Here is a 110,562-nt window from a genome sequence, read left to right on the forward strand (position 1 = left end):
AAAAAAAAAAAAAGGAAAAAAAAAAAAAAAAAAAAAAAAAAGAAAGGGGGAGGAAAAAGAAGCTTACATAACCGTTATGATTTCACCAAAGCCCAGAACGATGCCGTGCATCTGCGCGATGAAGATGCTGGCAACGGCGACGAACAGCGCCGTCCCGTCCATGTTAATGTTGCAGCCGATCGGCAGGACAAATCTGGTGACTCTAGGGTCGACCCGGAGCTTGTCCGTCATCAGGCGAAAGGTGACCGGAAGTGCGGCAGCCCTGTACAAAACTGCGTTAGAAGAGATCGGGCAGGAGCAGAGATCGATTGATAAAGAAAGATCAGATTGCTGCGTAGCCGCATGTCCCATGGAGGAAGAAGGGGGTCATTCTGGCGTAGTATAGTCGTGTTTCGTATAAATTCTAAACGGAATTTCCTCGATATCGTATCGCATCCGAGGACGGACAAACGCAATGAGATGGATGAAGCGTGAATTGAAGAAAGCGAATAAGGAGATGCTCGATGAAGAGACACGCGCTAAGGTCGATTGATAGAGCGTTCGGTGGTACAAGTGGCATGGACCGGGAATGGTTTTCTCGAGATACTAGTAACCAGAATGACCGCTGGACGAACTGAAAATTCAACCAGGGTTAATGTCGACCGCCGATAGGGGCCAGTTGGGTGATTCCAGCCGGTCGCGTAACAAGGCCCGGCTTGCAACTCCTGTAACAGACAATCGCATGTACCTTCATGTTGCGGCCATCGATTACTTACCAAGGCCACCCTCGGTCTCTCAACCACCTGCAAAAGGCCGCGTGCAGCGCGTGTTCTAATACATCATCATGATATTCATACAGTCTCTGTTCAGATACACTAAGAGCTGTTTCTCTCAGTCACATAGCTGTATACGTTCTCTTCTGGAAAAAGTTAATCCACATAGAAAACAAGTTGAATTAGACAATAGCCGTTGCAGGGCAGTTTTACGATCTTGATGCGCCGCGCTGATGGGACGGAAAAGGTTTCGGCGCGCCGTTAGACACGATCGAGTGCACGAATGCTTTTCTGTCCCCACGATGCATCGAAAGGAACGAACGGGAGATGATGAACGTGCGAACGCGGGACGTCGAGGACGAAGGGGAAGTTGAAGGGAAATGCGGTTTGACCGGGGGTTTGATCAGAGTTGATGGTGACGAATGGATGAATGGACAAACTGAAAAAATGATCGTTGCTTCGCGTGATCCGCGGTAATGAACAGTCAAAGAAATATAGAGAATGATCGTAGTTCGGGTGTTCTGGCCAGTGATGGACGGCGCCGGCAAACCTGGAATAGCGGGCTCGACACGAGCAACCAATATTTTTTTCAGCTTTCCTCTTGTACTTTGGAGAATACTTAAATAAATAGCGTAAGTGGCACGAAGCCTGTTTTGGCGGTTTCGTCTTCTTCTATCCTTCCGCTAACACGGGTGACAGAAGATTCGGATAATGGAAGCCCCTTGAGCCTTCCACGCCAAGAATCAGTCCAGGTGACACGGAGTCAGCTGATTTCCGGCTAAATACACACGGACGTAACAAGAACAATTTCCGTGCACTTGTACAATTTTTCCACGCGTTTTTTTGCCTCTCGTTCGTTAGTTCGGCAGTTTGGCTGTTGCCTCGTCGTCATAATCAGCGTCATCGAAATTTCGGTACGTGCGTTCGGTAGATTGCGTTACAATTAAATTGAATGAAGATCGTACGTTCAAACGCGTACGTTAAAACTCTGACCGAAAGTTCGTCGATCGTACACTACCAACCGGGAGTATCCGCATCCTAAGTGCCACCCAGAACTGCATACCTCTCTCCCTTTCTTTCTCTCTCTCTCTCTCTTTCTCTCTTTCTTATTGATCACGACGAGTTTCCCCGCGTACAGCGCGGAAACATTATAGAAACATAAATGGTCCAAAGAGGAGTTTCGAAATGAATTTTGACGGAAGCTAGGACTCGACAGCGTTCGACAACGTGTTCGGCGTGGTAACGTTGTGAAACACTGCCCGGAAAGGATCAATCTGGAATGGGTGGCGCGGGACTAAGGCCTCGCAATGCCTCCTCTCGGCTGGCTGAAACATATTGTCTCTATCAATCGATTCAATTCTATTGCGTCGACCTGTTATTCGAGTCTTGATCGCCTTGCTGTTTCTTCGAACGTTCGACGAACGTGAATCGCGGCACGATGTATAATAAAAATAAAAGACACGGCGTGTCCGGGTGGCAAGGGTGACCCGGTGGTGAATCGCGATCAACCGAGTAGAAATAGTCAAATAATTAAGTGACGATGACGACCGAGGCCATGTGAGGTAGGCGATATGGGTACTCTGAAGGTCGGGCTGAGTTCGAAGATCGACGACTCACGTTGATGCCATGGCGAAGGCGGTGAGAGTACCCTGGGCGAGGCCGGCGTAGAATTTAAAAGGGTTCTTTCTCACGAAGGCCAAATAGATCAGCTGCATGATCACCAACTGATAGAAAAACACACCGATCACGATCGTGACGATGAACCAGGCGAGCTGCGACATCACCAATGCCAGGTCCGCGACACCGAGTATTTTCCCGGCGATTACGGAGGTGATGCCCACCGGTGTCATCCTACGAGCAAACGATTTTCACGTTTAATTAAGATCGTTGTTTCATACGTAGATACACTTGTACGATACAGCGTGTGTATAATGTAATTTAACCTGTTTCTAACGTCAACGCTAAAACTGGCATTAAAACTATCGACGAATAATATGAGTGAAAGAAATTGAACTGCAACGACTTGGAAGAGAGTTTATAACACAAGAAAGAACCAAAGTTTCAATTTGTAAAATCTATCAAAAATCATTTGAATTTGATTACTGCGAGGAATTAACAATCGATCGCCTCGACACGGACGGAAATAATTTTATAGAAATATAAAAATTATTATTCTCGAAATCTGGATTCGTTATATATACGTGACGTTTTAATACTTGAACACGAGTCTTTGTACGTACCACATTACAGTTGACACCATTCGCATAATAACCTCGAACACAGCCTTGAAGAAGTCGATCACAATTTGGCCTTTCTCGCCGAGAGTACCCAAGAATGTGCCGAACACTAGGCAGAAGAATACTATGCCCAACGTGTTCGTGCCGCTTCTGTATTGCGTTACTCTCATCAGTTCTTCGTCGCCCAGAACATCCGAAGATATGGAATCGGTCAGATTTTGAAGAGGCGGCGTCTTTGGAACGTATACGGTGTGAACCTGTCCAAGAAGTTTTCGTGTCAATGACATAATACACGTGTAGGTCCGGTTATGCAAGGATGTTACATAACTGGTAGTATGTTTGAGATAATTACAGAAAAGAGAGAACAAAAATTGTTTTATTCGAGGCTTCATTATACAGGATGAGTCTCGTTACGTCACGAGTTGAAATAACTCGTAAATTATTATTCGCTGTACGAAAATATATTTCAAAGAAAGTATGATAAAAACAGGTGGTTTTTCAGTGAATAATTATATACAGTGTGCACTTGCTTTGTTCTTTTATCGAGATTTAAAAAGAACTTTTCTCGCTTTATTCAAATCCAAAAAGAAAATATTAGATATTTCGTTGGTGTCGTGATACTTCTATTTTACCCACAAAAATTTCTAGCGATGCATTTTTGCTCATACTTTATCAAAAAGAATTTCTAGTGCAACAATCTTTTATATTAATGCTCGATTGTGATCGATAGTGTTATATAAATTATTATATTCATAATAATGGAAAAAATAATTAATACTGTAAAAGTAAAACTTTCCTTTTGCAAATTAATCTTTAGATAGAAATGAAAAATTTGCGAATTTTTCGCTTGGTGAAACTAGAAAGAAATATCAGTTGTGGTTCGTATAAAAATGCGCAATAATTTCTATTCGTGTTTGAACTGAAGGTTACTAAAGGGACAAAGTGAAAAAACTGAAGATAAGAAAGCAAAATGATTACAGTTAAAAAATTACAGTTTAAAAACTTTTGTTCGAAACATGGCAAAGAAAATAATTTACGAGCTATTTCAAGTTGTCATGTTACGAGACATAGCCTGGTATACTTGAATTTTAGATAGGACAAGAGCGAATAATCGACAGACATTATTCTACCAGCGAGAAAGAGTTAAAAGCGTAGGATAACGTTTGTTTCCGAGAAAGTTAAAAATAAAGATATATCAACATGCACGTGTATAAAGCTAATTCTGAACAGAGTACGTTCAATAAGTATTATTTTATAACCAACTACGAAGGATGACGCATGTTCGTAGGGAAAATTTTCCTCTATATTGTGCTCATCGAACTATAATCACGGCGAACATGTTCCAAGTGTCTCTTCTTGGGATCTTAAACGAAGAAACTCTATTTTCAGCCACAGAATAATAACTTTCTGTTTGACTAATCGCTCTTGTCCATTCTGAAATTAACCAAATCCCAATATAAGTGATATCATTTTTCGCAAGCTCGATTTTCTCAAAGACGGCGTCTAAAATGGAAGAAAAGGGAATCCTCTGGCCGGAAACGTATCACCAGTTACATGACATCCTGTGCATCGATGGCTAAAATGCGTACCTGCTGGAACGATGCTTGAAAAATATTATCCGGAAACATATTCCTGTAACACGCGAGAATACTCGAGTCAGATGCGGCGTATATTTTATAAGTGGTTAATCGATATCGCCGTTTATCGACGGTGTAATTTCATTAGCCGATAACGCTCCAACCGGACTTTTTTAGCGCGTGCAAATAAAGCGCCGGCGATCGATATTTTTATTTTCGTCACGGATATCATTCGGGAAAAGGAAAAAGTTCGCCGATCGTGAACACTGCACGACCTTAATTCCCGGTGGAACGCTCGTCGTGTCGTTCCGATAATTTATCACGGCTTGTGTGAATAGACGAAAAACGGAGAAACTAATTTTACGTGGCAGACTGACGTGCCGATTATCAATAAATCGTGGGTGATCCGGTGCCGGGAGCGATGGAAACTATCTTCGTTATACACGTACAGATAAGACGGACAAGTAATGGAATCGATGAGGATAATCCGATAGCACGCAAGGCTGCGATGAAAGTTGGCGCGGCGCCCCTGTCATCGAAAAATAGAGTGGAACGAGTCAAGCGTTGCTCCAACGACGAGGTAAAGGACTCTACTGTTTATCCGTAGGAAAAATCCCGAGGCGCTGTTGGCGTGGCGTCAACGCAGAAGTACAAAAATAACGTGCATGATCGATATCTAAACGGCGAACAGCGATTTCACAAACGAAGAGTGCAAGGGAACACCGCCTACCTTCCCAAATCGAGAAGGCTGTCCAAGATGTTAACAGCTCGCCCGCTGTGCGAGGTCGGGATCGATTTTCTAATTCCAGGATTACCCGGATGAATGAGTAGAACCAGGACAACACCAAGGACAGCGTTCAACAACGACGATAGTATAAAGTACACCAACGTTCGGACGGCGATCATTCCGTTCATTCTTGCGTTCAAGCTTGCCGAGCCTGAAAGTTATAAAACGAGATTCATCGATCAGCATCGCTGCCCCGATAATTATTTTCTCATATACGTTTTATTAGCTTCTTGCCTCGTATAAACGCATCGTGTTACACGCAGTTACCTGATATGAGGCTGGCAATCACCAGCGGTAAGATCATTAACTTTAACAACCTCATGAAGAGCTCTCCAGGATAACTGATTAACATAACTGCGTCATCGCCCAGGCCCAAGGGTCGTAAACCGAACCCTGAAAAAGAGAAGAAAATAATGAGATTATCGCTATGATAGCTGCTTCTAGAACGCTCAAGGCTATTCAGAACCAAGTGACGTAGAGCGATAGAAAGAAGTTCAGCTCCTGAACTTCTTTTCCGCGAAAAAAAAAAAAAAAAAAAAAAAAAAAAAAAAAAAAAAAAAAGATAAAAGAAAAAGTTATATCCACGCAATACACCCGTAGGTTATGTACGGACGATAACTCGGCTTTAAATTTATTAGCCGCAGAGAACTTTTCCATAATTATTATTTTTAATGCCGTGATTGATCGTTGATTGTCTATAGACGGAGAGGGGGGAAGTGGCGAGCTATAGAAAAAAGAGAAATGCTTTGTCGATGTGCACGTGCTGGATAAGTGTAAAAATGGAGCGCGTTTAACGTAATTGTGAACGATTTCAACGACAGCGTTAAAAGGGGTATTCTCGAGTTCGAACGTGGCACGCCGTGGCAATTAAATCCGCGAGAAGAACGACGAAAGGGGTAACTGAAAACACGTCGACAGTCCTCGAAACTGCCTGTTTCAGAGGCAGCCCTTCTCAATGCAACCCCGAAGAAAGGTTGACCCGTACGTTCCCGTTCAAGGTTGTCCTTTCGGCTTCCAGGCAATAAGTTGGTTAATTAGATGAGACTTTCCATTCCCCTTCGGGGGAAACCTTTCGTCGATGATTGCCACCTTTTAACAGGATGACACAGCTGGCGCTTTATGTAACGAGCGTTAATTTCAATGCGGATCGTTTCCGTTAATGGCACGAGAGGACTTATCCAATCTATATCCCTTCTCCTTTGTCCATTCCAATTTACGCCGGCGAATTTGACTCGCGAGGGAACGTCATTGACAGGTATAGATTCGCCGATTATGAAGCCCCGATCGTTAAGTAGCGCGCATAACCATTTATTAGCACGTGTGTGACGTTCGTACACGTGACGCAACAGGAAACTTGTCCACCCCCCTCCCCTCCCCCCTCCCCCCTCCCCCCGCTGTAAAATTATAACGCGAGAGAAATGAAAGAAATAAAAAAAAAAAAGTAGAAAAGGAACAAAGAGAAAAAAGAACGGGAGGGAACGGAGATAGCTTCTGCCTACGACTGTTATCGATCGTGAGGTAAAAAGTAAGATCGGCTGGTATCGGATGAACTCGACCTTGGCACGCTTTCCCGTAATGGACGAAAGCGTAGGGAGCTTTTGGCATGAGCTTTACCCGTTTTATCTCTCGGTGTACGTAATGTAGTTCGCCTTACAACTTTCGCGTAGCATCTACTATCGTACGTATATGTCGAGCCGCGAGGTGAAAAAATCCATAAAAGTTCGCAGCTCTACCGAGCAGCTCACCGAACGTTGTTCCCTCGAGTTTCGTGCTCGACGCACGGTGTCAGCCGACTGACATTTAGTTGACATATCGATGATTCGTTGACTCGCAAGAGAAACTCGCACCCGTGGCGACGTTACATGACAAATCGGGTGAACGCATTGAACTAACATTATTAGTTAATTAGCAGCTAATAATACTGTCGTTGTTAGCTGCGGATGAATAAAGGCAAAGGGCGAGATCGATCGTATCGTTCCTCGGCTTACTTACCGAGAATCACGCCGAACAGGACACCGGAAAGGGTAACTATGAGAAGTAGATTCTCCCGCATGAATTTCCTGGTGTCGGCGGTCACCTTACGGGGACCCTGAGAGGCCGACACGTCCTGGCCATCCATCTTGGCGAACAGATACTCGGAGAACCGAGCCGAGGACTTCTCCTCCATTTCACTTGGCCGCCAGTAAGCGGCGTAGGTGGTGGTGGTGGAGCCGGTCGCGCACGAGGACGCCGATCCTCTGGGCGATCGCCCCGCCGATTCTGCCAAGCTCCCTTCTCGCGATCTCTCGCGGCTAACGGCGGGGCCCCGGCAACACCACAACGACGACGGGTTGCCGTTTTGGGGGTGTTTCGGGAAATCCGTGCGGAACGAGCAATCACGCGCTCCCACCAAACGTTCCAATAGCCTGACGGCCTTTCGAGAGCCCGATAGCTCGATCGTGGTACCGGGAACCGATTTCACTTCGTCCGAGCCGAACTTGGACGAATCAATCGGTCGCTCGGCAGCGCAACACGATGGCCTCGTCTTACTACTCGCCGCGTTCACTTGACGTGCGAGCGAATGAAAATGTCACAAACTCTTCAGGATGATACGGAACACACGGTTCGATGATTCGTCGAGTTTTCTAAGCTTCGCAGGGACTTACTCTTTTTCTCTTCCTCTTTCTTTACGTATCGCCGTTAGGTAACCACGCCGTGTCGAACAGGCAGAAAGAACTTCTTGAAAGGAAAGGCGATCGATCTTGGCGCCGAGGTCACCGGTCTCTCCGGTGTAAGTTGCTTGATTCAGCCTGAACGTTCGCGTTGTCGCACAGGGTCAGTTACCTTTGAGAGAGAGCTAGCACCTTGCACCTTGGGGCGATATCGCTGCTTTGCATGCACCGAGCCGCTCGTGTCGCGTGACTCTTTTCTCCTTTATGGAACGCGGAGGATCGATCGAGTCGGACAATGTAACGATGGCTTGAGAAATAAAGTACTCGGGTAAATTTTGAATGGTCGTTTAGATTTCGATACGTTTATCACGAAGGATGAGCCCCAACTGGCCGGTTACTGGCGGATATATACGTATTGATTTGCCGAGATGTCCCTCGTCCCCGGCGACCCCTAGTCGCCTCCACGGGCTCGACCGGAAGACGCTTGCGCGAACTTCGGTGGCTAAGTCGGTCGCCAGAAACGGGGATTGTATACTGACACCGATGATATTGTCGTTAAGGCTGAACGACGATAGCCAGAATAGAATGGGGAACACAAAGAGTCGAAATAAAAAAGGCAGAATCTTTGGTAAATCAAACGATGATGGCTCACTGCATGACGCTTCGATGAACCGGGACAACTATCTGTCGGACACAGACGTATTTCATCGTAAAAAAAACGAACCTTTGACGCTTGTTCTTTGATTTGTCGCTGTTCCGAAAAATCGATGTCCTGATTTATTCAAGTACCACGTTGGTCTAGGTTTCCTCGTTTATGAAGAAAACCTAGCGAATGGAGATGCTCTCCTCGTGCAAATATTTCAATCTAAATTTCATCGTGCGACTATCTATGCATTTCATTGAGCGAGCAACGAAGCGATACAAATTTATATCGAGCGGGCTTACGTACCCGGTAAGTGTCCGACCGGGAACTGATCGAATCTACTTCTGTCGGGTCGTAATGGCTTTTACTACTGGGAACGGAGCAGGTGATTGTTACCAACAAGAGATGGAAGCACTAGACTTTATTGTGATAATTTCTCCGATGTCGAGTGAGGTTTGACGAGCAGCTTTGATCGGAACTTGTATTTTGATTAACAATAAACTCGTTGAGGAATCGCAACAACGAAATTCTTAATATCGATTTTTATACAAAATTGATTTTATCTTTCGACAAAAAAATATAACTGCGTTTGAAAGAGATATGATCATAAAAATATTTGCACTGTTACAGCTAAATGATGATTTATTTCTTCTCTTCTACCATATTGGTACTTTCGAGTAGATACTGAAGTTTCTGTCGCACTTGTGTGACAAATGTTATGCGAAAATTATTCTAGGAAGAAATCGACCGTTCCAAGGCGACGGATCACTGTTCGTGAATAATAGAAGTGAACTTCTTGTTCGAGATCGTTCCAGTAGCAAGGTGTCTACGTCGCCCACTTCCGACGGAAGTAAACCTTCAAGAAAAACGAAAAATAGTTTTTAGACAGAATTAAAAATTTTATTATTTAATTGTTACAAATAAACTATTAGATAAATTATTAATAAATAAGTAATAAATTATTACTACAAATGGTTAATTAAAAATTTTAAATAGTACTTGGAAATGTTGTAGAAGAGAATTTATTGTTTAATTGTTAACAAATAAATTATTAGAAATATTAGATAATGTTTAAACAATTTGAATATTCAGAAATATTATTTGAAAATTTACTTCTAAAATTTGTATCGATGCGTACGCAGTGAAAGTTCGATTTGTACTGAGCTCTTATTTCCGTATCGATCAAAATATACCTAATCGCGTTAATCGATCGGCGGGAAACAGTTTATTAAAATTTCGGAGAAACGTACATATTAGCGACTCGATCGCTACAAATGATCAAAATGAAAATTTTAAATAATTATTGGAAATATTACAAAAGAGAATTTATTGTCTAATTGTTACAAATAAATTATTAAAAATATTAGATAATGTTTAAACAATTATAAAAGAGAATTTATTGTTTAAGTGTTGCAAGCAAATTATTAGAAATATTAGATAATGTTTAAACAATTAAATTATTCAGAAATATTATTTAAAAATCCACTTCGAAAGTTTAATCGATGTGCACATGATGAAGGTTCAACTTATAATAGTTAGATAGTTTTTGTCAGTACTTCCAAAAACTTTTTCTATGACAGTAATCAATAATTTTACAGTTTTTAGGTTTTATTTAGTTAAAATTTTACAATTTCACAGTTTTATTGTTTTATAGCCCCTATTAATTTAAGGCAGCAATGAATACTAATTTCTATATTTTTTACAAAATGGAACTACTTTTGCATGGTTAGTTTTTAACTTACAATTCTGTTGACATGTACTAAATGCTAATTTATACGTCTGTATAATAATTACACTAATATATAATATAACATAATAATTACACTAATATATAAGTATATGATAATTATATTAATATATAAAATACTAATTTATGTAGAAAATAATCATGTTCGAGACAAAAATTAAATTGGTCGTCTTTTAAGAATAGCTATCTAAATAAGAAAGCGTTCACGTTTAATTTTATACTTTTCGATGTGAATGTAACGTTATTATACAGACGAGGTCGATTGAGCTGCATAAACGATAACAATACAATTATTATAATTATTTAATTTTAATTCATAAGAAAGAAACATATACTTATAAATATAATAAAATTCCAATATCATATATTCCATATCTAGAAAAAATGTTAAAAGCTATAGGTTTGTACGAACTCAACATTCATTCTGTTAAAATGATCTATTGTTCGATTTCGCAATCCTGATTTATGTGACGACGTGCTTCGTTCAATAAATGTATCTTATTATGAATTTTGTCGTGGCTATTAATTCTGAACAAGTCCACGTTGATCAGATGGAAAAGATATTATTTTAAATTGCAATATTTTGTATTTAATTTAATTTATTAATGGATAATCCTGCAACAATCACATATAAATTGCAAAAGGAAAAAATAGTCTCTCATATAATACCTGAATGTTAATGATAATAATCAGAACAGTGTGTACAAGTACAATCCTTTCACACATTAATTATAAAAGGAAAAACGGTCTCTCGTGCAATATTTGAACGGCAATAATAATAATCAGTATGATGTATCAGTATAACTCAGTGTATCAGTATAACTCTGCTAAATTATAAAAGGAAAAACAATACTGGGATAATAACAATATAAATCAAAACAACAGAATTGCAAAATTAGATAATGAAAGCGAGACTTGATTATTAAATTGACGATCGAACCAGAAAATGAGTTCAAATGATTAATATATCTAGTAGTAAATTTAACAGAAACTTGTAACGAGAGAGCAATCAAATTCAAACGAAAACGATAGCAAATAGAAAAAGAGATACCGTCAGACTGGACATTGTAATATATTGAAGTTAACTGTATTTAATTAAAATTAAATTAAATTGAATATGGTAAAACAGATTAACACAATTGATTTTAGCATCAAAATTTAAAATCATAAAGAAGAAGAAACAAAATCGTGCACGTTTCTTCTCTCCTCGTGATATAAACAATATAATCTTTAATTTTATAATTTAATTGTTACAAATAAACTATTAGATAAATATTTAATATAAAATTTTTAATAAAAACAATAAATTCTCTTTTATAATTGTTTAAACTTTATCTAATATTTCTAATAATTTATTTGTAACAATTAGACAATAAATTCTCTTTTATAATATTTCCAACGATTATTTAAAATTTTCAGTTGATCATTTGTAGCGATCGAGTCTCTAATATGTACGTTTCTACGAAATTTTAGTAAACTGTTTCCCGCCGATCGATTAACGCGATTAGGTATATTTCGATCGATACGGAAATAAGAGCTCAGTACAAATCGAACTTTCACTGCGTACGCATCGATGCAAATTTTAGAAGTAAATTTTCAAATAATATTTCTGAATATTCAAATTGTTTAAACATTATCTAATATTTCTAATAATTTATTTGTTAACAATTAAACAATAAATTCTCTTCTACAACATTTCCAAGTACTATTTAAAGTTTTTTATTAACTATTTGTAGTAATAATTTATTACTTATTTATTAATAATTTATTTAATAATTTATTTGTAACAATTAAACAATAAATTCTCTTCTATAACATTTCCAAGTACTATTTAAAATTTTTAATTAATCATTTGTAGTAATCGAGCCGCTAATACACTTCCAAGAAATTTTTAATTAACTGTTTAACTCTAATTTAGTCTTTTACTATTAATTTGTCAAACACAAATATTTATGCAATATCTTAAATTATGCCTTATTTTACGGATACCTTTTCTCTTTGAAACAAATTACTTAAATTCCATACAAGTCGTGACTAGTGTGATAAATATATAAAACAGTACTGATTTACAATCATTTACTTTTAATTATAATGACCCGTGCGTATTCTTTCCTTTTTTCATTTTGCTCAAAAGTTAAAAAGGTAAAAAAAAGAAGGAAACACAATCAATATAAGAAATATAATATATAGATTAGATCCAGAATTCGGATATTAGTGTTCTCAAACATAAATCTGAATTAGATATTTTTGTATAGTAGTGATTTGTTTGCATGGATGATAAAGATTTGTGTTGATCTCATTCCTTAAGTTTCCAGAATTTCGAAAGTTTCGAGAACTTTGAAACCATGCGAAGTTGAAGTTTCAGATTCAAGTTTCGAAAATTAAGTTTGAATACATTTCTAGTTTAAACCAAAAGATTTGCAGGTATCTCGTACAAATATTGGAATGTGATATATCTACGGCAAAAAAGAGATTTCACTTACTTTATTTCTATAAAATATTGGATAGATAAATATGACATTGCTTGACAGAGAAGAATTCACTTTTCTCTTGTATTTAAATAAATATAATGGTACATAAAATGTAATCTTTTTCTTTTTCCATTATCTGATATTTAATCATGCATGAATGAAATCCCGGTACAATTACCCGAAATGATCAATTTAAGCCACGTTTGTTTCGTATGCCAGCGTGCATAAGCTTGGATATCTTTAAATTAATGCAGTACAAAATACAGTTCAAATGAATCTCTTAAATTATAATACAGTTAGCAGATATTAATGAACAAAATAACTAATAATTAAACTGTGGAGTTTTATGTATTTATAGGAAATTTAAATAATGCAAACAATATACAAAGTAGAGTATCTATTTAAACGGAATAATTATTTAATTATAATTAATTATAATTACACTTAATATTTATTTCCTTAGTTACGTTTATAAACCTAAATAAAGTATATAAAGATCCGCAGCTTACTAATAAATAATAATTAAGCAGCTGAATAGTCTGCAAAGTGATTTCAAGCATGTCTGTTCGTTATTAAGAAATATTTGAAACTACGAGATTAAAGTATCTGAAGCAACAAATTATTAAAGCAAAGATACTTCATTCGTCTAAAAGTTGTAATTCCCATTTGGAATGTCGTTCCATTGAAATCTAACATCATCGCGCTTAATATCACATTTCAAGAATAGTATTTGAAGTATTTCTTTTTCCAAATTTTGACCCAGCTCTGCACGGTCGAACGTTGAAAGAAACGAATCGCGTCCGATCCATTCAGAATTCGCGATCAACCGCCGTTACAAGGGCCGTAAACTCGACACAATCTGCATGCACAGCGTGTATAAATTTAATTTCACTTAACATCGAACGTTTAACAGGCAGTCAGATTTAATAATCGGCTAACGATGATGGTGGTCATATTTGCATCATATTGTCGTAATCGCGACGCGATTCTCTATTGTTCACCCGCGATCTAGCAAATCCTGTTTAACGAGCAACAAACGATGTAGTCAGGAGAACAAAAGCGATCTAGGCGTGAATACTTGAACGCCAGCTGCGTTCGCGATCATTAATCTTCCACGGTCTTCTATCGCTCGTGCGTGTGCGATGGTGTAACGAATAAATTCGAGTCGCGTAACGCGGAAGACAAAGGATATCGTGCCTGCGTTGCGTTTGTTCTTAGCGGCGCGCGTCGAGGACGGATCGAAGATTCGGGAAAGCCGAGCACAATGGGAAATCGAGGAGAAACGCGAGAAGCAAATCCTCGGGCAGGCTCGGCGAGGGGGGAGGGGGAGGCGGTGGAAAAGAAACCAGGTTTGTTAAGTAGATTTAAGAATCGCGTCGCTGTTGCACAGAGGTTGCACGGAGTCGCTTCAAACTTGAATAGAACTCGTAACACTGTGGTGAAGACAAGGGCCATTATGCCGGCACGTAAAGCGACGTCAGCCAAAGCTCGAGTGTCCGTTCTTTCTTGCATCTCCAGCTAGCTTTCATTTTCTTTCTTCTTCTTCTTCTTCTTTTACAATGGTCGAGTTAGCCAGCCGCGCACAGTACGACTGCCACCGAGTCCGCGCCCTTCGTTCTGTTCTTCACCTATTTTCTTTTCCTTGTTTCTTCCTCCTCTTTTCCTTTTTTCTCAATCGCTCAGCGACTCGATCGTTCTCAGGACTCGGCAGGTCATCGAATCGGTTGTCGTCGGAAGGCCTATCGACTCCTCCAACTTTCGAGACTTCGAGAACCATCGCCCTTTAAACAAATGCAAATTTCCCGATTTATCGACGTCGCGTTGAACGTTTCAGAAGGGATGGGGAGGAGGGAACCGTAATTAAATTTGTCGGCCGTAGTTGCTCGTAACTCGATAAAAAAAAGCCGATGTTCCGCGTCGTCTCAACTTCGCGGTCGATCGGCAGGGGAATTTGCGTGACTTTCGAAACTGTGTAAATTTTTCAGCCTGCTCCTCGAGATAAAGCGAAATAGTAATTAAACGTAGCAAACTCATTTGCGCGTCAACTTGCAAATTTCTTTATTTGCTTCCCTTTTGCTCGCTCCCCCCGGTTGGAAGTTGATTGGCGAACAGCCGCGCGAGATCGATCGATTCCGTTCAAAACTTTCTCGGGCTCTGACTTGCGTGGACGATGGATTGCAGTTTGAGAGCCTTTTGGAGAGAAGTTAATTTGGGAAAGAGGTTGCGAAAAGGCGCGTTCCTGTAATTAGATCGGCAAATGGACGATATGGATCGTTCTATCCGCCGAGGCATTAAATCTCCCCGCGGGCTGCTCTCCGCTTAATTACTTTTGTTCTTTCGGCGTGATTAAGCTTAAAACTATTATCAACACAACGCGAGCTTAAACGGCCGGGATTAACTCGCGAATGAAATAGATTAAACGCGGTACGTTCAACTTCTGGATCTGCATTAACCGAAGAACTGGCCGAGGTGGAAAAAAGAGCCGATACCTACTTCGCTCTTGGTGCAGAGAGTTATCTACCAGCGCGGAGTGAATTGAAATGCATTTTGCAGAGAACAGTCTTTGTTATCAGGAATCCGTAGATTTCATTTCACGAGGTATTGTTGTTGTTACAATACCGTTCTCGGTAGTTAGATGTGAATAACACATGCACCGTCGTTTCGCCACTATCTGCATCTAGCATGCTCTAATTCACGCAACGTTTGATAAGCAATAAATTATACCACCGGCTTCCGATGAATCGGAACAGAGAACGCGATCAACAAGTCTGATATAATGATCGTGCGTAAACACGCGAGAAATTGCTCTCGAAGTAGGTGAAACGTTCAAAACTGATTGGCTATTTTCGTTGTTCTTTTATTGTAGACGAGTCGCCTCAGAACAAGCGGCACAATCGAGTAGGAGGTGAAAAAATGAGTCGAAAAGAAAGAATGACATTTCTTTCATTCTCTTTTTTTTTTTCTTTTTCATATTCTACGGAAAAGAGATTATTCTACATACGAAAATCAGAAAAGAATGTAGAGTAAAACGTTCAGAATTTTCAACGAGTTTGAACGTTGAAAATAACACTTAAATCCTCTCACAAATATCCTCGTGTCAATTAGAGCTAAAATCAAGTATACCGTTACATAGTAATACAATCTATTAAACACTGTATTATAAAAATGCATAATTTTTATAATATACACGTATTAAATTTGGAACTTGCCTGGTTATTTCTTATACTTCGTTTTCGTGTATTCTATTAATTGTGCGTTTCATTCTCGAATTTCTTGCATTACTTTTAATTTTTGAATAAATAACAAAGTGTGATATTTCAACAAGTTCAACTGTCATTGTTAATAAATTACTCACATTGATTTTTTTCAGTTCCATCTTGTTTGTGCGTGACCTGTCTCTAATGGCCACATAAATTGCTGATACGATTTTAAATGAAATAAATAAATAAATAATAATGGCGCGTTTGGATCGACAAATGCTCGTTCGTCCTACATTTCGATCAAATTCACGCTCGCGTTCGTTTCATTTATTACATTGAACAATCGTTAGTGTAATAAATGAGTACGAAATTGGTCGATAGAGTGGAATGAGTATTCATTCGTTTTTCACTTCGACAAAATTCTAGTTTGTTTAGTGTAAATGTTAATCAAGCTACATGACATAGTATTCGCGAATGTTTCTATAATTTGAACCAATTAACGAATGTTTAATGGTTATTACGTACAATCGTTATTGTTGGATTCTACAAGGATTGCAATCATTCAGAATTTAGCGACTAAAATTGTTGTTAAATAATATTTACTTGACGTTTATTTAACCTCTTAACAGTTTACGTTATTAAACCTTACTTAACATTTTTAATAAAATGAATACAAATTATTAAAGATTCGACAGACAGTTAGAAAATTAGAAAAGACGTAAAATTAAATAATTTAATTCTAATTTGTCATTGATTGCCTAATGATGCCAGTTAAGAATTAATTTTCTCAATACACGAGTCGCTTGCTACGTGTATTAAGAATATGGATTCTTAATTTTTCAATACCTACACGCGTCACGTTGAAAATCGCCATTTCCCCGTAACATCTTCTTTTCGTATCGATCGAGTTATTCATCTGAATAAAACCATTCGATAGCTACGGCAAAGTTATCAAACGTAGTGATGTTTTTACTCGGGATACACGACGCAATTTCAAGTTTCGCGCTTTGGGAATTATCCGCTTCCGTGTAATCCTCAATCATACTAGCCGATTCAAAAGTTCGTATGAATTGATAATGCGACGAATGGATGGAGGCTACTCTGTTATAAAACAAAAGGAAATAACCTGGAGGAAATAACGACATACGTGTATAATATAATCGAGGATAACGCCGTTCTACTTCTGTTCGAAACAAATGTACACAGAATTTTAGTGGAAAATGCATTAACACGTGGAATCTGAAACAAAGGTGAAATGAAGAGAATTTCACGTGAAATCACCCGGCGTTTACACAGGAAGTGGGCCAATCAAACAAATTTGTAGATTTCACCGATTTGTATTTTAATTATCCGGCCTGCTTTGAGAGGAGGAATTGTCTCTTTTGATATTCGAACGCATCGTATTTAAAAATATTAGGTACCAAGAAAAAACTCGCACAGTTTTTTTTTACTAGCAATTAATTAAAATCAAATGTCAGTCGGTAATTTGAAAATCCTTTAATGCTGCTGAACTCCGTTCAGAACCGTATCTTAATTACCGCTCTAAGAACGTAGCGGATTTTCAAACTCGATTCTCTCGAAAACTTAAAGATTAAAATAACTTTTAAGATGTTTGAAATGTTATTTCGATCCACCTTGTATAGTTTTCAGCTTATCAACGCGTATTTATTTAAAACGCAATTAACCAGAAAATATATTTATAGAACACAGTGTCGTATGAATCAGGCTAAACGACATAATCGCTCTCTAACAGCCAAATGATGACAATAAATAAATTGACTTATTTATTGAAATGAAGAAGATTTTCATAATTAACATTCTCCTAATAACAATTTGGAAATCGTGCTTTCACTTTCAACGTAAATGTGCGATGTAATTTTTATCTGAAGATTGTATATAAGCCTACACGTGACCTTTATATGATTTCGCATACCTCTTCCACAGTAATTCTCGTTATATCAAGTAATACTCCCTCTGAAACCATTTAACTCTCTTGTTTGAAACATTTCTCCATGTAATTAATAGTTTCGAAAATATTTCAGCGTCTAGTTTCTAGAATGTAGAAGTATAATACAAGTGGCATAGCAATTTCGAATTTAGGCTGAGTTGTTAATAGCGAAGGTGGTTAGACATGAAAGTATAATTAGTATAACAAAAAATTTGCTGTAAAATTGTGCAACTTCTTTATCACATCATCTGCTCTTAATTGTTTCTGTCGGTTGAAAATGACACAATTATTGTATTAGTATCAGAAATGTTGCATGTATAACTTAATTCGACCAATGAAGGACAAATTGACGGATTCTGGCGTACTTTCGCTTTTTAATTTATCAAATTGCCGCGCAATTTTCTCGTTTCAATTTCATAATACTTGCAACAGTTAGATAACTTCCTTATATATGTTATATTTCATGAATTTTCAAGCTCGATTTCCTTGAAAACGAAGTTGCGGTAGAAAAAATTTTACATTAAATTTTTCTGTTCATCTATTCTCCACTACTTGACGGCCCAGTCCGTATATATAACGAGTCAGTTGTTATTTACTTTCACGCCAGTCGTATTTTACTTTCACGCCATTTGTTGGACTCACGTTTCGCGATTGTTGTCAAAAGATTTTACACAACATAGGCCATTTATTTTGAAAGGGTTGTTGGTCATGTTTATTCTGAAATATCGAAGTGTTCGTATTTGCATCGAATTATGCAATTTCACTCAGCAACGAAGTTTCATTTAATTAAAACGAATGAATATTTTATGATTTGAATTATAAATTAGTTCTTCAAGAGTACTCCGATTATTTCTTAGACCTTTTCTCTTCATTATTAATAAATGGTATTGATAAATTACGATCGAGAACCAGATTTCTCACGACTTAAATATCTTTAGCATTGTATCCTCTTCAGCTTCAGTCCAAACTTTGACACCTGCCTGCACAATGGACTCAAACATGTCTAAATGCCATGTTACCTGATTCTCCCGCAGTAGGAATCCTCTTATCCACAACTACATATATTTAACATCACCGTTTTGCCATCCTCAGTCTTGGAGTTCTGATAATACCTTGAACTTTGACTGCCACGTCTCTACCATCACTGCCACTGCCTGCGGAATGTTAGGCTTGATTAGCAGATTGGGTTCTCAGTTCTCAATGATCCTTATATTTCGAATGTATTTCTGCTTAGTACGCTTCTATTATTTTATTACGCTCCTCTCTTAATTTTGTTAAAATTTTGTATTTTTTCTATACAATATTTTTACCATTTCCTTTACAATATTTTTCTTTTTTTCTTTTTTTATTTTATTGGTAAATATTTACATACGGTAACGATGGATTATCGATTTTGATGATCTTGAAACACTTCTTGATGATCTTGATGATCTTATCACACGCCTAAGAACTGGTCATACCAAGCTGACACACGAACACAAAATTAAAACAACTACACCTTCCACCTGCAGCCATTGCAATAACCACCCATTAACAGTCACCCACATTCTGCACGAATGCCACACCACAGAAGCCCAAAGACAGAGACGCGGAATCAACTCAAACATAAACCTGACTTCTCAAAATGAAGCTCATAATTCTGAACAACTTCTTTCTATATTTGTTACCGCCGCTCGGCTTTCGTTTTTAGGATATTTATAAAAATTTGTTTTTCGATTTTTAACGAGCAAACCTTTTTAGTAATTTTTAGTTTTTTTTTTAGTAATTTTTCGATTTTTTGTAACCATATATTCGATAGTGTACGGTTCAATAGTGACATTTGAGCCCCACCAATAACTTTTTTTCAATTGAGAATAGTTATTGGTTTAGGTTTGGTTATTGGCAAGATTTTTCAGAATGGTTCGATATTGCTGGCTGACAGTCTCAATTAAAAAAAGTTATTAATAAAACCCAAGTATTACTTATTGAAGTGTATACTATCGAACGGTTACAGTTTCGAAATGGTCACGATCATTAAACTATTCATTCGATACTTGAAGAAAATATATTAATAGACTTGATGTTAAATAAGATAGATTTGTTTATAGTAGCAAAACTGAAAAAACAATTATTTTTTAATTATAAATAACTTAGGGTTAATCAAAGAGCAATTGAACATAATATTTTATATCTGTAAATCGTAGGATAATCAACTTACGCAGTATGAGAGAACATCGTACCAAAATTTAGCCAATAGCTTGAACGTTTCTTTTCAGTGAATACGAGAAGATTGCTAATAAAATAGACTGCGGATTTTTATGCATTTATAGAACATTTTAAAGCGTGAAATTGCACATGATGCACATAATCCAAAAAAGTATATAACATATTCAAAGCATAGTTCTCATCGTATTATTTATTATAGTTTTTCACGTTATTTTATCATATTTTTTATCTCTTTACCATGTTTGGTATATATGTAAAACAATTTTCTACCGAGGTTTTATTTTATCCTTAAAAAAAGAAATTTGCATAACATCCCAAAGTTCGTTCATTCATGGCGGACATGTTCGGTATTGTATGATAGAACCCACAATACTGTGATATCTGAACAGATAGCTAGAATAAAGGTTAAAATAACGAGCTAAAAGAAATAAACGAAATTATTCTCGAAAACGGAGGCAATCATGAAGAGTCAAAAACTGCATAGACGAAGCTTCTTACTTATTTTCACGAAAGCTGGTGAAATGACGGAATAAATTATTTCTCTGAAAATACGTGTCGCTAATTCCTGTATACAATATTTATTCTAGCAAATCTGAAATGCACATTGATGATTGCTTTAAGCTGACTATCTGACGCCTCTTGACTTCTACATATAGGTCACGCGAAATGGTTGATTTATGAAAATGAAGTAGAAACAGAAGACCAGCTTTGCTAATGTATCTAACGATATACTGTATTTCCTGCTATTTACACAACAGAAAGAATATTCAAAAGAGTTCGACAATCGTTAGATCGAAGGACAGACGCTCGCATTTTTGCTGAAGGAAGTAATTTCGAACATCCGTTCAGACATTTCTCGCTGCGGATAATAATAATGGTGGTCACGTTTGACGAGACACTCTGCATATACTCGTACATTCAAATCCATAAAAAAGATACGTAGATATTGCACAAATATTCCAATATAATAAATCGACAGGGAAAAAAAAAGAAACTTTATTTGTTTCGTTTGTATAAAATATTGGACAGACTGATTGTTTGACAGAGGATCCCATCTTGAAAACTTCATACGAACTTTCTCGGTTTATTTAATAGTGAAAATTGACATCCGCTTCAGTCAATTGTTGTAAATTTCTCGAGAAACGATCATTTACGTACATGAATATTCAAAGATTTTGATCACACGACTGCTGCGATTTCTCAGTTACATTGGATCGTTTTTATCGGGCTTCAAACACAAAGAGTACGTGTCACGAAGAATTGGAAAATCGGATCGGCTTTGATCTGTCGCTGTATCATGATAAAAGAATTCATCTTCTTGTTGATTCGATTTCCGTAACTGATGGAACGACGCGCGCACCAAAGGAAAGGACACTCGAAATCATCGTATGGACCTAAAGCATGCACTTGCATTTTTTTTATTTTTTTTTTTTTTTTTTTTTTTTTGACAGAGTAATTACAAACTTCATTTAACCCTCTGGCTTACAATATCGGCGAATATCGATCGACTTGATATGAGAAAACAAATTGTAATTTTATGGAATTTAAATTCGCATTTTAAATTTCAATCCTTCAAATTGAAGATTAATGAATACAGATTATGTATAACTTTGCATCTGACAGGATGTAATAGATTACGGTGACTAATGCTTATTTAAAAAGATTAAAAGGAAAATGGATTAATCCTTGGACTGATATCATTGAACATTCGAAGCCATAAAAATTCATATTTCACATTGCTCAGTTTTAGTACTTTCCATTTGATTTGATTTTATAACTAATGTTTATCACAGAAAATATAAAATGAAATTAGTAGGTAATTTAAATTTTCGTGGTATTTGTAATGCACTTTACTATAGTCATCTGTGATCCTACGGTTAATATTAATTTATCTTTCAACAAATGATATTTAATTAAAAATTTGCCGAAAAGGACGACATTGAAAAACGAGAATTTCCAGTTTCAAAGTATCCTGGATACGACGAATGTGAATTACAAATATTGTCCGACATTGATTGTACGTCGAAAAAAAAAAACTGAAAATTTTCTGCTTACGTGAACCACATACTGAAAACAAGAAACAGCAGGTGATCCATAAATACAATGGCCTGTATGTAACAGCAAAGTCATAATTTCAAACATCAAGCTCCGATTGATGCATCGCTTTCCGCAGTACTCTAGGAATATTTGATATCTACGGTGGAAAGCGTAACCAAAACATTAATTATAAATTTTGTATACAGTAATTATTCGATACTTTTATACTATAATAATTCATAGCATTTTTTTCGAGAAAGAAAAGAGAATGTTTTCACTTTGCCATCTGCTACACGTTGTAAAAACATTTCAGAATAAAATGAATGACGCACTTTGAAAATAGACTCCATATGTTCGTGTTGCTCTTCGTCTACATATATCGATCACATTTTGTCACAAACGCAGTTAAATCAACACTATACGTTTCTCTACCGAGCATTTTTCGTTAACTTTGATGTTAACGACAATGAGAGATAATTCACGCGAAATTTACATTTATCGGTTATGCCTTTTACTGTCAAGCAATCATACCGCTGGACTTTCATAACGCGTCTGTCATTACGAAACACACGCAGCTCTTAAATTCGATCGCGAAATTTCGAGTCGGTAGCAGGTCGCATGTATCTTCGATTTTAAGTACCTTTTACGGATAAGTGGTACAAAGAGTTTCTGAAAAGCTGAACACATACAGGGAGCACTTTCATCTCGGTCGATTCTCGATCACTCGCGTCTGCATTTCGAAGCGCAACCTTGGAGAGTCTCTCTCTCTCTCTCTCTTTCTCTCTCCGGAATGTTGCTTCAGTGTGATCTTCGCAAATGAGTCCAGCGAGAATTTCCTCGACAGGCAAACGAGATTTACGCTGGAAAGGGACTTAATTGAGCGCGGAGCGCTCCCTCTTCGTAACAACATTTCGTCGCAAAAATTTATTTATTTATTGATTTTTTTTTTTGTATTAGGTAAAAATATTTAATTTCGCAACTTACCATTGACATTTCGTAAGTTGGAAATACGTGTAATTTCTTCGAGGAGAAATTCTCTTTCTGTTCATTTCAGTTTAGAGGACTGTTCGTCTGTTTCATTTTCACCATTCTTGAGACTATCAATCTGTCTTTGTGTAAGGATAAAATCATGGAAATAAAAAATCAAAATAATGAAAATGTAAGCAAGTGGATTTCTATGTGAATTACTTTCATAAGTTCAATTTAGCAAATTTAAGTAGAAATTTATCATCATTAACACTACTGACGATTAGAGTAGTGTCGGAAGAACTAGAGTGCAAGGCATAGAAAAAAATTAACAACATAATAAAGAATACCAATTTTCTTTACAAATAATTTTACAAAAGTTATTCAAATTTCTAAAAACGCAACGTTGTGAATCTGCAAAGCTGCTCTAAAAAATTATAAATTTGTCATCTTGATCACTTCGATAGTTCTAGTGGATTTTTATGTATTTCAGAAAACTTGAAAGTGTAAAAGTACACGTAATATGAGCAAATAACATAAAATATCCAAATTATAGTATTTTCTATAATATCCAGAAGAAAAAGAGGGAACGTCAAACGTTTTAGCATTTTTTAGAAAACAAAAATATAATTTTCAACATATGTGTACATAACGTGTTACAACTTCATATTTCCTCATATATCAAAATGAGTGTAAAACTTGGAAAAGTTTAATTCACAATGCGACATAGCCAATAACAGCAACGTTGAGAAAAAACGTTGAGTTCAAAATTTGTTAAAATTTTCTACTTTTCTCATGGGCCCTTCATCTGGTATGCAAAACAATTTGCTACCGAGTTTCTATTCTTTTAATTGTATTCTGAAAAAGTCCGCGTGAAAGTCCGCAGTCATCGTCCACTGAATATTATAATGGATACGATACTTTGCATATTTTTTTATATCTCTGCGCATTACGCGCATTTCGCGTTTTCTTGAAATTCTTAATTTTCTATTAAGGCGTGAAAGTTACTTAATCCATTTACTTTAAACGTACTGTGCAATTGAGATTATTACGTGACTGTCAAGTGGTAGAAATTGCGATCCAAGTGGCACGAAGTCGAAGTGATTCTGGTCAGTAGAATCAGCAAACTTTTGAAAAGATGGTTGGAGTGAGATGTCTTCCTCCAGCTTCTCTAAAATCACTCGAAGAGTTTCCGTATGAAATACGGTGTAATATCCCATTAAATATAATTCGGGATTTATATGATCCTATTTGTAGAAAAATTCAAGCTCTACAGGGCATCAATGATGCTGGTACGATATTAATATTAAAACTAATATTTATCTAAAAACTATATTAAAACTAATATTTATATTAATATTTATAATTAATAAAGAATTTTCGAGAGGTGTTTCTATTATTTTGCTCAACCTTTGTAAAATCGACGTGAAAGGAAAAATGCGTTCGATCAAGTGAAAATCGGAGAAAATTGACATTTCTTGTTATAGATAGAAAGAGACGTTAAAGTTTGTGTTCTACGAAACATTTTGTGTTCTGACAGAGTTCAGGAAATGTACTCTTACTATCCTTATCTTTCATTCATAAATCTTACAAATTAAACTTTGTTTAAATCTCCCCTAAACTAATAATTTTTTATCATTTTGGCTATGAAAATCATTATTACATTTTCCTCTCATCTTTTTTGTTCAGAAAATTTCCATTTATGAGTAAAAACATTACAAACATTTTGCATAGAGAAAGAGAGAGAGAAAATGTAAAACTATGTAACATTTTGATACTTTGAAAGTTAATCGATTACCTAAACTTTCATTACTCCAGTCTATCAAGACTGTGTTATATTAATTACTGCTCGCATAAACTATCAATTATAAGGAACAGTTTCAAGTGACCCGTATATAAGAGAAACCATTTATTTAAATTATTTAAGTAAACCGAATCGACATTGCCTCGCACTTGCCTATTTGGAAGAAACGATATTTAATTTCGCAAGGAAAATACGTGTAACTTCTTCGCGCTCTTTTCGCTTAAATTCAAGAGATTACTCGCGATTTACGCTCGTACGAACCTATAAATTGATTTTCTGCGCAAGAAGATAACGCGACGGAAATAAAAAGATAAAATCGAGGCGAGAGGAGGAACCCGTGCGATCGAATGAAAATCGAAGAAAATTGACACTGGATCGATGCTGCTTCGCCTGTGCTCGTCCTTATACCTCGTACACACATACGTGTGTATTATGTCCGATGTTCAAAAGATCGGCACGGACCTGCGACACAGTGGCTTGTAGTTAACCTACCGCACCAGCGGACAATCCAGAAATCACTCTGGAACTTGCCCGTCGATTTTGCATTTCCATTGCTGCATTCCCACGTGCGGCCGTAGTTTCTATCGCCATCTATTCACAATCCAAATATTTGTCGTTTCTTTATCTGTGTGCATGCATGTATGTATGCGTGAAATTTCATCAAGAAACAAGGAAACGTGAACTTTTGTCAATCGCGTTGTGAATCTCGCTTCAAGAATTGGAATTTAACAGCGCCGTTTCTTCACTGATTGATCTCTCTTCCTCTCTATCTCTTTTCTCTTATAACTTTTTATTGATTCTGTCGAGTTTCGTTGCATTGAAACGGCAATCAGCACCGTCTGACAAAGTATATGAACTGAAAAAGTGATATGAGAAAATGCATTTATTTCGGAGTGAGCTCAAGATTAGTAGTAGTTATCAACGAATAAACTGAGGTTTATCCGGAAAAGGCGGCGTATGTCCTTCAATGTGGCAGAGAAAAACGACACCTGCATTTCCTTTACAATGCTGCCGGTAACGCGACGAATAAACGTTGCTCGAGTAGAGTAATGCTACCGAGGGGTCATATCAGGGATCCTCGACGTCTAATAAAACGACTTTCCAACGACGAGATCCTTCCGTCGTGGAATTTTTATCAGCCGTTCAACGCAATCGCGTTACGACGTCGTTGGAAATTTGAAATGTAAAACTATATGTGAAATCGAGCGAAATATTTTTTTCCCCCCTCCCCCCAGCGGCGCTTCCTTCGGATAGAATCGATTTCAGTATTGTTGAGTTTCATCTCCTAACGATGCAGAATGTAAAGAATTTCCTGACAATGGCAACGTTTCGGATCACACGTTGCTATACTCGGCTTGAACAGCGAAACAATAAATTCGAAACTGTCGGGGATTAGAATTGAAAAATCTACTTTCGATCGTTGCGGCTTAATCTTTAAACTCTTGGTATCATGGTATAACACCAATGGTACAAAAATTGAAATCATTTCTACGAACTTTGCGAAAATTTGTGAAATTTTTTGTTTCATTTCAATTCTAAAATGTTCTACCCAAAGACTAATTTCGAATAAAAAAAGTTTTGTTTTAATAATTAATTATTAAACAATTAACTTTTTCTTTGTGAATATAATAAATCTTCTTTCACTGTGGATGTAACAATTTATTTATGAATGTAATAATCTATGTAACCCTAATGTAATATTGAACACAATCGAGTACCAATATACTTGTTGATGTTGCATTTATATTTTTTCATTTATATGAAAAATTGTTATAATAGAAATATCCATATATTATAGAATAATCAATACAAATTTTTATGAGTAAAATTAAGAAATCATGATATATACTAAACGTTAACTTCTCGACATACAAATGACGTTCGAAAGACATCATTCATTTCGTATGTTATTTTAAACATTGATTTGTCATTTTAAATTGTACGCATTGGCACTAGCATTATAAAAATATTAAGTTATTTAATAATTTCTTAACTATTCACTGATGTTATGAGACTGAATGATTTTCGTAAGCAAATCAAATCTTAGATAATATATGGTAACAGAAATGGACTTTAATTGACGTATAAAGTTAGACTAGATTACCAAACTACATCAGACTGTACATTATTCTACACTGTTCTCCACTTTGTCAGCTGTTCTATACTGTTCGCTATTCTACACCACATTGTTCTCTCCGTGATATTCAAATCCACAGTTTTGCCAATTTTTTCTCAACAGTCATCTCTCTTTCTCATACTCTTAAAATTATACATTTCTAAGACAGGGCAGATATATGATTATACATAATGTGTTCGAATACGTTGGTCATAAACTACTCTTAGTCTACGTTGGTTTTTTCGCCTACAAATGCATTAGAACTTGTCGAAATACAAATAATTTCTAATTAACGTATAAAATAATTTATATAATGTAATAATATTCTCCTATAATACAATTCAAGTTCGAATTAGTGGATTCAACCAGCAATCATTCATGTAAAACCAATTATTGACTGAAAATTTAACTCAAATAAATGTTCGTATAAACGGAGTTCGATTTCTTGAACAGGTTACGAGTGAAGCTTGAACAGTTCACTAGCGAGTGATCTGCGATATTTCTCGGGGAAGTGACTTGCAGAGATGTTATGTACACTTGTCCGCAAATATTGCGGCAGCTCACTCTCTGGAATAAGTTGTGAGAGCGATCTCTCAACTTCTTGCTCAATAAATGTCGGGGATGTCTATATCACGTGGCGCGCTTACGCAAGAGGATCAAGGATCGAGCCATTAGAGTCCTTCAAACGAATAAAACTCGTGAATCCGAGATCCGTTTGTGAAGGAAAATCGGGAACGCGGAGCATTCCAGAAAAAGCAATTGCGTCAGAGGTTCAATTGCCTTTTCCTTTCAACTTTTAAGTAACTTCAAGTTGAGCTATATTCAATACTGCTTTTAGCACATATCGAGTTTCATTTTCTCCGTGTGTTAAGAAATTAGCATGATGATTAAAATTGCACGATAAACCGGTACCATCTACATAATAACTGACCACATGTAATTTATCAAGTTGTAATTTATCTCAACTGAAATAGTCATTATTCTCTATTAATACTAGAGAGGATAATGCGCGTGTAGTATGTCCGTTTTAAGTATTTATTTTATATTTAATATATATATATATATATATATATATTTAATTTTCTCGTAAGACACTTTCTTATTTAGATAACTTTCTCACTTTCTCGTAAAATGTATGAATTAAAGCTTATGTTTTTTCTGGTATTATGAACGTTTCTCTACTCCGTGTAGTTTATTTTCGCTTATTCATTTTTTACACCTTATTCGCCGAGTAAAATTCTCACTGACTCACTGTTCGCGAATTATTTGCTGAATGTTCCGTCTCGTGATGCAAATGGGTTAAAATACTTAACAAAGCATGCGGGGCGAGCGTTCTTGATAAAAACAAACCGAGCCACCGCTACGAAGCATTAACGCAATTTAACAGTTCCGAACGTAACATCTGGGCAAATTCGTCGTAAATCGTATAAGTAACATCGTAAGACCAAATTACGCGATTCACGCGAATTTTCTGAGATTGAGGCATAATTGGAAACCAACCAGAAAAACTTGAGGAAACAAAAATTTCAGTTTCAAGAATGCAAATCTGATTTTATTAGATGATCTGTAATTAAAATGTGTGTTGGATCAGAATTTTTCTAAATGTCATACTATGAGAGTTACATGTAAGACATGTAAGACAAATTCAAGAATATCCTACAATACGAATTACTTTTTTCTAGAATCTTATTCGTTCGTTGTGGAATAAATAGGTATAAGTGTAACATAAACATACATATTTGAAATAATTTATTAAACTAAATGTAGAAAAAATTGTCAACAATTTGTACTTTTCATTGTCTTTCTCAATTTCTATTTACTACTATTGTATCTTGATTTGCTAATTTACCAATTGCACATCATTATTATTATAAATATTAAAACGACAGAGAATCTCCACAGAAAATTTCCACGAAGTGTCAGCTTCGTACAACTGAATAGAAGCAAAATATACATGTTGGATACAAGTGACAAATAGTCGATGACAGATCGTCGGCTTCGGATCGGTAAACGATCGATCGTAGCGTTAATGCGTCGAGCTAAAGGCAGCTTAAGGGAGAAGTAGAAACAGCGTTCGTCGCCACCTCGTCCTCGAATAGAATCCATTACGCCGTACATTTCACCAACTAGTTTCTGCCGATCTCGAAGAAAGCGCGAACGTGCGATATTGGCATAGTAGCGAGAAGTTGGGCTTCTGTGCGGTCGAACAGTGCAAGTTGGACGGACGTGCGTAATCACGTAACCACGTGCCGCCGTTTCGTACAGCCAGCTCTCATTGGTAATGTCTTCGTAATCTAATAACAGCGAGGATCGAGCGTCCGTACCCGTGGATAGATGACATGCACAAACTAGCAAAGCAAATTGGAACTGCAGCGAGTTCGTGGCTGACATCCAGTACAAAGGCCACTCTCTCTCTCTCTCTCTCTCTCTCTCTCTCTCTCTGGTGACCCAACATTCCGTCTTGTATCCGATCTCTATTCTCCGGAGTATCCGAGGCAATCGCTTCGGAAGTAAAACGGCGGCGTTCGTCCGATTGACTTGCCTATGACAGCCAGACAAGACCTTGAAAGATCCAACTTCCGATGGAGCAACTTCCTTGCAATACGATAACTCGATTGGAACCGATTTGCATAAATTTCACCAGTTCTCTCTTTCTATCGTACGTGTTGCCGCTACGAAATTCCGTAGAACTCGTTATGATCTGTAACACGTAATCAGGGAGAGGAGGAAGGAGGAGGAGCAGGAGGAGGAGGATTGAATTCGCGAAAAGGGAATCGAATCTGCGATTTCATTTCATCTTGATTCTTCAGGGATTCTTCTTTGTGATGATTTCAACTTTTTTTTTTTGATCATTTTCGTAGATTTAAATCGTATAAATAATAGTTAAATATTAACTGGTGCAATATTCTTTTATATTCTTCATTTATATATGTACACCTTACATATTTATATTTCAATTTTAATATTTTTTGAAAAAGACTAATTTTAAACACGTATTAGTCTTCAATTACGCTTCAGAACGTCGTTCTCTCCTTTTGAAATTCAAATTAGCAATCAAGCAACAGACAAGTTGTATCTCGAATTTATAGAATGTAGAATGACAATTTGTACGTCGAAATAAAAATTTATTCATTGCCGAGATATCACGTATTCAGCGATATTCATCTGCAGTAAAATTTTATTCCTCTCTCGGTTCTTTTTGCCTAGGAACGAATTTTTTTAAATAATTTTTTAACCTTACACTGATTCGTCCCTCATCTTCTAACTGATAACTAGACTGCGTATTTTTACGCATTTGTGGAAAATCTGAAGGTGCAAAACTGCAACAAACAATGTAGAGTAAAGAATACATAAAATATCCAAACAATTGTATTAACTACAACAATATGTAGAGGAGACATTTAGATTTCTTCAATAATGTTGGTGAACATATAAAAGTGCACAAATATCTGCAATCTACTGGTAAGATTCAACACTTATACACAAACCCGTTCCTAAATTCAATTAAGTCCATCTTATTTTGCTAACAATTTAATTTCTGCTGTTATAACATTGCTACTTTCTTCTTCTCTAATTCTCACAGTCAATCGAACTATCTCTCTTAGCTTCATTCCTCCTTTTCCCATTCTTTCCAAGCTCCCTCTCAATTTCCCCATTAAATGGGATAAAATGAAACGTTAATTTGATACATTCGAAACCGTGTTTCTTTCCAATTGAAAGAGTATCCGCGCCTGGGACGGTTGGGAAGCAAGCTGAGAAACAAAATTACCATTTCCAGCCGGGAATCACGTACTCGCCCGATCGTTTATGGAATTATTTTGTGTCCGGGCATAAAATAAACGATCAGTTGAAATTGGTAAAGGATATTAGGGAGCATCGTGGCTACGGCAACTGACTGCTAATATGGTTACCATCTGCTTCGGCGAGTCTGTTGCATATTTGCATCGGCTGCAAGTAAGACAAGTGGAAATTGCGTTCGCGGTTCCCGAGCAAGCCAATTTATTTGTGCTACTTTCACCCTCGGAAACAATTGACGCTCCCTTATTTGCATGTAGATACACCTGATAGAAACATTATTCAGCAGGTGTGTTTCGAAGTTTTCCGGCTCGCGTTGACACGATTGTTTGCGCCGCGCACGATTCATCGATGCGATGAAAAGACCAAATCACAATCTCGTCAGAAAAATCGCGAATTCACCGCTCGGACCGAGAGGTGATCCCGAAACAATGAAAGAGGAGAGAGAGAGAGAGAGAATCACCCTTCGTGGTGATGGTGCCGACCGCGAGGCGCGCTACTGAGGCATTCTCGCGCAAGTTCCTTCCCACAAGTCTGACCGAAGTTTGAGAACGTTTGGCGGAAGAAAGGAAGTGGAAAATTTCAGTTCACGAAGAACCTGAATCGGAAACTTTCACATACGGGTGGAAAAAGGTTGCGGAATCGTCTTTGCACGGGACGATGGACAATAAGGGGCTTGTGGATGGGGATGATTGAACGGCAGGCAAGCGAAATTCGAAAGGAAATCAACGCGTAAATAGTCATTTGATGAACGAAGCCGTACCCTTCCTCGTTCGAGGGAAAACGCAAGAGAAACGAGCGTCTGCGCATTACCAGGACAGGCTGTCACGAGAACTCCTGTAGGAGACGAGGCTCGCAGAATTCCACGGAGCCAACAGTGCGCGAACCGCCAGCACGCGACGCGGTTGCTACGACGCGACACCTTCCGCGCTGAGATCGTCGCTACGGGTTCCCAACGAGAGTTTCTCATCGGAATACGCGCCGCTCTGTCACCCGGTTTTGCTCGTACACTCTTCATTTTCTCAAGAAGAAAATTCGAACAAAAATCAAAACACGTACGAACGACTCGCGCCACGATCTGGCAACTGGTTGTCAACCTTCGTCCTCTGTATAATTCTGCGTCGCATTATTCCCCATCCGACAATGTAAATTGTTTCATCGTTCTCGCGAATAGATCGCGAACAACACGGCAGGGACGATCGCTGTGTGTTTGGGAACGAGCGGGTTAACCAGATTATACGGCGCCTCGTTACGGATGAACAATTGGAATCATTGAAACGCAATCATGAGCTGTCGTCGTCGTTTCGCAGTGCGGCGTGAACAAACGGCGTGAAAACGTATTTACAAAGCGCTTCGCCGCGGTGAGCGACGAGAATTCGACGACGACGACGACGACGACGACGTGGAAACGAACGCGGCGGCGAGAAACAGAGACTGAACGGGGTATATTTTTCTAAAGCTCGATCGGACGCACGAGAACGGGAAACGTACGAGTATTTTCCAGGGGATGAAAGATATACTGAAAGAATGCCATTGAAACGATCGATTTACGGATCACGGTTCGAGTAAGGTTTTGGTGGAAAAGAGAATAAACGGACGTACATAGGTGTCTGTACCGAAAGCTGTGGGACGATTATCGTTTAAAAAGTGACACGTTTATAAAAAAAAGAAAAGAAATAGATATGTTCGAGAGTTAAAAAATTGGAACAAAGGGAGAAAGACACAGAGAGGTATTCGAAGAAATCGTCGGCGCCGATTTCTTCGGTATTCTGTCCAAGAAAAATGCGACGTTTGAAGCGATATTACGTGATTTTACGGTAATTCGTACTACTTCATCTCTTTTCGTCTGACCTGAATATCGTAAAAATATCGTCCCAACTTTCAACGATCCTTTTTTTTTACGAATATCGGGAGCCCATAGTTATTCGATTAAATCGAGCAAATTTCTCTGCAGTATCAACTTCATCTAAAAATTAAAAAAAAAAAAGGAAAAAAAAAGAAAAGTGTCTACCAAGTATCAACTTTCAGTAGTGGCAAATCGTTTGCGAAAATTTCTTCCGCATGCACAATCTCCGTTTATCTTCTTGGGAAAATATCTGTCTCAAGTTTGTTAGTTTGTTGTTGCGTAATTTTTGGAAAAAGAAAAGGATATTGACAAAGATCGGAGATGCTCTTTGAGATACCGCGGGCGAATTTCAGAAACTTGAAGCCCAGCCTCTCGTTTCGTGCGCCATTTCGAAAAATCTGGTTTCATCTTCTCCGACGACGAGGAAACAAGGTTTCTATCGCCAATTTTCCGAGCCTCCGTTTTTCCAGCGGCTGCGAAGCAACTCGCACGAAGTCGTGCGCGAATAATGGTCGTCGAACAAATAAACGAACCAAGCAGCGATCTCGGCGAAGCGAAGTAAACTTAATTGATCATAAATTCATTTATGAACGATCGTCATTTCGCGACGGCGAACGTTCGCCGAGACCTCGAGTTTTTAATCTTCGACGCGCACTGCTTCAAGCTTACGTCCCTGAAACTTTCTCCCCGTTGTCCATTGTCCAATTTCGCGGACGCTTGAACGAGGTTTCGTAGTTTTCGCCTCGCGATGAGCTGCCCTGACGAGTTTAAAAAGTAAAAAACGAGACTCGATCGAGATTCTTCGGGGGAAAGTGAAATTTCACGGCCCAAACGTAGTTTCGCTGATAAATCCGTGACGGATTAGGCAGCTGCTGGTGTGGTATATAATTTACGAGAAATCACCTGCGTCCGCCAACGTTTCACAACAACGGAGCGGGATTCTCATGGCGATAGCGCGGGAACTTCGGGTAAAAATTAATGAACTTTCCAGGAAAATTTGTTTGCCTTCCTCCTTCTCTGTCGTGTTTTCTTTTTTCCTTCTTTCCTCTTGTTTCGTTCCCATTCTTTCGAACTTTCGCTGTTCGAAATATATCTTGGCGTTCGGCGTTCGCGAGGTAGAATACGTTTATCTCGGAAAAATCGAGAAAAACTGTTCTGCGGTTCGCACCGCGCTGACCTTTCGACTCGGGGCGAGTGATCATTCGCGATTACTGTCAACTTACGTTTTTAACCCTCGGACGGCGGACGGTTTTATCGGCGTGCAGAGTAGAGTCATCATGGAACATTGCTTTTAACATATTTCCAATTATGGAACACACGAGTTGGAATGGTCATTATCAGGAATGTGAATTGATTTTGAAATTCACTAAAAGCGTATTTTATTGCACAAGAATTGTAAACAGCTGATATTATACGTAGCGAGTAGGAAAGTGAGGATATTTTTTTTTCTTTTTTTAGAGAATTGCAGAAATTCAAGCATCTCTAAAAACATTGAAAAATCATTTTCAGATTCACCATTATTTTGACGAGTGAGATCTCTTCTTTGCAAGGAGCCCTTAAAATTTGCTATACGATATTTTTCAGCGCTTCATTGAACTTCGTCGTTTAATTCTAAACGTTCAAAATTTAATAAAATCTCTTAAAGAGCAGATCTCAATCTTTAGGATCATGGTGGATTTAGACACGAAGAAAAGTTTTTTTTACTGTATTCAGAAACGTTTGAATTTTTATAATTTTCGAGAGAGAAAAATGTATCTTTATATTCTGCGATGATGTGAAATCATCTTTAGAAAAAATGAACGAACGAGATTATAAAAGTAAAGATCTTACGCTTAAAAATACGACTAAATGGAATACTGCATGATGTTTCTTCTTAGGAATTTACAATAGTTTAAATTGTCGAAAAGTTTTCGTCGTTATTGGTTCAGTGATGTACTACATCTATATATCATCTTCTTCGAACCTTGTAAATAAGTAAATTAATTATTTCAATCTCAAGTTATTTTTACTCTATTTTACTACAGACTAAACACTCAAAGGGTTGAAACGACATATGGGCAAGCATTGTTATATGCAAGTGGCTGTGGCTTTGCTTGTTAATTAAACAGGCTGTGCTTTGATCAAGTGCATTTTTCAAATTGTACAGTCGATAACTCTCTGGTGTAACTGTTTCATTCGGTTTCAGCAGCTCGTAGTGCATCGCATCTTTTTAATCCCTCCATATGCACATTCCACGCACATTCCGTTTCTGGTACGGTAATTGACTAGGATCTTTTGCGTATAGGATTATCTAGACGTACATATAATCCGATATAAAAACTCTTTTATATGTATATTAAAAACTCTTTATATGCATATTATGTACACTTTTAATGTTTCAAAGCTCTGAAAATTAATTTACGCTCCTAATGTTAATATTAACAACTACAATGAGTGTGAAAAGTAATCGTACACAGATGGAAAAATTGTCGGTATTTTAAACTTTTACATCTTTGTGAAAGAAAGAAAGAATCGTACAGCAAGTTTTAAGAGATCGTCGTAAAAGGGAGACTTCAATCTTCAAGATCACGATAGCTCCAGTTACGAAAAACATCCTTCAGTAGTCGATAAAGACGTTTAAATTAGCAAAGCGAGGGAAGAATGTATTTTGACTTGAAAGCGTAAAGCTTCTACTTTTACTTGAGCTCTTCAAAATATTGTTACGCCATTTGGAGGGAATAAATAAAAATACTTGTTACAAATACTTAACAGTTGTTATACGAGAAAAGTTATGCCGAGGATTGAAGTCCCTCCTTAAACAACGATCGCTTAAAATTTCCTCTACGTTCTTTCTTCAAAAAGTTGCAAGAGTTAGTTTAAAATATTTTTCGTTATGAACATTTTCTGTGCTCACTGTGTGTTACTTTCCTAAGGCCCTGTAAACATCGAATCGCACTCGTAGTACAGATTATGGTCTGGATTTGAAAAAAAAGACGAAATTTCAATCCGAATTTTAAATTTAATTTCCTTAACAATAATACGAGTGACAGTCACGTATAATGTTTCGACGCTTTGTATCTGAAATAATTTTTAAAACTATCCAAGAAGATTGGAAAGAAAATCGTGAGGCAACGGGTTCAAGGTTACAATTAATTATTCATTATTATTGGTAAAGATAGACACAACATCCATAGGCGATGATCAAGCCATCGTAGTTCGTTTCTTTTAAATTCTTGGTGCTCAGACATCGCTAACGCAGCGACGATATCGATATATCGCGTCTCGTGAAACCGTCGTAAAGGTACGTACACACATATATCGAACGCGAACGAAATGAATGTAGTATTGAATTCGAAAGTAGTAATCCTTGTTCCGATACCTCCAGGGAACGGCACATTCTGTTTCCAGATGCGCGAAAGCAATCATATGGGTCGTACGATCCATCAACGGTACGGATTTTTTGCTGTGAACTTATTTCTCCTAGAAATCCTATCCAAGACGCGCTACGTGACTACTTGATCTTTTTACACGGTTTTTCTTTACACGCTTCGGTTCGTCAAGGATCGTTGGGATCCTTGTAAAAAAAAAATCTCTTTCGCATATGCCCCGGCCAGATATCAATTCTCCGATCTCCGATTTTGTATGATCGATGATTGCGATAACGCTTGTTTAATGTGGTAATATAATCTTTGAGAGAGGAGGTTTCACTGTTTGAAAGGCGATAGTTTATATAATTTTTAAATAGTTTATACAGTTTTAAAGACGATAGTTACATAAAAATATAGACTGCAATTTTCTTTCTGTAATACTTCAAGAAAATACAAGTTTAACGAAGAACGTAGAAAAACTTAGAACTGCCAAAGCAGTCGAAACGATTAATTCGTAGTTTTTCACAAAAAATTTCGTAGAATTGCGACTGTGTATCTCTAAAAGTTCGAGTAACTTTTTGTAAGATACGCGACTAAGAGTTTACGTTCTTCATTGTATTGTCAACCTATTTCTATTTCTTGCACGTCAATTATAAGTTTCATACTTAGTTCTACTACTAATTTTTAAGTTCAACTTTCTCGGAAATGAAAGGACTTGTGAAAACATTTTTACAAGTTATCGGCCGGGTGAATTTCACGCGTGGAATAATCTCCTTTCAGATTAACGTACATTCCCACCCAGGTGTAAAATTATCCAAACTCGAGTTTCTCGAAAATGGCGTCTCGAATAAAAAGATTTTGTTCTTTCCTCTCGGCTTGTTTTCACGTGTAAAATTACCTACGGGTCGGTTGTGCCTCGATCACAGGGACAATTTGTCACTTGGGAACCTTTTGGCAACATGTTTCGTATACGTGCGCGAATATCGTCGATCCGTTCTCCCTTCATAACGCTACTATTAGTCTACGTCCTCTTTCTTTCGTCTGACCAAGCGCAAAGAAGCTCAAGTTTACGTGGTGTGGTAGGTCAGGGGGTCGAGAGGTCCATCCACCCTTACACTAGGCTTCGCAGCCTCCACTCTTCTATCAACCGGAGTGCCTATCGAAAGTACCACAGTGTTGTACTACGCTCGGTTCCGTTCTCTGCTCGAAATAAAACGGTGGGCGGGATTAGATATACACGATACCGAGAAAGACTCGAGGCGAACTTGTCGATATTCGGAGAACGTGATTTCTTAGAGCCGGCAACTAGATTTGCTAGAACCAAGCCGCCGATATTCATTTGCATTTCGTTGTTCGGGGAGGAAGAAGGCGAAGACGCGGAATGTTTGAAAGAGACGCGATGAAACGAAAGGTCCGTTAAATTTTTCTCCCCTCGTTGAAAGCGACGCTTCGTCTTTCAAAGGCGGAGTGAGTTAAAAGGAAGAAGTTTAAAAACGTTGCCGGCTGAGCGAATATTTCCACGAGACGATAAGAAAAAATTATTAGATCGTTGCAGGAGGAGTGATGGATTTCGCAAAAGTGTTACTCGAATTACTCAAAATTTCGTTCGACTGAACGTTGTTGGATTTATTAGATTTAAAGCATAGGAAGTGGATCACTTTAAAACTTCAATATCAACAAAGTAAAAATTACTTGAATAGAAAGCTACTCGTATGTGAAGTTTAGATTAGGAAATATAATCATAAACAATGAATCACGAAGTTGACAAGAATCGACTAACGATTTTGATTGATAATAATCATAAAACTGTTTAGAATGGACAAAATGTATCGAAACTTGATTAATCTTCAGTCAATTTAAATATCATATGTAATACATGTATTCGTTGTTTTCTAATAAACAGGGTTTATCTCGTAAAATGGAAATATCTTCTATAAAAAAAAAATGTTGTTGCAAAAACTGTTTGTTAATGGTATTTTGTGGGTAGGATGTGATGGAGAAGATTTCAAGTTCAATTCTTTTTAGACTGAATCGTGTAATTTCCTTTTTAATACTCTGGGCATATTTTCTCTTTAATTTTGTGAAACCTATCATATGAGATGATAGATGCGAACGATGTTTATGTTGTCCTTGTCTATCACGCGATAAGCTCTACAAAATTAAAGTGACAATTTTTTCGACGTAAATAGGTTGATACTTTTTTCTTAGAGAATGCTCAGATAAATTGATTGCTGCATTCTGATGTAAAATGTAAAATGTAAAATTATATTGAAAAAAAATCAACTTGACCTTCAAATCCCTTCTATCAAAATCTATCCATAAAAATACCATTAATGTTACATAATGTGCCCCTTTATAGCAAACTTTACATCAATAATAACATTTTTCTTATAACTTTAATTTCTCGCGAGATAAACAGAACACCCTCTATAAAAAATATTTTCAGCAAAATATTATTATTAATATTATTATATATTACAATTACGCATTCAATGCATCACCTTTTCGAAAATACGTATAGGCATTCATAGTTCTCGAACGTAATTGTGACAAGTCCGAAACAAGCGATTCATAACGTTAGAGAAAATGAGATTACGATATGAAATTGACTGATACGTGAGGATCCTCTACGCAAGTGAAATATAGAAATATCCGTCCGTTAATTGTCAACAAAAGCATTTGCAAATCTAACTTCATCATTTATTTTTTCATAGCGCATATGAGCTCTTTGAATTTGACGCTATACAAATGACGCTGACAAATTAGATCGAACGAATAAATAGGACAGATAAACTTATTACTAAAACTTGCGCCACGAATTTCACCATTTCATCTAGAATAAGTAGAAGGCTGAAATTGTCTCCGTTGATGGCGATTGCGAAACCCGTACGTACGTAGAGATGCACCTTACACGAACGACACGTCTATGCATAGAAATTTGAAACTCGATCGGCATTTTCATGCATAATAATAAAAAAAAGAAAAAAAAAGAAACAGTGAGAATACCGCGCAATAAAGCCTCAGCATCGGCCGTGGCAGCTTGAAAAGCCGTGTCCGAGGTGCGTAACAATGGTCCTCAGTCGTTAGAAAGTCAATTACGTTAAAACGTTTGTTGGCGTGCCAGCCAAGGGACTGCGCGTTCGCAAGTATAATACAACCTTACGTAACGCGTAAGGGAGGCGACTATACTAAATCCCATTGTTTAATCGCTGTCATGGTTTACGCGTGCGTAGCTCCTCGTCGCGAGGAAGGTCGCGAGCTTCTCTAAACGATACGATAAAAGGGCACTAGAGCTCATTAACATGGTCTATACAATTGTGTGTGCATGTGTTCCCGTTTCTGCGACGTATTAAGCAGATTGCGCGTTCCGATTTTTTATATCCGCGCGCGCGAGAGGAGAGAGAGAGAGAGTGAGATACATCTCGATGAAACCTACACACTACGTACTATATATTTAATGTTGTTGATGTTGACAGATGCTGGTAGTTAGCCGCGAATAGAGTCGCTGAAATTTATTAATCGTAATAAAGAGGAGGGAATATATACAATATACATCGAAATGGCGCACGATATCCGTGGCGATAAATTTGATTAAAAGGCAGAATAATCGTTAAAACATTATATTGGCCCGACACTGCTAATTACGCTTGTTAATACACCAGGTCGTCCTCGAAATAATATACACACGACGCAGTGTACGCCACATAATACACGCCCAAAAAAAAGTCTCGATTAGCAGACAACACTGAATAAACTGTAAATTCACGCGATTTAAAGGGACGTGTGCATATTTATGAGGCTATCACGCTGTTCTCCGCTGAGAGTCACGTGTGTCACGTTGATTTTCAGATGAGTAGAAGCCGGCAGGACGCCCTGGGTCGTCGAAACACCGACGGCGACTGATTATGACGCGCGTCCACGCGCGCCGCGATCTCTCTCGTCTCCTCCTGCCATTCTCATCCTCCGAGACCTTTCACCTCCCTTGCAACCTGATCCTTCTCCTTCTCGGCCTTGTCTCCGTTCGCGGCGTCCTACCGTGCAGCGAAAAGGCCAGACCACAGAGCCACGATCTCGCGTCGTTCCCTTACCTAGCCGCCGACACCGCGGAGAGAAAATATTCACGAAGAGTCGTCGACGATCACCGAGAATGGATGCAGCACGGTTTGAACGAGTACGAGATCTTCGGCTCGTCGGGCCAACCCGCTGGGTTCACGGTGGTTCACGACGATCGAGCCACGCGAAGGGATAGAATCAGCGCGTCGAAACGAGTTAACCACGTGTCGAGCAGGCTCGTCAAATTATTCGGCAAGGATGACGATCGTTCGCGACTGGCCACTATCACGCACGGCGAGTGGTCCCACAGACGCCACCGGAAGCGCAAGTTTCGCCGGGAGAATGACGCGCGATTGGCCAATATCAAGGAGCAAATCGTTGACACGGCGTCGACGAATCGCGACAGGAAGCACATCCAGATGAGAGCGAAGAGAAACTTCGGCCGAAAGCATAAGTTCGAGAGGAAAACGGGACCGAGTCTGGCAGAGTTGGAAGAATCGTTTCACGACTGCGAGGAACTCGCGGGAGTGGACGGCTCGAGGTCTGCGAGAAGAAATAGGTCTGATAAAATCGCGGATAATCCCGAAGCGAAAGGAAACAATGGGACGGAGAATCCAGTTCATTCGACGGAAGTGAATGGCGATCTGTCACCGGCCTCGAACGAGAGCATCGAGGAGCCATTTACGGGCTTCGAGGGCTCGCAGAAATTCCCTATAAAAGTCACGTACAAGCCGCCTGTAGCGCCTCAGGTTGAAAAGTTTGACAGAAGGCACTTCGGACCGCCTAAGGTGGACATTGTCGAAACAACGATCGCAGCGTATCCATCGACCATGTCGCCGGATCTTCCCAAAAGTCCTGGTCGGGACGTCCTTCATCGGCATCGCAAGGTCGACGAAAACACGGAGGAAGAACGAAGACAGGAAGCGGCGATCGAGGAGAACGAGAAGGCCGACGAGATCACGGACGATCGTTGGCTACCTGGCGCGTCGTCTGGCCGACGATCCTCCAATATAGCCGGCGGAAAGTCTTCTCCGGATGAGAAGCTCGTCTCCTCCGTGTCTCCGCCGACGTTGACGTCGACTGTCGATGACGAGAATTCGGTGAACGTATCACGCGTCAGTGAGGAAGACAGGGAGGAAATCGAAGAAGTCAGTGTCACAGTGTCGAACGTGAAATCATCCGAAAAGATAAACGTGACCGTCCTGGGTCTCTTCGAGATGACAAAAGGCTCCGAACCTAGACCCGAAGGACCCAGCGAGCTGCAGGCAGCCAGGCTGGCCGTCGAACGGGTCAACGAAATGAACATCCTGTCCAAGTTTCGACTGCGTCTTATTCACAATGACACCAAGGTGAGAAATTTCTATTCCATATCCATCTTTATTTTATAGAAGCGGAATGCACAATGCAACGATCGTACAGCCTGCATGATAAAATAAATCGAGAAGAAGAGTGACATGTTTTCATTCGTGACTCTATTTTCGAAGGAATGCAGATTGAAAGTCTGTCAAGCATATATCTGAATGTGATTAATTGCAGAATTGACAGGAATAGACAATCGAATGTTGTTATTCAGAGGTGCGAAGATAAGTGAAAAAAACGTAGGATAGAATTTTTTCATATTATTCATAATGCTTCCATTTTCTAGGAAGTTGAGAATTTATCAGGTACACGTGTAGGTTATTTTCTTTTTACAATGAGAGGTCTTAAATGGAAAGATTTGATATTCTTCTATTTATTTTTGCATGTAGAATAAGCTGCTATTTAGTTTAGAATTAATCAAATTTAAGTGTATTTATTTTAACATTATTTGTTACGAGAGTAAGCTTTAAGCGAAAAAATATCTTCTTTTCTACCTATTTTTTCAGTGTTTGTAGTGTAATTACTCCTGAAGATTACTCCTATATTTTCCGAGAATTCAATTAAGGAGTTCAGTGCAAAAGTTTTGTAGCTTCGCCACAAAATGTTGAGAAATGAAATCTTAATATTCTGGCATCTCTCTGGAGTCTAGTTATTATTCCATAATTCATAAGTATACGTGACAAAATTATGATTTTACATATATGTATATGTATATAATTATTTTCCATATGTGTCACAATAAACTTCATGCAAAAGAGAGATATGCCACATAGAATCATTGCTTAGAGTTTTTAATTGTTGCACAAACATTCGATTTTTTTTATAAAAGTTAAAGTTACTTATATTTATTGTATTTGTTAGAACGTTTGACAATTGCGCGCTTTCACTTTCGATATATTCATATAAAATTCATAACACCAATTCTTCTTATTAAATTTCATTTTTTCTTTCAACTTATGAAATTCACTCTCATACACTTTTTCATCATAGACACATAAATCCTACATTGTATAATTTAATTAATATATAAATGTAAATTTTTTTGAAATTGTGTTCTTTTTCATAGTCACAGATGCAAAGATGATTGTTATCTACAAGATTGTTCCTTCCGAGTTTGTAGCAAGTGTAAAATATATTTCGCGCGGTAAGCTACTCCTAAATAAAATACTTTCTATTGAAAGCAGTTTTCACGGAGCTTTTTTCTTAAATCCAATTTTCAAAATAATCAAGCGTACCAGGAAAAGTACTTTCTCGCATACGTTGCCCTCGTGTAAATAAGTTCAGATCAAAAAGTAGCAGTCTTAATTACGAAAATTCCTTGCTAAAGTCCTTAATATCTTACAACGCTACCATCGCTGCTGTAGCTCCTTGTTACATTGGATTTTTCAATTAGCTACAATTTATGTATTCGCGTGTTTCTCTTTGCGAACGAGAAACCACGAGGAGAAACAGAATTTCATGCCGTGGGCATGATATAATTCGCCGAGGAAGTTTCGTTATTTATACTCGACGGCGTTGCCTCTCGGAAGAACGAAACGGGCCCGTTCACGATTGCCGCGTGAAAAATGAACCGATGATCGAAAAGACGATGCCTCCGAACTACCACGACGAAGCTCGACAATTCTTCCTCCAAAGAAATAATATTATGTACATACATAAACATATGTTACACGCTGCTGAATCTCAAAGCTCTCGCGTTCCTATCAATTTCACGCTTCCTCCCCCACCCCCCACCACCCACCATCCCCCCTCACGACAGTATGTTTTCAACAAATTCATCGGGAACGCTGAACGTTTATGTGGGTCAGAATTTCACTTTTAGATTAACTTCCGTGTTAATTCGCAGATTACGTCCGTTTAAAATTTCGGTTCTAGCTTGTTTATTTCTAGGGCCGTGGCTCGCGCAAAGGGCGAATCCCCATCAAAAAAGAGAAGTCGTGACGAAAGAATGCGTATAAAATTGAAGCTCAACCGCGAGCTAGCGATCCTGGGTTTTTCTATTATTTTTTTTTCTTCTTTCTCTCTGTTTTTTTTTTTTTCTTTTTCTTTTTACCGGACCGCGTGCAACAACTGTCAAACTGTTTCCCGCGGCCATGAAGTTTCGTTCCCCTTGATTATGTTAACTGGCGTTTCCCGTAGGCGCGACAACGCGTTCCCGATAACAAGGACTGTATAACAAGGATCGTCGGTGCCTCGGTAGAAAAAGAAAAAAAAAAAATTGCGACCTCGCGGCGTGCAATTAAATCGACTCGAACTTTGTTTGATCGGTACAATGCGTGCTCGAATTTTACGCGGGAAAAGCCAGTCTGGAACGATGTTGCCTCTCGCGATAATGGACTCTCGCGCGAACTGTTTCCACCGTTCAATCGCGCGTCTTTGTCAGAGGTGAATCAATCGAACGAGAAGAAATAAAAAGTTAGAGAAACAGCAATTTATACAACACGACTGTCCCGATAACTTTTGTCCACCTTGAATATCTCCGTTGTTTTTAGAGACACAGCATAATGTGGCAATGATTGATTTTTTTTTTTTTTTTTTGTAAATAGAGGGTCTTTTGAGATTTCAAGATCACCTGTACGTTTTATAATGAAACGATATGTTTTTTCACTCATTAATCAACGTGACTCGAGAAAGTAACAACTCGTGTCGAGATTGTTAGTTTAAGAGATATTTTAATTTTAATTTTATAAAGTTTACGCGCGAAAAACAAGGACAATATCAACGCAAGAATATATACAATGAATATCATACGATAAATTTTACAGAATTAATATCTTCTAAACTAATAATTTTTCAATATACATGGTTTAATAGTTTTTGACTAACAAATTTATTGGGACACCCTATATAACATTCCTAGTGTATCATATAACGAAATATTTCACGAATAAGTGATCGCAAAACATTATACTGAAAAGAAAGAGAGAAATCAATTCAACAAGTAGAAAGTGATCGTCTTTTTATCGATGCGAATTAATCTTCCTTAAGTGTATTAATTATGAATAACCTGCGGATCTTTACGTAATTTTAATGTTATAACATAATAAGTATTCTGCATTAGATATTTTTTACAACGTGTCCTGAATTCTATTGTTCAAACCTGAATTCTATTGTGTTTGATATGGGTAAAAATAAAACTAAAATATCACTGCTTGGCATTGATAGTAGTAGTACAATGTGAAAAATGTGAATTTTGGAGCAAAGGCTTTTTGAAATGTTGATAGACTTATAAATATGCCGTTTTACATGATAAAGGCAGGAACGTAATGTAAATTTTGTATTCGCTGAAAGCAAATTTGGAAAATTCATAAATACATTGACAAAAGAAAATATCAACAAAAATATGAAATAACGATCAATATGGCCAAGTTTAATAATGGATCAGTCTTACACTCATCTTCACATCGCTGCTTATGACAAAAAATATTCGTTACCATTGAAAGCAAAAACTTAGGATGCAGAAGTATTTACATGAAAGTAATTGATCACGAAGAATCAAAATTCCAAAGATATTCAACGAAATCGATATACGATCAATTCAATAATACTTCGATATCAATTCTGTATTGATGAAGGTCTAAAACACTTTGAAATACATACATTAAGCGTGGACAACGTCACATACGTGGTTTTATATACGTCAGGTTTATATTTTCGTTGTAATTTTTTTAACGAAACATTTATGGACTTTTTGCCACGTGATGCTTGTGATTAGTTTTATTTTTCCCTATAAAACACACACTGGCAAACCTTGAACCAAATACGTGATATACGCTGTGTAGTTTCTTAACTGCACGCTGTAGTTTCCCAAAAATGCGTAAACATCCACCTGAACCGAATTCACATCAACAGACCATACCAGATCCATAGATCTTTGTTGCGCGGTGCGCAAAAAAAGGAAGGAATGCTCGTTCGTTCTCTATTTTGGCTAAATTTGTTTTTATGTTTACCCGTTCGTTAAACTCAGCGGTTTGATAAATGAGCACGAACCTATCAGGTTAGAGGGCAAACGAGCATTCGTTCGTTTGATGCAAACGCGTGTAGTAGCGTTTCGTGTGTAACGCGGTAAGATTGTCCCCGATTCTTTCGTACATTTCGTTCACACGGTACAAACAAACGTCTTTCAGGTTCGATTTTCAGGTCCGTTTTCTCTCTGAAACAAAGTCTCATTACACACGGAGCCGAAAGCGTCACGAGGCTTTCATGTGTCTTCGCTGAATTCAGCGGAGTGCGTCGTCGGACCGTTCTACGTTTTCCCCCGTTTCCCGTGTGCGTATGAATACGAGCGTCTCGATGAAAATGGGATTTGGAACGAGGAAATGGCCGTGGGCCATTTGTAATTTAACCAATCCCACGCTGGCAAAGTACTTGAAAGGTGCTCGTTTTCATCAAGAACCGGCAAAAAAAAAGAGAAAAAAAACGTCTGAATTCCCCTATGTGTGCTATTCTCCGCGGTTCCTTCCCGTTTTCTTCTCCCTTCCTCGCCATTTTTAATTTGCATTAAACAAACGCTTATCAACGAAACATCCTTGAAAATTCGCCCCCCGCTAATTTGTTTGCGTTTCTCGAGGATTTGCATGCGTCGCAACACGATAATAGAACACGTTGTCCTCGTTGTTTTTCTAACTGTTAACTAGAGTCACGTCGTCGGTGATGGACGAAATGGCTGAGATATTTCCCTCGTGCCGCGGGGAATAAGATTTTTGAATGAAACGACGAATGAGTTAATTATCCGGAGAAGGTGCTGGATGTTCATGAATTGTACGATTATGCTAATAAATGAAATAACGTACAAGCTCTTCATTTCTTTCTTCTTCTTTTTTCTTTTTTGGTGTGTTACTCCGCGAGTTACTTACACGTTGCAAAAGAATGAAAATACGCGTGAGAAGTTTTCAAAAAAACCTGTGGCTCCACTTTTCCGAAATTTATCGGCAACAATTCCTTCGCTGTCGAATCGACTACACAGCGGCTTTTTGAAATCTCGCAAAGCGAGTTAACAGAGCGGTAGACGGAAGTGTCTATCCGATGGAAGCAGCACTTTTGTTCAAACTAGAAACACGCGTATTGATTGAATGCGCCTCGATAGAAGGCTATCTGCTATCATTTATTCTAGTTCACATCCTGGGAGATAAGACAGCTTTGTGCGGCTATTGTGCGTGTCCCGTTTCAAAAGGCATGCACCGTCGGATATTTTCGAAAACCCGTGTTGGAGAACGCGTTCTGCGTTGCACGTTCGATCGATTTCGGTTATTTGTACCACGGTAATAATTTATTAAATAATCTTCGGCTGTCCATCCGATGATTGACCCTCTATAAATATAAATGAACTGGAAAACACCGGCAGGGCTAAATCGATCGTGCTACGCGCGCGATTCCGAAGCGAAACCACATCTATCGAACCACAATTATCGACGATTGCCTCGCAATCAGTTGGGAGAACGCGGAGGAAATCGATTATAATTAAACGAGCTAGCGAAATGAAAAAAAAGAAAGAAAGAAATCATTATACAGGCATCGCATCAATCGGAGAGACGTAAAACAATTATTGGAATATTATTTCGATTGAGCTGTCTATACTTTCGTTCTTATTACCACCATTTTTTCCCTCTTTTCTCCTCTTTTCTGCTTTTCTCATTTTCTCATTTCCCTCCGCCGTTGCTCGAATTGATACAGCTTCGAACTCGCGAGTTTATCGAATGACGAAGACAAACCGATTCCATTTGGAACGAATTCGAAAATTTACTTCGAGGACGTGTTTAACGCCGAAAGCTTTTCTCTTTGTCGTCTTAATAGAAACGCGACAAACTAACCGTGACAAAGCTTAAGCATCAAACGAAAAACCCTGTCTCGCGAAACCGATCATTCCCAGGACCGATCATTTTTTTTCCCCCCCTCCTTCTTTATCGGAACGCAAGGAATAGTCGAACGGAATTCGTACTTTCGTTTCACGCTTCGCTCGCTACAATCGTATATCTCGAAGGAGCACAGGCCACGATGTATGTCGAGAAAAATAGGGTTCGATTGAAAGATCAGTTGTTAGGGGAGTGACTGGAATCGATAGAGGTAGATATCTCGAAGAATCTTTGGGGAGTTTGAGGGGATCTCCGTTGTACGTCCAAGTGGAAGAGGAAAGTCAATGATCAGGCAGCCACTCGTCAAGTAATAACCACCGACCGCCTATCGTCGCTTGAAATGTCTCTCTTTTGAGGGGCTCGTCGTTTCTTTATTGCACGTCAGCTCGGCCGTGACCATCGATCAGACTTTCATTTTAAATATGAAGCACTTGAATTTGCTAATGGTTGGAACGTATTCGCGTGTCGTCGAAAAGCGACGCTCGAAAGAGGAATATTGTATTGAGAATGACGAGTAAGGCAGAATGAATATGGTACCTTTCGATTTGAATAAAATATTTGATTAGATTCTACGCATTCTGATCTAAATTTTCATGGCTGTATCTTCGAAACTGACGCGTTTCAGTACTTGAATTTGCTAATTGGTGGAACGTGTTCGCATAAACCGTGTTGATGGGAAACGTCGCTCGAAATAATTAGGCAAGCGATAACCTAATATTTAATATGACGAATGAAGGAAAACGGAACGGAAGTACGATGAAAATGATTTATCGTATGTAAAACGTTTAATTCGAGATTCTACGTTCTTTTCTCTTTTTTACAGAATCGATTTAAATTTCATTGTTGTATCTTCAAAACCGATGCATTTCAGTACTTTAATTTGCTAATGGTGGAACATGTTCGCATAAATTGTGTTGATGAAAAGCGCCGCTTGGAATAACTTTATCATGGAAGTAATATTGCAGTCGAACGAAACAGAGTAGAATAAAAATATAGTAGGGTAAAAATATATGATAATGGTACGACAAGATCTCTTGATTTGACTAAAATGTTTAATCAGATTCTGCGTTTTTATATATACTCTAAATTTTATAGCTCATACGTTTACGTCAAAATTGACAAAGTAAATTTTGTAAGTCATCTTCTAAAGATATATTTAAGTCAAATATTAACCAACCTGAAAGTAGCATGATTTAAATTCATAGTACATTGCGTTCTTACGATGAGAGTGGCAAAAAAAAAAAAAAAACACGTTTCCCAAGAAACGAAAAAATAATTTTTGAACTAATAATATTTCTATTACGATATTCTTATTGTATCCACAGATTTTTTACCAAAAATCAAACGTACATTACCCGAGCATAAATAATTGGACATTTCTGATGCAATGCCATTAAAAGCTTAATATTTTTGTTAGATGTTTGACGAATCAAGTTTTATTAATGTTCATTTTTAATAAACAGCTGACTCTCCATAAAATCTACGTAAATCTCCTCAATGTAGTTAGGTACAGATGTTTCAATCGTTTTAAAATTTCAACATGGTCACTCTGCAAAACTATCAGTCACTTAATTATTATATGTAAATTATTCTTTTCATTAATAATATGTTATTGTAAATATGTAAATTATTCTTTTTATTAATAATATTATAAGATTAAATTAAAGAGGTTCGTTTGAATATAATATAATTTATACTTACGCACGATATGCAAATGTGCAAACACAGTAACTAAACTATGCAACGTAGATAACAAGGTAAACAACACTTTAGGTAGATAAATATATCTATAAACTTCAGCAAAAATACCTCTTTCATAAAGTCTTCTTGTTCCCCGTTGATCAAATGAAACATGGCTACAATTACTTCACTTTTAGCCGTTTCATCACGACACGTTTTCTTTAGATATGTTTTTGTTATCGAAACATATGTTTGGGTTTCAAAGGAAGGTGAAAATAAATAAACAAGTAAATAATGAGACGTTATTTCGTTAACTAAAGAAAAAACAACGCAATTCAAGGTACATAATACATTTTCATTTTAACATGCAGTTGTTCGGGATAAGATTCATAATGAAACATTTATAAAATACAACACAGTGTCAGATAAATCATGAAGGACAGTATAACCGCTCTGTACCAAGCAAATGAAGATAAATGATTAAGATTTTCATAATTAATCAAAAAATATCACTGTAACATTCTCACAGTAATGATTATAAATCGCATTGTTTTGAATTGTGTCTTGACCTGTTTTCTTATTTTTACGATTACGAATCACCTTATCATGGGAAAGAAATTTCTAAACAGTATAGTACATCGTGTCCAAATAAATTTTATTATTATATCGCTTTAATGCTATGTATATTCTTCAAGTGAACAGTGTTAAAAAAACGTTGTTTTCTCTCTGTTACCAAACGACTACAGCTAAAATTTATTTCACTCATTAATATATCACATAACTATCAGTATCTATCATATTTTTCAATGTTATAGTCAATCTAGCAACGATGTATGCGAGAAACATTTCACTTTTGAATGTTTAAGGACGTTCCCTTTAAAATTGACTTTTGTCACTGAAACCTTTCTTGCACTCAATAATACATGTACGAAAGAACGGAACGACAACGTTCAAGAAACAGCCGCGAAAATAGAGATCAAGCAGTATGGATATGTTTCTAGTCCACAGCCAACCCCTGAAAAATTCACAGATTATATGTATCCGTCGTTTCCATGTTCCATCATCTTCCTCAATTGCCTTTTCTCATCGAACGCGTTGCAACGATAGATCTTGGTACGTTCCATCGTCTGTAGAATCTTATTCATACGGTTTATCGATTCTACGATCAGTCGCGATGGTGACAAATGAAAGAGATTTTACAGTATATCGCGCAATCATAGAAACTAGATATTTTTTTCACAAGCATGTCAAGCAGGCGAGGAGAGTCGGCCTGTTATTGAATTTTTCGAAAAAGATTAATAGCGAACAACGGGTGGAAACGATCTGGCAATTACGTGAATAGGAGATGATTAACCACGTACGAGGTAATTGGCTCGTCACGCTTAGTTAACCGAGCACAAAATCAAACGCGTCACGCGCGCTGATGTCGATAAAAGTTGCCAGATTCCACCAGATAATTTCTATCGAGTCTATTATATCTAACGGTTTTCAAAACGAAACTGAAACGGTTTTCAAACGTAATCTAGAAACTTGATCTAGAAACGAGAAGAACGAGCTTGATGAAACGCATAATTGAAACAAGAAGCTGAATAATTAAACGCTTAATGAAAATGTTAAAAATGCGTGTCTTCGTTAAAAGTGAAATATTGTTGATAACGTCACGCAAGATGTGAATTAGCGGCTTCTTATCATGCGAAATAATCATTCGAAATTAACCTCTTGATAGCTTGAATCTTAGAAAACTGTGTCAAGAATACTTTTTTTTATTTTGATACTTTAGAAGGAAGTAGACGAATATGGAAGACCATTTTTTTTTTTTTTTGAAATGTCGTTCTTACAGAATCAATCGTAACAAATAATATATAGATTTTTATGGGTCAGTCATGCCTATATTTACGCTCAGTTTAGGAACAATCTTATTTAATATTATCAACGATTTTCAATGTTGAACTGGCATTTAATATTAATTTACAAATGGTTTAATTTTTCTAACTGATTAAGGCACTCTGGTTCAGAATCAGGTCTAGAAATTAAATTTGCTACATCCTGTATTGAATTTCAAAGTATATATCGTCGCATTTATGAAGCACGATGTAGATTATTAAATGTACACTTTCTGATTTTTAATTAAGAATTTTTCAATAGTAACATGATTGACCAAGAACATCTCGACATAAAAATTGAAAAATTGGAAATTCGAAGAACTTGGACAATTATTAAATGGAAATCTCCCTAAAGGCAACAATTTATTTCACAACACGGAATGACCCAGAACGTAATTTTTTATCGCAATGTTCTCAAAATCAATAAATAAATGGCACATTTATCTAATTGTAATTAATAAAAGGCGCTGAATTAATTTCTGCACCTATGTGATAGTTATTAGCGACAGCTACATGTTCAAATGTCAAACTCACCACCAGCATTCGTTCGTTCTTTTTATAACTTCCCTCATCCTTTATTCGTATCGTTTTTCTTGATTTTTCCTTGTGCTAAAAGAGCACAATAATATCTTAGCATTAAATAAAACAATCCATGTCCACATTTGGAATTTAATAAAAAAAACCACTTTTGGAATTTCACTTTTCAAAAAAAACATGTATGTAGTTTCACGAATATTCACAAACAAGTGCAGTGACTTACTTGCATTAATATTCGGACTAGATATTTAAACTCTTACAATTTTGTAAAAAGGATCGTATAACTGTAAATTTTGAAATATAAAGCCTCTACTTTCAAAATGCATCATCATTATTATTCTAAGATATCTTTATATTACGTAGTTGATAAAAAAGTGAAGATACTTTTCGTCTGGAAAATTCTATGAACTGTCATGGTATGCAAAAACAGTAGAAAACTTTCATTTTTGTTATAATGTGTAAAATGTCGAAATAATACAATAAACATAGAACGATGAACGAAATTATAAAACATCGCGCATTTATATTTCTCGTACATTTGAAAGAAGAAAATGAAGACTTTAATAAGAAAAGTTTTGTAAGAAAAGTTTGAGAAACAAATATGAATATCAGTTGGACAAAATTGTAGGATACTTGATCAATTTTCCATTTTTACGATTTCTGTTATTATTTACTTGTGATATTCATTTAGTTGAAAGAAAAATCATTCTATTGCGGATGGAATACGAAAGTACAAATCGTTGCAGCGTATATAATGTACTGAAAAACCAAAGGTCTCTAGAAAAATCAAAGAAACTCGCATTACAGGTGTAGTATGAAAGAGATAAATCTCAAGGGTTGAAAATAGTAAGAAGAGGAATAAAAACAGATCAGATGAAATATCTGATTTTCTACTAGAAAATTAGCACTAGCCGCTAGATTTACTGCAAAACGTACTGCTAAGATAATCTTTTAGGGAAACGAGAAACGACATTTCTCGCGCTAAGCTACCGCCGAATAGAGATTTAATGAAAGCTTAACTACATTTAGCCCTGCATACACGTACCTCAATTGCATAACGCGACACGACGTTTAAAATACTAATTCAATTAAGTCCGGCGCGAGAAGCTTAAAAAGTGAGAGAAAACGCGGGCACCGAAAAGGCACAGCCTCGCGATAACTAGGAGTTACAGTAACACTTAAGCTTGTGAACGCAAAGTTGTGTCACTCCGTGATATAATCCCGCAGCGGGGCAAAGTTGTGTGCTGCAGCGCGGAAACGTTAACGTTAGTATGAAGTTAGTTTGTTCAAGATTACGGAGTCAAAACTTGCACGGCGTTTACATTTCCTGTTGTAAATTCGTCTCGTTACGAGGACGAAATTGTCGAGAATTCAGCGCTCGGTCAGGCCTGGCGAGCGAGTTGTCACTCTAACTGAAAAATTCGCCTCCTCTTTCAGAGAATAAGGTCCTAAATTGACATATCGCCGCGATAACGGAGTTGAAACGAACCGTGAACATTATTTTCGCCTCGTGAAAACAGGGCTTTTAGATTAGCCGTAAAATGTAAAGAAATATTTCGTTAAAGTTTCGACCGAACAAAGGCCGAACAAAGGCAGGCCGTAGAATCTATCTCCATTTAACGCTGCCTGGGTGCTCCGTTAGTTCGATAATGATAGTTTATCGGGGATACAATGCAATAGGGTTTCACAAACTTTGTCACCGCTAACGCAACAAAGTTTACCCATAAGTAGTTACGTTACGTGCAATTATGACTCGGCACCAAATTCTCCTCGCGCAAAGTCTTGAAACTTGCACAAAATCACCTAAGTTTGCCATAATATCGTGCACCACGATGTAATGCCATAATGTCACAAAATTCTTGGATACGCGGTGCTAATTTCTTCGTGGCAATTCAACCAGGGGAACTTCGTAGGTGTATCATACATTTGCATCGATATTGTTGGCGTTTCTTCCTTTCAGCGAGCAAAGCTATCTATTTTGTGTCAACGTCTCACCAACGCGGGAAATAGATATCACTGGTGGCTGTTCTTTAAATAAGCCCTACGTCATGGAAGATTTCTCGAGCTTACGCTTCCATTTGGCCGACTTACAACTTTGTCTTGAAACTCTCCATATCCCGAAGACATTCGATGAAAATGAATCGCGCGTCATTTTTTTCTTTTTTTTTTTCTCCCTGGATAACTGCTCGATATATCGCTGTCTCGTTTTCCCCTTAGCCAGGAAATTTTCTCTTTTGGGAATGACGGCCAAATACATTGCTTCGTTTCGTACGGAAACGTAACGTCCGGTCCATAACCGGGCACCAAGTGTACTCTAGCAATCGGCCAAATCCTCAGGAATTCTCCACCGCAAGGCACTATCTCGATCATATCGTAAATTCGGATAAAGTTCCTAATAAAGGGTTATCCAGATTTAGCGTAATTTCCTCTGCTACTGTTTTCCATACCGACGTATAGATTTCAAGTAGAGTAAGTCCACGATAGTTCGACCATTTCTTTCGAAAAGACGTTGTTCCCAGTACTGTTCTCAGAATTTTGTTATTTTGGACGAATTTTGGTAACATCCGTGTTATTTAGGATATTATTTATGAATAAATCATATTTCGCGACTTTCATTCCTAATGAAAAACGTTGACAGCGCAATTGGCTGGTCTTATCCGCGTTTTGTAATGACGAATGAAGAAATTAATTGGCGCTGTCTTTCTTCTTTAATTTCTCACGTAAACCACAAATATTTTCGTATTTAGGCTTACACATTTAACTCGGTTATAATTTCTCGAAATAGTTTCCTCCGCATTTTTTAAGAAATTAGCATTTCATCTAAGTCACATTCTTCATAAATCGTAGACAGTGTTTGTTAATTTGTAATAACATTATCAATAATATATTTGTTTAATATAATCGAACTTTCCCGAATCAATGTGATCGAACTATACCAAAATCACGACCATGTTATTAACATAAAGTACAAATGAATACGTGCATATTATTGACATTTGTTTGGCAGTTTTATGCAGGTTATATATAGATTCCTCAGTATAGGAATAACTTAAATAAACTTACTTGTCTTTCAAATACTATTAACACTGCAGTGCAAACCAATTTTCAGATAACTTTCTGTCAAAACTTTGAAACACAATTTGCATATTAAACACGCTTTTACAACAATTGTCGACGCTAGAATTTTAAAGTATTAATATTGGCTAATACAACGTAGTATTAATGCCTCTACATACAATGGTTGAAGCGAACATCGCGCGTTCAAATACGCGAAAATATGCGACGAGCGTAATCGGGCCAGTTCCTCCTTACGTGTGTACAGATTTCTACGAAATTTCTTCAAATTCGTTGATCGTACGTGGGAGAACGGTTCCACAAATCTTTCTCTGCGGATCGTGAGTTCTGCAAAACTCTCGTCACGTTCTCGCGTTGATTGCAATAAGAAAATGAAAATGGAACGTACCGAGAGTCCGTTCGTATCGATCGGCGATACAACCAATACAGATTTCCTGTTAAAAATGCGAACCATTTAATTTCCCCGTATTAAAATGCAATGGTTCCGCGGTCGGCCTCTCATTGCGAAACTTTCGCGGCGTTCTTGCATTTACACGTATATCTGATCAACGTGGCTTGTGACCCGCGCCGCGATGTTTGAACTCCTCTGCGGATTCCTCGGAGGAAAGTTGAGCATCGAAATGTAGTGGCAAGGAATCTGTAATTTTAATCTCCGAGTCACCCTCCTTTGAAACATTCTTTGCGACGTCGTTTACGAGAATGCACGACTTTGATAGAATGCCGTGAACACAGCATCTGAGTACGATTGAAATTCACAACCGAGATATAATCGAGTTAAGCATCACAAAGCTTGTGCAAATATCGGCGCTTGCGATGACTCGCGAACCGTGCACGACAAATGCAGTTTATCGCGCGGTTCTCGCGGGTTCACGCGAAATTGTGGTGAACGAGATTCCGATCTTTTCTAGGAAACTGTTAACGAAATTCCGATCTCCTCTCGGACAAAGTTACCTGCCGAACACCCTGTATCGCAACAATTCGAAATTGAATAAGAGCGCCAGCCAACGTACGTAGGAGTTGGATCGAAGCTCGCCTCGAAAATTCTATTTTCTCGGTATCTCGGCATCTCGCTGGATTGAACGGCATAAGGCAGACTCTTCAACTGTACGGGAGCTTTCGAGTCCGTCCTAGTCACCCTCTCGAGTTGAATAATTGCTCGTTAAGGCTCACCGGTTCGTCTTCTCTTACCTCACCTTTCTTGCAAACGTATACACACACACAGAGACACACACACATGCATATGCGTCAGTCCAGCCAAAGTGTTTGCGATCCTTTTCCTCTTTTTCTTGCCTCTCGTTACATGGCGCCTTATAATTGCTTGCTTTCTATGCGAAGCACGTCTCTCTTTTTTTCCCAGACATGTCCGTCTCACTACGTCACGCCGTTGACGGCTTTCACAAATCATAATTTCGTATTTGTTTCACGATACGATGTTTGCAACGAAATAGAGGCGGCGGCTCATCGAAATATCGTATCGTCCAGCGCATCACACGATTCCGTCGAGAATTTTATCGCAGCCACGTTGCAACGTCGTTTCTTCTCGACTACTTTCTTTCTTTCCATTTTCTTTCTTTCTTTCTTTTTTTTTTTTTTTTTTGTTTTTTTAGTGCGACCCTGGAGTGGCAGTTGATAGATTCTTCCACGCTCTCTACTCGGCAAAGAAGAGCGACCTAATACCGTTGTTGCTGGGCACAGCTTGCTCCGAGGTCACGGAAACCTTAGCCAAAATCGTGCCCTACTGGAACGTGATACAAGTCTCCTTTGGGTCCACCGCACCTGCTCTCTCAGACACCACCGAATTCCCGCTCTTCTTACGAACTGTGGCGCCAGATTCTAGTCACAACTCCGCCCGGATAGCGCTCATCAAGCATTTTGGATGGGACACTGTTACCGCCCTCTCGCAAACTGGTGACATGTACTCATTGGTAAGCGTACGACTCGACGTAGCAAACCAACGGGGAAGTTTAATCAAAGACGCACCGCCGTTCCATTTTCTCGAGTACCTGCGCGCGCGTGTTTAATTCAATAGAATTCGCCCCCAGTGCCGCTCAAAATTCCCACGCGGCGAATCGCGCGTAAACTAACTATTAAACTTTAATCTCTTCGGCAGAACCGACGAGCAGTCTAATAAGAAAAGTCGAATTATACTTTATCTCGCGTCGTTCCTCGATTCGTCTTTGATCCGTTCGTCGCGAGGAGACGGGAGTGTTGCAGCTTCGCTTTCTTTTTTTCGTTTCAGGCTGTGAACGATCTAGTCACGGAACTGGAGCAAGCGAATATCACGTGCACCGCAACCATCACGTTCGCGGAGAACGATTACAAGGAACAGCTGCAAACTTTAAAAGTAAGGCGGGCATAGACTTAAACTTCATTGAAATTTTTTTTCCACCCTGTTTACTAGAGCGTCCCGACGACACGGTGTGTAGTACAGAGTCACGCCTAGTTGTTACGATTTCATCCCCTACGTTGGAAATCTGCGTTGGAAATCTTCCCACATTTATCTTTCTTCTTAGAGTATGAAGCACGTACGAGAACGGATTTCAAGCGTGTAATTCCACCGTGAACGATTAACGGTTGAGCTCCTGTAGCTCTTCCAAACGTAGTACGTTTATCGTTTTAATCCTTTATAGGCTGCTGGTAAGTATATTTACTACTTGTTGTATGTATACACACTAAACTACATACTGAAGTATGTATGCATACTTTATCACCATTCATGCTTGTAAGATTACTCAAATATGTCTCTTTTTTTTTATTAATGGAACTGAAATAAAACCTGTTATTATCTTTTATATATACAGTGTGTGGTATGTATTGTTATTGAAAATTATCGTAAGCATTACTTGTCAAATACGTAACCAAAGACTGTGACCAAATTTTTAAAAATAGATAAATTCTATATTATCAGAGAAAGTAGTTCTATATAATTATAACAAATAAGGAGCAGATTTTAGGATGTTACAATTTTCTTTTAATTGTCCCAAAGTATGCATTATAAAGAATTGTTTATTGTACACGGGGTGTGCCAAGTCGCGTCAATCGAAGAGAAAAATTCAATTAACTCTTACTGTTAGTATCATAGCATGGTACATTCACAAATTGAAAACCTAGGAGCGTTACCTAGGGGCATTTTCACAAACCGCAATTTTGTTTTCTCCTTTTTTTGTTTTTTTTTTTTAAGAATTCACCAAGCGTGAAAGTCTCATTTTTTGTACCTACAATTCAGAAATATACTATGTAAAAGTTTTTTTTTAACTTTCATTTTGTTGTTTCGTTTGTAGTCGTAATTCTTTCTCCTCTCATACATTGAGCCCTCTGTGTTGATGTCGCAGATATGAACATTTCATGTTGAACATTTATTATGTTAATATACGTGATACTAATGTAACATTGTGCAAAGTATTGCCTTAATGACATAATGCGTACTTGCATAGCGTTACATTTATATCTCTTTATTTACACAAAAACTCGCTACATTAAAAAGTTTTTGCCTGTTTATTGATGAAGCATAGATAAAAATGCTTTGATACAAAATTATGCCAAGTAAAACCTCATGGCATCAACTTCGCAAAAATTTTGGAAATCTATAGAAAGCATAATAACATATAAAATATTTAAAATAGATTTAGTTGATGAAAGAATCTTCTGTCGTTATGTTTATAAAAATTTAAAATTTTGCTGCTATGCAGCAACTAACATATAAATCTTTAAATAATTACGTCAACATGTACATAATAAAATTGTTAATTTAAAATTGGATGGATCCGCGATGGATATCATTGAACCTCATTGGAAATAATAATTTAAAGACAAGTTATTTAATTTTAGAATTTTTAATTTCATCATTAATCTTTACCATGAGGAATGTGTCAAATAAAATCAAATGGAGGTCAAAACATTACTGTAGTCACCTACAACTCAACGATATTATACCTGAGGGTTAATCAGTTCATAACTAATTGCTTACCGACGCCTCTTGTGATAAAAAGTTGAGATTAGGTCGAAAGGGAATGATTTCTTTTGTTGAAATGCAATTTTGTTCGAATTGCAGGAGTTGGACACGAGAATCATCATCGGGAGTTTTTCACCACGGTTAGCACCGTACGTTTTCTGCGAGGTAAGCCTTCAACGGAAGCCCTATTATAAACTCTGGTTGCAAGTTCGTTTCGACTGGCCACTGTAGCGGAATATGCTCCTGGCAATTGCATAATTTCCAAGCACGGAAAAATAACGGTGGCTGGAGTTGACTCACTTTCGCGATGAAAAATTTTAAATGCCAAACTGCGGAACAATTTCATCGTCCTGTTGCTTTCGCAAAGTAACAGGCAATAACAAAGTTCACTGCATCAATTATGCGCGATAGCTTCATGCAAATTTCACCTGGAATCCACTTGATACTTTAATCCTTTAATGGATATTACAAAAAAAAAAAAGAAGTCTGAAACTGAGGGATCGTGTAATTTTGTCAGTTCAGACTTTTACAGTCGAAATCGGTTCAAGAATGGAAGCATTATATTCTATTTGTTCAACGAAGATCATTTATCTGCCGACGACAATATTTGAATATCAATAGCAATTTTTAATGAATATATTATACGTATCGTGTAAAAGATTAAAAAATTTCATAAATACTGAGATGAGATATGAATATTTTTAATACAATTAGAATATTTCATACACGTATAATATATTTATCAAAAGTCACTATGAATCAACTTTCGTTTGCACGAGCGTATAAAAGTTCTTTCATAAGTGAACACTTTCGTAAGTCACGTTTTGTACAAAAAAAGTGTAACAATTTCACAACCGCGAAATAGCAGACTGTTGAAATACATTTGCAAACGAGATTGTGCTCATTGAAAAAATTTAATGTAGATGGTATAGGAGAGAAGAGAGGGAAAGGAGCGAAAGGAAGACGTTATACACAACTCAATTTCAGAATAGATAGATCTGGAATAGTTTCTACTTTCGAACACAAAGTTTATGGATGCATCAAGATTTGCCTCTTCTTTCTTTGTTGTCTATCCCCGGTTACGCAGTACCGCCGCCAACGATTCTCTTCAAAATATACGCGAAAATAAAACGTTTCGCGAGCGTTTGCTCGCACATCAGCGACAGTTCAATTACGAATTTTTGCAGACGCTCAATCGCCCATTTTCCCGGAGAAATTACGTTCTTCGACGTTACCGTCGTGACGTTAAACTACACGAGCAAGATTATTTTCGAGTTTCGAACGTCCATCGAAAGGTTGCACGATGCGCGCGAGCTTCGCGAACTCGACTACCATCCTGATCGATAAATTGAAATTTGTCCATCGCGGGGGTGACATTACGCCTGGATTTTCAGATGAAAATCAATGAAACGCGAACACGTGGTCATAGCCTATGTCCTCGCTAAGCGAATAATGAACATTGTGTCAAAGTAGGGCGCAATTTCTCTCTCTCTCTCTCTCTCTTCCTCTCTCTCGTTTTCTTTTCATTTTTCCCCTCTTTCATCGTTACGCATATACTAACACGCATTCTTCTTCGTCTATTATCATTTCGATGGCTTTTTGTTTCGAGAAGCTACCAGCTAGCAGCTCCTTCATCAGAGAACTGTTTAATTGCCTAATCGATTTTCATACCGATGGAAGTGCGTTTAGACCAAACGGACGAATACTTAAAGCAATTTGTGCTCGTTCAGTGTAAATGGTAATCGGGCGAATATTCATATGTTTGAACCGCGAGCACGAACGACTGCTCAACAGACCGAAAATTTTTACGTATGGTAAATTTGTTTAACATGAGAGCATGGAAATTGTAATTCTTATACGTCTTATTTTAATATCGTTGAATTATAAAAGTATTAAAAGTAAGATTCATATTCGTCGAATGTACTGAAAGACGCAGTTCCTTTGAAATAAAACAAGAATGAAAGTTACACAAATATACAGATAAAGAGAGAAAAGGTTCCTAATATGAAAGCAGTTCCGTTTGTTCCTGAAACTTATTCTTCCTGTCTCTATTTGTATATTGATCGTCTGTTTTCTAATTTTTGTGCACTTTGTTCTGCCCCCCCCCCTTTTTCGCTCAGTTTGCCTAAATCAAAATTTAATTGAACAAATTTTGATATTTAATACGAGATCCGTTCCATAATAGAAACTTTCAAGGTAACTCTTAAACAATAACTGTTAAATAGCTCTGAAATTAAATCATTACTTGATGATTAAATTTCATTGCACACACTGTGCAACAGTATTTAGAAAAATTATTGAGTGAAAAATACACTTACCAATTTGGAATTAATTTAATTAATCAATTTGATCGAACCACTCTGAAAACTTTCTGCAACATATTTCGCAAATATGCGTTTATACAAGACGGTTAATTAATCTCAACGTCGAAAAAATAATACAATTAATATACGGTTAGGATAAAATAATTAATATACGGTTAGTTGCGAAAGGAAACAGCATTACTACAATATTTAAGAGTTCTATATAATAGATAAGAGTGTTGTATTACATTAAAAATGGTCTCATATTAGACAATTTACAAAATGCACGTAATATGGTAGAATATATAAAATTTTCAAAAATAGAAAACTGTCAGTTTGTAACTATTGTTAAATTATGTTTATAAAAATATGTATGTCAATATTCTAATTATTACGTAAATATTCTAATTCAGAATTTGCCTTTAATATCGAGCAAGCATTCTTCGAGCATTCTAACATTCAGCAATAATTTACCATGCTCGTTTAGATTTCAATTTTATCGAAACAGAGGACGAACGAGCGTTCATTCGTTAGGTATAAACGCACCATAACATGAAAATTCGATCGCAGATCTTCGATGAATAATCGAAGTAGTTAATATCAATACATTCGGCATTGAGTGTACGAACCAACATGCGAACCGATCATTTTAATGCATCTTAATGCACGTACACACACATGTGGACACGCTATAAATATTTTGCTTATTTTAAACATTCATCTTCATAAATTCAGACTGCACAGAAATACAGTTGCTCGCGAAAGTATTCAAACATTTTATATATATATATATATAATATAATAAAACACTTTAACATTTCATCAACACCATAATAAGTTAAAACAAAATCTAAAAATATACAGGGAGATTACGAGATGCGTGTTTAAAATATCTGAGAAAAGTTTCAAAATTGTTCATTTATTTAGTTATTTATTGTATCAATCGAACTATTGACGATTAAAGTACAAAATTTTCATCAAAGAAAAGAAATAAAGATACTTTATAATACAATCAAATACGTTTAAAATCATTTAAAATATAGTGTTTTATATCTAGAAAATGCCTAAAAAAAATTATAAATTGGTAATTTTGACCACTTTGATAGTTCTAGTATCAATATTCAATTAACTTATAATCTTAAGATGACTATTCACGTTGTAATCTGTTACGAAATACAATATATTTTGTAACACTTATATTCATATTTACGTTGTTTTTAAATTTTACCAATATAATCATAACAATCGTGTCTCATCATAATATTAATGAAATTTATAGAATATCCTATAATATGTATATGAAAGTTTTTCTACGATAATTTTGAATACCTTCATAAGCAACTTTATATGTATAAGTATACATAATCTCATAAAAAGATATATCACATCTATTTCAATTTAAATTATTTTCTTGTTACAGAGAAATTCTATTTATTATATTATAATATATTTATTAAACTATAACAAAGAAATATTGGTACGTTTTTACGCAAAATTAAGAATCATTATTATTGATATTGTACATATTCATATTACAAACATGAATTGCACGTGGCCACAGTCAATTTAAACGATGCAATTTTTTAACCAATTCAATAATTTCTCCGAATCGGTGACAATCGAACAACGTTCACACGATTCTGTATTTTCACCGAAAATCCAACTCTCATACATATAATCATTACTCCCTTTATTTGTTTGTATAGTCTGCTATTTGCAGTCTAGCAAAATGGACATGAATACGTTTTTCACGTGAAATACATTACCATTGCCATGTAGAACACGCGAGGAAAATACAGAAATGTATGAAACTGCTTTTGCTTGTAATCGATCCGAAAAAATGACCGAAAAACTGATCCTTTGATCTGGCTGCAATATTTTTAAAAAGAAATGGAAAATTGCAAATATTTACGTATGTAATTAAATACGTATTACATACATAGCTCAATGCGATTAAAAAATGAAGCATATTAATTCGAACTAAGTGACGATAAACTTGATCACCAATTTCAAAATTAACCACGAAATGGAAAAAGTCTGATTGATTTCTTCGTGCCTCCACCATCGAAATAGCATGGACATCGGGTTTCACGCTTCTAATTTTCGCCTGTGTATCGCTTGTACGGTGTACAAACCGTACTGCAATGACACGCCGAAATGAAATTGCGTTGCTTGCATGTAGGACATGCTGTCCGTCCAATTACTATCTATCGCTAGGGCACCAACGAATCGACGTCCTCCACTCGTTCACTGCCTTTTAAATCGCATCCTCCAAATTTCTCCAAAATATCTGTCTCGAGGCTTCTCATCGAACTGCACATGTACATTCGCTTTGCAACTAACGAGATATCTCGCGACACAATATCAATACTATAGACGAATTACTTCACGATGCAATCTACTTCAGTTGTTTGCTTATTAGGGCGAAGATTCAAATTGAAAGAAAAATTGATTCACGAAACGTTATAGTGAACATTAAATGAAAGATACACTGTTTTTAGAAACAATTCCGTTTAATTTTCTTGTACTCACGTGACGTGATTCAAAGCATGAAGTATAGATGTTTCGAAAATGTAAATTGCAACTCTCTAGTGGATTACATATAGTTCATTTTCGACAGGTCGCGGAAAGTTATAAGAGCAGTTCCCATACTTATTGACAATTCTTTATTTATAGAAACTATACGTATATAAATAATGCAAATATGTTGACGTATATATAAGCTTGAAATAGTAAAGCAATATTTTTTAATTAGTGCCTTTAGCTTTAATTATACGGAATGTTGCTTTTGGAGATATAAAAAAATTATATTAACGAAAGTTATTCAGTACAAAATATGATAATAGTGATCTTTTGAAAGGCGATTTTGGAGACTTCAAGTTCATCTCCGCTTTTTTTTTAAATGGAATGATACACTTTTTTATACATTGCAACATTTTCTAAAAAAAAAAAGTATTAACCTATGCGAAAAGTTATTAATTTAGAAAATGTTTTAATCTGAACTCTGTAAAATTTATCGTATGTACAAGTTGCAAAAGATTATTGTCTTCGGAAAAACGAAAAACAAACTTTTCGGAACCATTATTCTAATACATAATGTTACATCACAGTTTTTGCAAAAATAATTCCTAGTTTCGTTATTTGTTCTTCGTACAAATTTCAACTTGCTGTATTTTTCTTACTTATTCTTTTTATACAGCACACATCTGGTCAGATGACTTTTGGACAAGAAAAATAATATCATTCCTGTCTTTCATTTATTATGACGTTTCACGCGTTGATTTTTCTTCCAATTAAATCTTTCGTCCTAATAAACAAACAGTCGGGATATCTTGTCTGTGGCACCGCAACACAAACGTGGAATAACTCGCCCGTGATATCGTATAAACGATATCGTGTCGCGAGATATCTCGTCAGTAGTTGAAAAGCAGCATATGTATGTATATGCGTATACATATGTAAATACAAAGTGTTCTATTTTAATCTTTACACGCGACTGTTCCCCAAACTTTTCGTTATTTTAAAAACCATTTCTAGCGAAATTTATTTTCGTCGAGGAGAGCATCCATTTTTTTTCATGCTGCAATTAAATTTTCTCTATGCAAATTTTCTAGAGATTTCAAAATGATCTTGGTTTTTTAAACAGAATCATACGTTTTGAATATGTTTTGAATAGAGATACAGTCTATTTCTTGATGAAATCGCTGATCTAAATATTAAGTATTATAAAGAATCGTTAACCTACATATTACGTATTACAAATACAATCGTTTGTTTCTTATCTCCAACGTTCAAAAGTTCCATCAAATTTCTACCTCTGTCTCAAAATTCCACCCTCTCAAAATATACCACCAATTTGTTTGCAGACATTTCTAATTTAGCGAAATATTTATAAAAAGGGACCATTCTTCGATAATTTCTTAATACGTTGTTAAAGTTATTCCAACTCATATAACAATTCTTACATTATACAGTTGTAAAAACTATCAAATCATAATTCCATTCTAGACTTTTCCACTCGTTATCCTGCTATCTATATTACTCACTGTTGCAATAAATCATTGAAAAACATCGTAAGACAGAAACAAGGAATAAAATATACTCGATAGAAAGTAAGGCTCCTTTCTTTCCCTATAATGAATTAAAATCTTCAAACAAGATTTACTTGATTTCAAATCAGTGTGAAGGTTCTTCACTTTTCTGCATAACCTGGCCCGTAAGTTGGTTCTTCCCGCTAAACAAAAGACTGCAACATTTTCTTTGTTTTCAAGCGTCAAAAGCAGCATAGAAGTAACCACGAGTGAAAGCGTAAATTTTTGATTTACGCTCGCTTTCGTTCCCTCCCCTTTTGTTTCGTATACACGGCGGAATGCATCGTTAAGAGTTTATTAGAGAGAGATAAAAAAGTTGAAATTTACCGTGCTGGCGAGCAGCCGTGCCGCTCCGTCTTGTGAAAGCGATTTTTCATCGGGAGCCCCGGCTCTGACATCTTGACCGACTCTATTATTGCCAGTCAGAATGCAACTACGGGCCGGTAGGCAATAATGCGTACGTAAACGTTCGCGTACGAGCTGCTAGATCGACGATATCCATATCTTTTCCCATTCAAACGATTGCGTAGCTCGTTACTCTCCCGATGTTTAATATTCGCGGGTCGAGATCGGCCGTTTATTACGTCGATATTCAGAGGCAAATGTTTCGCCCTTTCTTCGCGCGCGCGCAACGAAACAAGGAACGCGGAAACATTTCTGCTATAAATCAACCGAAAAATACAGATAACGCCTACGCGGAAGCTAATAGCCTCGAATGGTATCTCTTATAAATAATAACGGGTTCGTCTTTTGTTTTGGCACGTCCGAACAGAATATCTCTAAACCGTGGTTCGCCAGTGGACCAATTTGTTAAAATTATGGGCCAATTTTATTAAAAGAGTTTGTACGAATTCTTCCTCCAATTTTTCGTAAAACAGCTGAAAATAATTTGAGATCCTTTTCTTCAGAGGAGTAGACTACTCTGAATTGTTCAAAGACAGATAAAATTTTGCGAATTCTTTTCATTGGTAATTACAAAATTACAAACAATTATTTTTGCTTTCCTCGTTAAAAAAAAAAAAATCGTTCAAAGCAAAGAAATTATACAACTTTATATAATGAATAAATTTTTGCCTTACGTTTGATTAAATTTCACTTGTTTCGTCAAAGAAACGTTTATCTTTCTCAAAAATTGTTCAATAAAGAATTTCCTCCGTCAAGTACAAACAATGTTATTTTTCCCAGAACGTACCAGTCTCTTACGATTGATAACAAGCTAAACTAGCGTCCCAACGCTAAAATCGAAACCGTTGCCATTTTTCGTAGTAAAAAAATTGAGATAAATGAGACGCGCTACTTTTCTCATTGTTTCGTATTAACAAGTAACAGTCGGTATCTCTCTATTGAGACTACTGTTCTAGTACATTAGCCGTTCCGAGCGGGAAGAAACGCCGAGGCCTGATTTACGTGTTCGACGTTACGAAACCCAGTTTCACCGGGGATGAACCGTATTCCAGGCACATTTCTCATTTTCAGCGCGTGCCTCTGAGTGACAACAGTTGCGAATTCAGAGGACAGGCTGCATCTTCGAACGGACTAGGGCGCGCCATTCAAACGTGACCCAGTTTCTCTTCTTCTTTTTTTTTTTTTTTTTTTTTTTAACTCGGTGTCCGCGCGAAGCGCTGAAAGACAATGAAATGTAACTACGACTGACGACGATTTCCCGATAACCGGCCGGCGATCCCTTTTCCCGGACTTAAAAGCTTTAGAAGAGTCGAGCCGCGCCGGGAAGGATAGAAACGTTGCATATTTAATGATCTTCTTCGGTTCGGCGCGATGGCTTCTCTCGGTCGCGTGCCCGATGGCTCGATAAGGGATTTCGAGCTGCTCGAAAGCGGAAGAGAACCTGATTATGGAGAGCTGCGTTAAGAGTTTTTACCAGCAGCGTGTAAAAACGTCTACAACGTCAAACGGACGATACATCATTCGTCATCGGTGACGAATTACTGTGACGATGGCAGTTCCTCGTTATCCAAACTGACAAATGACCTTGCTAAAATACGTTCTGTTATCGGTCGAAATATATACAGGATGGATAGGAAATAGTACGGCCAAAATGAAAAACTAAACTGAAATTTTGGTATCAAACTTTCTCGTTTTCGAGAAAATCAAATTTGAGAATCCGTATGATTGAGTGTGCAATTTCGTTGTCGTACCATTTTGTTTCTCGTTGTTTATGACTGTTAAAAATGATATAATTAAAAACAAATATTTTATTTTCATTGTGTTGCAACTCTTTTCTACATTCGGTTTCTCATTTGGGTTTCGTTTCATCGATTCGTTTTTAAAATACATAAAAATCCGCAATTTATTTATAACTTCTCAAGCTCGATTTTCTTCAGAAATGAGAATAAAAAGATTTTATATCAAACTCTACGCGCGTGGTATCACCACCAATGTGGTTGCACTGCTACTTAGTCCGTACACGTGTAATATATTGACAAAAATATGTTGCGCGTTAGAGGAAATAAATCGGTAATGCGAGCATAAATGGACGAAAGTAGGATAGAAGTTAGCGGAAGAAAGGTGGGAGAACAAGCGATGCGAGAAATGGGATATATTTTATAAAGATCCATCTCGGAGGATCCGAGAATAACTCCCATCCCCGAGTCATTTCTCATTACTCCGGTCGTCCAGTTGTCCGATAAGATCCTAGTAAATATTTCTGGTATGCCAATACGTCAATAGTTTGACCTTCCACATACGAACTGCACATTCCTGGGGATTTCTTTCCTTCCTTTCTTTCTTCCTTTTTTTTTTCTTTTTTACAGTAGCAACGACCGCGACGCCATTAACTTCCTTTTCATTGACGAGTGCACTCGACGATCGATCCTCGAAGACAGATGTACCGCGACGAGCCGAGAATGTGGCGTGCAACGCCGCGTTAATTTCGCGGTGCCCGCGACGCGAGAGAGAGAATTTTTTTGTAGAACTGTAAAACGTCTCGTTTCGTAACGAGGAGCCGTCGCCCGCTCCTTGCCAGAAATAAAAGACTTACCCGAGTAACCCATATATTCGAGGGAACATAAAAGCGCGAAGCTTCCAGTAAGAGCCAGTTCTAAAGCTCGCCCCCTTATCTGGCTCGCTGAACCGGGCGAGACAGACGGACGTTTTCACTAAATATCTGCTAACTGTTATTCTTTTTTTCTTATTTTTCTTTTTTCCTTTTTTTTTTCATTTCTTTCGCCAGGCTTGGAAACTGGGGATGCACGGAGGAGATTACGCGTGGATTCTGCCAGGTGACACGATCGACCCGCCGAGGACCGAGGACGAGAAGTGGCATTCAGGACCGGAGGAATGTACGCCCTCGCAGTTGTCCCAGGCACAGAACGGCTTGATCATCGTTAAGAGTCTCGATTCTGCCTTAGAAAACGAGATAAGTTCGTCGGGTCTGGTGAGTGTGTTTCTCCAGTTGTCGAGCTCGTTCGCAACGCGAAAGTTTCGTCTTGAATCGGGGAAACGTCGAACTTTCCCCCACGAAAATTCTCTTCGACCGACACGCACATCCCTTCACACGGTAGTAAACCCTCGGCGTTTCTTGATTTGTTCGTACCTGCGGCGATCACACGAATCGCCGCTGAGCCAAAGTTTCATCCATTAAATGGGTCCTGGTCGGTACTCGACTGAAAACGTGCGGTCTTGGCATGTTCAGACTCGTTATAATAGCTACATAGCACGCGCGCACACACACATACACGTGCAGATACTTGTTTTCACTTCCATTAGCGAGTAATATCGGTGTGGTAGAAAGAGTGCGATAATGACCAGCAGCTTCCTCGCATCGAACTTTCCACGTTCGAGCAATCGAGCTAATGACGAACTCACATGTTGCTAATTACATTTCCACGAGGGGAGAACCCGGTCCCGATGAGACTCGAACGGAACGTGCTCCGATATTGGCTACGCTTCTTCGACCTGGCCAACTTTCCCGTCGTCGCAACCGCGCGAGTTCAAACCGTATCCAACCCCTCGCGGTGGTTCGCGATTGTTACGAAACGGTTTGCCCTTTACTTTCTCAAACAGCGTCATGAATAATTCCGAGCGTGTTCAGACACACTACACGCTGAATATTTACCCGCGCATGTGGAAAAATAGAAATTCGCCGCCTGGAGAGCTTCCGCTTTATCGGAATCGGAGACGAAGACACACGGCGACATATGTGTGTGTGTGTGTGTGTGTGTGTGTCCGATTTGAATACTTTAAGAAACGAAACAGCTCGTGGGAGAAGAACCAAACTTTCTGCCGTGCACAAGACAAGCCTCGCTACAACCGCTTGGATTTTTCCTGCGGAGAGCTAGCCTCTCTGTTGAATTGAAATGCGCCCGTCAACACACGCACGGCGAGAAACGAAGTTTTCGATCAAAAATGAGAGAGAAACGTGGGAGACGGAGTTTCCACAAAATTGTCGAAATATCCGTGATCGTTTAATAACGAGAAACTAGATTAGTGGTATGTTTGCTTGTGATATAGACACTCTCGGCCTGCACGTAGCACTACATTAACGTAACGTCAGACATGTTTGAACGTAAACGATATCCAAAGTTGAGTGTCGTATAAATTTCTGCAACGGAGATTACATTTCCTGGTAATCCAAAAACTTGCCTGGTCGCCGTGGAGGATAAAACGGGATAATATGCGCGAAAAAGGAAATTGTATTTTTGATCTCGAATTTTCAAGGTCAAGATCGATTTAGAGGGAAGTTTTTTGCATTGATCTGCTTCAAACAGAGGATGTGAAATTACGTTCTAATTTTGTGACACCCTGTCTACAGTAAGAGATTATGCCTAGTATTGCAACAAGTTTTCCTTAATTCTTTTAAGCCAAGTAATTTTAATATTCACTGTTGCTAAAGTGGAATTAGCTCTTTGCTGAAAGTTTTACTGTTTACTGTTAGGAACGCTTTTAACTATGGATTTGTTTTATTTTTCACCCTTGTTTTCTTTGTCCCTCTGGAATAAGGTTTAACAAAATGAAATTGCAATAACTATAACATAATGGAATGTTCTTCTTACGTTCCAGTAAATTTGTTTATTTTAGGATAAATGTTTTAATTTTATTATGGTAAATAAAACTAATTATTATATTTGATAATTCAAAAATTTTTACCTTCATCATTCCAGTCTGTGATATGTATGACGTATGGTTTGTAGTAAGAAACGCTATATTTTTAATTCACGTATAATTCACCGTAGATAAATAATTGGATATATAGCGTAATTCCATTAAAAGCTTGATGTTTTGATTTCCTTTTCGACAGCTACGTTTGGCAAACGTTCTTCTACTGTTCTACAATTTTAAATTCATATTCATTTAATAATGAATAGCTAATGTTACGTAAAATTTATATAAATTTTTTTAACGTATTTAAAAATACATATTTCAATCGTTTCAACAATAAACATACAGAGTTCCAATCTTTCGTACGATAAATTTTACAAAATTCAAGTTAAAATAACACCTAAACTAATAATTTTGAAACATACATGAATCAATACCAAGAACATTTTTTTACCAAGAATATCGAAATTATCGAGAGATACATTAAGAACTAAAAAATTTGTACAATGTAATATATAATATAATATAATAATATAACATAATTCTATTTAAAAAACGTATAATAATATAACGTAATTTTATTTATATATAACTAGTCACGAAAAATAACATCAAAATATATCTTTCTGCTATTATTCAAACTATATCTTTCTACTATTATTCAACCATTATCTGAAATACTTTTTCTTTATAAAGTATAATGAATCAACATATCAAAATCAAGTGAAACACTCTGTACATGATTACGAAACCTACTACTATTAAAATAACTTCTGAGAAGTTGCAGAGGAGTCAATACGATACATAAATGTCATCCCTCAAGGGCTAAACAGCGGTAGCGAGTGTGTTAATATCGAAACAGTTTTCAGCGTATCGAATAAACTCTATCTACTTGTTAATACCAACCACTTGCGCGAAGGACGTAGTTTTCATCTACACTATCGAATAAAGGGTAATTGATTTTTCGTTTGGACAATCGAATCGTTTAAAAGTGCTCTCGTTGTTACAAAAGAAAAAAAAAAAAAAAAGAAGGAAAAACTGCTGTTCGTTATCTCGGCCATAACGTCCTCTTGCTGCAATTTTCCTTCTACGACGCACAGCACGACGCCACGAACGCAAACGAAGATTTATCTTGTTTTCTCAAAATAAGCTAACGAAACTTAAATCTTGTTTGCCGAGAGTGTCACCATGAATTACCGAGATTGCAATTTTTCTTTTTATTTTTAATCTTCGTTGCCATATCAAACCAGGATCACTGAAGACAAAAAAGACCAAGCCCATATTTCCAACGGATTACACGAGCTTCGTCCTAACAATTGTTGCGCCCGACAAAAATCAAGAAGGAGGGCACCTCGTTTTTAAAAATAAACCTGCGTCGTTAACTCAGTGTCGTTGCTCGATTAACCTTGATATTTTCTGCGCAGACGAGCAACCAATTCACGAAGGAATTGGCAAGAAGAGGCGTGACGGACAACAGTTTCGCAAGACAGACCTACGATGCCGTCTGGGCGATGGCGCTTGCTTTGGAAAATACCGAAAGCATCTTGAACAAAGACAACATTAGCATAGACCAATATACGCATACGAGAAAGGACATTGCACTGAGACTGTTGGAACAGTTGAAACTTTTACGTTTCGTTGGAGTTTCGGTGAGTAGTGTTGCTCGATCGAGAAGAAACAAACATGCTCCTCGCTTGTTCCTTAAGTGTTTAAACATTTAACCTATCCCGAGCAGTGAGATTCGGGCAGAACATCGTGTATAGTTTATCACATGACTGTTACTTCTAGAGAACCTTAAATCTAGCTAACAGCTCGGACTTCCCTTCTTTTTTTTTTTTAAATTTGTAATGAACGTGAGTTTGGTGTTGTATGACATAACGTAATAGTGTAATATTCAAACGTATCATATTGACACACCCATCTCTATTTACAGTCACAGTTATGATACAATATCGTTCTAGCTTGAATTGATCATGCTCGATCAGCGTAATATCTTTTTATTCAAAGCGGCATCAAATTCATGGAGTAAGAAGCTCAAAGTTCCATTGAAAAAAAAAAAAAAAACAAGTGCAATTACACCAAAAGATCCCATTACACGATGATAGAGTAACGATACTTCCTTGAACGATACGAAAATATTTCTCCACAATTGTTTCCTATCTTCGCTAGAAACAGAGTTACAGGTACCGTCCAATTATTAGATTCACTCAACGCTATTTTCCTGTATTACAGTCTACACAATTCTGCGCTTGGATAATTTCTTGCAAACGCGTAAAAATTCGCAGTTTCATTGTTAATCGACCCTGTTAGTTGAAGGGCGAAAAATTCCTGGAAAATCGCTGATTGCTAGAAATCTCAAACCGATCGAAATTATTCGTTTCCAGGGGCCGGTATCATTCGATGGAGCCGATCGAGTGGGTATCACGGCGTTCTCTCAGAAGGACGGTGAGTAAACTTTCTATCACGATTTATGGGCGATTACATCGAACGGTAATGGCGCACGAATGAAGACGGATGCGTGATACAGTAAATGAGGAAACCAGGCTGGAAATCGCCGACAATTACGCGTTCCCAACGGCTCAGTGTACTACATGCGTTCAGTTAACTGACACGTTTAAACGGGAAGAGCCCGTTTATGGCATGCAACATTCCCATTGTTGAATGTCCAGTCAATGATATGATTTTCAGTCGCGATGCATTCCCCCGTTAAACGCGATGCGTATGTTCGTCCGAATTACACACACCGAGATGTTCCATTCTCTGCTCTGCTTCTGTTTGCGTTGATTTCTTATTGGCACACTGACGCGAAACTTACACGTTTGCTCATAGAACGGGGAGCATTAGTAACTATTTGCTTTGAGGCACTCGTCATCGATTTCTGATGATCTTGAAATATAGTGTGAAACGACGAAAATGACGTTGACAACTTGGAAGACGAACAGAACGAATGCAACGTATTGGCAGTGTTTCGTCGTTACTTCTAATTACTCTCTATTATTGTAGCATTTATGTATATACTATATATTTGTTATAAAAATTTAGTATCATGACATTATGAATTTCATAAAAAAACGCTGCACTGAAAAATATAGATGCAGTCACCGTAAATAATGACTAATTTTATAAATAATGACTGACGCTTTAAATTCTGCTAGTGCTCATTCGCGTGTTTCTACTCTGTTTGCAATTAATTACCGTCCACGCGATTAATTGCCTACTAAACGGAAGAAGAAGAAGTTCGCATTGTTGTTTTCTCTTTGCCATGGCAACGAAGATTTGGAGCAGTCGATAGTTCTTCGCGTTCGTTGCAAAACCTTCGTACGTTATAAAGCATTGTGATTCTATTCATAAAAATTCTTCGTTGTAGTGTTTGTAGTCCGTTGTGACATATTCCACTGCATAGAACAATGAAATTTAAGTGAATCGGATAACTCGCAAGTTATAATGCATTGTTTTACACAGTATAAATTTGAATTAGATGAATTAAAAGTCATTGAAAAGATTAATTTTCGTCAGCAATTACGGGTAATCTAAAAATACGATTGGAATTATCCTAACTTTATAGTAGCATAAATCTAAAGTCAAAAGAGAAAATATTGGGAATTCGTTTAATTATCACGTTACAATAAAAGTGCAATGGGAGGATATTTTTCATTTGATAGTGTCATCCAGTTATAACATTTATATGTTATATTTAAAATGTTATAATTAAAACTTCTCGTTTTAATCATTCCAAGATATTTGTAGGAACGAAAGCGCGGGTCATTTGATAATCATCGTGTGACGGTCAATGCGTGAAAAAGAAAAGAGAAAAAAAAACGTCCATTCAATACAGGAATCTGTCTATTACACTTGTGGAGAATTTACACGCGCGATCGCGTTTGCCCGCGTTTTGTTCAAAATACAAAGCTGAAGAATTGTTTCAAACGGATTGTGCACGCTCGTGTGTTTTCCCCGGGCGCAGTGTGAAATAAATTTCAAACGATATGACAAGCACGCGACATGACAGAAAGTGCCATGCAAATATACCGTACGCTCATTTGTAGTATACTCGCTTCGACGCTCCAATTTAGCATTTTTTTTGTTTTTTTTTGTTTTTTTTCATAACAGAAGTAAGAACGAGGGAGGAGAGGGAACGAGAAAATTCCGTTTAGAATCGGAGGCACGCGATCCGCGAGGTAGATTGCTCGGTCAGACGGATTTACGTCAGTTGTACGACGGATCTTGATTCGAGTTTCTTTCGCTTTCTATAACGTAACGAAACGATTACCAGCGGTAACGGCCGCGGTAAGTTGACGTTCGAGTGAGAAACTCAGCTGGCATTACTGTTTAAACACGGAACAATTAACCGACTCTGCACTTAGCTGGTGCACACACCGTGTATATGTTTACGATACGATAGAGTGTAATTAACGCTGCGCCAAGAAACATTGCAGATCGTTCGATAAATCAAGGTACAGTTATTTACAAAAGTATTCACACCCCACAACATTATATATATGTAAAGACATCTTGAAACTTCATTAACGCTGTAAAATGAAAGCCAGCTACGTTGATTATATTCGTAAGGTTATATTCGAAACAAATATGAAAAAATACTTAGAAATTGCAAGATATTTAATAGACATATAGATATGTATTTTGTAGATAAAAGTATTTAAAGACAGTTATGTCAATAAGTCATATATTAATTTGTTTTACTAGACATATGTTTACGATAAATACATAGGAGACTTACTTTATTTGGATACGAGTCGAAGTTGCTATTAATTCTACTGTGAAAAAAGTCAGCCATTGAGAACTATTATATTGGAGACATTGAAAAGCACCTAAATAATTTTTGGAAACAGAGAAATATCATGAGATTCAAAGGTTTTTGTTAGCAAGTCAATTGATAGTAACAGAAGCGTATTTTAATTAACGTAACATTCAGATTAGATAAGTAAGCTAGATCTACGTTGAAACTAAATTGCGTTAGACTTCGCGCTATTCTACATTGTCCTCCACTTTGCCTAGGCTGTTCCACACTGTTCTTCCCACGACGCAACAACCAAGTTCACACTTTATGCTGATTTTCCCTCGGTACTCATTCTCTCCCTCGTATCTTTAAAACTATGAGTAAGATAGTGAAACTAAGATACACAGTTACACGTAGTATTGTTCTACCGTGCCTCGAGTGAGTTGGTCATAAACTACCCTTAGGCTACACTGGTTTATTCGACTCTCGTCTAATTGAAAGCAAGGAGTAATAATTAATTGGATTTCATTCAAAATAACAAAGAATTATTAATTCATCATTATTGAGCCTCTCTTAATTTGCTAATAAATCTCCAAAATAGTAAAAAATCATTTAAATACAATAACAGATCCTATAGTTTTGTGATCTTTATTTTGCAAAAGTTACCAACTCATAGAGCAACTCTTGTTGCTGCAGTTGTTAAAAACTACCAAGGTATAGTTCCATTCTGGACTTATCTATTCACTATAGAGCTAGTATTTTATTATAGTCTGCACTGTGCTATACTACTCACCATTAAAATTGTAAAATAAGAAATAAAATATACCCAATAGAAATTTTAATGCATTGCTGGTATACTTACACACTTATTGTGATAATTTATATCATAGATATAGATAATATATTATTTTATTGATCGTTCTTATCATTTTTACTCACGTACACGCACAAAATGTGGTAATATATCCTCACCAAAAACCTACCACATTGTGTAGGCATTGAAATTCAGAAAGCCCTAGCAGGCACGTTAATCAAAAATCGTGACAATGATTTTTGGAAAAATCATCGTACTGAAATTCAAAGGAGATGAATTTTCTTGCGATAATTGTCCCACATAGCACTGTCCTAGAAAGAGTTTAATTAAAACTCCCCAGACTAGATTTATTCAATTCCAGATCATTGAGGGGGTCGGTAGTTTCTCCGCACGTAACTTGACCCAATTGCAAATCCGTATCGGCCTGCGAGGGCCTGCGAGTAGAAAAATTTGAGAAGTTCCAGCGTGGAAACTGAGGTTGAAAGAGTCGTAAGGACGTCTCGATGTCAGGCGCGCAGGACTTTCCGTCCAACCGACACAGCGAGACCACTCTAATGCACGAAACAAGATCGGCGTGAGCTTCGTGCAAACAAGAGCAAAGATGTTTGCCATTCTGGCCGGCGGATGTCGGTAAGAAGCCGATGAATAATTAATGAGAGAGAAACTCTCAGGAATCGGTAGCGGAGAGGGAGCATGCCTGAGAATGAAGAAAAACCGGAGATAAGAAAATCAGAGGAGCCGGAATGTATTGCTTCGAATTCGTATTAATCGCCATTCCGACTAATCCGCGGCCCCAAACGCGCCAAACTTGACCAGCGAGTATATATCGTGTTAAACTTTTTCCCGGCAAATGTCGGCCGTGCAAATTGTCGGAAGTCGGCCTGTCTGTGCGCGAGTTTCAAGGATCACGAGCCGCGAATTCTTCCGAGCAACGACGCGACGCAGGCGCATCGTTTGAGTGGCCTCGAAACGCCATCCTCGCAAACGGACGTGTGCAGGTCTTTGTGAAATTAAGGCGTCTTTTTCGAGCCGTATGACCTCGATGCGCCGTTCGTGTTAAATTCTGCCATCCAGGATCATTTCTTTCGTTTCAATTTTATTAATCCGCTTGATCGACCTAAATTCGTCTAACGGGCCACGTTTAATCGAATTTTCGTCGAAGTTGTCGAAAAAGTGCCATGCGCGTTAACTGGTTGCTTTCGGCAATAATGTTTCTTCGTTCTTTTCTTTTTTTCTTGTCTTTCGTAAACTCTTTCAGTTCTCTGATTTGTTACGATCTTTCTTACGGACATCAACTTTGTAACACGTGATATTCGACAAGAATTTTAAGTGCCAAGAAAAAAAAGATGCCCGCCTTTCGGCAAGACGTTGAGAAGAACGAAAGTTACGAAGTTTCTCTCACGTGAGAGTGCAATACTTGAAAGCTTCTACCAGGATCGGCCGACTTACCAAACGCAACTTGCAATTCGCACAGCCGAACGATCGACGTACGACGTACTAACGGCTAGTTGTTTCGCTCGTTAACCTTGCCTGAGCTTCGAAGAAGAAGCTCCTTTTTCTGAACGGCTTTTCCAAGCATCGATTTCTGATAAAGTCAATGAACCGGCACGAATTTCCGCCGGCGATAGACAGCGGTGTTCACAAAGAACCTTCGGTGGTTCGGACAAATTGGATACCATCAACTGTTTCCTTCTTCACTTCCACTGGTCTCTGTTACCACTGTACTGTATTCTGTATATCTTTTTTTTTTTTTTATTCCAGTTTACCTCTTCCACACTCTTTCATCCATCCAACCGGTCGACAGTCGAGATCCTACGGCTGTAATCCATCAAATCCTGTAGCCGATATAGCTGCATTGGCGCAGGCCGCATATTTAACTTTCAAGCATAATCACGGCGACAGGGAAAAGGGAAGAGAAAAAGATCGACCGTCTGTTATTTCTTTCCCCCGTTTCACGCACCGAAGTGGCCAAAGGCGATTTTTTTATTCTTTTCTTCTATCTTTACACGGTGATCGAGACTAGATTCATCTTTCTTGTTCACAGGGGGAAGAGATACGATAGCTGCGAACGATAGATGGAACATTCTATTTCACTTTAGTCGCGTGATATATTGCTAAAACTACCGCAATTAACCGTTCATAACCAGGATTTCGTCGACACATAGGGAAACATTATTGATTAACTCTCTATAATTTATAATATCGTGTAACTTGGCAATTACATGTACAAGGCGTATCCAGTAACCGGATCGGGCTACAACTCAGTTGATGCTCAAGACAGGAAAAAATTGTAGAAGAAAGTTTTGCATGATCTAACGAGCTTTATCATCGTGATGCGACTTTTTGCAGAAGTTGCGAAGGAGTGGCAAAGTGCAATTGCACTCGTCTCTTTTAAATGAAACTCCATAGTTTCTGCATGAATTGAATAAAATTTATTCATTTTGAATAAAAAAAGTATTAAGCTACATTAGGCGAAAAAATTAATACTCTTTGAAGTGCTTACCTCACTTTTCGAAATGCTTATGCAAAAAGAATCGTAGAACATGAATCTTTTTAATGAAGCTGTGACTGCTTAAAGTATCGATAATTTTTCATTTAAATTAATTGCAGTACAAAACTGACTCCAGGAACTTTAGCTTCTATATTTTTGGGAAAGCTGAAACATCTTACAAAACACTACATATTCTTTTTATTCTACATGCAAATGTTATTCACGTATATATGTGTTCAGTTTTGTTTGTTACTGTAATTCTATTATTTTTTAAAATTAAACGTTTCATCAGCTGGACTGAATAAAACAAAATAAGAATGCTTATTTTCTTTGGAAATCGTTGTAAATATTCTACATAGATTCCTTTGAAACGAAACTATATTTTCTCCGCTAATAGTTGTTGCAGTGCATCCATCCTCGCGTAAACTGGGATGCTCGTAAAAAACGAGGAAAAATGCACAACTAAAGTACAAAAATTGTGAACGTCTAGCTTCCATAGTGAGATAAATAAGGTTTGGCATTTACATACACAGTAGAACACGGTTATAAACTACGGTTTTAAAACTATGCAAAGCAAAAGGAAGTAGCTTATTGCGTGAACAACATCGAAATATGAAAATATAGTTTACGTCGTTTCATTGATTAATGATTAAAGATGAGCAACTGTTGACGAGGAAAAGAAAAAAGAAAGAACAAAGGTCAGATCGTTAATAAACAATCGGTGGCGTAGAATGGAGTCTCGGAATTCTAGAGAGACTCTAGTAACTAGAAAATTCAAGCTTCCAAGGAATGAGAAATTTGAGGTATAAAAGATAAGGGAAACGAGGAAAGAATTCTAGCCATAAAAGACACACCGCTGGGACAGTAAAAAGAAAATTCCAGAAATCAAAAGTAGTGAAGGAACACCAAGGTAGAATCCGCCTGGCAAAAGGCAACGCAACAGCACAGCAGAGGAAAGGATTCCAGCGATAAAAGAAGTAACAAATAAGCTACACGTACAACTACATTAGCGTGCAAGCATCGTAAAGAGCAAGAACAACGTCAGGCCACGAAACAATAAAGTTTCCCAATCTTTAAGACATCCTCGAACGCAGGCAAACGGAAATGCGCGTCACGAGGAAGAAAACGACAGCTTTGTTTGTTAGTGGAATTTAGAATTGAGCCAAAAAATAAATAAATAAATAAATAAAAAATTGCTGATGTAAAAATAACATGATACGCGGTACTACGCGAAACTGGCAACGTACAATCTACGACGTAAATCCTGCTGAATTGAAGTATAAAGTCTCCGACAGTTCGAACGTATAAACTTTGACGTCAGACCGATTTTACGAGTTCGCCGCGTCACGGAAACTATCACGATGTTATTACAAGTTCGTAAAAAAGTTGCGAACGCGCATTTGCGGGGTCGCGCGTTGTGAAAGTGTTACGCGTTTCCCGTGTAATTTAAGAAGCGAGCAAATCAATTCGCTGAGGAAGTTCAAATAGCTGCCAAGATGAAAAAGCATTGAGGAGCTTCGTTCGAAACAGATACCCTGCACGTCGGCAGTTTCCGTGAATGCAAGCCTTAAAAAACGATTCGGCCGACCTCCTTTATCTCCAGTCCTCGAAAATAATCGCGCGCCGGTACGCGGGGACCGAAAATGGAACGAAATGAGTATTATTACCCGGCTGCTGTCATTAAGCTGATGAGAAAAATCCCAATATCGTCTGGTCTGTGAAATGTACGAAGACGACAGCTTCGACAGACGAGCATTTTTAAACCGAGCGACCAACGCGATATCTTTTGTTTGCACTTCCCGCTAAGTTCGGGGAACTCGATTTCGGGAAAACGAAATTGAATCCGTTTCGCAGCTTCGTTGTTCGATAATCTGTTCGAAAAAAAAAAAAGAAAAAGGAAGAAAAAAAGAGCGATTCGAATCGTAATCCTTGGGAAGTCCCTCGTTTAGACGTGGTCGTACCAAGGCAAATAGGAATTCTATACCTTCGATTCGCCCTCTCTTTGCAACCTCCGTGTACCCATATTCGACTTTATCGGCCGTGTCGCGCAAGCGGTGGAGCACAGCTGGAAAAAGGTATTTTATAGGAGAACGGATTTCCCCATGGATGCGAATGGAATAGAAGATAGGAATTAAACTTCCGACTTTCACGGCTCCTTTTTTCTCGGATAATCCGAGGCTTCTTGTACGTCACGATACTTATTATCGCTGTGTCGTAAGCTGCGAATTAATTTCGTCGTGAATCCGTGACACGAATAGGAGGTAGGAGCATCGAATTGGAATAATTACATGATTAAAACCTCTTCCGTGATTAAAACCTCAAACCTCGAACAATGTAATTTGTTCGCCGCGAAAAAGGACACGCACAACGAAACAAGGCAGGGAGGAGAAACGAGAGGAAATTAAAATCTTGCTCTTGATGTTTGTCACTCGGTTGAAGCGGTCGCGTTTTGCCCGATTGTTCAATTTGCCGAGTAGTCGCCCGTTTGCGGCAAAAGGAGAGAGCGTCCCTCACGATTTTCCATTTACAGGCCCCGTTTTCAGAAGAATAGCGATCTTCAATCCAGAAGATGGAAAGCTGATAATGAATTGCCTAGGATGCACAATGACAAGGTGGCCGGACGGACATCCCCCCGCGGCTCGGAGGGTTTTCCGGTATGTGCCGTTCTATCTGCTTTTATCATCCGCTTATCCTCCGTGAACATTGAAATCTCATTATACCGCCGGTAGATGCGACCAATTACATACATTATCATTTATTAACGTTTATGTGCTTTGCCTTCTCGTTACTTTCGCCGGTCCAACATCTACCGCGGATTCGAATATATATTGACGCAACGTTAATTGAAAATTATATATACCACTGGACGATACGATAATCAAACTGTACGTCTCTTTTGCATATTTCATTACGAAGGTAATAATCAATAATAAATGAATTGCCGGAAGGTAATGGACACATTTTGAATCGTCGGCAAACGAGACCGATCGTCAAATGGCCCCTACCGTTCATAGTTCACGTTGTTCGCGCGATTTTCTAAAGTAACGAGAATTCATGCACGTTAAATTCTTTGTATCTGTAGACGAAATGCCTCGCAATGCCGTTCGTGGCACGCTTTATACAAGATATTTCGCGTGTTTGCTTATAAGAAGTGAAAATACTTCGTCCAACGATTCGGTTAAATGTCAGTTCGTGAGATATCGCGTTTGTGAATATGAAAGACAATTAAGTAGAGAAAATAGTTTGGTTTTATAGACGAGTAATTTTATTTGTTCAAAGCACGGTATTTCGCTAAAATGAATACTGCATCGTGAGGTATCTCGTGTCATAAACAACATCGCGAGATATTTTGTTGCAAAGGGGTTGAAAACGACTTCGTTTTAAAATTTAATCACACGAGCGATTCACATAAAACAGTTGTAAAAGTTCCTCCTGTTAAATGGATTCTTACAATGTGCAAGCGATGGAAATATATTTGTCGGGTTAGTAAACGTTCTACTCCTGAAAGACGCCAAGATTTAAAGGATTATAAAAACTACACTACGGATTACAAAACCGAGAAACTTAGAATTTTCGCGTTCGTGAAAATTCGCCGCAGTTCCCCATTTACGAGCATCATTACTATTCAAGAATAGTAAGAATACTAAATACTAAGAATACCAAATGGGTTATTTTTCTTACGACTAGGTTGAGAGTGGTGACTGTAGCACCGGCGGCATTCCTAACGGTTACTTGCCTCGCTAGCATTGGTGTCACTTTAGCGTTCGCTTTCTTGGCGTTCAATTTACATTTTCGCAAGCACAAGTAAGTCTTACCATGCCTCCGTTATACCGCATCGATCGCATATAATAGGATGCATAGCGTTTCATTTCTTACAACCGGCAGGAGCATAAAGCTTTCAAGTCCTAGACTGAACAATATGGCCGCTGTTGGCTGCGGTCTAGTCTACGGTGCGGTCATACTTTTGGGCTTGGATCACGCCACCCTGCCAGACAGCAACGATTACTATCCTACAGTCTGCACGGTGAGTATTAATTTTCCGTTTGCAAGCAGTCGTTAGTTTCATAAATACAATTGGATTAAGTCGTATACGTACATATACCTACATGTAGGGGAGAGCTTTTCATTTTTTGCTGTTTTCGTTTGAATCACAGTAGAACCTTGATTATCGAAACTTAATTGAATAGATCTCGAATTAATTGTAACAGAATTTTCGAATGATAAAACGACAGCTTTTAATAATACCAAGTCTGTTGCATACTCGTTGCTCTTTTCAATCTCTTAATAATTAATAATTAATAACGGTTTAAAATGACATTATACTGTGGTGCGCTTTAAATGTAAATATTATATTCAAATATTGTGGAAATATCTCATTTTAATAATTACCTTCGACGATTTTGATAGAAGGGAATAAACACTGTACGGACTGCGTACGCACGAAGTACGAAATGTACCATTCAGATAGAACATTCTGATGATGGAACGTTCGGATAATAGAGAGCTCGGACAATAGGTGTTCCGATAATCGAGATTCTATTGTAGTTACTTAATAAGAAATGTACTAAAATATACTTTGATTGTTCCACGTTATCTATTGCAAGTGAAACTTCGAGAAAGAGACGTACAAAATGAGTTATTACAGTTTATTTGTTGAAAACAAAATGTATCAATTTGTCTCGCTAAAAAATATTGAGAATTATTAACAATTATCTTTATTATTACTTAATATATATCATTTCGTGTATGATCACATTGGTTATAATATAATTTACCTACATAAATGAGAAAATTTAGTTGACACAGTGGGCAATAAAAATTAATTCCTTTGTAAATTTAAATAACAGTTAATATATGTATCTTACGTGTTTTACGTGAACCATTTTTAACATGATACGCTTTGAATCCTCTTTGCATTACCAAAAATACATACTTTATGAAAAATCGTTACATAAAATTTCATTTTCATTAAAAAACATTAGCAGAATTCCGTTTATATAGGCACTATTTATTTGGCCCATAATTTCAGTGGTTAAACTTACTGATTAAGTCCACTTATTTGATCCTGAACTTTTATGAATAAATCAGTAGACTCCTGCTACATAAATTATTTGTCTCAAATTAATACAAATGGAGTTGCGCTGTGATCTTGGATACATAATATATCGTCTCCAGATTAAGAAGTTAATACGAATATTTACTTTTTCTCTATAAAACTAAAAATGATTGAATAACGAGTACCAACGTCGATGTACACAGACATTCACTTTATTTGTTAAAATAGATCTCGCCCTGATTGAACGATGCACAGTGTACAGATAATTGATTGTATCAATTTACCTCTCCTCTATTATTTATACAATTTCCACGTATTTCATAATTTTTTATCAATTACGGTACGTCCTATCGTTTTCCAGGCAAGAGTGTACCTGTTGTCTGCTGGTTTTTCCTTGGCTTTCGGCTCGATGTTTACCAAGACCTATCGCGTCCATCGAATTTTCACAAGAAGCAGAAGTGGCGTTGTCAAGAACAAGGTACGATACGATCGAAAGCGTAGTTGACGTTTAATGTGGCCGATAGATGATTAGAAAAAGAAAAAAAAACGAACTTACAAATCGCAAGATTGCGTGAAATAAACCATCATGTACATGTGTGTAATTCTACTATTTGCAGCTACTTCAGGATACTCAGCTTATAAGTTTAATTTGCGTCCTCCTGCTAATAGACGGTCTCGTGGTGACCCTGTGGGTGACCTTCGACCCCATGCAACGTCATCTCCGGAACTTGACTCTGGAGATTAATCCACAGGATAGAGGCGTAGTCTACCAACCTCAGGTATCGAAATGAAATGTCGATGCGACGCTATTCAAAAAGAATTCTTATCCTCGCCTTTCTAGCAACCCTGGTCGACAGCCTCATTAAGATAGTGACAATTATCCCTTCAACGACAGATAATCAATTAATTTACATCGTTGCTTTTCGATACAGGTAGAGGTGTGCCGTTCTCAACACACGAACAGCTGGTTGGGCGCGCTCTACATTTACAAAGGCTTGTTGCTGATCGTCGGCGTGTACATGGCTTGGGAAACGAGGTAAAGAATATTGGATTAATCTGAAAATTTCGTGCGATAGATAGTAGAACATGATTTTATAATGTGAATAAAAGTTCATTAAAACAAATGCCCCGGGGGGGAGTCTGTGGAACTTCCAATTGGAAAGACGAAGTCGAAACGGAATTGGAGTTTAATGAGGGATGCCATTAGGGCGTTCATTAGCAAAGATGTTTCCTCTTTTTGCTGGAGTATTGTCATTGAACTATCGGCATGAAGCGTCGCCAAGACCAAGTCAAGGACGTAATAACGAAAAGTGCCGATTCGCAAAGTTGCAGCAGTTTTAATCGATAATTTCATTCCCTTATTTAGGATAAGACACCCTAATTTCGTCTCCTAGAAGATTGTTCAGCATTTATTCAAAATAAAATCTGAGAAAATTAACGCAATTAATTTGAAAGCTTACTAACGAAGCTCTGTAATGTTTTTACGGAAGCATAAAAAAGTATAAAGAAGAATAAAAAAATATGAAAAAGTTGTGCAAAAAAATATCGTCCTGGTGAAAAGAATGTTGGAAAAAAATTTAATAGTCGCCTTTCACACGTTTGAAAAAAAATGTTTCATTTGTGAAATTATAAAAATAATGGTTTCGATGCAAAGTCAAATCATGGATTTATGTGAAAATCGCGTAAATGTTTCTTTAGTTATGGTATGGACAAATGTACACAATCCGTGGCACCATTTGAAACAACACTAGCGTGTTTAATTGATTTTTGTTTTTAATTATGAAAGCATTTTTTAATGTAATTGTCTATTTTAATCGACAAATGGCAGAATGAGATCATCAATTCGAAATATAAAAAGGAATATATTTCAAAATATATCTTATTGTTAGACACTGAAATATCATTATTAAGAAATTATATAATGTAATTATTATTATCAAGAAATGACAGTGCACAACTCGTTAAGAAACAAAGCGTTACGAAACAATGAATTCACCTGAATTCACTTTTGCTGCCAGCTCATTAGTGGCGTTTCTGTTATAAATTTCAATTATCATTAATAAACTACAGAATACCAACAGAAAATTAACTTTCTGAGGGAACAAAATTTCAATCTTTTAACTTAAATTTATACACGTTTCCATTTTTTTCTTACATTTCTATCTTATAATTCCAGACATGTGAAAATCCCGGCTTTGAACGACTCGCAATACATCGGCATGAGCGTTTATTTCGTAGTGATCACTTCGGGGATCGTAGTGGTACTGGCGAATTTGATGTCCGACCGTGCAACCTTGGCCTTTGTTACGATTACCGCTCTGATCTTGGCTTCAACGACCGCGACGCTGGCGTTGCTGTTTCTCCCTCAGTTAACAAACATTTTGGCTGGCGAAAGAGCCGACCCCGTTGTGCAGAGTCTCGGCCTGAAGATTGAATGCAATACGAGGAGATTCGTGACCGATGATCGAACGTAAGTAAACTGCTGTTAATTATTATTTCGCAGACAAGAAAGAGGATATCGAAAGAAAACGGAACTCGAAAGAAAACAGCAGCAAAGGAAGAGGAATGGAGCACAATGGAACCGGATACGATAAAGGTCTTTCGTTTGGTAACCAATCTTTTGAACGATGATCTAGCTCGAAACGATATTCTTTTGTCCCTTCGCGTTATTCCTAATGGTACAAAGAAACGATTCAGGTCACAGATATCGTTCGTCATATTTTATTCAGTTACCGACTTTCACTGAATTTTCGTCCGAACGATCCCCACCGGGAAAAGTTTATTGAATTTCCCATTGAGAATTTATTTGATATCGAGTTAGGTGGAAGAGAACGAGATCGCGTTACGATCGACGCTTAAAACTCCCGATGACGCTGTTCTCTTTTAGAAAATGGTACGCGAATCGGTTACGTGTGCCACTCATGTGCCACGTTACGACACAGTGTGCAGCTAATTTTCTAACTAATTTAACCAAAATGGCATTTCATGGCGCGACAGCGAGCTTCAGTACCGCGTGGAAGTGCAGAACCGTGTGTACCGTCGTGAAATGGCGCAGCTGGAACTGGAATTGGCCAGATTGGAGAAACAATTGGCACAGGAACCGGTTGAACCATCGCACGCTTCGTCAAGCGCATCGATTCCACAACGCAATCCCAGCATCGGGGGTGGTCTACCTTTGTTATTGCTCAGCGTCCTCCCACCGGTCATCCCTAGGGCTAGCTGGCCGTCCGCTGATTCGTCTGGTGAGTGAGATTCTTTGTCACACGATGCAGAATTCGTTGTGCAAATAAATTTCCGTGACGAACATACGATCGAGGACCGTTTCACGATTCGTTGCCTCTCACCAAATGAAATCCTTCCTTGACTTGAATTTGCACGATGAATAAACTGTTTCACCAAGGAGAGAAAGAAGGAACGATAACGTAATTAATGTTCTTCTCGCTTCTTCGTCATCCTTCCATCATTCAGATGTTCGAGAAAGGTGACAGAATTCCGTTTATTGCACGCAGTTAAACTTTGAACGATTCTGACGTTTATACGTGCTTGTATCGATATTCGAAGAAATTGTTGAAATTGTTGAAACGATATATAGGGTGCTAGAGTAGGGAAATCAAACGTTTCAAGAAAACGTTTCGATTTGTTTTGCGAAATAACGAAACTTCCCCCTCCCCCAACCTGGTGATTTGTCCAATGTTTAAAGACGCTTGTTACTTGTTTTCGGACGAGATTGCATGAGAACTGCACTGTTGAATAATGTTTCTCTCGCGTTTGCCAGTAGCGTACAATGTTCATTATACTGCGCGTGTTGTTTCGAGTAAGAGTCCAGCAGTAATAGCAATCTCTCTTGCTATTAAATAAAACAATTTATCGTTAGCTGCTGTTTAATATTACACACACGAAACAGTTAACACTGTCTGATTGTCAGCCTGTCAGTGCATTGGTCTGTGTTATTAGGTTGCAAGAGCTTGAGAACATAGTTCATACACTTCTGACATATTAATTGCCATTCGAGACACCAAGCTGCATTTATATTTCCCCGAGCTCTGGAGTCCCAAACCTCATGACAAGTTCGGACAAGTCCCTGACAGGAGTATAGTACGTGCACATACCTTTCTCTCTCTCTTTCTGCACGCTAAACTGCACGTTTCACCCAATGTTTGCAATTATTATGAGTGACATTCAGCTAAATAGAATCGATAGACAAACTCAACGGTCAACTAATCAGATTTCTAAAACAGAATTCGGAAATTCGCAAATATGGATTCCCAAATGGAGTTTGTCGATCGAACGTTACCTTTTGGTTATTCGAGCGGATGCATTAAAAGACAATCACACGCGTGTAAATACGAGGATCTTACTTGGAACGTTGTGCTCGGGTGAAAAATGCAAGTGGTTCTCCTCCTTCCTCTTCTACGATATCTCACAATTAGTACATGCTTCCGCTTTTGTGCTGCGTGCTTCAGTTCGCCTTATGGCTCGAATGTCAGTGATTATTAGTATATCCACTGATCACGAGTGCAACGCTGACTGACGATTGTATTTCTTTTTCTTTTTCTCTTTTTTCTTTTAAATTAGGAATACGCCGCGGTACTGTAGCGTTTAGCAGTCAACCAGACTTGGAACCGGACGGTACGAGAAGAAGTCTCGCAGACATTTACAAACTTCATCGGCGAAGAGAGACAGAAGGACCAAATCGTTTGGGCGTTTTTCAGCGACTCTTCAGTCTTTTTGGCAGTCGTCCAACCAGCAGGAAAACTTCTACCGCATCGTTTACGGGTAAACAATATATAAACAATTCTTCTAAACTAATAATGAAATGTCGTGCGACATGCGAATTTGAAACGATTGACCGTATTAAAATTTCATAGGAGTAGCATCGGCACTACGGCTTCATATGGGCTACATCGCTGGTTTGGTACCAGGCACAAAGGCAGCATCTACCTGTCAAGTTAATGCCCAAGGCAGTCGTTCGCCTCATCCTCGATGTGGCTCAGGACCAATAATTAGTATTACTAGCGAAGAAGATCGCAGATTAAGCTTGGGGCTACGTCGTAAAGAGTACAGCGAGCCCAGAGTCAATTTCAGCCTACCACCCAGTAAGTACGCCCAAACCATTCATTTTTCCTGAATTATTTCACAATCGAGTATATGCTTTCGCTTCAAACACGTGTTTATTTAAAGGTATTAGCAAATCGTAACGAAATACATGTGAGTTTCCTGTAACGCACGGATTTCGAACCGCTCTTTTTGTAGAAGCGAGCACCAGCCAAACATCGTCACGGGAAAAAATTCGGGGATCTCCGCGGTTTCCTCATCGGATAGTGCCGACAAACAGCTTGAACACGATCGCGCCAGGATCCTCGATCTCAAGATCCCATCGATGGCATTCCATGGAAGACGCGAGAAAAAGCAAAGTCTCTCAATTCCCTCGCGGCTCGTCGTGTAGCCCTAGCAGCGACGTATGGGCCACTCGTGAATTTGGAATCCCATTAAGCGAATTGGGAAACAGTGCTCGAGGCAAAAGAACATCGGAATCATTGGCCCTAACCGTTATGGCGGAGTCGAGTGTAAATCCTGACGACGCAAAGCTTGGCAACAATTTGAAAAAACTGTTCGAAGAGAGCGATACGCAAGGCAACGTTAGTCCTGCCGACTCGGAGCTGAAAATCACTCGATCTATTTCCTCCTCATCCTCGTCGCCGACGAACACTAGGACATCGAGTGCTACAAATGGCGTGTCATCTTCTAGAAAAGAATCCAGTTCCAAATCTGCCCAATTAGATGCGAGTACAAACTTTGTTCAGAAGTTAGAGTGTTCTCGACCCTCGAGCCCCACAATTCGCGCGACCAATCTAGATACCACTTCAGAGACGGATAATTATGCGAATGCAACGTGCGAAGATGGAAAATCAACTGCCGCGTAGATTAAAATATGTGGAGAAAACGACTTCCTGTTACGGTATTCTGCTTTCCCGTACTAGTTGACTCCTGTCACATTGAGAGAAAAAGATTGTTATTGAAGATGAAGAGCAAAGATAAATTTTCGATGAATACGATGCTTGAGAATATTCAATTGTTTCTTCCTTTTTGTTTGTTTTTTTTTTTTTTTTGTTCGTCTTTAATTATATATGTTTCGTTCTTCGATTAAAAAATAAAGCTCTATAAAAATGCAATCACTTGTATACGTGACAATTTTCAGTACTCGTGTCCATGAAAGATCAAGCTCAAATCGATTGCACAAAAATTTTACGCGAGGGTCAAGAACCAATCACCGTTTAGATTTATCATGTGTGTTCCTTAGTAATTGTGCCAAAGATAAAACTATGGGGCCCGTAAAAGTATACAGCTGATCGACTTTGTGGATTATCATTTTATGGAGGGACCAAAGTATAATAGTAATCTTTCCTTCATTGTTTCGAAATTGTTTCTAATCGATGTCCAAATGTTGAAAGTTCATAACGTTTATCAATACGTTCAATCGTAAATATAATCAATTCTAATCATATCTTCAGTGCTTTGGTACTCTTATGTAAAACTAGACAATTCAAATTTCGTGGAGTCGTAGAAGGCATGCTGAAAGTACTCTTACAGGTTCAACATCAAAGTGTTCAGAACCCAACCCTTCCTTAAGTACCTGCACTCGATGTAACACAAAAATATCTTCGAATACAGAATCATACAAATAAAAATATCGGTTTCTTCTGTAAATCTTCAAGTGTGATGTACTGATATTTTAACACTAACGCGCGTAAAAAAAGTATAAATAAATATATATAGGAAAACAAATGGAAATATTCCCCACGTTTCGTACCTCGAATATCTCGATGTGTCAATCATTGAATTACTAACTTAATACTAAGCAATAATCTTCAATAATTGTCGGTGCAATTAAAAATGGTGTAATAAAGATATATATATATATATTCTACCTATTTATTGCAGATGATATTATTTCCATTCTATCAAAGATAACTAGTAATCTCTTCTGAAAGTAAATCAGAATATTTTATTTTTAACTATTTTTAAATGTAACGATGCATATGAATTAGTAGAGTACAAAAAGTTATATATATTTTTTAAAACAGAGTAATTATTTACATTATGTCATAAATGTAACTGCGAGATTTCATACATACGAAGGATGTGATAGATATAGCTATACATAGAGAGAAGTTAGGCTGCAAGATTCGTATAACAAAAAAAGTTTTCGCAGTGTATGCAATAAAATAACTCAATTCATTACGCATTAAAAAAAGAAATTTTGAAAAAATAAATTCTACAAGTAATACTTGCCTACAAATATTTTCACATATTTACATTTCAAGTTATTTAAGAAAATTAACACATTGCAAGCGATATATAGGGTGTTCGCGTTTTTTTTTTTATCCAGCATTTTTCTCAGAAACGGTAAACAAAAGAAAATAATGAAAAAAGACAAAATGGTTTACTATGACCCAGCATATATAACAATTTTTTATATTTACAATATTTTTCACGAAATTAAGATGACCTTTAATTTTTTATATAGAATACTATTTTTGTTTGTTTGTCATATGAAAGTGGCTGTCAAGACGAATTCAAATATATGGTAAAAGAAATTCTTTAAAATTCTGAAAGGTCAGAAATGAAAGAAATAATTAAGATTCATGACGAATTAAGATTTATAACGAATAGGGCACAAATAGGAGTAAAGTACACATATGAATGTAAACGCGAACACCCGGTGTGTATACAATATACTGCTATCATCTAACAGAACTATGCAATTTATAATAAAAGACTTTAAAACACACTTATTCCATGAATGTTATTCACAAATGAAAAATTTGTAACGAATTGCAATGTGTTATGTTGAGCTTAATATTAATTAAAGTCCATTCGAGATAAAGTATTGGATCACGTTTCTTTCAATACTATAAAATAACTAATGACTTTTGCCAGTTTTTTTCTGTAAAAAGAGGAAACGTTTTTTTATCACTTAAATAAAACATTAAAATCACAGATTTGCAATCGTGTTTAAACTTCTAAATATATATTAAATATGTACTACTTTCCGATCGACCTTATCTTCAACAATCGCCTCCATTAACTACATATAGTTGCCTGAAATAAGAAACAATTGAGATTAATGTATGCACAATGAAAACGTGAAGTTCTTTGTGAACTTACACTGATTTTTTCCAATATAGTTTCTGCAGGTTTGTCCTTTCGAATATTTTCTTTTGGACTTGCTTTAACTGATATCGATTTTTCTTCCTCCATTTCACTTTTTTTCTCTGGACTTTTCAGAGCGTTTTGCGCTTCTATCCTTTTGCGATTTAGGAACGCCATTCCATGGACTCGAAGATGTTTATCCACTGCTGCCTTATCTTCAAAAACAGCCATACAAACGTGACATTGATTTGCTTCGATTGATTTTCCTTCGACTTCAAGATTATCAACATTATCAGGGGCATAAGATGTATTTTGCATCATGTAAGTGATGGGATCCTCTATCCCATGAAATGCTTTCAGATGCATTTGTAGACTAGGTGCTACCACAAAGTTGTCTCCACATTCAAGACACACTAAGTATCGACCTTTGATTCTATGATTAGATGCGATATGGTCTCTCAAAGTTGACATATTCGAGCATCGTTGATCACACTTTTTACACCTAAAATTACCCTCACTGTCTTCAGCTGTTTCTTGTGTTACGCATAATCCAACTCCTGTAAAATTTCCGTTTTTTCCATCGTTATTATATTTTTTTGGATTCCATCGGCGTCTTTTTTTTGAACTCGACATAGTACTTTCAGATTTGCGTTTTTTCTTGTCTAATAATTCCTTATAACCACCGTTTATAAATTCTGATGATATCCGTAACAAGCTTACAGTAATCGTTGATAGCTTGCAATCCTGCGAGTGTTTACTTTGAAAGTGACTATTTGTGACTGATTTGGATGTATTTATTAATTCTCGACACAAAGGGCACGTAAAGTTAAGGATCTCATTTGAATTAGCCGAAGAGATTAGAGCAACTCGTTGAAACAAGTCACGATTAATATTTTGATCATGTGAAAATATTGACGTCTTTTTCTTTTTCGTTGTCTGCCCAACTTTCTTAGGTCGACTCGTTTCCAACACATGCTGAGGAATTCTAGCAAGCGGTGGAGGTTTCGAAATTGATTCATGTTTTATATCTTCCAGCTGCTCTCGAGTATTTGCTTGATTTGTTTGTTCAACTAATTGAACTTCTTTTTTTTCACATATTTCATTCTGCAAAGTATCACCTACATCTTGTCCGTTTTTCGTTCTCAGAAAATGATCTTGTTGCAGCAATTCAATATTCAGTGGATCTGAAATCGGTTTGATCGCTTCGGTAGCCCATGTATAATTGATGACATCTTCAAGTTCAGTTTTGATCTCTTGATCGTTGCGAGTTTTATCTCCTTTAATTTCTTCGCTTGTTCTCCTACTTACAAATTTCGAAGTTGTTTCAGTCTTCTCGCATTCAGCTATCGATCTAACGTCAAGTATCTTTGGTACACTCAACTCTGAATTAGGATTAACAATTTTAGAACAATGTGGAGTATCATAGTTTATTAAGTGATCATCCGTTCCCTGAGTTCCACGTTCAAATATCTCAGACGTAATAGTTCTAGCATTTATAATCTTAGGCATAACAGTTCCATCTTTGCAAGATCCATCGTGTGCATTTGTGAATTTATTTTGTTGTAAATTATTTTTTAATAAACTTGCTGCGGTTTCCACTTGAAAAACATTCCACAATGCCTCAGAACTTATAAGTTCCTTCAGACGTGATTCATGTCCACTTTGCAAATGAGACATAATTCGTTTAGCCTCTACATGAATAAACGTACAAAAAGGGCATTTAAACCATATTAATCTTTGAACAACTATATGTTTCTCCATATGTAACATGTAGTCTTCGTAACGTACAATACATCGTCCAAGTTTGCATAATACAAGCCGTATAGGATGATGATTATTCGCATCTGAATGTTTATTTTTATGATGTTTTCTATACTCAGAATATGATGGTAAAAGAAGATAACATTTATCACAAACTATCTTATTATGGCTGTGCATAATAGCAAAATGTCTAGCAATAGATTCCATATCTTGAAAACCATCTATTTCGCAAATTTTGCAACCGAGAACGCGTCTTTTTAGCGTATGAAAACAGGCGGTCCATGTATGGACCTCTAACGATTTGTATGTTGAAAATTTACGATAACAATCAGGACATAAATACGGTTTCTTTTTATCATGAAATGTTTGATGAGCTACGAAACGCGTCGAATTACCTTGGTACGTGTTACATTTGTGACACACGTGTCTATAACAAGAACAATAAACATCATTTCTCGCAAGTTTTGAAAATCCTGGAATATAATGCTTAGGTTTCATAATTTTGTTACATGCCTTACAAATAGGTTTTTTATCCACTTGCTGATATTCTACTTCCCATTCATTTAACGATGCATCCTTCTCCTCAATGTCATCAGATTTTTCAATACATTTGTCAATACAATGTTTCAGCACAGTTTGTAAAATATGAACCGCTTTTAAATTTTCTTTGATTACATTATCAGTTACGAAACTCATCACTCTCGATATTTCCTCAGCAATCTCCTGTAAATGGTCGTGCCGTTTCTTCAATTCAGAATAAGGAAAATGAAAAAATTCATTTAGCATTTCTTCTTTGCATTTCGTTATCATCGTAGATGTGTCGACAATAGTATAAATTGGCTTTTGGTTAAGAAATTTTACATCCAGATACAAATTTTGGTCTTCTCCTTTGTGAAATGATAAACTTTCAAACGTTTTTTTCGTATTTTGTACACCAATATCTTTATGTTCAATATGAGATACATCAACTTTCTGAGAACTCTTTACTAACAAAGGTTGTTTAGACTGAATATCGCAGCTGGAGCTATTTGATAATTCTGACGGAGATGGCGAAGGCGTTAAAGGAGAAACATCATTATGAAATGAATTTGTTCTCTCCTGATTCGATGCATTTTCTATTTCAGTGGAATCTAAAGGTATCAATGGTGGAATATTGTAGAATAATGATGGAACATTAGTAGAGTTTGATTCTTGAACATCTTTTACTGGTACCACAGCATTAGCTGTGTTTTTTAAATTTTTAGTAAAACCTGAAGATTGTTTAATAATATATTTCTGCCCGTTTTGATATATAACTTTATTTGAAAAAGTCTTAGGCTCGGTTTGATTTTTCGAAATATTTCCATCACATTCTTTATCAATTTGTGAAAGTTCTACGCTTTCTTCATTTATTTTCGTTCCTGATAATTTTGCATTATCAACAGGTACTAAATGAATTACTCCTTCTGAAGATGACTCTCTGTTTTTATGGGCAGATGTATCATCATTTTGTTCCACAAAAACAATCTTTTTGTTATTAATCATGTGAGATGGTAGCTGATTAATAATTGCATTAATATCAATATGTTTCGTGCTTTGAAATGTAACGACTTTTTGACCAGAATTAACAGTTAATGTATGTATATTCTGTTTAAATTTATCTAACTTATTTTTACATGCATCTATTTTTGTTACGCAAGATTGTACCTTAGACACTGATTCTGCTTTTATTAAATTATTGAAGAGAGTTTTATTTTCTTTTTTATCAAACTCTTGTTTATTGCTTTCTGTAACTGTCTTGTTTGATACATTATTATTAGATTTATGTAACAAGCTCTTCCATAATCTTTTATTGGTAGAATGTTTAGATGAGTTTTTGATATCATGTTTTGGTGTTATCACTGTATTGCCATATGACATAATCATATTGGGTGAAACGGAGTTTAAATGTCTTATTTTATTTCGTTTAGACTTATTAATTACATTCGAATGTTCTTGAGTAGTGGATACATCTTGTTCTGATTTTGTACTGTCTCCTTTTCTTTCTTTATTGTTTAATAGAAATTCAGGTTCAAAGGATTTTGATAATCCACAATCCACAAAAGTAATATCATTTACTGTACAAGGACTCTCTTCATTTTCAATTACACTTTCATCAGAGATGGAAATTATATCTGTAGAAGATGAACTTGCTTTTTTATCAACATTTTCTACAGAATCAAAAATTACAGTGTCAGAATAGGTCTTGTCATTGTTAGACATAGGATGAGCACGATTCAAAATAGAAATTTCCTCATCTATTGGTATTTCTAATTGTTTAAAATGAAGTCTGCCTTTATAACCTTTAAGAATGAGAGTAACTGGATTATTATCTTTTATATCTTTTGTCAATTGCCACCAATTGTTACTAATAGCTTTATCTTTCAACCAATCCATTATATGAATTTTTATTATAAATGTATGCTCCATTAGTGCTTCACAAATAACATCTATCTCAGGACTCCAATCAATTATATTTGTTGGTAGAGGCATTAACATTAAATCACCCATGTTTACCAAATTTACATTATGAGCTTTCAAATGTGAAAAAAATTGACATTGATTATAAAAGATTCTTATTGCTCCAAGTTTTTTATTGTTACGTAAACCTCTACTTCGTAAATATAAGCGTTTTTCATGATCCACTTGTGCACATGTGGAACATAGGATATCTTCTGTAGATTTATGTTTACAGGTAGTTACAAAACAGTGCTGACACCAATATCCCAATATCCAACTTTTCCTTGCAATATGGTCATCCAAACTGCTTCGAAAATAGAAGCTAATAAAAAATAAAATTTTTTTATTAAATATGTTTCTATTAAAAAATAAAGCTATATTAAATATAATATACTTAATAATAGTAGTAATTATACAACTTAAAATATATTAGTGATGATTTTATATATGTGAAATTACCAGTCTTTACATTGTGGACACATATATAGAGTCTCATGTTCTGGAACTTGCTCTTTCAAAGATGGGGGTGGAACTATTGGTACATAAGGTTGTGTCTGTATAAAAACAGCATTTTTCACTGCTGTATAATATTTGACACCCCACATAGATTCAATTCTTCTATTTTTTCGTAATTTTGGCATGAGATTTAACTTATTATGTATCACAGTATTTATAGTATTCTAGACGTAGGATCCATAAGCACTGAATTGATAATTTTAAAGTTCATAAATGTGAATATGAACTATTGTAATTAAACGATTATTTATAACAGTGTGTTAAAAATATGTTAAATGCTATTATTTCTACTAATAAAGAGTATAATAATATACTAATTATTATATCTTTTTTATGACATATAATGAATATAATATAGCATTATAGACTTACAGAGCACTATACAGCATTTATTCACGATTTTGTCATCAAATTTTATCATTAATTACGTCTGTGATATATCTCTTTCATATCATACAATGTATTAACACAACTTAAGCTATTATTCATCAGTAAACCGCCATATTCAGCCATGATATGTTTTGCTGTTTGCAACTCGTCGTCGGTAAAACAGAACACAGTTTGTGGTTGCAGCAAACGATCAAAATGTAATATTAATGTAAATATATTATATTTATTTTAAATATTTATATTATTCAAAGTTCCAATTACTAGGAGATATTTTCAATATTTAGAATTACCATTATTGAAAAAGAATGCAATTGTAGACTTTTAGGCCATATTAAAAGATTGTATCCATGTAGTTACTTTTTAGTGATTCTGAAAATATATATAAAGATTATTAAATTTGTAAATATAGAGTAGCAAATATAATTTTACAATATATAAGAACAACATTTAACATCATCATCTTTATGAATTCTCTTTTAGACTAGATATGTATGTTCATTTATGTATGTATTTATGCTAAATAAAGTTTTTAAGTATTTTTAACTACACATTAAAAACAATTCTATTCTAAAATAATTATTACAAGAAATAATATATTGATTTTTATTACTAAATGTATTTTATATTTGAAACATAATATAGAACTTATATATTTTCACATACACAATAATAATAATTTGAAACTTATATATTTCCATATACACCATATTTGTTTGAATGAAATAATATAATTATTTATATAATAATATATATTATATAATAATATATAAATAATACTTTTTAATACAGTCTGATTACTTTCAACCCTTTGCGGTCAATGCTGATTTTGAATTTCAAATATTGCATCGTCTAGTATTGTTTACTTTGTGACATAATTATAAGCTTACTAATTCAATACATGGTTATGGATGGATAACTATATCAAATATAATGTTAAAGTTGAAAAACAAATTATTATCATAGGTTTTGCATATGAAAGAAGTTTCTCTTCTTTCACCAAATATTTTACAATTAGAACATGCAATGCTATTCTTGTATACATTGCGGATACAATATAATAATATGTAAATTTCCACCTAAGCGTTGTTCTTGATCTGTTGATGATTGTCCCTTTTTTTATTCCATACAGAAATCAGGAACAAGATTTATCTAAACTGTTTATAGCTTATTTTCTTATTATGTTACTGACAGCAAATGATTTATAAATGTATATGAAACATATGCATTGGTGATTGAAGTGATAATGACTTATTTCATTATTGTTAGTATCGAATTACATCAATGTATCCAAAATATAATTATAGCACTATGAGAAAAACTTAGAATAACTGCTATCACTGTCGAGCTACATTCAATGTCAGACCACAAAAGGTTAATATTTATAATTGTAGAGTATCAAATTTTTCTGTTTACCTATACCATTAATTATTATTATATTCGTTAAATAATAATATACAATAAATAATATATATTTAACTTCCAAAATATTTTGCACTTACATATTTGAGTATTTTGTTGATAATTTATCATTAATTGTGTTGAAATTATTTACAACACGATTGTAAGTCAAAAGAATTTCAAAAATGTGTATCTTTCTTCCAAGGTACATATTTTTTATTTGGATGTTTAACCGTGGATAATAGCCTACACAAGAGAGAGCACTTGTCATAATTTTTAGATTCCAGCATCGCACAAAAATTGAATAAAAATATATATATTTAATTTCTATAAGAATGTAATAAATTTACACAACTTTTAAATTGAAAAATGTAGTAAAATGTATATAATAATATATTTTAGTTATAATATTATTCGTAAATAATTTTATAATTATTTCATAATTCTGTTAAGTTATGCTGTTGGATAACATTAACTGAAAATAAATTAATTTACCCAACATTTGATATAATAATAATTTAGTGAATAGTTAGTCTACATTTAAGTTCTACCAACTTATCACTAACTACCTATACCACTATATATGTATCACATGCTTCTCCCTTTCCAAAGAGTGAATGAAAATCACTATTAAGAACTGCTATCACAAGAATAGGTTACAATACGTTACATAAACGGATAAAATGTCATTCCATCAATTTAGTAAATTTACCGGCCGTTTAAGACAGGCAACACAATTACAAGCTCTTTATCCATTGGTGAGTAATTAATTATAAAAATTAAAGTAAATTCGTAATAACGTGAATCAAACTCACATACTTCATACATCATCTCCCACAAAATTTTTAATCTTTTCTATTTTATTTCAATAAAGTACAATTTATTCTTTTATTGCTGTAATAATTATGAAAAAAATTATAAAATTTTATATTAAATTATTGTTGAATGATATTTTGTATAATATATGTAAAAGATAGGTAAGCAATGAAACTGTATATACTTACATAATATAACAATGTAATGTATATAAAATCTAGATACAAATCAATATTCAAAAATTTAAAACGCTACATAAAACACTACATATTTAAATTAAATGTATATCATTTTATTTTATTGATATTTTAATACTTATTGTATAATAAAAAAAATTAATATTTATATTATAGTCTCCAAGACCATTAGAAAAAATAGAAGCACCAAAACTGATGTTTGATAGTATTAAAACTACGGTAGCATCTACGTCATTGTCGAAACAGCATTACTCTACAATACCTTCAAAAATGAAGAAATTTCAACAAGATTGGCAGGTGAATATTTATGGATAATAAAATTAAATTAAAAAAATGAATATAACAAAAAATTTGCATTTTACAGGCAAACGATGCACCAACGTATCTTATTAGAGGTACATCAGATAAACTCATTTATTATTTTTGCATTGTATGTACTGTTATATCAACTGGTGTGAATTTATATTATACAAGCGAGCTTGTAAAGAAATTCAAATAAAAAACTAATATATATTATGTAGATATATTTAGAAATATTTATTATAAAATATACATTAGAATTTCATGAATTGTTTTGATTGTATTTCCAAAAACCTACTATTTAGAGAATAAAGGAAATATTATGTATGATAATTCATTTAAACTGTAGATGTATACAATAAAATAAATAAAAAATATCATATCTAGTTCATGTCTAATTATGTTACTAAAAATACCATATTTTAAGCATGCACCGTGTGGACCACCTCTAGGATAGATGCCGAAACTAATGTATATTGTCCTTATTTCACGTTGTTGCTCTCCTTGTCTACCGCGTATATATGTCTGTTCTTGTCGCACGCTGTTTTCTTTGTCTACCACGCGTATATATCGGTCCTTGTCGCACGCTAGTGCTCTTCTTGTCTAATGACGCTAGACAAGGAGAGCACTAGCGTGCGACAAGGACATCCTTCGATCTATTGAAAAAAAAATTCATACGCACGTTTTTCTAGGACAAAACACACATAAAAAGAAAGCGGGAAGCCTAATTTTAAGGAGGCATATAAAAAAATTCGCAAATTATTCCTCTTAATTAGGTTATTCTCATAATTAGTGCAAACTGTTACAAAATGGACATGGTGGCGTCATTGTAGCGGTATCTCAGTGGTACTAATTAATTATAAAAACACTTATTTCTGCAATTTACGGGTCAAATGGGGTATGAAAAGAAAGCTAAGGATTGAATTAGGGTAATGCAATCACAAAAGCTCAATTCATTTCGCTAAATTAGGTTTTTTTGCAAATGAAAATTTCTCTGTTTTATGAGGTAAGAAACACAGCGTCGCGTTGTGGCAGACCGGTGGAACTAAATGCTCTATAACCATATAAGGAGAGTAATTAATTTTAATTTTTCACGCTATTAATTTGCATTTCACGAGCACATATTTGAAAGATAATGTTATCAGTTACGTTCGCAAATAAATTTGAATCTAATATTCACTATAGTTTGCGCGAAATTATGCACTATTGGCACTACTACTAACGTAAACGAAATTGAAACATTCTTTATATACGTAAACTATACTTAAACAGAACATAAAACGCAAGCTTAGGGTCTCTAAAATCGAAGACGCAACCATAACAGTTCACAAATGATTCCTTTTAATTAATTTCTTCTCATAATTTGTGGAGACTGTCATCGGTAAATGTTTAGAGGTACTGGTGGTGCCATCTATTGATAACTTAGTGGTACTAAAAACGGAATTTTCTACTTTTATGTCTATGTACATATTTTGTCTATGCTCGAGCATAGAAGAAAAAAGTACAGTGGATTATAAATCTATATTTTTTTTTATTTATAATTAAATGCTGTCTGTGATATGTACTAAGATTTCAACCTATATAGTAAACAAAGAATTCCAAAGAAAGCTATTAAATATTGAAGAATAAAACTATAAATGCATTGAATTAACATTTTTTTACAATGGATGAAAAAATTGTTCCAACTGTAGTGTTTCATCCTATTATTTCTTCAATACAAAAAATTGCCCTTTATGAAACAAAATCTGTAAGATTTAAATCTTATAAATAATAAATTATTTTAAGTATTCTTATGGATACTTTAATTTAGATAATTTATATTACAGAGGTTTTATTTAATGGGATCAAATAATACTTTAACACGTTTTCGTGTATTAAAGATAGATCGTATGGAACCAAAAGAATTAGTTGTTATAGATGATAAAAGAGAATATACTCAAGATGAAATAAAGGATCTTGTAAATATGATAGATATGGGTAATCGTACACGTACTGGACAAAGAAATAATACTGGAGGAGTTGCCAGAATTGTTTCAGCTTTTGGAATTATTGGTAAGCAATATTAATTCATTTACTTATTTCTCGCATAAACAGTGCATGTGCTTAATAAAGTTCTCATATTTTATAATAATTATATATGACAAATAACTATGTACAAAGAATAAGAGTACAATTTATAATATTTTGCTCCTTATTAACATATAATTATAATATGTGAATGCATGCATATTACACATATAGCTTAAGCTTTTTAATTTTGCATGATTTATTTTTTGGTATGCATGTTTATTACATTGTAATAGATACAAAGTAACATGCATATATAATAATATTCGAATAAAACTATTGTTAAAACATTATATAAGACTTGGTTTCCATATACAATATATTTGCTTGCTAACAAAGGCAGCAACATTCATAAAGAATCCATATCTGACAATGGTGTATCAGAGGAATCTGAACACCAAGAATATCAGAAACCATTGCACAAACCAACTCAAACTAAATTCACCTGGAAAACAATGTGGCAGAGAGAAACTTTTCCTCGACTAGTACCAGCTTTTGGTCTTCTTGGTAAGGACCAATGTCTTCAATATTCAATGAAACATCATATATTTGAAATAAAATTATATTTAATAAAGAGAATATAATATTTGTTTATATGTAAATGGTATACAATTTATAATATTTAATTGTTAGTATATGTAATACGTATTATAATAAAATATTGTATAATGTAGCTTAAATGTGACAATAATCATTCTTTGTGACAATTTTGTAATAAACTATTAGATTTGAAATTTAATATTTAAAAATAAATTTGGACTCAATAAAATTTAATATTAAATCTTTTGTACTAATATAAATATATTATATATATATATATATATAGGATATTGCAACATACATATGTTTTTAGCATGGTATAACACAAAATTTGCATGCCATTTTATTTGTAATTAAGCATGACATGCACAATACATTAAATATGTGATAAATAAAATTTGAAATTATTTATATTTATATAAATAAGTAGCTAATAATTAAAAATTACTATGTTAGGCTTTGTACGTTTCTTGGAAGGATATTATATAATTCTGGTTACTAAACGACGTAAAGTGGCTGTAATTGGTCATCATACAATATATAAAATAGAAGATACTTCGATGATTTATATCCCAAATGATACTATTCGTGTTTTTCACCCTGACGAGCAAAGATATGTAAAGATGTTTCAAAGCATAGATCTTAGTAGTAACTTTTATTTTAGTTACTCTTATGATCTAACACATACTTTGCAAAATAACATGACTGCACCAATGCATATTAAACCTGATATTTTTAATACAAATAACAAGGATTCAAATCAAACAGAGAATAATGATATTGAGGATGCAGAGAATTTTTTTAATATGTGGGCCTCTAAAAAAAGTTATTGCAATAATAGGTTTGTCATAATAATAAACTAATAAATTTTTGAAAATTAAATACTCAATAAAACTTGATAACATTTTCAGTGGAATAGAAAAATATGTTGATTATGGTGTACGAAGTAATCCACATCGTCGATTTGTATGGAATTCGCATTTATTGAAACCAGTAGAAAAAGATTTACATCGTGACTGGATTTTATATGTTACACATGGTTTTATTGGTCAATCAAATGTTAGCATTTTTGGAAGATCTATGTATATAACTATCATAGCTAGAAGGAGCAATAAATATGCAGGTACCAGATTTTTAAAACGTGGAGCAAATTTTGACGTATGTATAATTAAATAATATTGTAATATTGTAATTATTAAAAAAACAATTAAAACGTATTATGCGTTGTCAGTTTATTATTAAAAAGACCATTTTATTATTTAAGGGAGATGTTGCAAATGAAGTAGAAACGGAACAGATTGTACATGATTCTGGAGTGAGTTCTTTAAGTAAGGGCCGTTTTAGTTCTTTTGTACAAATGCGTGGATCAGTTCCTGGACATTGGAGTCAGGATGTTAGTAAAATGGTTCCAAAACCTACCATCACTTGTGATTTGGCTGATCCTTATGTAGAAACAGCAGGTATGAAAGTTTAAAGTTATTATTGTGACATATAATATGATAAATATTTTATTAAAAAAAAGAAATAAAACTCAGGTGCGCATTTTAATCAGCTTTTGAGAAGATATGGTTCTCCAATTATAATTCTTAATCTTGTTAAAAAACGTGAAAAGAAGAAACATGAAAGTACATTAAGTGAGGAATTGTGCATGGCTGTTAAATATTTAAATCAATTTTTATCCCCAGAACATCACATTCAATATATAAGTTTTGACATGGCTCGAATGAACAAAAGGTACAATTATAATGATTATATATTTTAACATATACATAGAAGTATTGAAATATGAAAACATAAATCGTAATTATTATAATAACGTAAGAATAACATAATTATTTTCAGAAAAAAGTTCAATGTTATGGCACGATTGGCAAATATAGCACATAATGCAGTTTTGAAAACTGGGATTTTTCAATCACAAAATCCGTATTACAGTCAAAAAAATTTATTTTCTCCTCAATCTAATTACAATAAAAAGTCTCACAAAAATTCAAACATTTCCTCATTCAATACATCTGGCACTTACAATTGTACAAATATTTCAGCTGAATTCAATTTTAGTATTGATTCTAAATTTGCTAAAGAAAATAAACATAATGAATTACATTATATAGAAAATAAAGTAAAAGAATGCTTTGGTAAAAAGGGTACATTACAAACTGGTATTATTAGAACAAATTGCGTTGATTGTTTAGATCGTACGAATACAGCACAATTTGCAATAGGAAAATGTGCTTTGGGATTTCAATTATGTGCTTTAGGAGTATTAGAATCTCCTAAGTTAGAATTTGATTCTGATTGTGTTAGAATGTTAGAAGAATTATATGAAGATCATGGCGATACATTAGCATTACAATATGGTGGCTCTCAATTGGTGCATAGAATAAAAACCTATAGGTAAGGTTGCATAATATTTCATATATTTTCAATTGTGATAAGATTTTTTTTGTCATGATTCAGAAAAACTGCACCATGGACAAGTCAGGGCAATGATATTATGCAAACTCTTAGTAGATATTATAGTAACACATTTAGCGATCAAGAAAAACAACATACAATTAATTTATTTTTAGGTATATATATATATATATATATTGAATAATATTAGATATATAAAAGAATTAAATAAAATTCATATTTAAACATTTTTGACAGGTTTATTTATACCTGAAGAAGGGAAACCTCCAATTTGGGAGCTTCTAACAGATTATTATTTGCATCATAAACCTGCTTGTCACTATTCTCGCAGAATAAAACCTTTAACACAATGGTGGGATACTACTGTATTAAGGTGTCTTCCATATGCGTTAAATGAGGTAACAAAAACGTGTTCAGAAATAATACAAGTTCAGAATTCGACAGAAGAGATGATTGATGTTTATTACGATTATCATAGGTATTGAAATATTTTATGATTTGTATATAATATTGTGATTAATTTATACATTCTGATTTATTTTTTTATAGGCCATACGAATTGTCCTTACTTTCCGAAGTTTATGCTTATAAAATTAGTCATTCTGTTAGAGATTTTATGCCGCATTTTACAACTAGTTTCAGTCCATTTGCAGTACGAATACGACCAGGTAGAAGAAGAGAAGAAACTGGTAATAAAAATGTTAATATGAAGAATCCTTCAATGACTGGACAAAGTAGTACCAGTAGTACGACGTCAAGTGCAAGGTAACCATACATAGTAATTGAGTCAAATAGAATTATTTTATATTTATCATAATATTTAGTATGATTGTAATTTTATATATCATTCATAGCTCTAGCGATGATTCAAGTTCTGACGAATATGAAAATCATCAGCATACTAATGATTCTCAATTGGCAATGTCAAAAGAAAGCTCAGAATTCACATCTTTTGAATCGTTGTTTCCATCTATGAGAGAAGTGTATGGTACTCAACCTCAATACCCTAACAGAAATGACGTTATATTATACAAAAGGTAAAGATTTACTTCTATAAATGTTGGAAAATATTATTTTGTTATAAAATATTTTTTTAATAGATTTGCACTGATTGGGCGTAATGCAACATATCCTTCAGAATACACAAAATTACATCTAAAATTAACTCGACAGATGTCATTCCCTGAAGTGCCAACTATTGTAGTTCAAGTACCAACGGTAAAAAAATCCAGCATAAATATATACGAGCAATATGTTAAAAGAGCAAAGGTGAGTGTATATTATCAACAAGCATAAAGTGTTTTTAACATGTTAATATTATATGTTATTTAGGTAGGTGGTTCTGTACCAAGCTCTAATAATGTTAACTTATATGAAAATTATACAAAACAGCAACAATTACAAAGGAGACTAATACATTCAAATTAAATTTGTTTTTATGATAAAATTTATTTTATGTTTTTGTAAATATCCATAAATATATAATAAAATATTCAAAAAAATTTAGTTCTTGTGTGTTTTATTGAAACCATTTTTTAGGGATACATGTATTTGCAAAGTGAGTAAATATATAGTCTACTTTAGCTTCTTTTTTGGCCGAATATTGTTCGTGTGGCCACATTTCTTTTTACGACAATTGGTTGCACGCGGATGAAGACGGGCATAACACTTTCTACAGATCATTTTATCACAATTGTACTTTTGTGCAAGAATACGTAAAGTAGGTTCTATCACACCACCACGAAGCCGAAGAACAAGATGCAAGGTAGATTCTGTTCAAAACATAAAAATAACTATGTTACTACATATTGTGATATGTAATGAAATATGAGATATGTAAAATGTTGAAACATTTTTCATAAAGTTACACAATACCTTTCTGGATATTATAATCTGACAAGGTACGTCCATCTTCCAACTGTTTTCCAGCAAAAATAAGTCGTTGTTGATCAGGTGGAATTCCTTCTTTATCTTGGATTTTAGCTTTCACATTTTCAATAGTGTCTGATGCTTCTACTTCAAGGGTGATGGTTTTACCCGTCAAAGTTTTCACAAATATCTGCATTGTGGTGTATCTAAAAGAAATAAATATTATATTTTCAGTATAAAAGAAATAAAAGACTATATCTGATCAGAAATCGTAATCCAGGCACGTTATAACATTTACTTGGTAAAGTGGTTAAGTTTGATAACTAATTTTTTACGTTTCCAATTTCTTTGGTATCTATTATTTTTTTTTTACTATTAAATTTACTAAAATATGTAAAGGTGACTAGAAAATTTCATAACAGACATTTCGTTTATTAACGTGTATTCTAGCAACGTATCGTGTCGCAATTGTTTCTGAAACCCTTTTGTTTAATTGTTTTATTATACAATATTACTCGTTAGTAAATAATACTAATTCAATTTAAAACTAATTTGTATCATAAGAACATTTTACAGTGTACAAATTTTAAACAATATCGTACTCTTACCGAAAAGAAAAGCGTGCTTACCAAAAACAACCTAAAAGGATCTTACGATGGCACCACTGTAACTTCCGTTCATACGAGAGTCGATATTAGCCCTCTTGTGGTAAATAATCCTACTACTTCAAAGAAAAGTGTGTGCAAGAATATTTGCTGTTTCACGCAGTGTGTAATTATCGAAAATTTGTAGTATTATTTCAAATTTAAAAAAGAATTGTTTTTAATCTATCACGTGTATCGTTAATAAATATTGATAAATATAATGATTCATTTTCCACGTACCGTAGTAAATACGTTCAATCATAGACGAGGTATATGAATAGATCTCTCATACAATGTATTTTCTTGTTCTACGATTTCGGGATTTATACATCCAATATATAAATTCGTTCTTAAACAAGAATTTCTTATGAATTTTGTCCCAAACCAGGGTTTTTTAATTTTTTATTCCAAGTTATCATTTCGTACGAAATGATGCGATTGCAACGCCCTAACGGTGAAATACGGAATACTTCCTACGATTCTCGAATATATCGATATTTCTCATGATCGATTTTTAAACGAGAATCATGGCGGAAAAAAGCATTCCTCGTCTGTAAAGGAGAAAGTGTTATTCAGAAAAATCATCCAGAAAGAAGTATTTACCAGAAGTTCAGGTAAAAATTTATCAATAGTTGTTAGATTTATGTTTGTGTTTTGTATTTGTAAAATAAAAGGTGCATTTTTGGCTTGAACTCAAGGTATGATTTAACCAAATAATTATTACATATAATTTTCAACAATTGACAAAATAATAGCATATGAACGTTTACACAGAATATATTATGCTGAAAGTTAGTTATAATTTTGTACCAAAATTTTATTTTAATTCTATATAAATAATAATAAATATTAATTTTACTATATTATATAATAAAATTTCTCATGTCCTAGTTTAAAGTATTGACAATTTTTCATCAGAACTATTTTCGTTTTTTTTTTTAAATGTTTCATCAATTTTATGTATTTGATTTAGACCAGAGCTTTTTTTATTTTTTATTCCAAGTCGTCATTACGTGCAAAATGAGCGATTACAGCGCCCCAACGGCGAAATACGTAACGTACTTCCTACGATTCTCGAACATATCGATATTTCTCATGATCGAGTTTTAAATGAGAATCATGGTGGAAGAAAGCATTCCTCGTCTGTAAAGGAGACAGTGTTGTTCAGAAAAATCATCCAGAAAGAAGTATCTTCCAGAAGTTCTCAGGTAAAAATTTGTCAATAGTTGTTAGATTTATGTTTGTGTTTTGTATTTTTAAAATAAAAGGTACAGTTTTGGCTCGAATTCAAGGTATGATTTAACCAAATAATTATTACATATAATTTTCAACAATTAACGAAATAATAGCATATAAACGTTTACACAGAATACTATACTAAAAGTTAGTTATAATTTTATACCAAAATTTAATTTTAATTCTAAGAAGTACTAATATTGTAATCTTGTAAGTGAATAACTCATTGTTACATATATATATATATATATTAAAATTAAGTTTTGGTACAAAATTTAATACAGTAAAATTGTTATTTTAACTATTAAACATACATTCTTAATATTTATAACTTAATATTCTTAATTATTGTAACTTAATATCTTAATTATTGTAACAATAATCTTGTAACTTAATATTCTTAATTATTGTTGAATTTAATGTAAGAATTGTTAAAAATTACGCAATATGAAATTAAAGAATCATCAAGTAAGTAAGAAACGTTATAATGAAAGTGTGTGTATAAAGACATATAATAAAATATATGTACATATATACATTATTTTATTATAACATTATTTATTTTAACATTTTCTACTTATTTGTTTTTTCTACTTATTTATTCTTTAATTTCATATTGCGTAATTCTTAATAATTCTTATATTAAATTTAACAATAATTTATTAAGAATGTACGTATTTAATAGTTAAAATAATAATTTTACTGTATTTAATAGCTAAAATAATAATTTTACTGCATAATATAATAGAAGTTTTCATTTCTCAAACAAAACAAGGCGTACAAGGCTTTGAAACTCGAAATCCGCGTTCAAAACAAAATAAACATAACGCTTACGTATAATCTGTATAAGACTCTTAATGTTGCATTTGTTTATTCGCGTGACTCCCTTTCGACTTTTTGTTATCTCTTTGTCGACACAAGTCGAGACAAGTCATTCAGCTACCGAATTTTGAGACAGTAACACGTGTTACATCGCATTAGGTTTGTCTTTTTCTAATCTATTGATCGCGTCGCTTCGACACTCTTTTACTTCCATTTATACCTCATGAATAGTATCATTTAATTTACACGCGTATATTTGATGATTCATTAAGCATTAAGGTAACGAAATCGAGTAAGATTTTGAACCTTTCTTGCTGATTTTTCTTCAACCATCGATTTCACTCTAACAGTTACTAATACATTGTCTCGTACTCTTTTTTAATAGAATTTGAAGTTGATTATCGTTTCACTTTTACATATTTGTCTCCATTTGACATATTTGTTGTAACTTTTTGTTTCTTTTTGTGCAGGTTATTCCTTGGTTGCAAAGATAGCATAGAATGCATATACGCCACAATCATTAATGGACAATCTGATGAACTTTCATGGAAAGTTGGTAACATTTTATTTATTCCAGATAACATTTGCTATATAATTTCTATATATTTGAAGTACAATTCACAATATGTAATTTCTTAATTATATGGGATAGCAAAAGGATGAAAATGGAAAAGATTAAATCAATTAATATTTTATTTTTCGAGTATAGAGATTGTAATAGCGTAATGGTTATATGCTTTCAAATGGATATATATTCTTGTATTAGATTATTATATTCAAAATTTTCGTACTTTACTATATTGTACTGTGCTATAATATATTTTTTCCGAATGCTGACACGCAATTAAATGATTCAGAGCAAGATTTTGCACATGTATGAGTTTTTAAATATATTTAGCCATGAAATTTTGATTTGTGCAAACATTTTCGAATATTTATAACGACGTTATATATTACTAATGTACATATTTCACTTTAATAATGGACATTCAAAATACAATTTCTACAAATATTGAGAAATATTTTATAATTTCCAACTAATATCTCTAATGCATACTCAAGTTTATAATCATTTTCTAAAAAAATAGCAATATTTTCTAAATGAACGTACTCTATTTTCAGAAAATTTTTGTAACCGCGCGCAATGCGGTCGGTAGAATCAGTGTTTGTTGCGCAATGTTTTAATATTTTTTTGAGCAAAATGGCTCTCATTAAATTAAATTAGATTATTAATTCATTTAAATTATAATTCGCGAAGTTAGAGTCAGTGAGTCCGCCGATTGTTATTTAAACGCGCGCGTTGATAGTCTTTTATTTTTCTTTTTTTATATTTTATTTTTTATTCAACATTCGGTTTCGATTAGTGTCAGTGCTCAAGAGGATAAGGCCTCTCCAGGAGATCAAGATCGTAAGTAATTTCATATATTATATTTCAATTTACTTATTCTTCAAATTTAACAACAAAGTATAATGTTTGACATTTTGTTATAGACGCTTCACAATATCAACTTTTTGATATATTTTGGGGAAAATCTAACGGTGGCTCCAGAGAATGTAAGAATCTGTCATTATCCCTTAAGAACTTAAAATTCTAATATTTTATGTTAAATATAAACTCTAATATTTTATGTTTTGTTACAGATTCTCTACGATCTTCAATTCCCCTTATCCTCTAAGAATCTTACGATGCTTCAAAAGTTAAGAATGTAAATACTTTAGCACACTGTACTTGAATTAATTCTATTTTCTATAGTTCTCTTTCCATTGAAGTCTAATGTAAAATTATAACTTCAAAATAAAAACATTTCAAATTATTAGAATCCCAATTTTTTATCATTATTAAAATTTGAATTTTCACAAATAACACTGTGTCTTTATGTTTTTT

At 35.9% G+C, this 110,562-nt stretch overlaps 6 protein-coding genes across 12 annotated transcripts; 3 read left to right on the top strand and 3 right to left on the bottom strand.

Moving 5' to 3' along the window:
• Positions 1-8: 8 nt before the first annotated feature.
• On the bottom strand, positions 9-7,922 carry LOC122538416 (excitatory amino acid transporter-like; the record flags this gene model as incomplete). Its single annotated transcript, XM_043672462.1, has 7 exons — positions 9-262; positions 2,370-2,603; positions 2,993-3,246; positions 4,579-4,621; positions 5,297-5,504; positions 5,621-5,746; positions 7,346-7,922. Coding segments are annotated over 7 exons (1,641 nt in total), but the record flags the coding sequence as incomplete, so codon positions are not given.
• Positions 7,923-31,595: 23,673 nt separating this feature from the next.
• Positions 31,596-89,459, top strand: LOC122538410 (gamma-aminobutyric acid type B receptor subunit 2). 2 transcript variants are annotated; one of them, XM_043672451.1, is made up of 19 exons: positions 31,611-32,753; positions 39,979-41,531; positions 56,176-56,493; positions 56,808-56,912; positions 58,620-58,685; positions 68,105-68,308; positions 71,397-71,621; positions 72,357-72,417; positions 80,546-80,669; positions 81,703-81,819; positions 81,901-82,039; positions 83,433-83,549; positions 83,689-83,850; positions 84,004-84,107; positions 85,248-85,541; positions 86,069-86,313; positions 87,647-87,847; positions 87,940-88,167; positions 88,325-89,459. In XM_043672451.1, exons 2-19 carry the CDS (start codon positions 40,035-40,037, stop codon positions 88,993-88,995), a joined length of 4,878 nt encoding a protein of 1,625 aa, XP_043528386.1. In that variant the 5' UTR covers positions 31,611-32,753; positions 39,979-40,034; the 3' UTR covers positions 88,996-89,459. The 2 variants fall into 2 exon arrangements, with proteins under 2 accessions (XP_043528387.1, XP_043528386.1); XM_043672452.1 differs by lacking the exons at positions 87,940-88,167; positions 88,325-89,459 and adding an exon at positions 86,540-86,552 and having other exon boundaries at positions 31,596-32,753; positions 87,647-87,811.
• Positions 89,460-90,057: 598 nt separating this feature from the next.
• On the bottom strand, positions 90,058-98,058 carry LOC122538411. Of its 2 annotated transcripts, XM_043672453.1 has the most exons (6): positions 97,870-98,058; positions 96,661-96,739; positions 96,353-96,514; positions 95,924-96,166; positions 91,241-95,786; positions 90,058-91,174 (listed from the first exon to the last, which is right to left on the bottom strand). In XM_043672453.1, exons 4-6 carry the CDS (start codon positions 96,103-96,105, stop codon positions 91,157-91,159), a joined length of 4,746 nt encoding a protein of 1,581 aa, XP_043528388.1. In that variant the 5' UTR covers positions 96,106-96,166; positions 96,353-96,514; positions 96,661-96,739; positions 97,870-98,058; the 3' UTR covers positions 90,058-91,156. The 2 variants fall into 2 exon arrangements, with proteins under 2 accessions (XP_043528388.1, XP_043528389.1); XM_043672454.1 differs by lacking the exons at positions 96,353-96,514; positions 96,661-96,739; positions 97,870-98,058 and having other exon boundaries at positions 95,924-96,291.
• A 248-nt stretch (positions 98,059-98,306) lies between these two features.
• On the top strand, positions 98,307-99,297 carry LOC122538412. The gene is made up of 3 exons (XM_043672455.1): positions 98,307-98,526; positions 98,938-99,078; positions 99,146-99,297. The coding sequence occupies exons 1-3, from the start codon at positions 98,452-98,454 to the stop codon at positions 99,278-99,280; spliced, it is 351 nt and encodes a 116-aa protein (XP_043528390.1). The 5' UTR covers positions 98,307-98,451; the 3' UTR covers positions 99,281-99,297.
• A 1,275-nt stretch (positions 99,298-100,572) lies between these two features.
• LOC122538413 (polyphosphoinositide phosphatase) lies at positions 100,573-105,544 on the top strand. 4 transcript variants are annotated; one of them, XM_043672456.1, is made up of 14 exons: positions 100,573-100,828; positions 100,908-101,133; positions 101,488-101,655; positions 102,145-102,529; positions 102,600-102,846; positions 102,953-103,148; positions 103,224-103,422; positions 103,531-104,085; positions 104,149-104,261; positions 104,344-104,584; positions 104,656-104,871; positions 104,961-105,143; positions 105,207-105,375; positions 105,439-105,544. In XM_043672456.1, exons 1-14 carry the CDS (start codon positions 100,745-100,747, stop codon positions 105,532-105,534), a joined length of 3,078 nt encoding a protein of 1,025 aa, XP_043528391.1. In that variant the 5' UTR covers positions 100,573-100,744; the 3' UTR covers positions 105,535-105,544. The 4 variants fall into 4 exon arrangements, with proteins under 4 accessions (XP_043528391.1, XP_043528392.1, XP_043528393.1 ...); XM_043672457.1 differs by having other exon boundaries at positions 103,374-103,422; XM_043672458.1 differs by lacking the exon at positions 101,488-101,655 and having other exon boundaries at positions 100,574-100,828.
• Positions 105,545-105,608: 64 nt separating this feature from the next.
• LOC122538415 (ubiquitin-60S ribosomal protein L40) lies at positions 105,609-106,728 on the bottom strand. Of its 2 annotated transcripts, none has more exons than XM_043672460.1 (3): positions 106,584-106,728; positions 105,982-106,181; positions 105,609-105,878 (listed from the first exon to the last, which is right to left on the bottom strand). In XM_043672460.1, the coding sequence occupies exons 2-3, from the start codon at positions 106,169-106,171 to the stop codon at positions 105,682-105,684; spliced, it is 387 nt and encodes a 128-aa protein (XP_043528395.1). In that variant the 5' UTR covers positions 106,172-106,181; positions 106,584-106,728; the 3' UTR covers positions 105,609-105,681. The 2 variants fall into 2 exon arrangements, with proteins under 2 accessions (XP_043528395.1, XP_043528396.1); XM_043672461.1 differs by having other exon boundaries at positions 106,605-106,695.
• Positions 106,729-110,562: the final 3,834 nt, after the last annotated feature.

Source organism: Frieseomelitta varia, unplaced genomic scaffold (assembly GCF_011392965.1).
Source record: "Frieseomelitta varia isolate USP_RPSP 00005682 unplaced genomic scaffold, Fvar_1.2 scaffold_995, whole genome shotgun sequence".
Lineage (NCBI taxonomy): Eukaryota > Metazoa > Arthropoda > Insecta > Hymenoptera > Apidae > Frieseomelitta > Frieseomelitta varia.

What these genes read in the sequence shown, in the direction of transcription:
- LOC122538410 (XM_043672451.1), top strand. Translation starts at nt 40,035, where the DNA reads ATGACGCGCGTCCACGCGCGCCGCGATCTCTCTCGTCTCCTCCTGCCA. An exon ending in AGATAAGTTCGTCGGGTCTG is followed by an intron (nt 68,309 to 71,396) that starts GTGAGTGTGTTT and finishes TTTTCTGCGCAG; the next exon opens with ACGAGCAACCAATTCACGAA. An exon ending in GGCGTTCTCTCAGAAGGACG is followed by an intron (nt 72,418 to 80,545) that starts GTGAGTAAACTT and finishes TTCCATTTACAG; the next exon opens with GCCCCGTTTTCAGAAGAATA.
- LOC122538411 (XM_043672453.1), bottom strand. Translation starts at nt 96,105, where the DNA reads ATGCCAAAATTACGAAAAAATAGAAGAATTGAATCTATGTGGGGTGTC. An exon ending in TGTCCACAATGTAAAGACTG is followed by an intron (nt 95,787 to 95,923) that starts GTAATTTCACAT and finishes ATTTTTTATTAG; the next exon opens with CTTCTATTTTCGAAGCAGTT.
- LOC122538412 (XM_043672455.1), top strand. Translation starts at nt 98,452, where the DNA reads ATGTCATTCCATCAATTTAGTAAATTTACCGGCCGTTTAAGACAGGCA. An exon ending in TACAAGCTCTTTATCCATTG is followed by an intron (nt 98,527 to 98,937) that starts GTGAGTAATTAA and finishes TTTATATTATAG; the next exon opens with TCTCCAAGACCATTAGAAAA. An exon ending in AATTTCAACAAGATTGGCAG is followed by an intron (nt 99,079 to 99,145) that starts GTGAATATTTAT and finishes TGCATTTTACAG; the next exon opens with GCAAACGATGCACCAACGTA.
- LOC122538413 (XM_043672456.1), top strand. Translation starts at nt 100,745, where the DNA reads ATGGATGAAAAAATTGTTCCAACTGTAGTGTTTCATCCTATTATTTCT. An exon ending in CCCTTTATGAAACAAAATCT is followed by an intron (nt 100,829 to 100,907) that starts GTAAGATTTAAA and finishes TTTATATTACAG; the next exon opens with AGGTTTTATTTAATGGGATC. An exon ending in TCCTTATGTAGAAACAGCAG is followed by an intron (nt 103,149 to 103,223) that starts GTATGAAAGTTT and finishes AATAAAACTCAG; the next exon opens with GTGCGCATTTTAATCAGCTT.
- LOC122538415 (XM_043672460.1), bottom strand. Translation starts at nt 106,171, where the DNA reads ATGCAGATATTTGTGAAAACTTTGACGGGTAAAACCATCACCCTTGAA. An exon ending in AGATTATAATATCCAGAAAG is followed by an intron (nt 105,879 to 105,981) that starts GTATTGTGTAAC and finishes TGTTTTGAACAG; the next exon opens with AATCTACCTTGCATCTTGTT.